This window comes from Pongo pygmaeus, chromosome 18, assembly GCF_028885625.2.
Source record: "Pongo pygmaeus isolate AG05252 chromosome 18, NHGRI_mPonPyg2-v2.0_pri, whole genome shotgun sequence".
NCBI lineage: Eukaryota > Metazoa > Chordata > Mammalia > Primates > Hominidae > Pongo > Pongo pygmaeus.
Window position 1 is genome coordinate 20757091 of NC_072391.2, and position 144179 is coordinate 20901269.

At 41.1% G+C, this 144179-nt stretch overlaps 2 protein-coding genes and 1 non-coding gene across 7 annotated transcripts in view; all 3 read right to left on the minus strand.

Annotated features, from left to right (window-relative positions):
* The window catches only part of ARL6IP1 (ADP ribosylation factor like GTPase 6 interacting protein 1), a 10996-nt gene extending 9893 nt beyond the window's left edge, over window positions 1-1103 (minus strand). Inside the window, exon 1 of the mRNA XM_054452975.2 lies at window positions 1-1103. This exon is cut by the window's left edge and continues 96 nt beyond it. The gene's annotated coding sequence lies outside the window, so the exon portion shown is untranslated.
* A 2057-nt stretch (window positions 1104-3160) lies between these two features.
* SMG1 (SMG1 nonsense mediated mRNA decay associated PI3K related kinase) lies at window positions 3161-117961 on the minus strand. Of its 5 annotated transcripts, none has more exons than XM_054452964.2 (64): window positions 117207-117679; window positions 91761-91818; window positions 88554-88717; window positions 87813-87968; window positions 84093-84229; window positions 82731-82789; window positions 81241-81454; window positions 77422-77547; window positions 76971-77043; window positions 75952-76049; window positions 74051-74224; window positions 71361-71585; window positions 68987-69088; window positions 67995-68264; window positions 64378-64508; window positions 64067-64228; window positions 63255-63373; window positions 62697-62784; window positions 62506-62607; window positions 61747-61887; window positions 60996-61195; window positions 60416-60612; window positions 60083-60247; window positions 58830-58984; window positions 56202-56344; window positions 55850-56051; window positions 52891-53000; window positions 51771-51918; window positions 51247-51406; window positions 50394-50514; window positions 46883-47131; window positions 45822-46106; window positions 44557-44701; window positions 44306-44444; window positions 42488-42718; window positions 42201-42378; window positions 41471-41632; window positions 40078-40295; window positions 39715-39869; window positions 37701-37923; window positions 34376-34622; window positions 33733-33962; window positions 31868-32116; window positions 30725-30863; window positions 30531-30640; window positions 30188-30406; window positions 29426-29616; window positions 28535-28707; window positions 28108-28387; window positions 27067-27339; window positions 26376-26610; window positions 25116-25342; window positions 22403-22553; window positions 22110-22299; window positions 21470-21939; window positions 20223-20360; window positions 17785-17937; window positions 15560-15739; window positions 14573-14800; window positions 13712-13923; window positions 13446-13552; window positions 10277-10456; window positions 10090-10196; window positions 3161-7977 (listed from the first exon to the last, which is right to left on the minus strand). In XM_054452964.2, exons 2-64 carry the CDS (start codon window positions 91772-91774, stop codon window positions 7900-7902), a joined length of 10908 nt encoding a protein of 3635 aa, XP_054308939.1. In that variant the 5' UTR covers window positions 91775-91818; window positions 117207-117679; the 3' UTR covers window positions 3161-7899. The 5 variants fall into 5 exon arrangements, with proteins under 5 accessions (XP_054308939.1, XP_054308940.1, XP_054308937.1 ...); XM_054452965.2 differs by lacking the exon at window positions 117207-117679 and adding an exon at window positions 103131-103665; XM_054452962.2 differs by lacking the exon at window positions 91761-91818 and having other exon boundaries at window positions 10277-10453; window positions 117207-117961.
* On the minus strand, window positions 62062-62165 carry LOC129016426 (small nucleolar RNA U13). Its single transcript, XR_008494821.1, has one exon. It is a non-coding gene; the product is annotated as a small nucleolar RNA U13 (small nucleolar RNA).
* Window positions 117962-144179: the final 26218 nt, after the last annotated feature.

Below are 144179 nucleotides of genomic sequence, written 5' to 3' on the forward strand. Positions count from 1 at the left end.
GACCCGCACGGCAACCACAGCGCGAGGGAACGCCCCGCAGGCTGCTTATACCGGTCGGCCGCCCTTCCCGACAGACCCTGCGACGCTCGCTCTTCATTGGACAGACCGAGCTCACGCCTCAAGGAAGCCGGGCCAACCGAAGCTCAGCGCATGGCTTGAAATCGAGGTCAAAGGAGACAGAGGCCGCGCCGGGCCGAGGGGGAGGGGACACGGAGTGCCCAATCAGCGCCCAAGGTCTGCGCGACGCCCCGCCCAGCGCTGTGGGAAGCGGTTTAACCGCCGCTGCAGGGGGCGCGGTCCCTCAGTGGTTCCTCCGCTCCTTCCGCTGCGATGGCTTTGGGGCCCTCTTCGTCTGGCTCTCGCAGCCGAGGAGACTCTCTGGAAAATGGGCTACTGGGAGAGAGATGCTCCGTCGCCTGAGGCGGAGGGCGGGGACGCCGGGCCTGCGACACTTCATCTCTTCCTGGCCCCGAGGCGGCTGGGATCCGTTCCACCTTCGGCCCGGTGCCCTAGCCAGGCGCCTGAGCCGTTTAGCCCGGATTTGCGACCCGTGAGGTTTTGAGGACAAGTGAAAAGAGCTTTGTGTGGATTTTGCTTCAATGTTTCTCTCCTACCCAGTAGGAATAAGGCCTTAGCTTGGGCGGAAAAACCCAGGCCTGGTTTGAGAACGTGTGAAAATTCACCGCCTTCTAAGTGGCTTTATTATACATGGATGTTTAAGTTACTTAAACTACAAGCTCCCTCACCAAAAGGAGTCTTTTTTTTTTCTTTTTTTTTGAGACGGAGTCTGGCTATGTTGCCCAGGCTGGAGTGCAGTGGCGCGATCTTGGCTCACTGCAAGCTCTGCCTCCCGGGTTCACGCCATTCTCCTGCCTCAGCCTCCCAAGTAGCTGGGACTACAGGCGTCCGCCACCACGCCTGGCTAATTTTTTGTGTTTTTAGTAGACACGTGGTTTCACCGTGTTAGCCAGGATGGTCTACGATCTCCTGACCTCGTGATCCGCCCGCCTCTGCCTCCCACAGTGCTAGGATTACAGGCGTGAGCCACCGCGCCGGGCCAGGATTCTTGACTACGCCTGGCTAATTTTTGTATTTTAATAGAGATGGGGTTTCGCTATTTTGGCCAGGGTCGTCTGGACCTCCTGACCTCAAGATATCCGCCCGCCTTGGCCTCCCAAAGTGCTGGGATTACAGGCGTGAGCTACCGCGCCCGGCCAAAAGGATAGTTCTTGACACGACCTTTCTTCCATTAGAAGTCAAACTAAGAAAATATGTAAACCCTCTCACAAGCAGTGGAATTCCTAGGCAGTTTAGGAACTGTGTTGAGACACTTGTACATCTTTTCTATCCAGGATTTCAATGCAGTAACAAATGCTTTGATCTTTTTTTTTTTCTTTCTTTTTTTTCCCTGAGACAGAGCCTCGCTCTGTTGCCCAGGCTGTAGTGCAGTAGCCACCGCGCCCGGCCGATTTTTCATCTTTTGATACAAACAGAATCATGCCAAATGTCCTGATCAGATGTTTATTTCAGATGAATTAACTATAGTTTTAACTTTCAACCTTTTATTTTTTTACAGGTTTTAACTTCCAATCTCATGGTCATTTGTATTCAGCCATTGAATTTATTTTTAAAACGTTCCTTAAGTAACCACCAGGTTCTTAAATGTTCAAGGAAGTCATAAATGTGAGAGAACTTAGCTGCAGACCACACACTGCCCCTAAGAGAGCTGGGCAAGGGCAGGAGCATTGTGAATTTCATGGAAGGGTGTCAATTTGCTGTGGGTCTTTCAGGGAAAGGGGAGTGAAGTATCTGAATCAGGGAGAAGCACTTGAAAAAAAGTCTTTGCAAGGGAAGCCGACTGTTCAATAAAGTGCCACTTTGGAGAATGTTGGGGTAAAGAAGTTGTATAGGCAGGATACAGCCAGTTGACAGAGACGCTATTTGGAGGGATTTTAAAGCTATGAAGTCTGAGGAGCAGGTTCTTCTCCACGCCCTTAAAAAAAAAAAAAAAAAGACAAATCGGGAGGCGGGGAAGATCCCTTGAGCCCAGGAAATTGAGGCTGCAGTGAGCTATGATTGCACCTACTGCACTTAAGCTTGGGTGACAGAGCAAAAAAACCTGTCTCAAAAAAAAAAAAAAGACAAAAAGATCGAAGCGATCAGCAGCCACATAATTAGTGAATATGTTGAGCACTGGGGCGTGGTCTTGCTAGACCCACTGTAATAGCCACTTCCAAAAGAGAGGGTATGGGGTTATTAGGGTTTAAAACTGACATTTCTACTTTTGGGAAATCAGCTTTTGCTGCAGAATATGCTTCTTGTTTTCACCCAAGTTTTCCATGCACAACTTAAGACTTGTTAACACCAGCTTGTGAAATGAAGGTAGGTGAAAAAAACAGAAGCAACTCAAGCAGCAGTTTCTCCACTTAGTATTTTTTGTTACTTAACAATGTATTCCCATACCTATTTCTAAATGCACAGCCCTGCTATATGGTCTCTCACTAAATTTCCGATTGGTCTAATTACTAAAAAACACCCACCCTTAACGTACCTTTCTTTAGAGATTTGTTTTTGTCCTAGAGACAGGATGTGATCTTTTGAAATGTGCCAGATGACCAAGCAGTTAACACAAATCTTACTAACATCATTTAGCAGCAACAAATGCAATCTCCAAGATATAAAGCCAAGCTGGACATTTTGGTTTTTTTTTCAGAGGTTTCACACTCCAAGGAATGCACCTGTCAATAATGATCTATGGGAATTTTGTTTTTAAATACTGCCAAAATTAAGCTTTATAAATTGGGCCTTAATACAAAGAATTTTATCATTGAAGTAAAATTTCTACTGCTATTCAAAAATACAACAGACGTTTGAGAGTAAAATAGTTACTTTTCTGAGAATTTAGGCGTCTTTTTTGAGGTATTAGTGCTATTATACAGAAAAAAAAAGACTAGGCTTGGCTTGGCTTAGTGGCTCAGGCTTGTAATCCCAGCACTTTGGGAGGCTGAAGTGGGAGGGTAACTTGAGCCCAGGAGTTTGAGATCAGCCTGGGCAACATAGGGAGACCATGTCGTTTTGTTTTTTCAAGCTACCCAGGTTCTAAAAGGTTTCAAGTTTTCCAAAATCTATTTTGACCAATAAATTCAGATCTTAAATGCTGTATCTTTTGAGACTGAACCTTTATTTTCTGAAAAACAGGTATTTCATACAATCTTTGCCATGTTAATGCAAATATGCACAAAGTAGGCATGTATTTTTGTTTTCCAAAAGATGCATTATGAACATTTTCAGGAAGCTGGTGTGATTTATTCAACTTTTAAATACAATCACAAAATTATATCCATCAGGAGGCATTACAACCTTTTGTACAGAGAAGCCACTATTTATACATTGTTACTAGGACAAGGAAGATTCAGTTCAACTCAACTTGCTCTTAGAATAAGGGTAAAAAGTAAATTAACAAGTAAGTGAAGTATGATGTTGTTGCCACTGACATTACAGGTGGAAATATAAGGGAAATTTAAACCAGAAAAATGACACAGTAACTTTAAAGAGGAGCTGAAACTTTGACTGTCAAAAAAAGAAAAAACTATTAGCCTGTTTTCAAAGAAAAACATTCTAAAAGTCTGCATTTCAGAACATAGAATTCTTCTAAGTTTACCATCTTCAAAAGTCTACTAAATTTTATGACACTTTTACATTAGCACAACAAACAGCTTTTTCTAAGTCTAGCCAAGTTCCCATGGAAAGCAAACGACCCTAAGTAGTTCATGTTTTACAATCCTTGAATTTATAAAGCTTTTCTCATTAAGAGTCAGTTTTGCCCTTCTGTAAATAAGGATGGTGATACTGTTATCCAGGCCTAAAAAGCAGGAAGTGCAACAAACCCTTAGGGTTTCATGATACAGTGAATTTTCCCCTCCCCAACGTTTGGAAAAATTTGGGATACTTGCTAGTTCTTCCCTGTGGGAGGAATCTTTCTACTATTACCCAAATATTGAAAACAAAATCTACCTTCTTTAACCCTTGTATTAGTAATTCTACCTCCCTTGGCTTTTGGGGGGAAAAGTCCTAGTTTTAAATTGCTGGCATTTTACAAGCTCAACAAGATAAAAAAATTGAACACTGGTTTTCATACTCTAATTTTATGTAAAACAAAGATGCTTAAATGTGCTAATAGTAAAGCATTCACTGATATTTGATGTATCTGAATAGGACTAACAGGCTAATTGTAGGTGCTTTCATACGAAAATAATTGGGAGAAAAGAAGAACCAGCTCCTTTGATTTTAGTACTGCCAAAACAAGTAAGCCCCCAGAGTTAATTACAAAAATGTGGAGGAAAATAGGCCCGGAAGACTTTTCAATTTAAAGTACTGCCTATAATACCCCAGATTAAAAAGGACCTTAAGATTGCACATCAAGTCTAATATTTGGCTGTACTTGCATTGCCCTGCTCGGCATTTTTAAAAATGGCTCTTTCCTTAAATTTCACACGTCAGAACAACCACAATTAAAAAAACAAAAAACAATGCAGATAACACCAAACATTGGACAATATTAAGAAAACTACTTACTAAGCTTAGGTAATAGAGGCAAGGGTTAAGGGCAGAAGTGATGGAAGTTTTTCTTTGTATTACAAACCCTCACCCTAAACCTGGGGTTTGGGCTCTAAAAAAGTAATTTAGGGAAGCAGATCAAGAGCCTGATTATCAGTTCTCACATGGAAATCTCAACAGATTTCAAAAGCAACTCACCACAAGTGTCAGACACAAAAGAATCTTCATAATGATCTAGCAAACTACACTAAGAACTCAATGACCAAAAATAATCACTCAAACTTCAAGACACACCAAAGCAACAGTAAAAGAGAAATAACTACACAAGCTAAGCCTCCACAGCTCTGTAGAGAAATCAACTAAATATTAGGCAATTCTAGTAAATTAAAGACAACAAAAAACTTAAGATTGAACTTCAATTTCCAAGGGTACTTTGAAGAGGTTGTTTATAGGTTATTCTGTACCCCCTGATTCTTAAAGAAAGTGGAGGAGAGAGGGAGGGGACAGAGGAATGGAGGGAAAGGGGGAGGCAGGAGAGAGAAACAGGAGAGGATCCCTGGTTTTCCACAGGTATTTTATCAAAAATGTATGACTTCATAACTACAGCACTCTAACTTTTCTCAGTCTAACTGCTGAGGTCGCTTACAAAAATTCAAATGGCAAGTCACCTTGTAGAATGACTTAACAGAGGAAGCCAAACTATACAGACCAGGGTCTTGTCCAGAGTGCAGTAAGGAGCAGACTTTTGAAGTCATCTATTACATCTGCCTTACAACCAAACCCACTGTGTATGCCACGTTATTCTTGGAGGGACCACTTTAAAACAAAAGTGATGGATAATTTAGCAGAGGCACATGCTTTTGAAGTAAAGCTGTTTTTTGTTTCTGCTTGAATAAGGTGCCAGGTACCTCTGAAGCCTGAAAACACAGGCAATAAAATTCACCTATATATCTTCTTTACCAAAGAGACAGCAATTTCTGAATACTATCTATAGTGCTAAACTAATGTGAACTGACTTTTATCATTGCGATAAAAGTTTTTCCTTATGATGACAATAAAGAATGTTGCTGAAAGACTTTAATCTTGAGAGAGCAGAGGTAATATGATGAATGTGATTTGCTCCCAGAGAGCCTCTAGAAAATAAAGCAGCGTGCAAAATACAATATGGCATTATTATTCCAGCTAGGTTTTTTGCGAAAATAAGGTTCCAAATGAATGAAGAAAACAAAATTTGATGCGCTAGGTTCCTTAACTTGCTATTGGACACATGGGTATTTCAAAAAATCCACCCTGCCTACAATACTTGTTAAAGTACCAAGAAAGCACTGATACTGAAACACATTCTTTCATGGGTACTTAAAGATTACAGATTAACGTGGCAATCAGAATACAAAAAAGGCCCAGAGCTATGTGGAATTTTTTCCTTAATACATTTCAAGTTTGTCTGTGAAGACGGCGACTAGAAAGTGACCACTGTCCTAATCTCTAAAATGCAGGGAAAATGTACTCAAACAATTAAGATTATTTTTATTTATTTATTTATTTATTTTTGACACGGAGTCTCGCTCTGTCGCCCAGGCTGGAGTGCAGTGGCACAATCTCGGCTCACTGCAAGCTCTGCCTCCTGGGTTCACGCCATTCTCCTGCCTCAGCCTCCCGAGTAGCTGGGACTACAGTCGCCCGCCACCACGCCCGGCTAATTTTTTTTTGTATTTTTAGTAAAGATGGGGTTTCACCGTGTTAGCCAGGATGGCTCGCTCTCCTAACCTCATGATCCGCCCGCCTTGGCCTCCCAAAGTGCTGGGATTACAGGCGTGAGCCACTGTGCCCAGGCAACAATTAAGATTTTAATTGTGTTCTATTTTGTGTTGATACTTGATTTTAAGAACCCTATTCTAGTCTGGGTTTTTATTTTCGATCAGCAATTTAGCTTACACAGTCAGTACTGAAATGCAATGCTAAATTTAAGGAAACCTTGATCAGGAATTCACTATAATGTATTACTGAATAGCAAGCTATTAAAATTGTGCAGGAAGTAAAGCACTTCACAGACTAATAACTGAACTTAATAAAAGATGTTGGTGGATCTCATTTTCGCTGTTTCATGTACATGTCCTAAAATGCCAAGTAAACTAAAGAACTTTTAATTTACTAAGTGTAAATTAAAAGTATCAAATGAAAAACATGAATTAAAAAAATTTCAGTCTACCTCCACCAGAACATCACTTTATTGTTAATCTATCATCAACAATGTAAAACTCTAATAGATACTCTATCTTGGTTTTTAAAAAGGTAAAAGATTACACTGGATTAGCTACTTTCTATGAAAGAAACTACAGCTATCACAGAAGAGGGAAAATTTGAATGACCTCCAAAAAAAATGCACACTATAAGCAAAAGGGAGTGTACATTAAATCAAATGTCTGTTAGATTCATTACTTTTGAATGCACAGTGACAATTCTGGAAACTGTACATGATAGAATCACAAAAATGACTTAAATAACCGGAATTACATTCTGTGTGTCATCATCAGACCTTTAAACAATCCTTGAATTTTCCATGTTATCAGAAGTTGTTAACAGCATCGAGACGGAAGTATATGAAATATGAGGATTGAAATAAAAGTGAATTTGAAAGATGGCTAATCTACTAGATTAGGTAAAGGGGGAACGGGTAAGTGGTGGCGAGGAGTAGGGAACGATGGGGTGGTTTTTTTCCCTTCATTTCAGAAGTAAGTTCTTCCACTGTAGTGTATCTGTTACATAGCTCTCCATTTTCAGTCCATTTCTGAAATTCATATCGCATAGCCTTTAGCCTTTTTGTACTTACTGGTCAACCCAACCAGTACTGTTGCCAAGCAACAAGTGTTACACGAGAATCTGAATGCATCAAATCTTCCTTGGCTGTGATTTCTTCGCGACCCCAGTTTTCTCTGTTTCTGAGCGGGGTTTGTTTTTTTCCTGGATTGTACACACAGGGTCAGGTGGAATAGAGTTCCAAATCACTCTGTGCTCCGCGGCATCCCGATTTCTTTCCACAGCTAACCTCCTGACACGTCTGCTGCTGTTCTGTGGCAGAAAGACAATCTCCGTGTTCAGGCGGTGAGCGTGCTTTCCTTCACCCTTGACCCTGGGGTTGCAGGCCATGGTGTTGGGCGTATCCCTGAGTGCAGCTGTCCTGCGGGATTCACTTCCTAGTGCACCGAGATTTCCTAGGTTTCCTCAGAGTAAGCCCCCAGTTGCATCACCACCGACTGTGGTGTGGCTTTGGATGCCTGAGGCTGAGTTGATTCTGGTGGATGTCTGACCTCGCTTAACCAGACTCATCTACTGTCTTGCCATTCACACCCAGGCTGTCCAACCTTCATACAGCTGAGCCAAGTTATCTAGATTAGTTGCTTCCTTAATGACATAGTCAACCTGTAAAAATAGGCAGGATAGTATGTAAAGTCATTTAAAGCTTTTCAATTGTCTGCCGAATTACAATCAGCAGACAAATTATGCCAAAAGTTACGTGCAAAGGACTCTACTTACCCTGCTCCTGTAAGCCCCTTAATTTTCATATAAAATTTAATAACTATCAGAATAAAAAGCACAATAACCAAGTATACTTTAAAAAGAGAGCTAAGACAGTTATAAAGATATGAAAAGCACACAATCCATTAACCTACCAGAACGCTTCTTAAGGAAAAATATCCCTAACTCAGAACATCTCTCATGGTTTTTGACAAACTTGACAAAACGGTTTCTTAAAAAAAAAAATTCTTGCCCAAGAAGAGTTCAAGTCTAGGTCCTATACAAGAATGTCATAGTGCTTAAAAGAAAAAAAAAATTCCTTGCTGATATTAAAATTGAATTACGGATGCCAAACCACTGAAGAACAGGATATTCAGTCTCTTAATTTTTATCCCACAGGGAAAAAATGTACATTTATAATGAAGACATCAAGAGGATACCTCTCTTGACCAAATGATCTAGCTTATCACCACCAAAAATGGCACAAACTGACATGTGTCTCTTGATGTAAAATACTGAGAAAGAAACATCACTGATGTTGTATTCCTTCCAAAAAAATCTTGAATGAATTGAATTATGAGGAAAATACCAGACAAATATAAATGGAGGCACATTCTGTAAACCAACTAATCTAGACAAACCAAAAATATCAGCGGAAGGGAAGAGGGAAAGGCTCAGGAACTGTTCTAGATATTAAAGCAGATCAAGAAGTAGGACAAGGATGGACAGTCCCTGACTCACAGTGGGTCTGAATGACCATTTTTTACTTCACCATGGATTTATCGGGGTATTAAATGCGTTTTAGACTTATGATGGATTTATTGGGATGTCACTCCATAAGGGGAGGACCATCTATCTACACACAAAATGCATGATGATCCCTGACTAGATCTTGAAGGTAGGAGGAATAGGGGGTTCAGAGAGGAGGAATAAGCAATAAAGGCTATTTTGAGATAATTGGAGAAATCTGAATGTGGACTGAATGTGGGATAATAGTATTACATCAATGTTAAGTTTCCTGAGTTGACAATTATATAGTAGCTACGGTATTCTAGTATTTTGTTCAAGAGACACATGGTGAAGTTTAGGCATGAAGTGTTAAGATGTCTGCAAAGAACCCTCAAATTGTTCAGAATAACTGTGTGTGCATACACACACAAAACAATGAAACATGGGAAATTGTTAACTGGTGAGTCTAGGTAAAACGTTTATGGGCATTCCTACAACTTTTCTGTAGCTTTATTCTCAAATTTATATATTCAATATTAGTAAGACTAATGAAAAAACTTCAGAATAATGACTTCAAACAAATGTCCCGATACCCAAAGATGCTTTACAAATATAGGTTGAGTATCCCTTATCCAAAATGCTTGGGATCGGTAGTTGTAGATTTTGGATTCTTTGAGATTTTGGAATATATACATGTATATAATGAGGAACTTGGTGGTGGGATGCAAGTCTACACGCAGAATCCACTTATGCCTTATTAGACACATAGCCTGAAGGTAATTTTATACATTTTCAGTAATTTTGTGCATGAAACAGGTTCTGACTAGTTTTTCACTACTGGGATCCATCACCAGGTCAGGCATGGAATTTTTCACTTATGGCATCATATCAACTCTCAAAATGTTTCAGATTTGGAGTATATGACTTTCTAATTAGGGATGCTCCACTCATACTACACCTGCAACCCAAAGGGTCCTTGGCATTTCATTTGAAACCTTCAACAGTCTTCTTTAAATGGAAACTAACTGTAGTCTGGTGGAGGAGGATCGGACTTATATTTGGGATAAAACAGGGCTAGGAGAAAGGAAAGTGCTCATAGGGAAGGGTCAGAGTAAAATGGTGACTACTTGACGACGCCAGAGCTGTGTTACTCAAAATCTTCTGAATCCTGAAAACACATTTAAGTTCCTTGATCGACTATTAAGGAAATCGATGAGAGGGATCTTTATACACCTTTACTTTTCCAGCAGCATTAAAATGTGTAGCCCAAGTTTAAAACACGGTCACCTGTTCAGCAACTGACATCCTCCTATTCGGATCAACATCTCGGCCCTCTAACTTGGCTTTCACTCTCTTCCACACACTCACTGCATAGGAGTTTCTCTCTTGCACCGCTATGAAGCAACAACAACATATGTAAGTCAAACCATCATTTTATATAAAAATTTAAGGCATCTTTATTCTAACTAATTACCTTTCCCAGTTTTAGGGTCTCTGACTGCCTTTTTAGGACTACAAGCAACACTCTTGCCAGTTCCTGGAACAGTGCTTGGTGGAGTATCAGCTGATGTAGCAAGATTTTTCTGGATCAGCTTTCTAGCATTCTGTGACATGACATCAGGCTGAGTCTTCTGGCCAGTGTTACTCCGGACTGCTACAGAGAAAGAGTTGGTGGCTCAATTTACATATAAACAGAACACAGAGGGGGCAGAGTGGAGCAAGCACGGGATAGGTGGTAGTGGTTGATACCCCAATTAAATAATCAACTATAAATCCTTACCCCTGGACACAGCAATTGTCTTCCTAAAAATATAGCCTAAAAACAGCCAGACATTCAGGTATGAATTTGTACAATTATGTTTACTAGGCTTGTGGCATCAAAAATCATAAATATCAGCCAGGCATGATGGCTCACGCCTGTAATCCCAGCACTTTGGGGAGGCTGAAGTGGGCGGATCAGTTGAGGTCAGGAATTTACTAAATTCAATAAAAGTGAAATATAAACATTAATTTACCAAAATATACAATGGTAATATGACATTTTGGGTATCCACGTGTTAATCTTTGTGAACTATTTTTTATATATATATATATATATACGTATATATATGTGTGTGTGTATATATATATATATATACACATACATACATACATTTATTATACTTTAGGTTCTAGGGTACATGTGCACAACGTGCAGGTTTGTTACATATGTATACATGTGCCATGTTGGTGTGCTGCACCCATTAACTCGTCATTTACATTAGGTATATCTCCTAATGCTATCCCTCCCCCCTCCCCCCACACACAACAGGCCCCGGTGTGTGATGTTCCCCTTCCTGCGTCCAAGTGTTCTGATTGTTCAATTCCCACCTATGAGTGAGAACATGCTTGGTTTTTTGTCCCTGCGATAGTTTGCTGAGAATGATGGTTTCCAGCTTCATCCATGTCCCTACAAAGGACATGAACTCATCCTTTTTTATGGCTGCATAGTATTCCATGGTGTATATGTGCCACATTTTCTTAATCTGGTCTATCATTGTTGGACATTTGGCTTGGTTCCAAGTCTTTGCTATTGTGAATAGTGCCACTATAAACATACGTGTGCATGTGTCTTTACAGCAGCATGATTTATAGTTCTTTGGGTATATACCCAGTCATGGGATGGCTGGGTCAAATGGTATTTCTAGTTCTAGATCCCTGAGGAATTGCCACACTGACTTCCACAATGGTTGAACTAGTTTACAGTCCCACCAACAGTGTAAAAGAGTTCCTATTTCTCCACATCCTCTCCAGCACCTGTTGTGTCCTGACTTTTTAATGACGGCCATTCTAACTGGTGTGAGATGGTATCTCATTGTGGTTTTGATTTGCACTTCTCTGATGGCCAGTGATGATGAGCATTTTTTCATGTGTCTGTTGGCTGCATAAATGTCTTCTTTTGAGAAGTGTCTGTTTATATCCTTCGCCCACTTTTTGATGGGGTTGTTTTTTTCTTGTAAATTTCTTTGTAGATTCTGGATATTAGCCTTTTGTCAGATGAGTAGATGGCAAAAATTTTCTCCCATTCTGTAGGTTGCCTGTTCACTCTGATGGTAGTTTCTTTTGCTGTGCAGAAGCTCTTTAGTTTAATTAGATCCCATTTTTCAATTTTGGCCTTTGTTGCCATTGCTTTTGGTGTTTAGACATGGAGTCCTCGCCCATGCCTATGTCCTGAATGGTATTGCCTAGGTTTTCTTCTAGGGTTTTTATGGTTTTAGGTCTAACATTTAAGTCTTTAATCCATCTTGAATTAATTCAAGCCTAGCCAACATGGCAAAATCCTGTCTCTATAAAAATACAAAAATTAGCAGGGCATGGTGGCAGGTTCTTGTAATTCCAGCTACTAGGGAGGTTGAGGCAGGAGAATCCCCTGAACCCAAAAGGCGGAAGTTGCAGTGAGCCGAAATTGCGCCACTGCACTCCAGCCTGGGCAACAAAATGAGACTCATCTCAAAAAAAAAAAAAAATTTAATTTAATTTAAAAAAATAAAATATAAATAAATAAGAAAATAAAAAATAAAAATAAATTGGCCATTAAGTCATTTTTAAAAAGATCATTTAATGACTGAAAAATTATTAACTGGAAAAAGGCAACAAAAATTGTATTTGCATAATCATCCCAATGTGTTTGTGTATGTGTGCATATGCACAGCGAAGTAAAATCAACAAATGCAGAGTGGTTTTTGCCTCTATTTGGAATGGAACTACAAATTTTTCATTTGTATTAAGTATTTTCCTAAGTTTCTCTGATATATATACACACATATATATGTGTATATATATATAATTTTTTAGCCAGGCATGGTGGCGGGCACCTGTAATCCAAGCTACTCAGGAAGCTGAGGCAGGAGAATTGCTTGAATCTGGGGGGTGGAGGTTACAGTGAGCCGCAACTGTGCCACTGCACTCCAGCCTGGGCGACAGAGTTTTGAGACTCTGCCTCAAAAAAAATAAAAACAATTTTTTTAAAGAAAACTATTCAAATTAGCAAAGCATTTTTACTCTCACGAGTTGTTTCATTTTTTTTGAGACAGAGTCTTGCTCTGTCACCCAGGCTGGAGTGCAGTGGCACGATCTTGGCTCACTGTAACCTCCGCCTCCTGGGTTCAAGCAATTCTCCTGCCTCAGCCTCTTGAGTAGCTAGGACTACAAGCATCTGGCACCACGCCCAGCTAATTTTTTTGTATTTTTAGTAGAGACAAGGTTTCACCATGTTGGCCACACTGGTCTCGAACACCTGACCTTAGGTGACCCACCTGCCTCAGCCTCCCAAAGTGCTGGGATTATGGGTGTGAGCCACCTCGCCCAGCATTTTTTTTTTTTTTAATAGCTGTTTATTTATTTATTTTTAAAGAGTCAGGGTCTTGAACTCCTGGCCTTAGGCAATCCTCCGACCTTGGCCTTCAAGTAGCTGAGATTACAGGTGTGAGCCATCGTGCCTGGCTCACATGAGTATTTTTAAGGATAAGCTAAAATCTGTTCAGTTTAAGATTATAGAATGACAGGCCTTAAGTGTTTAATATTAGACAGTTATGTATAATTAAACATCTTAGCATCTATGTGTAACATTAACAACAGATCAAGACTCAGGACTCTTCTCCTACCTGCAGCGAAGGATGGCTGATAAGTAGCAGATGACGTTGGACTCGAACATTCATTGGTTGCATCGGTGACTAAGGGTGATGCAAAACTCACTAAATTGTTATAGATACTGAAATACAAAATAAAATGGCTTATTTACGAAATGTTTTACCTGATAACTACTTATGAAAATATCAACAAACCTGAAAAATTAAATCAAGAGATAAACTTCTTATACCAGTAGTTTTGTACTTATGTTTTATAAATTTTGACCAGAAGGCATTCTTACCTCTGACTTTGTGTTTTCAGTTCTTTCAAGGTGGGAGTGATTTCCTGGAGCATTTCAACATGTTCTTGACTTCGAACCTGACCCATAGCCTGGACTAATGTAAACAGAACTGTTTGAATGTTGTCTTGCCATGATTTATATTCACCCAAAAACTGCCTAACACTGTTCTCATAGGGAACATCTTCACCATCTGCCAGAGCAGCTTCTTCATCCTAGAATTGATAAATTAATGATTAAGAAAAATAGTTTTAGTATCAGTAATTACTCTCAAGACAGTCACCTAGTGATTAAGTAACAAATGTTTCAAATATGAGTGTGTTTAAACTGCTTATTATAGTTCAACTCCATTTTTATAGGAACTTTGTTTCCACCATCAAATAAAAATTCAAAGTAAAAGTAAATTCTAAAATTAAATTATTTACTGTTTGTAATGATGAAGTAATAGCCTTTTCTGGAGGCTTAGTTTTCTTACTAACTAGACTATGTACAACACTGGAAGGAAGAGACAACATTTCATTCATTTTGGAGGCAAACTGTATGGGTTTGTTGGTATAGCTAAGAAAGAGAATGACAAGCTAGATATCTGAATGCTCAGACTAGGTTCATATCTTGGTTTTATTACAAGTTATATCACAATAAAGGAATCTATTTAAGCCTTAGTTTCTCTGTGTATGAAATTCAAACAACTACTACTGCCTTTAAATAATAGTTGATGAAAACACAAGTTAACTCAGTTACAAACAAATTGGAAGATGTGATGAGATAAATTTACAAAATGTCACTGTTTTTCCTATAAATAAAACTACTTGTAAATTTTATAACAGAGGGAGAGTAAATGTGTGTTCATGCTATTAGTCTTACCTTAGCCATAGCTTTCAAGAGATGTTTGACATCTCCAAGCTGTCGGTTATGACCAGTGAGCACAGTCTTTATATTATCAACCAGATTCTGAATTGTTTCACAGACTGTTTCTATCTGCTGCTCTTTCTCTGTCTGAATTGCCCTCTGAGTAGACATATCCTGGGTCAATTGTTTGTGTGCTGACAAAAGCCATTCAGAGCTGCCAATAGGATGTTCAAGACCAGTGTCCTAGATAGAACAAGCATTTGTTTGACTTCGAATATCAGCTGAAATAATGAGTTCTTTCTTCATTATCATCATCAAAAGATATTAGTAACTCAAGCTGACACAAAGAGAACCTCCATTGCTAAGTCATGAATTAATTACCTACAAGTTACTTAACAATAATCTCAATAATCTATGAAATATAGAAGATGATTTTTACTTTTCTGCAAAATCATGCAGGCTTTAAATGCTTAAAGTTTAAGACCTGAGAAATACATTCGGAATCACAAAGATGACTGGCAATCCAGGTCCCTAAATTCTAAATAACTCTTCGTGATGAAATGTGAACTTCCTAACATACAGCTTTAAGCTTTCTGACAAAATATAAACGCCAAACTTACCAACTTGCTATTTCTGGCCTTCACTAACCTTTCCAGCATTCATCTTCCATAAGCCCTCTTTCTGCCGCTCTATTTTCAGTGCATTGGAATCATTTGCTATATATTGTCTTTCTCCTCCCTTCTAAACTTTCATAGTATTTTGGTTGTAGCTATGAGGATCCTTTACACTTTCTCATTTTTTGTATTTTTAAACATATAATATGTTCCTGGGAGAGGGGAGGGCTAAGAAAATAATTTAATCATCACTGTCCCCCCTGCCCCCATAACAACCTCTTACATACAGTATATGCTCAATGAATGTAATCTGAATGTATATATTAAATTGATTTTAATAGTATAACACTAGCCTTATTTAATCAAGTTTCTTTCCACCAAGACTCACCACTCTCTGTAATAAACGAAGCTCTAACTCAGACACTGAACTGTTAAACTGTGATGCAAACGAACACATCTGCTGACATCGCTTGATTAGTTCAAATAAAGCCGCATCCAGGTTTAGGGCTTCTGCAGTTCTTGTTCGTAAACTTTCAAAATGAATGATATTGCTGCAGAGAAAAGTGACCTGTAAAGACAGAAATGGAACCACAAGAGGAGATGGGAGGAAGGTGGGAAAGGGAGGTGGCAATTAATAACACGAAAAAATACTATTTCCTCATTTTGAGAATTCAGGACCAGAATTGGTCCTCAAAATGTCTGGGAAATAGACCAAAACCTTATAAAGGCTGTAAATAAATGTACATTTATATTGACACTGTTAGGTCTGAGATGGCCAAAAGCACTGACAAACAATTAGGTAAATTTATCTTCTACATTACTGTTTTTACATAGAATATTTACTCCACAATAAAGCTGTTATCATATTCAGCTGCAATTTGTGTTACATCCACAATTCAGAAGACACTTCTGTCAGAATGTTCCCCTTCTGCTTCTATTCTTGCCTAACTTATCTGGCAATATTAAGCTCATTTTAAAGGTATGATTAATATTGTGGTGGTTAGTTTTTTTGTTTTTTGTTTTTTCCCTTTGAGACAGGGTCTCTCCTGTTGCCCAGGCTGGAGTATAGCGGCTTAATTATGGCTCACTGTAGCCTTAAACTCCTGGGCTCAAGCAATCCTCCCACCTTAGTCTCCCAGGTAGCTATTCTCCCAGCTGGGACCAGAGGTGCCTGCCACCATGCCTAGCTAAAAAAAAAAAAAAAAAAATTTATTGGCCAGGTGTGGTGGCTCACACCTGTAATTCCAGCACTTTGGGAGGCTGAGGCCAGCGGATCACCTGAGGTCAGGAGTTCAAAACTAACCTGGCCAACATGGTGAAACCCCGTCTCTACTAAAAATACAAAAAACTTAGCTGGGCATGGTGGCGGGTGCCTGTAATCCCAGCTACTTGGGAGGCTGAGGCAGGAGAATCACTTGAACTTGGAAGGCAGAGGTTGCAGTGAGCCAAGATCACACCACTGCACTACAGCCTGGGCAACAAGAGCAAAACTCCGTCTCAAAAAAAAAAATTTTTTTTTTTTGGTAGAGACAGTGTCTTGCTATGTTGCCCAGGCTGGTTTCGAACTCCTAGCTTCAAGCCATCCTCCTGCCTCAGACTTCTGAGTAGCTAGAGCTAAAGGGACATACCACCATGCCCAGCTATGATGCATTCTTAAATAGTTCTTAATAGGTATATACTGAAAAATTTATAGATAAAATTATGCATTATTTGGGATTTCTATTAAATATGGATAGAAAGGAGGATTAGGGAGTACGGGTGACATAAAATACGACTTAAGTTGATCATTGTTAAGCATTGGCGACAGGTATGAAGTATGAGTATCATGTATTAGTCCAATTTTGTACTTAGTTGAAAATGTCCATAATCGTTTTTTTGGTTCTCCTCCCCCTGCCCAATCCACAGCCTCTTGAAAGGGCACAAGGTCTTTTTTTTTTTTTTTTTTTTTTTTTGAGACAGAGTCTTGCTCTGTCACCCAGGCTGGAATTCAGTGGCACGATCTTGGATCACTGGAACCTCTGGCTCCCAGGTTCAAGCGATTCCCCTGCCTCAGACTCCTGAGTAGTTGGCACTACAGGTACCCGCCACCACACACAGCTAATTTTTTTGTATTTTTAGTAGAGACGGGGTTTCACCATATTGGTCAGGCTGGTCTTGAACTCCTGACCTTGTGATCCACCCACCTCAGCCTCCCAAAGTGCTGGGATTACAGGCGTAAGCCACGGCGCCTGGCCGACAGGGCACAAGGTCTTAAGACGTTTTATTGTCATGTGGAAAAAATAATATTCAAAGTACCTTTCCAAATCTTTGGATCACTTTAGTTGTATAAAAGAGAACCAGAGAACCTTAAACAAATATGAATTTAAAACCTCTTTATTTTTCAACAGAGGCTGATTTAATTAATATTTAAATGGGAGGCAGTAAAGGCCCAAGGAAATAACCTGCTATGGGCTCAACTTAAGGCATGTCCTGAAAGGTCCACCCGTCCCTCCTCCCAGGGCTGTGAACCAGAACGTGGGCTCTCAAGCTCCCCTAGTTACCCCACATATAACTTCCAGCTACTCATCTAATCCTGTAAGTGCATACAAAGATAGTGCATGTAAGTCACAATACCTGACTTGCTCTTTGGCTCTCTTTAAGGACAAGATTTCTTCTTTCAGCTATCGTTGCTTCAAAATCTTGTAGTACAGGAGCCAGTGCAGGGTTGGCACCACCTGCCCACTTGAGTCGCTGTTCAATACTTGATTCAAGTGCTGCTAGCTTCTCCTATAAAAGCCAGCAGAATCTTGGTGAATGTATATGACATTCTCTACTTCCTATTTGTGGAGTATTTTATATAACACAATAAAGATTCAAAAGAACCAGGGTGGACATATGTAATTTAGAAAACAAAAGTTTTAACAATCACCTTTCGGAATTGACCTTGATTTCACTTTGAACATTTAAGGCCAAACATGTATGGAGAGAGAGGCAAGAACTGCTTTCAGCTTATTATCTTAAAACGTACAGAAAGAAGTTTCACTTTCATTTTAAAATAAAATGATCTTTAAAAAATAAAAAATATGCTACACCAAATTCTTTTTTTTTCTTTTGAGACGGAGTCTCACTCTGTCACCCAGGCTGGAGTGCAGTGGTGCGATCTCAGCTCATTGCAACCTCTGCCACCTGGGTTAAAGTGATTCTCCTGCCTCAGCCTCCCGAGTAGCTGGGACTACAGGCACCTGCCACCGTGCCTGGCTAATTTTTGTAGTTTTAGTAGAGATGGAGTTTTACCATCTTGGCCAGGCTGGTCTTGAACTCCTGACCTCGTGATCCACCCGCCTCAGCCTCCCAAAGTGCTGGGATTACAGCTGTGAGCCGCCACGCCCGGTCACAATCTTGGCTCACTGCAACCTCCGCCTCCTGAGCTCAAGCCATCCTCCCACCTCAGCTTCCTGAGAAGCTGGGACAAGAGGTGCGTGCCACCATGCCCAACTAATTTTTTGTATTTTTTGTAGAGACGAGGTTTTACTATGTTGCCCAGGCTGGTCTCAAATTCCTGGCCTCAAGCAACCCACCCACCTCGGCCTCCCAAAGTGCTGGGATTATAGGCGTGAACCACCATGCCTGGCCAAGTTTATGAATAATGGTAAAAATCCATCCAGATTATCATGACAAGGAAAGTTTAATGTAACAAAGTTATTTGATTATTCAACATTTCAGGTGGACGCATTCGCATTTTCTCTCCCCAACTCCCTCTACTTTCCTGCATGTCCCTGTCTCTAAAATCATAAAAAGGAAGAGTTCATTCTTATAAGTTGAAAACACATCTTTTCTCTGACCAATACACTGTAGAGAAAGCTTATTTCAATCTTCAAATGACTGAGCTCCAAAAAAGCTTCATTACAAAACTTTAAAACATCACAGAATTATACTTGATTTTATACTGCTATTAATTTACAAAAACAGAAAAATGTCAGTTACCACTGAGTACATGAAGTATAAAAGACAGACAATATAAAGATATACATAACTTTCATTAAGGCAAGTTTCTCTTATGTAAAAAAATAAGTAGAAGGATTATGTATATAGCTTTCAATATCCAGTCAATATAATATTTCAGAAAAATATGCTGCTGCCTTAGGCATCACAAAATTCCATTATCTATACAACATAAGAAATGCCCATGCTTGTTAGCTACTACTAATAAACAAAATAGAGCTACTTATATACATTTCACAAAACAAATTCAGTATTCAAAGTTTTTCTAATCATCAAAATTTCCTTAATGTATTAAGGCACAGTAATTATCAAATTCATTAAAAACCTGAGATATTTAGTATGTTCCTACACCTGGTTCAAAATGTACCTGTTACTATAAGATTCAGTTACCTTGGAGAGTAAGAAATAAAAAATATAGGCCGGGTGCAGTGGCTCAAGCCTGCAATCCCAGTACTTTGGGAGGCCAAGGTGGGCAGATCATCTGAGGTCAGGAGTTCGAGACCAGCCTGGCCAACATGGTGAAATGCTGTCTCTACTAAAAATACAAAAATTAGCTGGACATGGTGGTGCGTGCCTGTAGTCCCAGCTACTTCAGAGGCTGAGGCAGGAGAATCGCTTGAACCCAGGAGGCAGAGGTTGCAGTGAGGTGAGATAGTGCCACTGCACTCCAACCAGGGCAACAAAGCGAGACTCTGTCTCCAAAAAAAAAAAAATGTATAAATATACCAAAATATATATTTTTACATACATTTGGTATAAATATACCAAAATATATATTTTTACATATATTTGGTATAAATATACCAAAATATATATATTTACATATATTTGGTATAAATATACCTATATATATATATTTTTCAAAATATGTATTTTTATATATCTTTTGGTATAAATATACATATATATATAGGTATAAATTAAAAGCAAAAGTGAAAAAAATTATGCTCTTCTGGCTTACAAGCCAAGGACACACAAATAGACACACTGAACAACAGAGCACTAACAATCATAGTGTTGGTTATTTCTAAAAAGAAAATGCCCTGGAAGGAAGATCTAGCAAAACACACCTGAACTGTTGCAATAGAAGTTTCAATTTGGCTCAGGGTATGCAGCTTCTTTTTCATGCTGGTTAGGATAGCAGACCGTGGGGGAGGTGTGACTGACATGGCTTGTGGTCTATTGATAAGTAGATCTTCATGTTGCCACTGTTCAAAGAAAAAGAAATGTATTAAAATCAGCAGGAAAAAAGCGTTTAGATAAATAAGGGAAGGGAGGTGCAACCTAGGACTGGCGAAGAGAAAAAATCCCAGCTGCAGCTAATGGGAGGTAAGCAGGGAGAAGTAACAGAAAAGACACACTGAAAAAAATCACATCCAGGTGAAAGTCTTCTTGAGGTGGAACATGGCTGATAAATTTCTTAGATCACTCACATGCAACATTTAAATAGTAATTCTGAAGATGTTAACTACAGTTAAGGAAATCAGAGCTTAAGGAAGTTACGTACAAGTTTATATACCCAAGTCTCAATTGAATACAAATCCATCTCACCCCAAAGCCTGTGCTGTTATACATCCCCTAAGTAATTAAGGCCAAAACTAGGCTTCTAAAAACCATTTCCAAAATAAAGACAGATTTATTCCCAAAGCTGTTTATCACATCAACAGGGCATCAAGGAAACAGAAACTACTTTAGAAATAAATACAGGAAGCATACCTACATATGAATGAATTCAACATTAAAAACTGTATTTATGCCAGGCATGGTGGCTCACGCCTGTAATCCCAACACTTTGGGAGGCCAAGGCGGGTGGATCACCTAGGGTCGGGAGTTCGAGACCAGTCTGACCAACATGGAGAAACCCCATCTCTACTAAAAATACAAAATTAGCCAGGTGTGGTGGCACATGCCTGTAATCCCAGCTACTTGGGAGGCTGAGGGAGAAGTGCTTGAACCCAGGAGGCGGAGGTTGCGGTGAGCTGAGATTGCGCTATTGCACTCCAGTCTGGGCAAGAAGAGCAAAACTCCGCCTCAAAAAAAAAAAGCAATATTTAATACAGATCATGCTTATTATACAGCCTTGATGGAAAGAAATTCTAACGACACAAACCATAAAGGATAAATGATCTCAACTATACAGAAGAGAAACGAAGTATCATTGGAAAGAAGGTGCCAAAATGCTATGGTGTGTTTGCATTGGGTTAGTGTGAGTTCAGGAAGTTTTAAAAAAATTTCTGTCTATTGTTTTAAATTAATTTCCCCCATTTTTCAAGTTTCCTACCTTGAGGAAAAACACATTATAAAGAAAAACACTTACCTGAAACATGGCAATATGCAGCTGAACCCGCTGCAGGCTTGTCTTACAAGAAGAAATACTGGTTTCCAGCCTTCGCACCAAGTCATGCTTCTTCCAGGCAGTGTCGTAAGAACTTGCTAACACAGTTGCCCTGTTCATAACCAGCTGAGAGAACTTCCCAATCTGGATGTTATGTTCCACCGCTTTCTTACAGAGATCATCAACAGAAACTTTGCTTTCGGCACCAAAGTCCTTTGCCTCTACTTGAGCAATGATGTCTACACCCAGAGCACTGATAAAACTGCACAGTGTGAGTCCGAGGGCTTGGTTGGGTAGTCCTATCAAGAGCTGCCTCACAAAGTCAGCTGTGAATGCCTTGATAGGTTTGGCCATTTGGTCTTCACTGAAACAAGAGTTTCTAAAAAGGGTTTTCACATTGACAATCTGTACAGGCCCATTCACAGTATTCTGATCTTCAAGTGAACTTGATCCTACAAAAAGGAAAAATTTCTTATATTTCATGAAAAAAATCAGGTAATATGCTGCTTATTTATAGTATTTAAGGTGTCATGAATGTGTAATTAAATTAAGCCTACTCTATCCTGCCCCCTTCCATAGTGCTACATAGCTAAAGCTAGTATGTTTACAGGTAGCATATTACCTGACAATGTTTTAGAAAAGGTACCACAGAGCCTGAAGAACTCCTTAATAGTCTGTAGTCTTTTTAGAAAGAAAATCTCTTCTAGCACCTGCCGGTGATTATCATCATCAAAAAAATTAACTTGAGTACTCCTGGCTTCCCTTATGATGTCAATCTTTCGCCAAGCTATAGGAATTTCCATCTTGTTCAACTATGTAAATGAAAGAAAACAAAGTTCATTTCTCCACTCTTCACACAACTGAACAACTACTTTATGGCACTTGCATTATTTTTAAATCCAAGTCCACATTTACCTTTTCAACTAATAAGCTGAAAGCAGTTTCAACTTGAGCAAACATGCCATCGAATGCTACCAAAAGCATCTGGCCAGCTGACATTTTGGGTGTTTCATCAACTGAACCATTTCTCGGTTGGATTAATTCACCGTACTGAGCATGTAGTAGTCTACAGGAAAACAAAAGGAGTTAAAACCTTCGCTGAAAAGTAATGCCTTTGGTGGGAACATACAAAGTCAGTACATCTCACAGCTGCATGCGAAGTCTAGAAAGCCTTCTGGCATTAAGAAGAAGTGTTATCAGGCCGGGCGCGGTGGCTCACGCCTGTAATCCAGCACTTTGGGAGGCTGAGGTGGGCAGATCACCTGAGGTCAGGAGTTCAAGACCAGCCTGACCAACATGGAGAAACCCCGCCTCTACTAAACACACAAAAATATTAGCTGAGTGTGGTGGTGGGCACCTGTAGTCCCAGCTACTCCAGGAGGCTGAGGCAGGAGAATCGCTTGAACCTAGGAGGCGGAAGTTGCTGTGAGCCAAGATCGCGCCATTACACTCCAGCCTGGGCAACAAGAGCGAAACTCCAACTCAAAAAAAAAAGAAGGAATGTTATGATGATAAAATGGTATTTCATGTCAACCACAATAGAATTTCAATGATTCCAATTCATTATTAATGACTGTTATGTGATTAAATTTTATGCAAACTTGAGTGATTAGTCTCATTTTTATACACAAAATATGACATAATTTAAAATCCCATATTGAAAAATGTCAGAAATTACACCATTCTAAAGCTGGCGGACCTAGTAAATTGTCAGGTACGTTCGCACTATTACTACAAGATACAATACAACCAACTATACTTGCTGTTTTGGGTATGCTTGGTTTTTATTTATGCACATTTTTTGAATGTAAGGTCTTCAGAAATTCACCCCTCACATTACCATTAAGACTTATATAGTGCTTATGTATCCAGGCACTATTTCTTATCACACACACACAGAAACCATTCCAAATGGCTGGAACTATTAAGAATTTTTAAGAGAATTAAAAATGTTAAACTACCAGATAAATTTCTAATGGAAAAAGAGCTGTAAGATGGTATGAGATTTTCCTTGAGATTACCCAAAAACAGCTTCTCTGAAACAAGGCACAGACAGGCTGCCATAGATCCAGGCACAAAGTTTGTTACCCAAAGTACACATTTAGGTAAACATTCTTCTGTATGAGGATAAGGAGAACCCAGATAGGATATTAAGAGAGATAAAATGAAGTCTGAAATTCAGTGCAAAACAAAGATGTACAGATCTAGCATTTAACTTTTTAAATACTGCTAAAAATTATATGATAGAGCTGTTCTATAAATAATCTAATATTTGTTTATGCTATTAATGATTACACTTTTTCTAGCCGGGCATGGGGGCGTACGCCCATAGTCCCAGCTACTCGGGAGGCTGAGCCAGAAGAATCTCTTGAACCCGGGAGGTGGAGGCTGCAGTGAGCCGAGATCACACCATTGCACTCCAGCCTAGCGACACAGTGAGACTCCATCTCAAAATATATATATATATATTATATATATACACACACACATATGTATATATTTATGAATATATATGTATATATTTCTTATTCTATGAATATAACCACTCCAAAGAAACAAGAGAAACAGGAAATTTCTGAATGCAGGATAATTAACATTAAAGAATTATTGCTACTTTTTTCATGAAATAATGGCACCACAGTCAAGAAAAATAAGATTACATATATATGTACACTTTCTGCATTATTAATATTTAAGAATGAAAAAATATTTGCTTCAAAATAACTAGGGTAGTAAATTTAAACCAGACTAACCCAGTGCAGGTAATTACCAAAGGTGGTGGCATTGGGTTCATTAGACTATTCTCTCTACTTTCTTGTAGCTTTGAAATTTCCCATGGGAGGAAACGGTGCTACAATTCATTTCTACTCTCTCAATTATACTTCTTTTGTGAATTAGACATTGGAACGCCAAAGAAAAGAGGCCCTGAGTCACTAGGGACAAAGGAGCTTAGGGATTAACACTGAGTACAATGCATGTCTGCAGGAACTGCCCAAACTCTACAGATTCCAAAGTCAGATTGCTTTTCTGGACTAATCAGATGAAAAATACAATATTCAATTAGCTAAAACAAACTTATAATATTTAAACTAATTTAAAAGTATTCACCTGAAATGAGGTGTATACTCTGTTAGCTAAATAAACTGTTTCAGGTGCCTCCACGGGGTTCTACAAGATGGCTTAAAAATATCACGTTCAACTGTGTGTATGTACATGTACATAACTACAAGCACTAAAAGGATATATGTATGTATGTGACCGAACTATACACTTGCACACACACACACACACACACACACACAAAGTGAGTGCATGTATAACTAGTGAAATCTGAGTAAGCAGTGTGGACTATATCATTGTCAGTTTCATAGTGTTGCTATAGATACTAACACTGAAGGAAGGATGAAGCACGCACAATACCTGCCTGCACTTTTTTTTTAAGCAACTTCTCATGATGTATAATTATTTCAAAATAAAAAAGTTTTAAAAAGATACGTGTATGAGCATTTATAAGTAATTATACCTGCTCTAAAAACTAAAAGTAAACTTACGTTAAAGAGCTCAGAATCCCTTTCTCTGGCTGTCCCATCTCTTTTACGAGGAAACGGCACAGCCAGCATTCACTTGCCTGGCAACATCGATGTAATGAGCATGTGTTTCTTCTTCCAGTCCCATAGCTGCATTTCTTAAGTAGGCCTGAAGAGATTCCACTAGAGTCTGCAGGGGAACGCCATCAGTGGTCTGCTCAATAAGACCGTCCAGTTCATGCAGCATACTTTCTAACGTGTATTCCCCTTTCATTAAACATCGAAGTGCTTCTGGAAATATGATTTGCCGGAAATTCGAATTCAATTCCTATAAATATATGAGAAAAAAATTTTAATGTTTTTTGAGTTTAGCTAAGTTACGCATTTGGAGACTTAGAGCCATACATTAAGAGCAAACTTATGTAACTATGCCATCAACTCATTCATGTAAGTACATCTTTTGTTTACTTTTTATTTCTACTTTTAAATATTTTCTTTTTAAATTCTATTTCACAGTCATGTGAAATTTTTCAGGAAGTATTTCAAATGACTTTAAAAAGTTGTCATATAATTAAACATTCCTAGGATGATGTACCTTAAGAACAAAAAGAACTGCCCTAAAGTATGTTATATAATGTTATTAATTTTTAGGAATCATATTTCTGATAGTGATATTAGTATTGTTATTCTCTTTTTGGTTTGGTTATAAGTGGCTTCTATTTCCCTTCAAAAAAAAAGTCTTATCAAGGTATAATTTGCATATAATAAACTGCATGTTTAAAACGTATAATTTGTTACACTTTGGTACTTGCATACACTCATGAAACTGTCACCACAATCAAGAAAATCATCATACCGATTACTCCACAAGTTTCCTCCTCTTTTTAATCTCTCTCACTCACACTTCTCCATACCACCTCCTCCATCTCCAAGTAAACACTGATCTGCTTTTTCTCTATATATACACTCTCCATTTATAGGGGTAGAAATGTCTAGCTTTCTTTACTCAGCGTAATTATTGTAAGTCACACATGTGGCTGTATGTTATCAAGGTGTCGTTCACTTTTATTGCTAAGAAGTATTCCATTATGTGGATGTACCATATTTGTCCATTTGCTTGATGAACATTTGACTTGATTCCAGTTTTTGACTATTACAAATAAAGCTGCTATAAAAATTCAAAAAAACAAAGAGCAACTGTAACCAAGTTACAGCTATAAATCTCACAATTATCTTCCTTTTAAATGACTGGTTGAGCAACATTCAAACGGGGAAGTCAAATTGCTTTCCTGGGTTAAAGAGATGAGAAAGACAATATTCAGTATCTAAAACAAACTAATATTTAAAATAAAAGTGTTCACCTGAAGTGAGGTATACACTCCATTGGCTAAGTGAACTGTCTCAGACGCTTCCATGGGGTTCGGGATATCTAAGTCCTGTGGCACCAGGTGGCACTGCTTCAGTAACTGAACCAAGCAGGTGACGTTTCCGCTCATACTGCAGAGTTCCTCCAAGAACCAGGCTCCATCCCGAGAAGTCAGATCTACCAGCTGTTCTCCAGCACTTGACGCTGCACCTTCCATCATCAAGTTACGCCTACAAGAGATAAATATCTGTAAAGTGAAACTTAAATGTATACACAAAACAGGGTAATTGGCCGGGTCAAGGCCATGCCTGTAATTCCAGCATTTTGGGAGGCCGAGGCAGGTAGATGACTTCAGGCCAGGAGTTTTGAGACCAGCCTGATCAACATGGCAAAACCCCATCTCTACCAAAAAAATACAAAAATCAGCCAGGTGTGGTGGCACACACCTATAGTCCCAGCTATTCAGGAGGCAGAGGTTGCTGTGAGCCGAGATCGTGCCACTGCACTCCAGCCTCAGTGTCAAGAGTGAGACCCTGTCTCAAAAGACAACCAAGATAACTAAAATCTGAAAAGCAAGTAAGCAGCTGTAACACTGGGCAAGACTAAGGAAAAGTAAAAGAACATTTTAGGTTTGGGATTAAAAATAAGACACAGGAAATGGTCCAATATGAAGTTGGCTAACTTACCTTGTAAGGGTACAAAGGGCAGAAATAATAACACTTGCTAGACTCAAAGATCCTTCTTCTCCATTCTCATGAAGGAAAACTTTAATGCAACGTTCAATTTCTTTCAACTGATCTTCACAAACTGGCACAGTGACAGCTTCCTGTTTCAAGCGTTCCATTTGTCTAATAAGTCTGCTGTTGATGTCTGCTGCATATCGCTGCAGGGTCATTTCAGTGGCAGTAATGAACTGACACACTGTTGGGGGTGGCTGGGGAGCATACTGCATTTCATATCTATAAAAATAAGGAAGAGGTGCTTATTTATAACACAACCACCCCCAACATACAAAATAATATTGCATTTAATCCTCAAACAAAACCTGAAGAGTAGAAATCATTATCTACATTTTACAGATAAAAATGTCCCAAGAGCTGAAGCAATTTCCTAAAAGGACTTGTTGATGACTGTGACAGAATCAACATTTGAGGCCAGGCACCACGGCTCATACCTGTAATCTTAGCACTTTGGGAGGCCAAGGCAGGAGGATCGCTTGAGCTCAGGAGTTCGAGACCAGCCTGGGCAACACGGCGAAACTCCATCTCTACAAAAAAATATAAAAATTGTTCAGGCATGGTGACACATGCCCATGGTCCCAGCTACTTGGGAGGCTGAAGTGGGAGGATCACCTGAGCCCAGGGAGGTCAAGGCTGCAGAATACAACTTTGCTTCCACTCCCAATAAGAAATAAAATTGGCCAGGCGCAGTGGCTCACGCCTGTAATCCCAGAAATTTGGGAGGCCCAGGCAGGCAGATCACGTGGTCAGGAGTTCAAGACCAGCCTGGCCAATATAGTGAAACCCCGTCTGTACTAAAAAGACAAAAATTAGCCGGGCATGGTGGTGTTGTAGTCCTAGCTACTCTGGAGGCTGAGGCAGAGGAATTGCTTGAACCTCGGAGATGGTGGTTGCAGTGAGCCAAGATCATGCCACCACACTCCAGCCTGGGTGACAGAACAAGACTCCGTCTCAAAAATAAAAGAAAATTAAGCACTATCAACTTACTTCCTGTAGAGCTCTTGACAACGCTCTACTGTGGTGTTACAGATGAGCTCTTCCATCCAGGTCTTCCACTGTTCAATTCGATGTTTCTGAAATATGGCCTTTGGATATTGCAGAGCCACGGTTGCATAGTGATGCAGTTGTTCCAGACAGCCACGGAGCACCGAGCGCCTCTGCTGCAGGAGAGCACCAACCTCCCCCTCCAGCTGCTCGCACTGGCTAATCAAGTGGGCCTGGCCAGCATTCTGCAGAAAGGCTGTTGCTGGCACATAACTTGGAGGACCTTTTGGCAAAAGACAATATTAATCACAGTAAAACAGGGTCAAGTCAGCTGTCACTAAAAGCAAGCACAAACCAGGACCCCACACAAACACACATGACTATAAAACTCATAGTTTCACATGTGAATCTAAAATAAGTCAACCCATACCAAGGTCCATTTGTGTGCTTATCTCTTGAAGCAAGCTTGCAAGCTGTGTTGCTTCTAAATTATTGAATGCAGCCTGATAATGTGTTATCCATTGTTCAAATTCATTCAGCTTCACTTGGATTGCTTCCTGAACAGCTCTTTGCTGAGTCTGTAGTTGGGTGTGTTCAGAATACCTAATCAGGGGGACACAAACAAAATCAAAAGATGTATTGCTGTTTTCTTCCATATACTTTCCTACCCTGGAATGTGCTCACACATGGACTGTCTGGTACACTCCTTGTCCATCTTGAGGGCCCTCCTCAAATGTCCCTTACTTCTCTGTTTTTCCTGACCCTGTGATTCCCTCAACCATGCTCATGACATTTTAATTAAAACTGCCACATCTGCCAAGTTTTGGGTTCCGTGAAGGTTAGAGACTGATGCTTCACAGATCTTTGTAATCTGAGAGCCTCACGCAATGCTTGACACTTTCATATTCAACTACCCTTTACTGAGCACCTGCTGTGTATAAGGTTCTTTCAGTTAATCATCCTATTTAATACTTAGTGAGGTAGATGAAGTAGCTGCCATTGTACAAATGAGTAAGGACTCAGATACATAATGGTAATGAGAAAACCAAAACCCAGATTTTCTGATTCCAAGTTTTGTGTTCTAACCACTACACCCACCTATCTCCCATAATTAGTCATTCAAACATTTAAGTTAAATATAATAAAAGCAGAAAATTTCAGTGAATTTTTGTTTACTAACACTTTGAAGTTGCAGTCACTGAGACAGTTTTTATCATTTATGTGATTTGTTACAATAATTCTAATCCATATTGATGTTTATATGAATATGAAAATTCTAATTAATGGCACATATTTAGAAGAATTCAACACTGTTTTAAACCTGTGTTGCAGAGTATGAGAAGGATGATCCACCCCTTCAGCTCCTTCTAGAAACTCTATTTCCTCCAGTAGTTTGCCCTGCAGTTTTTCCACATCTGTCAGTTGCTCTTGCAAGCTTAGGTATTCATCTAAGCTACCGTCCAATTTGGGAAGCACAACCAGCATCTCATCTCTATTCTTAAACCAGTTCACCTGTAAAAAGATATTATGATTAAGAAGACTCTTACAGGGCCAATTTTGAGACACAACAGTGTCAGAAGAACATTTTGCACATCCTACTTAAATCTCTACAAGACCCCAAAGGGGTGATGCATTGCCTCCACTGTACAAAGACAACTAATGCGTTCAAGTTTACACAGGCATAAACTGACAGGCTCAATCTCATAATACCATGTATTAATAGTTGCCAGTGTCACCCAGAACAAGACTGGCATCCCTGGCTACCAGATAGGGAAGGGAAGCTATCCAATTAAAGAACATTTACAGTCATCACTGGTAAACACATTTCAATAATTAAGAAATATAATTTTTTCAAATCATGAACCCACCTGTTAGGAGTGTGGAATGTAACTGTGCATGTTTGTGTGGAAGAATTACCTAATAAAAAGTTAACATCAAATTGCCATATTTAACTGCCATTTCAATATTATACATTAGTTTTGCCAAAAAAAATTAGAGAAACAATTTGACTCAACATTTTGATAAGCATGTTTACTCTATTAATAAAAAGAAGACAATGACTTATTCCGTCACGGGGCTTCACCTTAATCTCAGCTACTCTAGAAGAAAACAGGCTGCGGGTGATCTCTCGCTCCATCTCTCTCTTGCTCTGCTTGCTCTCGGCCTGCTGGCCGCCTCCACCATAGACAGCACCAGCAAACCCGGCCTCGCCTCCTGCTGTCCAGTCCACCAGAGGGTCATACACAAAGGCCTCCAGCAGCGTCAGCAGGGTCTCTCTGCCACGCCGCATAATGTGTAAAACCTGTTTTCAGGAGAGTTTTCAAAATAAGGTCTGCCACAAGTTTCATCACTAAAGTGTGTTTTTCATTCCACAGGTTTTGCTCATTTAACAAATACACTAAAAGGGAGAAGAGAAAACAGCATACCTGCTCACATGAAAGCCTAAATACACCTTCTACTCCAGTTACACCCAGTGCTGTTTCAATGTTTTGTGTCATTCGAAAAGGTACTTTCTCAGGAACTCTAAGGCTTTTACCTTGAAAAGACAAATCATTATATTTTTGCCCTTTCACCAAAAAACATTTGGCCCTCATAAATGTAAAGTCTACTTTTATATTACCTTTTTCAAAGCAAACATTGTAATCTATGTGAACAACTTCTCCAGTCGTCATATCTATAAGAACATTATCCAGATGTCTGTCTCCAAGGCCAATTATGTATCCAACCATAGACATGACAGCAGTAGATCTTGCATAAGACTAAAGGAAAGGAAACGGGGGCAGCAAGTGAAATACCATTAAGAAATTTCCCTCCAACATGGACATGATACTACAAAATTTACAAAGCACCATAAACCTACTCCCTTATTTTAAAATAAATCAACAAATAAAAAGCATTCCTCAAGGTTGCTGCATGTGGTCATGCAGGCATACAACACTGTAGACCTGATTGGTCCTAGTTAATCAGCTATCAGGATGCTGGACTAAAAAAAACACAAACAAACAAACTTTTCTTCAGCCTTCCTAGTTTGTCCCTTTCTAAATTTTTTATTTTATTTTTATTTTTTTATTTTTATTTTTTTGTATTTTTGGTTGAAACGGGGTTTCATCATGTTGGGCAGGCTGGTCTCAAACTCCTGACCTCAGGTGATCCACCCACCTCAGCCTCCAAAACTGGTGGGATTACAGATGTGAGCCACTGTGCCTGGCCTCTTTCTTTTTTTAAATTTAAATATTGATTTTATTTAAAAAAATTTTTTTTCTCCTAACTTTTATTTTAGGTTTAGAGGGACATGTGTAGGTCTTTACGTGGGTAAATTGTATGTCACTGGGGTTTGGTGTACACATTATTCTGTCACCCAGGTAGTGAACGTAGTACCCAACAGGTATTTTTTCCTACCTCACCCTCCTCCTGCCCTCCACCCTCAAGTAGGCCCCAGTGTCTGTTGTTCCCTTCTTTGTGTCCATGTGTGCTCAATGTTTAGCTGCCATTTATAAGTGAGAACATGCGGTATTCAGTTTTCTGTTCCTGTGTTAATTCACTTAGGATCTCCTTTCCATTTCATCCATAATTCTTTCCCCATCCTGCCCTCGGACACAGTCATGTTCATGCCTTTATAACTGTAATATTAAACTCAAATATACATCTCAAACTACCAAGTCTAGAGGGACAGAGGAAGGAAGGGAAGCAGGACAAACAAGATAGGTAAGAAGGTAGCAGGCAAAAGAAATACTACTACTGAGTATAGTCTAAAAGCACATACCTGTGTAACTCTCCACCATTCATCAGGTGTTGTGCAAGATGACCAGAGCTCTTTGGCAAGGAGATTCGGGGGTGTGGCCTCCATTAACTCTTCCAATACTGCCTTCATTACATGAAGAGGCCAATCCCGACGGGACACATCCAGGCTAAGCCCAACTGTTTTCAAAGCAGGGCCAATTTTACTGTAATAAAGTTCACTAGGACGGGGTACAATTCCAGGATTCTGAGGAGTTTGGTAGGAATCTTGGGCCTTAAGAAAAAACAATTTTTTAAAAAAATAAAAGATCAATTTTATATAAGGAAAAAGAGTGCCTTTTGTATGTAAAGTAGAATTTTTTAAAATGATTTTTCAGTAGCATTCTCTCGTTACTCAGCTAAATTTCATGTATTAATACAAAATAGCTAATTCTTCTGGATTATGGATCTTTCTTATGATATACACCTTTTAATTAGGCCCATTCACTTTATTGAAAAATTGGTCTACTGTTTAATTTTCTTGAGGTTCAATTCAAAACTAAACACTCAAGTTACTTTCTTCTTTATAATACAGAATTCAGTTTTAAAATTATAGTTCATAATTTATGCACATACTTCATTCTTCACACACGACTTAATCATTAATATAAAATTAACAACAGAAATTCAAAAACACATTACATGAGAATTTAGATAGCCCTTCTCTAATTACTATTTCGAAATTACCCTTCAATAACAGTTCTGCAGTCTCCTGTGCCTAGGTTTAAAACTTGCCTCCTTTCAAACTCATGCTCTTTTCCCCTACCTACCCTTATCAGAAGCATTTTCTTTAGCTAGATGTGGGATCCTGAAGATAAGACTGTATAAAATTTATCTCAATATCCTAAGAGCTTAGTACTGTTCCTGGCATATATTAAGCACTCAGATACATGGCTAAAATATATTCTAAATTAAACTCCTACTCTAAATCAAAGCATAAAATTCATAGGTACAAAATAGGATGCCATGATGATTAATTCCAAATTTAAAGTTGCTTCTTATTTACATATATAAAAGAACCTGGGTTTTAAAGCGATTATTTACAATTTAATTTAAAAGCATGGTAAATCCAATAAAAATACTAAGATGTAAATTATCAAGTTACTGAGTGATGAACAACCACACATTCCCCCTCTCCAAATTTGTCTCAAGTTAAGATAAACCCAATGCCATCACTTTTGCCTCTTATATAACTATTTTTGGCTGGGTGTGGTGGCTCATGCCTGTAATCCCAGCACTTAAGAAGGCTGAGGTGAGAGGAATACTTGAGCCCAGGAGTTCAAGGCTGCAATGAGCTATGATCACACCACTGCACTCTAGCCTGGAAAACAGAACAAGACCCTGTCCCTTTAAAAAACAAAACCAAAAAAAAGCAAACAACTTTATTTTTATAAAAGGTACCTCAAGGCCAGACGTGGTGGCTCATGCCTGTAATCCCAGCATTTTGGGAGGCTGAGGCGGGTGGATCACCTGAGGCCAGGAGTTCGAGACCAACCTGAGCAACATGGCAAAATCCCAACTCTACTAAAAATACAAAAATTACCCAGGTGTGGTTGTGCACCCCCCATAGTTCTAGCTACTCGGGAGCCTGTAGCAGAATTGCTTGAACCTGGGAGGCAGAGGTTGCAGTGACCCAAAACCACACCACTGCACTCCAGCATGGGTGACAGAGCAAGACTGTGTCTCAAAAAAAAAAAAAAAAAAAAAAAAGTACCTGAAAAATACTCTCCTAGGGACCTCAAGTCTTTTCCTTTTTTAACCACTTATAAACATGCAAAAATGGTCTAGTAAGTCTAGAAGTATTTCACATGAGAGAATAGACTAATACACTGCGTAGATGATTTAATCAACCTTTTGTGCTTGTAAGGCAGCTTCCCGTTGTTGCCATCGTTTGTAAAGACCAAATAAGGGTGTGGCTCCATCTACCCACTGGATTAGTCCTGATCTTGTTCCTAGTGGTGTTACAGAATAGTGTCGAGCATGGAACCGGGGTGTTTCCTGGCGATTAATTGTAGCAAACATGGTATTCACAATAGATAGGAATTGCATTATTCTCTCATCCAGATGTAAATCCTCCAGTCCTATGAAAACAAAATTAAAATAGCTAGGATAGGTGATCAAACAGGGTTGGGAGCATACCACTCCTCTTTTTCAACTAGCAATGGCAGTCAAAAACTGACAGTCCATGAGGCACACTGAGAGCATTAAAGAATTCTATTTTGGGACAAAATATTGGCAGTAGATATTAGCATTATTAGCTGTACCTCACTTGTCCTGCTTGTACAAGTTCATACACAAAGTAGGGGTGGAAAATCTTTCTGCACGGCATCCAACCACTGCCCTTCAAAAGCACATAAGATATAGGGCACTGCAGGCTAATAATGACATGCAGAAATTCGCCTGAAATAATCTCCTACTATACACACCCACACTCACACAAAGCATTAGTAAGACTAATACTCTTCTGAAAAATGGAGGAAGTCTTAAATCCTACCTTTGAAAAGATAAGGATAGCTCTTCCCATCTGATCCAAGAAAGAGAAGTTTCTTTGGCTTGGTTTTAGTCGGTAAGATTGTGATGGTTCCGCCCACACTATGGATTGTGACAGTGTCTCTGGCTGAGACTTCCCCAGGAAGAGCAATTTCAGTGTTAGTCATGGCAGCTAACCATGGACTGATTTCTTCAAGACGCAAGATGTAACTTGCACGTTTCTGTGCTCTCTGTTGCAAACTTAGCATTATCTATATTCATAAGAGGGGAGAAACAAATTTACATTAGATTAGAACACTTATTTTCTTCCACATTCAATCTGGCATAAAAGTAAATTTTACGTCAAGGCGGCAGCTCATGCCTGTAATCCCAGCACTATGGGAGGCTGAGGTAGGCAGATCACTTGAGTTCAGGAGTTCAAGACCAGCCTGGGCAACATGGCAAAACCCCATCTCTACAAAGAATACAAAAGTTAGTTAGGCACAGTTGCTCGTGCCTGTAGTCCCAGATACTTGGGAAGCTAGGCAGGAGAAGAGGATCACCTGCGCCCAGGAGGCAGAGGTTGCAGAGCCGAGATTACGCCACTACACGCCAGCCTGTGTGACAGAGGGAGACCCTGCCTCAAAAACAACAACAAAACTAAATTTTAAAATCCATACAACTATCTGTTGTTCTTATTTCTACATTTAACTCAGTACTGGGATCTGGGCCATCCTGGATGGGTTAACGCTGGGGGCTGATGTGCATTACAGGATTCTTTGTTAAGACTCTTTCTTTTCCTCTGTCCAAACAAGCAGTGAAATCACAGGAGATAGAAGGAAACCACTGCTGCGATCATCACCTAATTAGGGGCTTTTAGCAAACTATTAATAATTCCCCAATGTTGAGCTATGTATGCACAACAACAAAACAATCCAGTCCTTGCACTAGGTACAGCTAGCAGTCGGCTGTCAGGCTGACAAAACTTTAAAAAGCCACCTGCAAAGTTATTAACCTTAAATTACAAGAAAAAATGAGGCTCAATCTACTCCTATCAAACTGGAGGAGAGGAAATTTGGTGGATCTCTAAGAGACTTAACAAAACTGAAGAAAAGACAAAGACAAGTAAGAACATTTTTAACAGAGAAGTAACCATTTAGGTCTGACCACTTGAGGTTTGCAGAAAAGCCCTATAATACTTTCTAATAATCACAGGGAACAGACTGTATGTACAGTTGCGTTGTTACATACAGCGAACTCAATAATACGCACCCAAATTAACAAATTCTGGACTCCGCTTCCATGTGAAAAAATGTAAAGCAATTTTTAGCAAGCTCTGTTCATAAAAAGAAAAAAACCAATTGGAAACACCCCAAGTGCCAAATGACAAAAGAATAAATTGTGGTATTTTCATATAACAGATCATTGTTTAGCTACACAAACACACACAAAAAAATTGATCAATTATTTTAAAACTTAATACCGATCCAATATGGCAGTAAAAAGAAGCAGACGTACACACAATATGATCTCATTCGTAGAAGTTCAAAAACAGGCAGAAACTAAACAGTGTCATTTAGAAATGCATCTATAAACAAAAACTGTTTTTTAAAAAGTAGATAGTGATTAATTAAAACTCAGAAAACTGGTTGTGGGTGGGGAGATAAAATTAGGGAGAGAAGTAGGACTTCTATAAAGTTTAATTTCTTTAGGTAATTCCTTTTTTTTGAGCTGTACTATATCTAAAAGAGACACAGGTATTCTTAATTTTTAAAATTATTCTTTAAATGTACAAAATCATTTTAAAAATTTTCTGTGATTTATTATACACACACACACACATGTGCGCACACACATAGGGTTTACAGGGTTTCCTCCTATATTGTCTTCTGATTTTCTAACTTGATTTACTGAAAAGGAAACAAAGAAACAAGAAACTGGTCTTAGAACACAAGGAAACGCAGGCCGGGAGCAGTGGCTCACACCTGTAATCCCAGCACTTTGGGAGGCCAAGGAGGGTGGATCACTTGAGGCCAGGAGTTCGAGACCAGCCTGGCCAACATAGTGACACTCCGTCTCTACTAAAAGTACAACAATTAGCCAAGCGTGGTGGTGTGTGCCTGTAATCCCAGCTACACAGGTGGCTGAGGCAGGAGAATCACTTAAACCCAGGAGGCAGAGGTTGCAGTGAGCCAAGATCATGCCACTCACTCCAGCCTGGGCAACAGAGACTCCATCTCAAACAAAAAAAACAAACAAAAAAAACAACAACACCCTCCCCCTCCACCCACCCACCTACACACACACACACACACACACACACACACACACACACACACACACACACACACACACACACACACACACACACACACACACACACACACACACACACACACACACACACACACACACACACACACACACTCCATCTCAAAAAAAAAAAACCAACCAAACAAAAAAACAACAACACCCCCCCGCCCACCTACACACACATACACACACAGAAACTCGAGTTTTGGCAAGAACACATAATAAACTTCATCCTTCATGTTAGTTTTCTTTCTTGTACTTCTAGCTATTTGCTCTGAATTTAGCACCTTGCATTTGCTAAAGTTGGCTGTACTTTTTGTTTCTACATGTATCTTTTAATAGCTTTCTCACTGCTCAAATTCAGTAAGGAAATCAGTTAGGAGCAATAAAGGTAAGAGACAGAGAAAAGAGGGAGGGAGAAGGAAAAGCTGGAGCCACAAAGTAATAAGCTCCCCCAACTAATGGTGTTATTTGCTATTAAAGATAAAGACCTAAGAGAATACAGAATTAAGAAAACCAAAATATAAAAGATAAGGATTCTCAAACATGTGACTACACTAATCATCCCACGCAGCATACGTGGAATTGATTCCAGAACTACTTGTAAAACTTTATGTTGTTTTAAGCGACTATTTTATCTGTTAGAAATACTGAATGCTCTCCTCATGAAAAACTACATAGACACAAAGTTAAATTTCTTATCTTTAATGAGGTAAATAAAGCAGGCAACCAATATTTAGCTCAGGGTCACAGCCCCTTCCTTGGCTAATTTCTTCATCTGTTGTTCACTGGTGTGAGCCTTCCATACATGAAAGATTGGGTACCTTTGCCATCCATCCCCCTTTGTCCACTGATTTCCAAATTCTTAAACAGAAACACTTTTTTCTATATTCCTTATAAGCAACTGGCCACAGGCTGCCTTCTACAGGCTTACAAAATCTCTTACATTCCAAGTAAGGAGTCCACTTATTTAAATTTCGTATCTCATAGGAACTGTGATGTGCCATTTCAGTAGCATGCTTGGGATTATTCTGTACCTCTTTAAATGGAATCCAGCTGCTCCCAGGCTTTGCAGGGTTCGATGGAGTCTTCAGTTTTTCTAGGGCATTTTCAATGGCATCACCATAGTTATCCTGAAACCATTTTTCATGAGGTGTTTCTGCAGGAGCCGCTGTGATACTCCTCACATGCTCCAAAGCAAATACGATGGGCTTCATCAAAGCTGTGTGCTTCTCCCGCATGATTGCAATTTTCTCTTCTCTGACCAAGAAGACATTTTTATTCAAAAACTTAAATGTGTACATTAAAGTTTTACACAAACATGAAACAATTTAAATATATCAACTGTTAAGCAAACAGTACCAAGGAATAAGTCTAAATAAAGCAATAACATATTCACAAAGTAAATTACTAACAAAGAATTTTTGTTTTTTTTATTTTTTGGAGACGGAGTTTTGCTCTGTCGCCAGGCTGGAGTGGAGTGGTACAATCTTGGCTCACTGCAACCTCCACCTCCCAGGTTCAAGCAATTCCTCTGCCTCAGCCTCCTGAGTAGCTGGGACTACACACGCGCGCCACCACGCCCAGCTAATTTTTTGTATTTTAGTAGAGATGGGGTTTCACCATGTTGGCCAGGATGGTCTCGATCTCCTGACCTCATGATCCGCCCACCTCAGCCTCCCAAAGTGCCGGAATTACAGGCATGAGTCACCGCACCCAGCCAAGAATGTTTTGTTTTTTAAAAAAATGCAGCTCATAAAAGAGGCAGCTCCTCTTTTCAATGAATTAAATGATGCAGGGAAAATGTGATATCAACATGCAAAATAATGAAGCAATAACTCAAAATGGATCAAAGACCTAAACTTAAAAGCTAAAACTACAAAACTCTTAGAAGAAAACATAAGGGAAGGGTTTCATGACACCAGAGTTGGCAATGATTCCTTGGATATGGCACCAAAAGCACAGACAAATTAAATTGAGCTACATCAAAATTAAAACTTCTGTAAATCAAAAAATACTATACACTATGGAGAGAATGAAAAGACAACCCACAGAATGGCAGTAAATATTTGCAAATCATGTATCTGATAAGGGTTAGTACCCTGAATACTAATAGAGAACTCCTACAATTCAACAATAAAAAAACAAAAAACCCAATTAAAAAATGGGCAAAGGACTTGGTAATGACATTTCTCCAAAGATAGGCAAATGGCCAATAAACACATGAAAGGATGCTCAACATCACTAGTCATTAGGAAAATGCAAATCAAAACCACAGTGAGATACCACTTCGCATCCATCACAACAGCTATTGTCAAAAAAAGAAAAGAAAAGAAGTGTTGCCAAGGAATAGGAACCCTCTTGCATGGCTAGGAGGATTGTAAAATGGTGCAGCCACTGTGGAAAAGTTTGTTGGCTCCTCAGTAAGTCAGACGTAGAACTGCCATACGATTCAGCAAATCCACTGGATCATCCACAAAATATACATGAAATTCACAAAAAATAATAGAAAGCACAGACTCAAACAGATACTCGTCCACCAATGTTCACAGCAGCATTGTTCATAGAGCTAAAATGTAGAAGCAACCCAGCTGTCCATACACGGATGGACAAAACGTGGTATAATCATACAATATTATTCAGCGTTAAAAAAATGAAATTCTATCACATGTTACAACATAATAAACCTTCAGGCCATTATTCTAAGTATAAAAAGCCAAACACAAAAAGATGGATACTTTATGTTTCTACTTCTATGAGGTAGCTAAAATAGGCAAATTCATAGAGATGGGAAGTAGAATAGAGGTGGCCAGGAACTGAGGTGAGGGGGAAATGAAGAGATAATCTTTAATGAGTACAGAGCTTCTTCTGCTTAAGATAATGAATAAGTTCTGGAAATGGACCGTGGTGATGGTTGTACAATATTGTGAATGTATTTAATGCCACTGAATTGTACACTTAAAAATGATTAAAATAGTAAATTTTATGTTATTTATACTTTCACACAAAGAGGCAGCTTCACCGTCTCAGGACAAGTGTATGGAAGCATACTTGCGTAAGGTGTTGTTGTTCTGGACTCTCTTCACCTCATCTTCGAGCTGCTGAATTCGTCTCAGGACATACATGTGTTGTTGCAGCAAAACTCCCAGCCAGAGCTCATCCCAGAGCACAGTGACCCTGCGCAGCTCAGCCACGAGCATCTGAACCTGCATACACAGCACACCCAAATAGCTCATCTACAAGCCTATGCACAGCACAGCTCTTCAAACACTGGACTTTGTAAGTTAAGTGTGTGCAATTTGTGCTCATTATACAATTGGAGAACGCTGACTAGTGATTGTCAATACAGATTGGCAAAAGCAATTTTTATTATTCTATAAAAAATTCTTCTACAACATGTGAGTTTCTTTGTACCTGTAACACCATGGTGGGGTTTGCAGAGGACAGCTTATCTACAATTTTGCTGTAACAATCCTGCATCATGGCTTGGTCTTCATTTAATCCACTTTTAGGTTCATCCTTATTGCTATCCTGAGATGCAGGAGGACTTCCTCCCTCACATTCAGAAACCAGCAATTCTTCTCCTTGAATATTGCCAAGTAAAGTTGGAATTGCAGTGGAAAATTTATTTCCTGTAATGAAATAGGAGAACAAGGAATATTTTCAACATTTCTCCCATGTGCATATGCTGAGTTAGGGAAAACACTGATAATCTATTTGACTCAAGAGCAGTCATTGAACTCATTTGCCTTCCAGGGATAGAACTGATTAAAGATTGTGGATATTCTGCCTTTTTATAGGTTGAGCTTTCATATTTATTAATATTATAAGCTAATGGAAGATACAAAAGAGAAAGATAATAAGTGTTTAACAAATAATGTATTCTTCAAGCCAGAGTTCAAAAATTAGTATAATCCTTTTTTTTTTTTTTTTGGAAACAGGGTCTAGCTCTGTTGCCCAGGTTGGAGTACAGTGGCACAATCTCGGTTCACTGCAACCTGTCTCCTGGGTTCAAGTGATTCTTGTGCCTCAGCCTCGTGAATAGCTGGGACTATAGGTGTGTGCTACCATACCCAGCTAATTTTTTTATTTTTTTAATAGAAACAGGGTTTCACCATGTTGTCCAGGCTGGTCTCAAACTCCTGGCCTCAAGTGATCCACCCTCCTCGGCCTCCCAAAGTGCTGGTATTACAGGTGTGAGCCACTGCACCTGGCCAAAATTTGGTATAATTCTTATCTACCAGTAACAGCTCAGTGAGCCTGGCAGAGTTACTCCATTTCTCCATGTCTTGGTGGATTACTGTCAAGGCTACAGATAATGTGTAAAGCACATGTCCTGGTGCCAGATACACAGTAGTTACTCCCTCGATAAATGCTAATTATTACTATTAAAAAACGTACAGCCGGGCACGGTGGCTCATACCTGTAATCCTATCACTTTGGGAGGCCGAGGCAAGTGGATCACGAAATCAGGAGTCCAAGACCAGCCTGGCCAAGATGGTGAAACCCCGACTCTACTAAAAGTACAAAAATTAGCCGGGCATGGTGGCACACGCATGTAATCCCAGCTACTCAGGAAGCTGAGGCAGAGAGCTGCTTAAACCTGGGAGGCGGAGACTGCAGTGAGCTGAGATGGCGCCACTGCACTCCAGCCTGGGTGACAGATTGAGACTCCATCTCAAAAAAAAAAAAAAAAACCTACAAAACTCTAACAACTCTGGAACACAAAGCTTAAAAACTTTGACCTAACTAAAATTACTGGCACAGTCACTTATACTTAAAGTAGCAATATTTGAATATTCCATACCTGAAGCCTGGGATTCACTACTAAGCGATATGGTACCCACTATTGCAGGATACAATATGAGATGTGGGGAATCTTGAGCCACGCGGCAGAGAAGGTTACAAATACTTTGGCGCACATACACTTCAGGGTGGTTTAAGCGTGAGAAAAGTTGTGGAATAATTCCTTCAGGACAAGAAGAGAGAAAGACACTTTAAAGTTATTTAAAACTATGAAGAAACTATCAGCATCGTAGATCAAACAGATAAAACCTGATGTGTGTCGGCATTAGTACGAATTTTAAGAGTTCAAACTTCTCCCTGTGATAATAAAGAACCATATACAATAGTTCTTGATTCGCAAGTCTGGTTAAGGTTGGTTTAGATACAGAGCTGTAATCAAAGTTCAGGGCAGCCCAAAAATGTTAGAGAAATGTATCTTCTGTGAATGCCTACAAACAAGGCAGACACAGACAATTTTTACAGAGGGTATATAAAACCTTTTGAAAATTTTTCACCACCCTCTCCAAAACTCATTTTGTATATAAAAAGCTCCTGCCTTTCAGCTTCCCATTTCTTGGAAAGGTGGGAGGAAAAGTCCTAGTGATGTAACAAGCAGTGCAGGGTGTCCTAGGAAGTTAATCTGGCTGTTCTTTTTACACATTCAAATAATAAACATAAGGAAACCACTTTTTGAAATTTTATATATCCTAGTGAGAAACTATTTTTCCTGAAACATTTTATGCAGGTCTCACCTCTCCACGGTGCAGTGGGTGTTGTCTCCAAGCCGTGCTCCAGATACTGCCGAAGCTCACCAGCGTGCTTCACAAGCAACCGCAGCAGGCGCAATGTGGCCATCACGATCATGTCATCAGTGCTCTGTTCCACTCTGTGACTTAAATGCAGCCTAGGGTCATCCTCATCTAAAGGAATCTAAGAGTGAAAGATGAGGGGAATAAGTAAGACAATAACTCAGAACACTACTTTTGTTTAGTAAGAAAAAGTTTCCAAATAAATTTTCTTAGAACACTGTGCTACATACTTGACCAGCGTTGAGTTTAAGGAAAGTAAAGTATGCACTGCAAGAGAGTTTGTACAGGCTGAATATTCTATCTACAACTTTCCTCCACACTTTAATAACTCCTTCAGTTGCACTTTCATCAAGTTCTGAAAGCCATGGGCAGCTTGATATCAACTGACGCCAGATAACATCAACCATGTCATCTTCTTCGTTATCTTCACTCTCTGTTATCTGAAGCGTTATATCTTCATCCTGAAGAAAAATTGTGCACAAAATGCTATTTTAAATACAAACTGAAAAGGGAAAAAGGTATGTAATTTGACTATCATAAAAAATTCTTCTCATATATAAAAGATAAAATTATCCCACATGTAATGTTACACACAGTAAGTCAATGTCAGTATGCTTCTCTTTATGATATATTTACTAATATGAAGCCAGTGAAGAAGAATATAAGCATTTAGCAAAGACTAGACTTTTCTGGGGTTTCGTTGTACTTTAAATGCTTCCAAGTTACAATACAGTATTCTGCCTGCAGAAATTTTTTTTTTCCTTGTGACAAAGTCTCACTCTGTCACCCAGGCTGGAGTGCAATGGCACAATCATGGCTCACTGCAACCTCTCTGCCTCCCAGGTTCAAGCGATTCTCATGCCTCAGCCTCCTAAGTAGCCGAGATTACAGGTGCCCACTACCACGCCCTCCTGTTTTTTTGTGTTTTTAGTAGAGACAGGGTTTCACCATGTTGGCCAGGCTTGTCTCAAACTCCTGACCTCAGGTGATCCGCCTGCCTCGGCCTCTCAAAGTGCTGGAATTACAGGTGTGAGCCACCGCACCCAGCCTATGCCTGCAAAAAAATAAGCACAATCTGCTCAAAAGTTTGAAGCTGAATGTACACAGAATACATATACTAAACCTCATTCTCTTCACAGTATTGTTTATGTATCAGACACCAGCTAGGGAGAGACTTAGATACGCTGCTGTTTACAGCAAGAACTGATCAATATAGCTTAGCTTGGCAAATAAAATCCATGCCTTTGAGGACTGCAACTAAATAATATATTGCTTTGGCATTCTAGAATTGACGGAACTCTGAGGGGAGAGAGTGTGAATTATACAGATCATCTAGTCCATTTTCAACACTGGCTGCACATTAGCATCACCTAGTAAGTTTAAATACACACACACACACACACCCCTCATTCAGAATATCTGGGAGTGAGTTTCGTGCACTGGCATATTTTAAAAGCTCACAACCAAGGATTAAGAACTTACAATTTCTGATAAAAGTAATTAAAAAATAAATTTAATTTACCTAAAATGAACTTCACTTATTAACTTTTTTTCTTTTGAGACAGTCTCACTCTGTCACCCAGGCTGGAGTGCAGTAGTGTGATCTCACTGCAACATTCAAGTGGTTCTCCTGCCTCAGCCTCCCGAGTAGCTGGCATTACAGGCATGCACCACCACACCCTGCTAATTTTTGTATTTTTAGTAGAGATGGGGTTTCGCCATGTTGGCCAGGCTGGTCTCGAACTCCTGACCTCAAGTGATCCACCCACCTCAGCCTCCCAAAGTGCTGAGATTACAGGTGTGAGCCACCGTACCAGGCCAACTTCGCCTATTTTTAACAGGACTCTAAGGAAATGCCTTATTTTCTCAAAAGAAGTATATTCTTCTTAGAAAAATATAACTCATTTTCATCTTAAAATGCAGAAGTTTTTATTTACAACAACAATTGGTAAGCCCCATTCAATATTTTATCAAATATATATGATCAATTTTCTCAAAATCAATGATTTGGAGTAGCAGTCTTGCCCCAAGCACCACGTTTTCCTTGCCTGAATCCCCGCTGGCCGACACACAGCCTGTCCAAGAATACCATATATTCTCTCTTTCTCTTCCTCAGTTATAGTGTCTGGAAGCAGATTCTGAACTTCAGATTTTTCTCTAGGCAGCAGACGAACACCTTCTCCCTGACTATAAAAATAAACAAGTCATCAGTATTTCAGCTACCCAAACTTTACTATATCAGCAGACATTTAAATATCTATTTATGCAATGCATAAATAAACTACACATTTAAACATACCTGGCATTGTCAACCACCTTTCTGCCCCACCTATAAGCCCAGCTGGCCAATGCTGCCCAAGATTTGGCTACTTCAGGTGCCTGTACTGAAGACAGGTGATACAACTGTCCCAAAATGAAGTCAGGTTCTCCAACTCCAATATGCACTGCCAAAATGGACAAAAAAATAATTATAATAAAAGAACTCAACAATGTTACATTCATAAATTTCTAATGACATTCCCATTAGCATTTTAGGTTTTTATCTGCAAGCAATCAAAAGTTCCATAATATTACTGTACATAACTTGATAAGGCACAAATATGAATTATGTTCTCTAAAAGGGTGGTATGTTGAAATGAATTCATTAGCTTCCCAAGTAAGATTATATTATCTCCTGTGGAAGACATCAATGTCTTTCATGACACTGAACATTGTAAACAGTCAGGTGTCAGCTGTGCTGTAGAATGTCTTGCATTATGAATCTGACTGGCTATTTCCTCATGATCAGATTCACTTTAATCATTCTGGCAAAAATAATAAATAGGTGATGAGTATACTGTTTCATTCATACAGACTCATGAGGCAAACATCTTTATTCCCTTGTTAGAGGTGAAGACACTGCCTGCTATAGTGCATCTGCCAAGATGAAGATTTATAATGACCACAAGATATATCCTTTATGAATATCAAGACTCTATCAAAATTATTAACACCAATGTAAGTAATTAAACTCTTAGGCTTCAGAACAACAAAATTAAGGTATATTCTCATGTTTCAGCAAAGAAAATCATCTCCCAAATTTTCTCTCAAATTTTAAAAACAGGGGAATTATGCCTTCCACAACAGGCACTCAAACATGGACAGAATCAACTACCCTATCTGTAAGGTATCTTTCTGTTACTAGCACTAGCATCAGAATGGGAAACTTGAATCTTTATATAGTTTCTGTGTTCCACCAATCAATAGGAACACAGGTAACTATTTTAAATCTTTGTTGCTCCTTCTATTGTGAGGTGAAATTTTTTGATATGAGGGGCAGGATCTTATTGCCAGCAAAAACATCTAAGTCCATAAAAGCAAATACCTGGGGGCAGAGTTCAGTGACTTCCAAAATGGCATTCGATCCTAAATATGTTTTGGTTATTTCCCGACAATAAAATAAACTCGATTTCCACAGATATACTTTTTATGGAAAATTATAGCCAGCATAACATTATAAACTTTAAAACAGAAAAAAATATAGCTTCTAAAATTAATATTCTAAAGCTAATAAAGCAACTCTACCTGTAGATTCACTCTCGATCCGAGGATACTCTTCTTCCATCGTATTAATAGATGGCAGTTCTATTAGAGTGAGTATGTTTTTAGACAAAGTAGAAAGACCTGTGAAGTTCTGTTGGTGCTGAGCTCTGTAAACCTGTTTCAGCTGTCCTGAAATCTCTTTCCATTCTGCCTGGATCCATTTAGCCAGTGTCAGAATTGACTTAGCAACTGCATATTCAGCTTTCGCAGACTTGCAGAAAGATATGGCACAAGAACTCAACATTTCCATTGCATGCGTTGACTGGCCTACAGAAAACCACAAAGTCAGAACTTAGAACATTTAAAAGCAAATGATGGAGGGAGGCACTTGGATTAGGAAACAAACATCAACATGGTGATGACACCACCATGTTGATGGTTTCAAAGTCCTGTGCTCAAGCAATCCTACTGTCTTAGCCTCCCAAAGTGCTGAGATTGCAGGCATGAGCCACTATGCCCAGCTGAAATACTAAACTTTTTTTTTTTTTTTTGAGACAGGGTTTCACTCTGTCACCCAGGCTGGAGTGCAGTAGCACAATCAGGGCTCACTGTAGCCTCAACTTCCCAGGCTCAAGCAATTCTCCTGCCTCAGCCCCTCAAGGAGCCGGAACTACAGGCATGTTCCACCACACCCCCCTAATTTCTTTGAATTTCAGTATAGCTGAGGTTTCACCCTGTTGCCCAGGCTGGTGTCAAACTCCTAAGCTCAAACAATCCTCCCATCTTGGCCTCCCAAAGTGCTCAGATTGCAGGCATGAGCACCTGGCCCAAAATAATAAAGTTAAAAAAACATGTAAATTCAGTCATCAATGATCTCCGGAAATACTTCTTACTTTAATACCTTGCAACAAAATTCTTTTAAAAGCACAGAATTATAAAGGTAAGTCAGTAATAAGCAACTTATTATTCAGGATGCAAATGTTCTGCAACAGCTGGAAATGATCAACTTTGCTATTACTACCTTATACCATACATACAACAGTAATATTCATATACATGATTTTTATTATACTCATGTATTAACCATAATTAATTTTACTAACCTGCTGTATATAGCAATTTGGTTTTTTCAATATCAAGTTCAGGCCCCCATTTTTCATCCACTTGACCTTGGGTTGATAGTTTTTTAAAATGTTGGACTAAATCCTGCGCAGTGGTGGTCTTTCCCAGCTGAACTTCACTGCACTGTGCCAGCAGTCTTGTTGCAAGGGACACATTCCCTCGTTTTCTAGCAAATTTTGCTGCTGTTAGACCTAATTCCATGAGATGGCTTCTAATTGGGACTGTTTGTTCTGAAGAGAGGAAAACGTTTTATTAGTCCCTAATTTGTCTAAACCAGATTGCATGGAAACATGGCCAAAAAATTATTCCCCAACTATCCCTCTTCTGCACCACCTCCTGAAACAAAGATAACTCATCCTCAAATCCCTAGCAGCTACCACAGTGAGATACAATGAACAGGTTTTACTAAATTAAATGTATACAATGAAGTAAAGTCAAGTCATTCATTTCAATAAATTTCTTTTTAGTTTCTGAATCTTTGGCAAAAAGCCTAGGCCAACGGGTAGGGAAAGCAAGGAAGCAGGGAAGGCTAAACCACCCCCCTGCACTTCTTCTGTAAGTACTCTCTGCCCTTCAACCATTCTCCTGGTTTTCTTCCTACGTTGCTGAAGAATCCTCAGCCTCTTTCTCTTCCATCACTCATCCATTAAACACCGGTGCTCCTTGGACTCAGTCCTAGGCTCTCTACTTTTCCCACTGCATACTCTCCCTGGACATCATAATCTTTTCCTGTGTCTTCAATTACCACAGAAATGCTGACAACCGCTGAATCTTCACCCAGACCTGATCTGAATCCCACCTGCCAACTGGTCATCTACACTCTATTTATTTCAAGAGTGCTTCCACTAATGTCAGTCATGCCAAATGGAGTTCATTTTCCACCACCCTCCAAATCTTTTACTCCCTTTTTCCATTTTCCCCTTCTCAAGGAAGGGCACAGGATCAGCCGGCTGCCTGTGAAAGTACTTGGCCACCATCACAGACTTTACTTTCAACCCTCATGGCCCATTTGCTTTTCTCTTTCCCTACTGCCACCCTAGTTACCCTCTTTAGCAGAGACTTCAGCATAACTTAGGTCCTTTTGCCCCCATTCTTATACTCTTCTAATCCATTTTCCAACTTGCAACTGAAGTGATATTACACAAAGGGTAAATCTGAACATTTCACTTCCCTGCTTAAAAGCCTCGGATGACTTCTCACTGCCATTCTGACAAATCCCAAACTCCTGAATTTGGCTTGTTACTGATGCCTTCCAGCATTCAATTCCAATCTCAATCTCATCCAGTGCTCCATCTCTTCCTACTCTCTTAGGTGAACTGAGTCATCTAAGAATCATTATTTTCTCTGGCCTGCACACGTTTTTTCTAACCAAGTCAGCCTGCCTTCTTCCTCATCTTTATCTTCCTTAACTCTCAGCTTAAATGTTACTTCCCCACAAGTCTTTTTCTGATTCCTAGGATTAAATCAGGTGCCCTCATTATTTGCTATTCCTTCTTGTGGGTTTGTTTTTTGAGACAGGGTGTCACTCTGTCACCCAGGCTGGAGTGCAGTGGCATGATCATAGCTCGCTGCAGCCTTCATTTCCCAGGCTCATGCTCTCTGCCCACCTCAGCCTCCTAAGCAGCTGGGACTACAGGCACATGCCACCACACCCAGGTGATTTTTTTTTTTTTTGAGATAGAGTCTCACTCTGTTGCCCAGGCTGGAGTGCAGTGGCGTGATCTTGGCTCAATGCAAGATCCTCCTCCCAGGTTCATGCCATTCTCCTGCCCAGCCTCCCGAGTAGCTGGGACTACAGGCGCCCGCCCCCACGTCCGGCTAATTTTTTTGTATTTTTAGTAGAAATGGGGTTTCACCGTGTTATCCAGGATGGTCTCAATCTCCTGACCTCGTGATCCACCCGCCTCAGCATCTCAAAGTGCTGGGATTACAGGCGTGAGCCACTGCGCCCGGCCCACACCCGGGTGATTTTTAAAATTCTTCTAGTAGAGACAGGGTCTCGCTCTGTCGGGTCACCATGTTTGATGTCAGTTTTCCCTGCCAGAATCTACAATCTCCTTGATCACCATTATATCCCAATGTAGAGCACAGTACCTGGTACAAAGCACATTTGATCAATACTTGCTGAATAAAGAAATAAAAATGAAGAGGCACTCCAGCCTGGGCAACAGAGTGAGATGGTCTCAAAAGAAAAAAAAAAGGACTGGAAAGGAGATGAGGGTACTTGTGAAGCCATATTATATGACACGCTCTGTGCTAGGACTTTTACATACCTTGTCTCATCTCTTCATCTCATATAATCCTTACAAGTATCTCAAAAGTGGGGAAATCCCCATATAACTGAAGAGGAAAGCAGTTCAGAAGTTCACTGATTTGCCCTAAGGTTCCTCAATTTGCAGACATCAGGCCAATGATCCAACCCCGGGTATGTTTGGCAGTGAAGGACCAGTTGAGTCACAGCTGCAAGTAACCACCCTACGGTGGTCCTGGCCGTTAGCTTACATTGACATTTAACACTCACATTTACTCAGTAACACCAGCTATCATGTTTTCCACTAAAACTCCACAGCATTCTGGCAACTTTTCTATTTTAGAGCAATAAAGTAAATTGTTAGCATCCCTTTGACATATAAATATTTATACAAATAGTAATTCTCTAGCCATTCATTTGGAGTATTTAAAACTCAACATTCATAGCACATTTTACGTGACAAAGAACTTATGTTCAGAACACAAAAATAAATCTTATGTCTTCATTAAAAATGGGTGAAGAATTTGAACAAACATTTGCAAACTAAAATACAAATGAAATACACTCAACATCATTAATCATCAAGAAAATGTAAATAAAATTGTGAGATAATCACTAATAATCACTACATATGCACCACAGTGATTAAAATTTTTTTAAGTTAAGCCATGTAACCCAACAAGGTGCATTCACTCAAGAGAAACACAAATATACGATCACTCAAAGACTTGCACATGAATGTTGAGAGTAGGTATATACTGAATAGCGCAATGTGAAAAAACCCCAAAATCTATCAAAGGATGAAGGGAGAAATAAACTGTGGTATATACATACAATAGAACACTACTCAATAATAAAACGGATTGTATTCCTGATACATGCAATATGGGTGAACCTTAAAAATATCATGCTGAGCAAGAGAAGCCAAACACAAGAGAGCATGTTGTTATGATTTCATGTACATGAAACTTTAGTAAAGACAAGTCTAATCCATAGTGACAGAAAGCAAATCAGTAACTGCTGACAGGGGCAAATGAGAAGATGATCCCAAGAGAACCTTCTGGGGTAAGACGGTGTTCTGTATCTCGATCGTATTGGTGGTCACACAAGTGAAGGCATGTTAGAACTCATCAAACCATACACTTAGAATGTGTAATATAAACCTCAATAAACCAAAATTTAAAAAAAAAAAAAAAACACCTTTAATTTTCTCTTACAAAAAAAAAAAAAAAAACACTTACCTTTAATTTTCTCCAACAACTGATTCTGGTACATAGTATACCTTAATGCCTGCATCCATGGCCTCACATCATGCTGTTTACATGAACGTAAAGCTTCACTGAAGAGTGGAATAAGACAGTCCTGCCAGAGAAAAACCAAAATTACTCAACGTAAAACAGGCTGTTGATATGTTTGCAGATATATAGCAAGTCGTAAGTCCAAGACTGCAATATAGTTTGGCTACTTCAGATTGATTGCAGTAGTTTTATCTATTACACTATACCCTTACATCATTTATCTTCTATTCATAAGAGGCAAGCACACAGTAAGAGAAAGTCTTTTGTTTTGAAGGGAAATCTTCCTCAGAATATTAAGTCTAATTTATCAATATACTTAATAAAGCACATTACAAAAAAAAAGTCACAGCACATTTACTATAAAGCAGACTGCAGAAAAACATTACAACTAATGATTTATAATGAAGTTCTCGAAGATCATCATTCATTCAGAAGCCCCCATCTCTGGTTGAACTTTACCCCATTTAGGATGAAGAGGAGAGATCTTTGTTTGCAGCAAATCTAAAATTTACGTAATCTGCCTAAAGGAACTGTCTTTACATATACCACCTCCCACCCCAAAAATAGAAGAAAAAAACTGAGCAATTTGCCATCCTTGAGATTATCTCAGGTTCTTCCATCTGCCCCATGTACTTCCCAAATGAAAGACTGCCTGAAAACATGTTAGATTTCTGCATTTACTAGCTTGCCCAACTACAAATCCTATTTCAAAAAACAAAAAATAAGGTCATGTTCTACAGTAATGACCATTAATAGTCATAAGAATGTGCTTGTAAAAATATACAGACATACAGACCTCTGTTGAAAGTCTGTTAGAAACTGTGTTCTCCAAAGCAAATGAGCAATACAGCTGCAAGGTACTTAGAACTGGCAAAGACTGTGAAACTGTTAAAGTAGAAAGTCTCAGAGGTCCAACAGCGATGCGGGACGTTTGCTTCAAGTACTTTACCACATTTCTGAAACAAAATATTTACTGTCAATTAATAAAAATTACAATTCATAACCACTCAAAGAATAAAGCAATTGATAAGATGCTATCAAACTGACATCCAAAGTTAGGGGGCAGTAAGAGGAGCAGCCCGCTCTATAATAAAATCATATTAGCAAGTCAAGATATTTGCTTTTGGGGATTTTTACATTTCAACCTCAGTTTATGTTGGCAAACAGCATTCATATATTATATGATTTCTACAACTAAAATGACACTATTAGCCCTAGTATTTAGTAATCTAGTAACTCTCCTTCCAGCCCTCTTCACCCCATGTATGTTTACCACATGATATACACAATGTACATTTACCTCCGTAAGAGTAAACTTACTCAGTTATAGACTGCCACTTCTGATCTTGTTCTATTGGGTTTAAAGCAGTTGCCAAACAAACAGAACTTCTTAACAACTGAACTTCAATGGATTTCTGAAGTTCCCTTGGATCTGGACTTAACATGTTAGGAAGCAGTTTTTTCATGTCTACAGAAGTTAAATAAAATGTCATTAAGTTAATGTGCTTTTATTATAAATTTTGATTTATGTTTGGCATTATTAAAAACTAATCACCAATGAACAGCTCCTTTAATATTTAAGGCAGTTAAACACTATAAGCATTACTGAGAGCTATATAAAAATCATACTTCATACAAAATCACTGTACCTCAGACCCCTAAAATGCAGTTGCCTTCAAAGGCTCAAAAATCAGTAAGTCGAGGCCAGGCGTGGTGGCTCACGCCTGTAATCCCAGCACTTCAGGAGGCCAAGGTGGGTGGATCACGAGGTCAGGAGTTCAAGACCAGCCTGGCCAAGATGGTGAAACCCCGTCTCTACTAAAAATACAAAAAATTAGCTGGGCACGGTGGCAGACACCTGTAATCCCAGCTACTCAGGAGGCTGAGGCAGGAGAATCGCTTGAACTCAGAGGGCGGAGGTTGCAGTGAGCTGAGATTGCAGCACTGCACTCCAGCCCAGGCAACAGAGTGAGACTCTGTCTCAACAAAAAAGAAAATCGGTAAGTCAATCTACTATTTAAGGGGACAAATCTAGACCTGCATTAGAAAATCTTGCTCAATCCAGAATACTCATTAAACTTTTTAATAACATTTTATAAAGTGTTCCATTTGTGATAAAGAACTTAATGAGCCACATCAAGATGAAAATCAAGAAAAATATTCAGCTGAAACACTACTTTCTCCTTTGTCAAACAAAATGGCTAGATAAATCTCAAAGTATTAAGGTGGCCACTTTTTTAATTTGACTTAATTTTAACTGCTTTTCATTTCCCAAATCAAACATAAATACGGCAGCCCTAAATTTGTTGCTTCACATGGGATTCTGCCCCCTCTACACAAAATGTAAAATAACTTCCAGATTTTCCAGTAAAATATACTAAGCCAAACATTTTGAGCAACTTGTCCACTAAAATAACTTTAAAACTATTTTCTCAAGTACCTATTTTTTCTTTTGATCCTCCAGCAAGTAGATTGATATTTTCTCCTGGTAACAATTCTAATTGCTCAGTACATTCAACAAATTTTCCAAACTCAAAGCTGCTTAATGATCTGTAATTAAAATATTGGTTAGCTTGTATTCCTACGCAGCCTGTGGAACCATTAAAAAAAACAAACAAACAAAAACAGAACAAATTCTAGGAAGACAGCAAAGTACACAGCATTTTTCTGACAAAATTCCTTCCACGAGGAATGCCATTATTTTGGTTTTTATGTTGAAGATGTGACTACCATTTAATTAGTACTCAAATTGGAGTGGCAAACCAGAAAGTCACAGCTACAGACTTTCAGTGGAGCTGACTCACCCCGTTTTCGTGTTTTCGTGTGTTGCAGCCTGTTCTCTTCAGAGCCTAACACACTGACAGTAGACCTCTGCAGGACAACTTTGACATGCAGTGCTCTCCAAGCTGCCAGTGAGCTCCCTGTACAGCCTCACTCCTCACCTACAGCATGAGCCCTTGCAGCTCTCCCAGCATCACAATCTTGTATCTCAGTCCTGGCTTCTTTCACTGCTGGCATCCCTCTGTCTCTCCCTTTTTCACCTACTTCTCTTTTTTCAAAGAATTCTTCTCTTTCATCTGCTTATATGAAAAATAATGACACCTCTGAAATTCTTTCCTGTAGTCCTGCAGCATCAACGCCAGGAAGACAGGCCTCATCCTCCCAGCTTCTATGCTGCTCCTTTCAGATCCCTCACCCTGTCCCCATTTTCATGACACGGGCTCTCCAGCCAGGAAGAAGACACTGGTTCTCACTCTCCCTCTTTTCCATCTTTGCCTGTCCCTCTCGCTGTGTAACTTCCCTTATAACTCAGCCTGAGGCCAGTGCTAGAAAGGCATATCACCTGACTTATTCTGTGCCTACCTATATCAGTGCAACCACCAGCTTCTCAGGGGGACCCTTGAGTACTGGGCACTGATGAACTGCTGCCAACACATTCATCATTTCTGCCATTAAAAGGTCCTAAGTCCTCTCCAGTGGCAGGTTCCCCAAGTCCCCACTATGCTCTGTAATGCCCTATGCTTTTGGCTAATGACTCAGTCCTCAGAAAAAAAACAAAAAAACACAGGCTTTAATTTCCTCTACCCCTACCCCCAATCCACCATACACTGACGAAATTCTGTCTATACCAACTTTGACTGCTTTCCTTGAGGCACAGAAAAGGTGAGGGCCAGTTAATCTATCAATGTTCTTTCTCCTGTTTCTTCAACCTCTGCTTTCTAGTGGCTCCTTCCCCTTGGCCAAAAGAACATAATCTCTCCAACATTTAAAATAAACATCTCATATTTCCCTCCAGCAACAGCTTCCTATCCTCGACTTCAAGAAAAACTCACTGACCAAATAACTTGCCTCAAGCTTTTCATTTTCAAATGTTTCTACCACTCAATAGTATTCAATCTAGCTTCTTCTGTCTCTCTACAAAACTCTTTTTCCTTATAATCCCTAGAGCAACTGACAAGGCTGACTACTCTCATCTGGATGTCCTATATCTAGGACGCTTCCCTTCTCAATGTCCCTGTATTTTTTTGAATGGCTTCCTCTTCTATCCTTTCACAAAAATGCTAAACTAGGATTCTGACCCAGGCCTGCCTTCCTCTTCACTCCAGAGGCTTCTCTCTGGTTTGGTTGCTTACAAAGGCTCTAGAGTATAGAGACTGAAAAGGAAAGAGGGCCTTTTCTGTGTACTAATGATCTGCAAATCTCTCAAGCTTAGACTTTCTCCTTAGTTCCAAATCCAATTCTTAACAGCTTACCCAACAATCTCATCTGCACATTTCAATAGAAACCTTAAAACATGGCTTGTTCTCTGTGTGCTCCTACTCCAGTTAATAGCATTGTTTCTCTTCCCTCTACCATTGCCCCCACAAATTAATGATCTCCATGCTTCCATACTTGCCCCCCACCTCCAGTCTCTTCACCATAGCAGAATGAACCACCAAGTCAGATCACAACACATCTCTGTTCAAATCCCACCTGAAATTTTCAATCTTACTAGAATAACAGCCAAAGTTCTTTTCTCAGTTCCCAGCTACTTCTCTGCCCTTATATCCTACTGTTTAAGGTGCTCCTAAACACACAGACCTCCCAGCTATTTCCAGAATACTCCAAGCCCATCATTCTCACATCAGGTCTAGGCCCAAAGGGCATCTTGATGGGCATGCCTTGACCTTGTCTTCCCTCCCAAGAAGTTCAGCTTTACCTAACTGCTTTCCTTATGGCACAGAAAAGGTGAGTGAGGTCCAATTAATCCTTCTATCAATATTCTTTATCTAATCTTTGCTTTAAAAGGTTGGAATTTGTGTCTGTTTTATGTGCTGCCTGGGTCATAGTACATGCTCAGTGAAGCAATTACACATTAACCCATTTAGCAGTAGAAGGCAAGGGTATCAGACAAAGTCTAATCACCTTTATCTTCCCAGCCAAGTGTCTGCAACAGAGTGAGTGCTCAGTTTTGAATTACAGAATTAATAAAAGCACAGAGGAATGAGAAGAAAGTTTAATTTACAGATGTTCACAAACTCTGTCCTCATTAGAAGAAATGTTTTTGATATATTCAGACCTCATTTAGAAACTAAGCCATCAAATGTGATTCTTTCTAAAGCAGCACAAATTTTTCTTTATATTCACTCTGGCATAATCTTCAAACTGTATTAAGGTTTTAGAATGATAGGTTCTGAAAATTAATACCAAATGACTATCTCAGCAGTGTTTTCCCATTATACAAATACCTTCCCTCACCTCTGACGTCAGTTTCCTGTTGTCATTTTCATAATGGCAGTAAGTTAGAAATATAACCATTTTGTATTACTACATATGACCAATTTTAATATTTTTTTGCCATAGGAAAAACATCATAGTTATTGGAAATTTGTTTTATAACTGGAAAAAGAAAGTCTTACTTTATATAGTTGAAGTCAGCTTTCAGGTTGAGGGAAGTGCTACTGGTACTCTTTTTCAAGTCATGGATAGCGTTCTGCCATTCCTGCACAGCAGCCCAATCGGCAATTGAGATGTAGCACTCACATGCTTTATTTCCTAAATAATTTATAACCTCAGGGGAAGAATCAGTCGGTTTGGACAGCACAGTTTTTCTGGATTCACCTGAAAGTATTTTATAAAATAAGAACAGAAAGATTCAGATCAATTAGAAATATTTCAAAGAGCACAGAAACCTAAAAACATAAAATAAGATCATCAGTACAAAATATATTACTATAACTTTTGCTTTATTTAAAAATACTGAACGCTCACCATTCAGAGAATGTTTCGGGCTGGCACTGTTACGCCCAGCATTGGCTAAGGTAAGCACCGATTTGTCAAAGCTGGAGATGCAGCAATCAACACCTGTCATGGCACACAGGTGTTCCTGGTACTCCACAGAGGCCTTTTCAAACCTGAAAAGCAAATTGAAGCAGTCTTATTTATTTATTTATCTACTTACTTACTTTTTTGTTATTGTTTTGTTTTTTTGAGATGAAGTTTTGCTCTTCTTGCCCAGGTTGGAGTGCAATGGCACTGTCTCAGCTCAATGCAACCTCTGCCTCCTGGGTACAAGCGATTCTCCTGCCTCAGCCTCCTGAGTAGCTGGGATTACAGGCGCTCGCCACCATGCCCGGCTAATTTTCTTGTATTTGTAGTAGAGATGGGGTTTCACCATGTTGGCCAGGCTGGTCTTGAATTCCTGACCTCAGGTGATCCGCCTGCCTCGGCCTCCCAAAGTGCTGGGATTACAGGCATGAGCCACCGCGCCTAGCCTTTACTTACTTACTTACTTATTTTTTAAGACAGAGTCTTACTGTCACCCAGGCTGGAGGGCAGTGGCATGATCATGGCTCGCTGCAGCCTTGCCCTCCCAGGCTCATGCAATCCTCCAACCTCAGCCTCCCAAGTAGCTGGGACTATAGGCGCCCACCACCACACCTGGCTAAAACAAGGTTTTGCTATGTTGGCCAGGGTGGTCTCAAACTCCTGGGCTCAAGCAATCCGCTCACCTCAGTCTCCCCAAGTACTAGGATTTCAGGCGTGAGCCACCGCGCCCAGCCCCAAAGGAGTCTTAACACACATATCTCATTTTCCCCCTCCCACAAAAAATGGTGCAAGAATAAACTGAGCTAAAACAGTGAGTTGACTATGGTCGGGGGAGGTTTGATGTCTTCCTCACAACTATGAAACTAAATTTAAAAGTGGTTAAATGTTTTTAAAAAAATGTAAGACAGTATAAAATAACTAGTGGAAAATATTGATAAGTAACTGATGTCAGTGTGTGGAAAGGCTTTGTAGAAGGATGAAATGCAAGAAAAGATGCACAAGTAACAGATCTAGATGCATAATGCTGAAATACAACATTAAACATTAAAAACAAATTATAAATCAAGAAATTGGATAGCATCAACAATCTTAGTATTTAATAAAATTTCACAGATTAACACAGGAAAAATTGAGAGGCCATGAAGACATGATCCATGTTTTAAAAAATCACAAAAGGTCATTATATGGGGCAACTTCTACTATTAGTCATTAATAAATATAGAAATGTAAAGTACAATAACTATTTTCGCTGATGGTGGTGGCAGCATTCTTGTTTCTCAGTGACTCTCAGTAACCACAAAGATGAAGGGAAGGGGGTACTCTGTTATTAAGGGTATAAACTGCAGCCATCTTTTCTGTAGAGTAACTTAGCAATAGAATATATCATAAGACTTATGGTTTGGCAGCCTTTCTTCTAGTAAATCAGTTTATGAGAATGGATTCCAAGAAAGTAATCAGAAATATAAGCAAAGATATTAAGTGCTATGGTACATTTAGTAAAAAAAAATCAGAAACAACCTTAATGCCCAACAGTAAGAAATATTAAATTATGGTACACTCATAAATACAAATCTTTATTAAAAATAACACTATAGAATATTTAACATGTCAATTTTTTTTTTTTTTTTGAGACAGAGTTTTGCTCTTGTTGCCCAGGCTGGAGGGCAGTGGCACAACCTGGGCTCACAGCAACCTCCGCCTCCTGGGTTCAACCGATTCTCCTGCCTCAGCCTCCCAAGTAGCTGGTATTACAGGCATGTGCCACCACACCCCGCTAATATTTTTTGTATTTTTAGTAGAGACAGGGTTTCATCATGTTAGGCTAGTCTCAAACTCCTGACCTCAGGTGATCCACTTGCCTCGGCCTCCCAAAGTGCTGGGAATACAGATGTAAGCCACCGAACCTAGCCTAACATGGCAAAATTTTTTTTTAAATATTGAGTGGGAAAAACAGATCATAAAACCATGTGCCTATGTACGCTGCTGTTTTGGTGAAGAGTGGAGAAAACGACATGAAAGAAAAAAGAATTACAAAGCATATGGATATGGAAACATGGAACTACAAAAGGACACACACCAGAAGTTACTACAAAGATATGGAAGTATGAGTAGTTCTTTTATTTTCCTAAATTCGCAAGATTTCATTAAACTAACATAAATGGACACAGAATATTATGGTACAAGCTCCTCTACCTGGAGGAAGCAATGAGTCTGAATGTAGAGTTCACAGGACTAATGAGCAAATACTCTTGACAATAAAAGGTAATTTGTATCAGACTCTGAGGGGGAAGGAGCTCAACTAGGGATCAATTTCAAAAGCATTTATAAAACAACTGACAGGTCTTGTTTTACAGTGTGATTTGTCACTAATTCTTAAGTAAGAAAGGCACTCAACTATTGCTGCTAACTAAAGAACAAACTGAAGATGCCTCCTGGTGAAGTGATTTATAGCAAGCTTCAATGCTGAAAGCAAACAAAGCTGTTTTAAGATTTGGCTACAATGTCAGTGAGTAATACAAAGAATTTAAACATAAAGTAATTCTATCACCCATTTCCTTCCCTCCAACCTACCTCCCTTCAGCCTGTTGAGCCACTGAGTTAATCCACAGAAGATTTTTTCCAACAATAGATGACGACCAGACAGCAATTCCCTGTATAGCTTCAGGACAATGAAGTTCACATAGTGCTTCTACCACCATCATAATGGTTACTTCCAATTCATTCCCCTGAAAACGCATTCAGAAAAATTAGTCACCCAATACCATTAAAACATAAATCCCTATAAAATTTACAAGTGATCACAGTCTGTGCCTGCTTAAAGCCAAATGTATTTAACAATTATTTTCACAATTTTCACATTATTTAGCTCAGAATTCTTTAAAATGTTACATATAAAATAGCCACAAAGGGTGACTAACAGAACCTTAGCAGCACATGGATGTTTGTACCCCCACCCCAAAGTTACCCAAACATTTAACCTGTGACCTCTGTAGGAATAACACGTGGAGTAAAAAGAAAGCAAAAATTAAATATAAATAAACAGAAATTAAAGAATTATTAACTTCATGTGTTTGAATACTGCTTGACATTACCTGAATTGCTAAACATTTTGTTATTTTTGGATTCCAGTTATTTATTGTGAGCCCACTTTCAAGCCAGGAATTACTCAAGCATTTGTCATACGTTATAAAAACAATTTCTCCTGGCCAGGTGCAGTGGCTCATGCCTGTAATCCCAGCACTTTGGAAGGCTGAGGTGGGCAGATCACTTGTGGTCAGGAGTTCGAGACCAGCCTGGCCAACATGGTGAAACCCTGTCTCTACTAAAAATACAAAACTTAGCTGGGTATGGTGGCGGGGGCCTGTAATCCCAGGGACTGAGGCAAGAAGAGGCTTGAACCCGAGAGGCGGAGGTTACAGTGAGCCGAGATCGCACAACTGCACTCCAGCCTGGGCGACAAAATGAAACTGCGTCTCAAAAAATAAATAAATAAATAAAAAATTTCTCCCATAAACAAATTTTCAGAATTACCTTTAGAGTTCTAAACTTTGCACGTAAGAAATAGAGTTTTAACGTGTTCTAACATGAATATTGTTTTAACATGAACAAAAACATGAACATTATTTTAACTTCTAACACTGTTTTAACACGAATAAAATAGGTAACTCTGGCAGTTGTTGCTTTTACAAAATACAGGATCAAAACCTTTGAAAATGAATCCAAGCTTTAACTTATTTTATCCATAGATTAAATCATACCAAAGGAATTAAACCATGTTTTTCTTATTAACAGACTTAAAATGAATTTCAAACACACCACTTTACCTGAGATAGGCTGGTTGTTTTCATCTCTGTAAGCAAGTCAAAGCCATGTCTCACTGTCACTGCAGGCTGGCCTGCCAACAATCCTACCCTCATGATGGAGAGTCGAATCCGCGTTAGCCAGTCCTGACAAGTTTGGCGATTGGTATAGAAAAAAGTTCTAATGACCTTTACGATAAGAGAAAGAAAAGCTCAGGACTGGTTCAATTTGTAGGTAAGGATGCCTCACCTATATATAAACCAAATACACAAGTCTATTGTGACTTCAGCTCTGCACATACTGCCAGCTGTGACCATTAAACTGCTATAAAACAACACTATCTCACGGAAACCAACCTTGGGAGGTGAAGTTAATGCATTAGCACATCCCTCGTATGCATTATACATTAATTTCTCCAGATTTTCCAGATACTGCAGAAGAAGAACAAGTCTAAGTTGGTTGTTACCATGGCCTTCATCATTGTCTGCAGTTGTCCACTGACTAACATCCTGATCAGGGTTTAATGTGTGAGCTGCGAGACTTCGAATGATACCTGAAATCAAAGACAACATTCTGAATTTTTAAAAATCTTAAAGTTCTTAGAATAAGTGTGAATTTTTTATGACAAATTCACATTTATCAAGTATCCTCTGTCTACCCATCATTTAAAAATAAAAAATCCCAACATGAAACATCTTTCATTTTAGGGGAAAAAATATATATTTTTTCCACACAACTCTCATAAGTTTTGGGAAAAAAACACATATTTCCAATGCAATTACTCAATGAAAGCTTATTCTAACAAACATACCTGAAAATTACTGACTTTTTTTCAAAAAAATCATATACTCTCAAATCTTTAACAAAGATTTAAAAATCCATTATTTCTTAATAAGGCTTTGAAAGTATTCACATCACAAAGCTTGAGTGAGTTACCTTCAATTGTCTGGAAGGTGTCTTGAGCTCTGCCCAGTGGGGTTCTCAGCTTAGAAAGAACAGTGAATTGTGCAGCTTCCCATATGGCCCACTGCCAAAGGACAGCATCTGTCTTCAGGAGATTGCGTGGAATTGTTGACTGGTCACGCTTATCCAGTCTCTGGCAACTATAGAACAGTCTTTCCAACCAATTGTCCTTCCTGGGAATAGTAGTTTCATATTTAAAAGACAATGACAACTTCATTTTAATAATGAAAAAAAAAATGCAAGGGGAATGGGAATAAGGAACTGTAATTTTCCCTACTCCAAAAAAGGCAAAACCTATGAAACTGAGAAGCATTATGTCCCCCCCTCTCATTTTGAGGTCTTTTATAGTTAACAGGATGAGGTACAGTGTGGAAGGATGATTAGGGTAAATGGCTCATGTCAGTCAGGAATGAAACTCATTCAATGCAACTAAGCATCTCTAGAATATCTCCACCCCCACCCTATTCCCCAAAGTGTTAATGACATCACATCAGTTAACTGTTAACCACATTTCATTACTCAATTTCAAAGCCCATTTTTGTTTCTACAGATGCTATCTTCAAAGCAATTTTCCTATTGATGAAAACTAAAATAACCCATATGAGAAGAATGTTACTTGATACTCTGCCACCCCCAAACATATTTTCTCTTCAAAACTGCATGTAAAGTCAAGGGAATCTTAAAATTATGTTTCCCACATAAAACAGTCAGAGAAATGCCTTACCCTGTTCTATGAGAGTTCCCATACAAAATAAAACTAATAACATCAGAGAAATCTTGGGGGTGGAATGTATTACTTGGTGCTTTACTCATGTGACTTCTTAATGCTAAAGAAATTTCTTGAATTTCTGTGTGATTGTTATTGCTGTAGACAGAAAATAAAGTTGTTGTTATGCAAAATGTTTTAGCTTAAAAGGTTAGCACATACTGTAAGTGGATTATTTACTTATTAACTCACTGGAGGCAAAAATATAGTAAAATTGAGACTTTAAAATGCATACAGAGATGTGATTACAACTATAGATCCTTTTTTTATTCACCTCAGATGGGTAATGTGCCGACATCATAAGAGGATTTGAGGGAGGCATATCAAACATGTGAACATAAAAACTCAATCACTATGCTTATGTATTACAAAAGGATCAAGTTTAGGCTCTTAAAGTTCCCAAATCAACTTGATCAAAAACAATAAAAGATTACTGTTTAGTTTTTCAAATATCTGAGCTACTAAGAAACATATTTTGGCACTATAAGAGTTATTCCATACTAATTATTGTGAGCCTATAAAGCTCATTAAAAATTTTTAATTTTCTTGCAGACCTGCAAAATTTGATTATTTGACATCACTTCAATCATTGACAAGCAGGGCCATAAAAGATGTGTCATTAATGCTCTAATAGGTGATTTGTCTTCTCCTAAAGTAGACAACCACTAGAGGCTGTAAATATAACAGAATGTCTTTGCTCCAAAACAACTGTTATACCTTAGGACAACATCTAAAGGAATTGATTTCAACAGTTTTCCAAATGCTTGTCGAATACGAGTTCCACTGTGCACTAGTTGAACACGGCAAACATCAACACATCTATGAAGGAATGAAATAGACAAAGCAGGTGTGTTAACATTTCCAGGTTATTAGGGTTAATGTCAAAAGACATGATCTTAATTTCATACCTCTGTAAAAGATCATCTGGCAAGGAAGAGGACAGAGCATGTAGACTACTGCATGCCTGCAGACAGATATTCACATCTTCGACGAGAGCTATTAAACATTAAAAGACAGTTACTTTCAGCTGGCCAAAAGAAATTATATCCCAGTTTGTCATAATTATCTGAATCCATTCATTCATTCAACAAAGAGTGAGTGCCTGCTATAGACTAGGCACTGTTCTTGTCCAGAATCCTCATTGACTGTCACATTTGGAAAAATGATACATTCAACAAAACCCATGTAATATAACTGACGGGTCATCACACAAAACTTTTTCTGAGAGAAAATGTAAAAGTATATGCAAACTATAAACATTCACGTAAGCTTAAAAATGTGACAACCACTTCAAAACATTTTTCTAATACTAAGAATGAAAAAAAATCAAGACTGTGTATCTGTCATTAAAATGAGGATTACACATCTTCAGGTCAGGAAAAGAGCTTGATTGATGACCATCTCCCATTACCAAAGACCCTTTTAAGGATTGATAAACAAAACAGAAAAAGAAAACAGAGTCTTACTGTTGGCTAAAAGGCCTTTGCAAAATTTATGGAAAGATGCAAGAGAGAATAAAGGTGCATATGTTTCGGACTTCTTCATTAAAACAGCTACTTCCAAAGCCCAAGTCATTAACAGTTTCCTGAAATACAAAATATACAATTGACTGTACATTAAAAAAAACAAAAACAAAAAAAACGTTAAAAGCCTAGTCTTCTTACATTGGTTTTCTCTTGGTTTTTCAAACATCTCAAACAATAAAAAATAAAAAATGAAACTATAGAAATTACTGCCAAAATTGTTGTTTGCCTTTTAAGAAAACCTCCCAACGCAGCATGATAATAGGAAAGAGGCCGGGTGTGGTGGCTTACCTGAGGTCAGGAGTTCAAGACCAGCCTGGCCAACAACATGGTGAAACACCATCTCTACTAAAAATACAAAAATTAGCTGGGTGTGGTGGCGAGCACCTGTAATCACGGCTACTTGGGAGGCTGAGGCAGGAGAATTGCTTGAACCTGGGAGGCAGAGGTTGCAGTGAGCAAAACTCCGTCTCAAAAAAAAAAAAGCAAAGAATATTAAAAATCTATATATTCTTCTATGAAACACTGGGGGTGGGGATTGAGGTTTTTCATGTATTTCTTTTCAGAAAGAATAAGAAAACCTAGATTAAATAATAAAACCAAATTATAAGGTGTTTGACAATAAAGAAGCTGCTCTACCTCACCTCTATAATCCACATTTTTTTAAATTTTTTGTAATCCACATTTCTTATTCTCAAATTATAAAGGCAAATTAACAAAGTTAGGAATAGTTCATACTATATAATATCTGTTACCTCGTGTCCTGGTTAAGGTTATCTTTCTTAAGTAATATTCCCAGAAGATTTAATATAATTGAGAAATGTTTCTTTGTAGCCGTAGTTACAGTGCTAATCACAGCTCCATCAAACAAAGAAGGAGAGGAAGAACTGAGGCTACTAGAGATAAAGTGATCATGCCTGAAAGACAAAGCACAGATTATCTTTTCATCTTTAATCAAAGAAAGCAAGCAAGTCCAAAGTTAAATCAACATACATCTTTAAAATCTATCCATTAAAAAAATAAAATGTTTTGTGGGGTTCTTAAGAAAAATTTGTAAATACAGTACCTGGTACAATGAGAATACAATGTGTAGAGCACAGCATACTGAATGGCAGGGAAGTGAACAGCCAGGTCGCTGTGCACAATCATCAGATTCTTACTCAGAAGTGCAAAGACAGTTGGAGATAGCGCCCACATCTGATCATGTACAAAACAAAGTAAGTTTATGGTTTCTCCAAAATAAGCACAAGCATACAGAGTTTATCCTTCAAAACAGGTCCCTATTTGGACATTTTTAAATTAAAATTACAGATTGGAAGGGATCTAGTACACTACACCTGGGACAAACACTTTTTTGTGAAGTCAGTAAAGTCTTTGCATGCAATATAGCATCTCTATGCAATGCAGCAACTCCTCATCTATCGCTACAGTAATAAAACAGCCACAGGTCAGGTGTAGTGGCTCACACCTGTAATCCTAGCACTTTGGGAGGCTAAGGTGGGTAGATCACTTGAGCCCAGGAGTTTGAAACCAGCCTGGACAACACAGCGGGACCCCATCTCTACTAAAATTACAAAAATTAGCTGGGCATGGTGGCGCACGCTTGTAATCCCAGCTACTCGGGAGGCTGAGGCAGGAGAATCGCTTGAACCTGGGAGGCAGAGGTTGCAGTGACGCGAGATCATACCACTGCACTGCAGCCTAGATGACGAAGTTAAGACTCTCTCTCAAAACAAAACAAAACACCAGCCACATACAAAACACAGGAATATGAGTACCTGTGTTCCAAGAAAACTTTCTTTTTTGAGTCAGAGTCTCTCACTCTGTTGCCCAGGCTGGAGTGCAATGGTGCGATCTCGGCTCACTGCAACCTCCACCTCCAGGGTTCAAGCAATTCTCCCTGCCTCAGTCTCCCAAGTAGCTGGGATGACAGGTGCCCATCACCATGCCCTGCTAACTTTTGTATTTTTTTAGTAGAGATAGGGTTTCACCATGTTGGCCAGACTGGTCTTGAACTCCTGAGCTCAGCTGATCCGCCCGCCTCGGTCTCCCAAGGGATTACAAGCATGAACCACTGCACCCAGCCCAACGAGAACTTTCTTTACAAAAACAGGTGCCAGTGTTGTGATGGTTGTACACTTCTGTGAATATACTAAAAAATCAGTGAATTATACATTTAAAATAACAAACAAAAAACAGGTGCTGGGCTGTATTTGGCCCATGAACCATAGTTTGCTGATCTCTGGTCTAAACAAAGCCCTTTGTATGTGCCTTTTGGGGAAGTAGACTGTATTTCCTCAATTTTCCACATACTGCAAATGGCAAGGTGCCTTGGTTAAGGAAACAAAGGCACACCCTGCCACTCTACACCTTTTCCATCCATCTTTTTCCTTTACACTGCCAAGACACTCCATTCCACCTGACTGACCCATCCTCACCCACTTTCTCCTTATTTCTAGAGTACAGGACATAAACATCTTTGAATCTGTAAATAATGTGAATTCCTCAAAAATCAAGCTTTCGTGTTTGAAGAAGAGTTTATTGTGACTTCAAACATAAGCTGTAACTGGTAATAAGCGAAGCAGCTATGGAATTATACAAGGCAATCCAATCAAACAACACGGAGCACATGCAAGCGCAAACATCAAGTTTTACCTTTTTCCTCCTAAAAACTTATTCCCTAATTACGTCTATTACTTTCTTTCTTTGTTTCTTTTTTTTTTTTTTTTTTTTTTCCTTTTGAGACAGAGTCTGGTTCTGTCGCCCAGGCTGGACTGTGGTGGTGTGATCTCAGCTCACTGCAACCTCCACTTCCTGGGTTCAAGCAATTCTCCTACCTCAGCCTCCAAAGTAGCTAGGATTACAGGTGTGCACCATCACCCCTAGCTAATTTTTCTATTTTTAGTAGAGGCGAGGTTTCACCATGTTGGCCAGGTTGGTCTCAAACTCCTGACCACAAGTGATCAGCCCGACTTGGCCTCCCAGAGTGCTGCGTTTACAGGTGTGAGCAACCGTGCCCAGCCTACACCTATTACTTTCTATTAAAAATAATGTTTTTCAACTCTGTGTGATCCAATAGGAAGAAGAAATACACAAACCATAAACAATAAATATAAATCAAGAGCAGGACCACGTCAAATTACTTAAAAAAAAAAAACAGGCTGGGCTCGGTGGCTCATGCCTGTAATTCCAGCACTTTGGGAGGCTGAAGCGGGTGGATCACCTGAGGTCAGGAGTTTGAGACCAGCCTGGCCAATATGGTGAAACCAAGTCTCTACCAAAAATATAAAAATTAGCCCGTCTTAGTGGCAGGCGTCTGTAATCTCAGCTACTCAGGAAGCCGAGGCAGGAGAATTGCTGGAACCCGGGAGGCAGAGGTTGCAGTGAGCCGACATTGCACCACTGCACTCCAGCCCAGGCAACAACAGCATGACTCTGTCTCCAAAAAAAAAAAACAAAAAAAAACCCTTCCCACCCCCCCCCACCCCAAAAGAAAGACTACAGGTTGAGTATCCCTTATTCAAAATGCTTGGTACCAGAAGTGTTTCAGACTTCGTATATTTTTGGATTTGAGAATACTTGCATATATATAAAATGAGATATGTGGCGGATGGCACCCAAGTCTAAACACGAAATTCACTTATGTTTCATAGCCACCTTCTATTCATAGCCTGAAGGTCATTTTATGCAATATTTTAAATAATTTTGTGCATACAACAGTTTGGACTCATCACATGAGGTCAGGTGTGGGATTTTCCACTTGGGGCATCATACTGGTGCTCAAAAAGTTTCAAATTTTGGAGCATTTTAGATTTAGGATTTTCAGATTAGGGATGCTCACCAGTAAGTGTTACAAAAATATTCCAAAATCCGGCTGGGCATGGTGGTGCCCACCTGTAATCCCAGCATTTTGGGAGGCCAAGGCAGGTGCATCACCTGAGGTCAGGAGTTCACAACCAGCCTGGCTAACATGGTGAAAACCCATCTCTACTAAATACAAAAAAATTAGCCAAGTGTGGTGGCGTATGCCTGTAATCCAAGCTACTTGGGAGGCTGAAACAGGAGAATCGCTTGTACCCGGGAGGCGGAGGTTGCAGAGAGCCAAGATGGCGCCATTGCACTCCAGCCCAGGCAACAAGAGTGAAACTCCATCTCCAAAAAAAAAAAAAGTATTCCAAAATCCAAAATCGAAAACACTTCCAGTCCCAAGTATTTCAGATAAGGAATATTCAACCTGTATGAATGTTCCTACGGAAAAGAGACAGCCAAAATATAAGACCATGTATAAGAACTAACTTCAGTAGACAGAAAGAAAAAAGTACCAGAGGAAGAAGAAAGAGACCGCATTTTAAAACAACTATACAAATTTGAGCTGTAAGAAACACTGACATTTTCTATAAGCACGCTAGAGCAAATAGGAGAAATTCATAAGACATTTTCTAGAAAACAAAACTAATATAAAAAACTCATCAAGATTTGTCAAGGAAAAAGAAGAAGAAAAGTTAAATATAATGGCAAGAAAACATTCCTACCAATTTTATTTATCCAGGCATGTCTTAAATATGGCTGTTTGTTACACACAGTGATTCTGCAGACATGTTGACATGACAGTGAAATACATAAATATGTAATGAGAAAAGGCTTAACTGTGGGTAAAAAAAGTCATTACAATTAAAGACTCACCCCTATTAGTGAGTTTTTGGCATTTCCAATTGTAGCCAGGGCACTGAGGTCAAATATAACTACAAATTTTGCATTGTCTACATTGAACACATGATTCTTAAAAGCCTCATGTTTTATTTCAGAACAGGCCTCAGGAAGTTGCAGACTGTGTAGGAGGTTGTTTAGGGCACAAGTCATTTCTCCCAATATTAACTTATAGGCAGTCTCCAAAACAGGAATATTCTTCAAGCTGAGCACTGCTTGATAAACAGCATGGGCTACAGCAACAACCTGAAAAACAAAAAATTCAAGGAAGCGATAAATGGAAGACAAATCTTCTAAAATTATATGGAAAATAAATCACTATCTGTATTAGTGCTGATGATACAAATAAATTTAAGATTGATCAATTCACTGTCCGTAGCACTTAATATTTTAATTTTTTAAAAACCAATCAGAAAACTGACACAGATCAGTATGCTATTTCAAATCCATAAAGTTTTATCACAAATAAAGAGTACTATAAATGAAAACTGTCAATACGAAATTTCCGAAATGGCCGTTTCTTTTTTTTTTTTTTTAAATAATCAACATCAAAAAACATATGCAAACAGCAGTTTAAGACTGGGTTTCTTAAATCTACCAGGAAAGTCTGTGGTGGATTTGACTAGGGGGTGGTTGAAAAGCCAGTCATTTTTGTTTACAAAGTATACAGTACTTCTTAATTTATAACTTTATAAATGTGTCAACTTGTTTTACCCTTATGAAAATTTAATAAATTTAATAACAGCAAAAGATGCATAGTCTGAAAAGAGTATCTGGCACATCATTCATGAAAGCATTCAGTATGATTATCAAGAAATATAAATTTAAAAGAACAAATACAATCACTATATTCTAAATCAAACATTTCACATTTCACTCAATTTCACTTATATAGCCTAGTAAGCAATATTAGGTCCAACTCGTCAGTCACTCAAGTTGTCAAAATTCATTATCAATGTATTACTTACCTCTTTTTCTTTATGATAACGCAAGAATAGTAGTTTAGATGATGGTATAAACAGTTTTTCTACAAATGATGATGGCAGTTTCGTATTTATCTGTTCAACAATCTAAAAGAATAAAATTTTTAAAAAATGAGCTTCTCAAATTACAAAAAGACATGGAGAAACCTTAAATGCACACTGTTAAGTGAAAGAAGCCAATTGAAAAGGCTACATACTATATGACTGCAACTACATGGCATTTTGGAAAAGGCAAAACGACAGAGACAGTAAAAAGATCAGGGGTTGCCATGGGCTTAAGATGGAGGGAGGGAGGAATGGGGAGAGGGAATGAGGAAGGAGTGGGTAGAACATAAAAGATTTTTAGCGAAGTGAAACTATCTTGTATGATACTGGTAATAGGGGATACATGTCATTACACATGTTAAAGTCCACAGAATACATAACACAAAGTACACTAGAAAATTAGTTAATAATAATATATCAATATTCGCTCCTTTGTAATAAATGTACCACACTAACACAATACGTTAATGAGGGAGAAACTGTTGGGATGAAGAAGGTATATGGGAACTCATTGTTTTCTGCTCAATTTTCTGTATATCTAAAAAATAAAGTCTTTTAATTTAGAAAAATATATCTAAGCTATATTTTAAGGCCTTAATACTGTGACATTAAAGTGTTTAGACACCTAAATAAGACACACGTATTTTACAGTTATCATGGGCATTTTTTCACATTAGCAAAAAGAGGTGTAATTCTGGCAGAAATGCTCAGCAGAATGTCATCTAGAATTTGCTTTAAAATAACCCAGTTGGAGATGAAAGGATAGCAAAGAGGCCTAGATGAAACCAGATGGGCCATTTCTTTCTAATTATAGAAACTGAGTGTTAAATATGTACAAATTTATTATACTATGCTCCCTATTTTTATGTGCTTCAGAATGTCCATAATAAAAGTGGGGGGAGGATATTTACGGTTAAGAAATTAAAGGAGGCCGGCCAGGCGCGGTGGCTCACGCCTGTAATCCCAGCACTTTGGGAGGCCAAGGCACGCAGATCACGAGGTCAGGAGATCGAGACCATCCTGGCTAACATGGTGAAACCCCGTCTCTACTAAAAATACAATTGCGCCACTGCACTTCAGCCTGGGCAAAAGAGCGAGACTCCATCTCAAAAAAAAAAAAAAAAAAAAAAAAAAGAAATTAAAGGAGGCCAGGCATGATTGTTCACACCTGTAATCCCAGCACTTTGGGAGGGCAAGGCAGGAGGATTACTTGAGACCAAGAATTTGAGGCCAGCCTAGACAATGTAGTGAGACCCCTTCTCTCCAAAAAATACAAAGGTTAGCCAGGCATGGTGGCATGCATCTGTAGTCCCAGATAGTCGAGAGGCTGAGTAGGAGGATCACTTGAGCCCAGGAGTTTGAGGTTGCAGTGAGCTCTGATTGTACCGCTGCACTCCAACCAGGGGAATACAGCAAGATCCTGTGACCCAAAAAAAAAGAAAAGAAAAGAAAAAAAGAAAGAATCTGGTGCGTAGAGCAATGTTTCCTCAAAAAAAAAAACGAGTAAAGCTACACTGAGACTAGCTATCAACCACTAAAAATAGAGGCCTGGCAGAGTGGCTCATGCCTATAATGCCAGTACTTTTGAAGGCCAAGGCAGGTGGATTGCTTGAGCCCAAGAATTCAAGACCAGCCTGGGCAACATGGCAAAACTCCATCTCTACAAAAATAATACAAAAAATTAGCCAGGTGTGGTGGTGCACGCTTGCAGTCCTAGCTACCTGGCGGGGCTGAGGTGGGAGGATCACCTGAACCCAAGAGGTCAAGGCTGCAGTGAGGCAAAATCATGCCACTGCACTTCATCCTGTGCAACAGAGTGAGACCCTGTCTCAAAAAAAATTGCATTAAAAATAAAAGTAAATAGACACTAAAATGAAAGCATAGATTATAAGACTGATGAATGTACTCTAAAAAAATATATAATAAAGCAAAGCCCTTATTTTTTTTCTTTTTTGGAGACAGGGCCTTTTTTGTCACCTTGGCTGAGTGCAGTGGCACAATCAGAGCTCTCTTCAACCTCAAGTTCCTGGGCTTAATCGATCCTCCTCCCTCAGCCTCCCGAGTAGCTAGGACTACAGGTGCACGCCACTACACCAAGCTAATTTTTGACTTTTTGTACAGATGGGGTCTCACTACATTGCCCGAGCTGTGCCAGAATTCCTGGATGCAAGCAATCCTTCTGCTTTGGCCTCCCAAAGCGCTGGGATTACAAGCATGAGCCACCATGCCCAGACAAAGCCCTTAATTTCTTACATATCAATTTAAGGGCCTGAATAAACCAACACATTAAAAAGGAAAAGAATAATTCACATACCAGCGTGAGTAAATTCAAGACTGAGATGATATAATCGGTACCACAAGTCTGGCAATTCTCCAGTTGGTCTAATCCATATGTAATGACCATGTCACAATGTATAGTCATGCTAGGATCCAAGCTGCCGAGCAAAACACCAACACACTCATTAGCAGCTGTCAACACAGCCTCAGAAAAAAACACCTGGTTTGCAGCCGTCACACATCTCATTACTCTGTACAGAACCTGTAAATGGGGAAAACAAGCAGCTTTTTAAAAACATTCACGTGCTTCCACAAAGCAAGAAAATACTTTTTATTTAAAGCAATTTCAACTGAAAATTAACTGCTTGCCTTGCCAGCAGTCTCTTAATATTCTAGTTCTCAGTAGTTGAATAATAATGATATCTTTAGTACAGTATGTAAGCATGATCTTGACTAAAAAATCCTAAAGTGCTATTATGACAGGAAATGGAATCTGCCATCCTCTATTTCCCATATACCCAACTTCGTTTCTCCCAATGTCACTAAATGGCTGAAGCTCAGAATCTTTATCATGAAATACACCATGACAGTAATGGTATTGACAGCATGGGAATAGCCTGCCCACACATACTACAAGCTAGCTCTTGGGCTTTTGGGAATCAATCTTTGAAAACTAAACATACAAGTCACTTGAAGCTTATTAAAGTTTCTATCTACTGATGGTCTCTTTTGAAAGATAAGCATTCTCATGCTTACCACATAATATCTTCAAAAATCATATTATTTCCAATACACACACAAACAAAATCTCCCACTTAACTATAATGGCCAATAATTGTGTACTAAATTTCTAATAAAATAGGGGAGAAAACAGAGCAAATGTTAAAAAATATTTCTATATTTAACAACCAATATATATAGGATTTTGTTTAGTCTACCCATAGTTTTCATTAAAAGTATCCTTGGAGGTTGGGCACAGTGACTCACATCTATCATCCTAGCACTTTGAGAGGATTAGCTGGAAGGTTCTCTTGAGTCCAGGAGTTTGAGACCAGCCATGTCAACATAACAACACCTCATCTCTACCAAATTTGTTTTTAAATTAGTTGGGCATGGTGGCTCGCACCAGTAGTCCCAACTACTTGAGAGGCTGAGGTGGGAGGATCACTTAAGCCTGGGAGGTCAAGGCTGCAGTGAGCCAAGATCGTACCACTGCACTCCAGCCTCGGCAACAGAGACCATGTCTCCAAAAAAAAAAAAGAAACAAAAGAATGGGGGCAGAGGGGGAAGCATTCTTGGCCATGCACAGTGGCTCATGTCTATAATCCCAACACTTTGGGAGGCTGAGGTGGGAAGACTGCTTGAGGCCAAAAGTTCAAGACCAGCCTGGGAGACACTGAGACCCCATCTCTACAAAAATAAAAAATTAGCAGGAGCTATGGTGGGAGGATCACTTGAGCCCAAGAGATAGAGGCTGCACTGAGTCGTGATGGCACCACCCCACTTTAAAAAGAAAAAAAAAAAAAGCTGGGTATGGTGACACTCGCTTGTAGGGCTTAGTGAGGTGGGAGGTTCACATGGGCCCAAGAGTTCAAGACTACAATGAGCTATGATTGCACTACTACATTCCAGCCTGGGTGACAGAGTGAGGCTCTAGCTCCAAAAAAAATAAAAATCAAATAAAATAAATAAAATAAAATAAAATAAAAAACCCACCATTCTACCATTCTCAAAGGCCTAAAAGATCCTCATAAATCAATATACACCTATCCTATAAATTATCTCCCTTTTATTTTATGTCTGAATTAATGGCTTTTTATTTCAACTCTGTACAGTCTTCAAACAACCACCTTTTAGACATTAAAAATGAAGCAAAGATATTAAACCATTTTGAAACCATATTGGTTTAAAATACCAATATGCTGGTTTCATTTATCTTTAAGTTCTGACATTTCTGCTCAAGTACACAACTTACTAAAAATTTTATATATCTATATAATCAATATCCTATTTTATCCAGCAACGTGTTCAGCAAAAGTATATGCTCCTAAAAGCAAGTTTTATCCTAACAGTAAAATTTTCATCAGTTAGATTAAATCTTTTATGACTGTATCACACATGCTTCTTTCTCCTAATTATTCAAAGCAGAGTACAATGCCTGGGGTTCATTTCTTGGGTCTTTTCCACTGAATCCTCATTGGATGTGCTACATACAGTGCAGCTAATGTTTGAGGCTGCTGAAGTGTGGCAATCTAGCTACTTCATTTTTAATTTGTTTATGTTCTTTGATATCAGGCTATCAAAGAATATAGAGGTATACAAGTTTTCATATGAGTTCCATCTTATGCTCAGAGAAGATTACTTTCTGAGGCTTTTCCTATAGTGTGCTATTTGTAGTATGTTGAAAAACTAAAAGGAAACCCAATAATTTAAAAGTAAAATTATAATAAATATTATTTAAAAACTAAAGAATAAGACTTAAAAATTCAGAGGGCCTTTTGTCATGGGAGGGTAGGGGAGTTGGATGAAAGGAGGATGAGATATAACAGGATTCCCTACTTTTCTAGTTATTTAAGAAAGCAGTCAGACAATATATACATATATACATACCTACATACATGCTAAACAAATGAAGGATTAATAACAGTTCACCATGTAAAGAGAAGCATTTACAGTGTAAAACAATTTTATTTTTGAATGACACTTGAAATGCGCAAAAGCACTTACATCTGTTACATATGCCTCAGTAATTGGAGGACCCCGAATTGGGCTGAAGCGTTCCCCAATGCTCCTCACCACAGTACTAAATACTCGGAGAAGCGCAGCCAGCTTTGGTAATGACACTGATGGAGGAGGGACGTCTTCATCCACTGATTCCCCAGAGGCCACATGGCTGAGGTCCTGGATGTGAATTCACAGCATTCTTAATAAGTAATACATTGTTTAAAAAAAAAAACAAAAAAAAACCTCTAAAATATTTCAATCAATTCATTTTAGAATAGATTTTTAGGCTTTTAGAAAGAGAACTCTGGCCCATGAGAATATTCATGACTCTAAATATAAAAATGGGTTTTACCTAATTATTTCAAAAAGCCATCATTAAACCCAACAGACAACAAATTAAGGAAATAATCTCTTAAATCAACTCAGAAAGCTGTTGGGGAAAAATAAATTCTAGCACATATGCTCTAGTTATATGTAGGTATAAATGAAGACGGAAGCTTTTGCCACTCCTGAATTCATTTTTGGCTAAAAATCTCATTCTAGGTATTCTTTGAGCCACTCAGCTCAACAGTAAGTCCTCCAAACCAAGAGCATGCACATGAAGAGCAAAGGGAGGTTATAAGACCTGGTCTACAGATGTGTAACTGAAGAAGTACGATATATGAAAAGGACAAGATTCGCAAAAACTGGGATACTAGAACCAATGTATACATCTACCTAAAATTAAGCACCGAAATAACAGAAGAGAATTAGATCTTAAGGATAACAAGGGGAAGCATCTCTACAAACTAGAATGTGTGGCTTATGAGAGGTAGATCAGCTTTAAACGTGGGTTGTGAAAAAAGACGTTCTAGGTGTGGGGGCAAAGAAAAAACAACGCAGAGGCAAAACATTTCCTTGCTTTTCTAGGAAAGAGTAAACACATCAGTACAGCTAAAGGTACTGAATTCCTGTTGACTACAAGCATCAAAGATGAAAAAAACAAGATGAGGCTAAAATCTTTATGGGAACCTTGATTGGTTGATCTGAATAGGGGAGAAACACAAAGAGATTCAGGTAAGAGATGGCACAGAGTTAAGCCACGACAGTGGGGCCAGAAAAGCCAAGCATCAGTAACAGAGGCTTCAGTAGCACTCTTAAAGCTCCTATGCTATATTCGTACAGCCACAAAAGCTGGCTGAAGCCAAGGCTTGTCCTCCAAAGTACGATTCAAGATCTCCTGTACATATGTAAGAGGAAAATCTTTAGGGGCTTTTGGTGTTTTGTGTTTTTTTATAACACAACATCAATTTGCTTTAAGACTCTAAAGACTGGGAACAAAAAACAAAAATAAATAACAAAAAATGTCTTTAGAAAAATACCAGCTACCAAGAGTATGTAAAGCTTTGCGAAATACGAAGCTTGCAACGTTTCTTTTAGTCTCTCCAGTAATTCTCCTGGTAACTTAAACACAACTGAAATAAATGTTTAAAATACTGACTGGGCACGGGGGCTAACGCCCATAATCCCAGCACTTTGGGAGGCCGACGCGGGTGGATCACCTGAGGTCAGGAGTTTGAGACCAGCCTGGCCAACATGGTGAAACCCCGTCTCTACTAAAAATACAAAAATTAGCTGGGCATGGTGGCGGGTACCTGTAATCCCAGCTACTCGGGAGGCTGAGGCAGGAGAATCATTTGAACCCAGGAGGTGGAGGTTACAGTGAGCCGAGATCGTGCCATTGCACTCCAGCCTGGATGACAGAGCAAGACTCCATCTCAAAAAAAAAAAAGTTTAAAATACTGCAATGGGCTTGTAATTTCTGCTTAAATGTCAGGAGGTCTGAGCTATTTTAAAATAAATCTAGCATAATTTAAGATTTTTTCTTAATCAAAATTTTAAGAAACAGCTTTCTATATACTCACCTCAGCATATGCTTCCATGTCTTCTAGAAACTGACCAAGAAGAGTAGTAGAAAATGCAAGATCAGCTACCCAAAATGGCTCCAAACTCTGCAACCACCCTTGGAATCGTATAAGAAATTGTGAAAGGGTAGGGGGGAAAAAAACACCAAAAAATCCAAATTAAAAAAATATAAGAGGCTTGTTTTAAGAGGTATCTGGTTTTCAAGCAGCATACCCTAAAACATGTCCTATATCATAAAATTAAGACTGTTAAACATGCTGATCATGATTAACCAATACCTCTTTAATTAATACCTCTTTAATTTCTGCAGAAATTAACATGTAAATGTTATTTCCTTACTTTTTCAGTAAATTTCATATCTATATTGTCATTACACATGACTTAAGACTAAAATGCCACAATCTACCATTGGCCTGGCTAATCCCAGGGCCACAACTAACCATTAAAGGTGTATACTCATCTCCTCAGTGAAAATAAAACAGACCACTATCACCTGAATATCCTATTTTCAAAAGTTTATTCCACCAAGTAAGTTACGAAAAACTAGGACACTTGAAACAAGCTGAAATGTGCAAATGAGCCACGCTAGTCATTCACTTAACTCCAAAAAAATGGGGAACAAAACCATTTCTCATTTATGACAATTCTCCAAATTAACCCTGTATTTCCTTTTTTAAAAAAATAACCAGAAAAACAATGAAATGTTACAAATAACTTGGATCTTCCATTGTCCACTTCAGGGTACTGCCACTACAATATATTCTTACCATATACTTTCCTACCAGTACACACTACAAATAACTTGGGTAAGTCCTGTCTGTACTTACTCTACCCACCTACTAGCAATTTCCTCTGAAAATATATATTTAGCTAACAAGTAATGTTCATTTACAATAAAACATTTCTCTGAATTAGTTTTCTTGCATTATTAAAGAAATGGTATTGATAGATGGTCACTGGGGGACCACTGCTTCTCCCCGACAGTATTTAAATAACTGGCATACGCTGCAAGACTTACCAGATACCTGCTGCGTGAGCGAAGGTTTCTGAGTATGATCTATATGCCATCCAACTAATATATCAACTGTATCCTTGATGGAAACAAAGAGAGAGGGGGCCAATCATTTTAAGATATTACTGCCATTCACCTGTGGACCATTTCACACCAAAAGATCCTAAAAGGAGCATCTATGTTCTACCTACTCGACATTCTAGAAACTTAGAAACGGGAGAGGGGCAAGAAAATAAAAGAACTACATTTCTGACAACAATGAAATAGTTTATTTTCTTCAAATATTTTAAGGTATGAATGTCAGAAAGAAAAATGCGGTATTTAACCCTGGAACCTCAAATACCACTGATTATATTCAAAGGATCAGAGGCATTGTTTTCCATCTGATTCCTCAGTTCCTCACACACACAACCATCCCCCTCACCCCATGATCTGAAAAGCGGAATGAGGAACTCACCCTAAAATTAGTGCTGAAAATATGAGGGTAACATCGAGCCACCAAAAGAATGCACTTAACACATTTGCAAAGCAATTCTGGTGTATCCACATTTTCAAGAATAGACTGCAGGCTGGTCATTACAAGCTTAAAAATAAAAGTTACAAACCGTGAACATTCAACAAAATAGGGAGAAAACAAGCAAATTAGGTTCATTATTTACTAAGTGACTACATAAAAAACTGAGTATGAGACTAAGAAAAATAGATTCTGTAGTTTTAGTTAAAAAAAAAAAAAAAATTGACTTGTAAATCCCAACTACTCGGGAGGCTGAGACACAAGAATTGCTTGAACCCAGGAGGCAGAGGTTGCAGTGAGCTGAGATTGCACCACTGCACTCTAGCCTGGACAATACAGCGAGACTCCAACTCAAAAATAATAATAATTAATAAATAAATAAAATAAATTGAAAATATTTCACTCCACTAAGATGTTAAGCTAAAAACAAATACTGTTTTCTCTTCTTCAATGTTTGTTAATATTAGTCCTTTGACATCAGTTAACATCGGTCCTTAATAACATCTGTTTGTAATATCCCTAAATGCTCTAAGATTCTATCTGTGATTAAATTTCAAATACAAAAAAGTAAAATGGATTTGGGAAACTTTTCTATAAAGTACAACAATTACTTTGCAATCCAAAATATAAAGCAAATTTTATATAACTTATGCTTTAGTATATTAATACTTGCTTCATATTAAAATTAAAGAAGATCAGTATGGCACCACACATGAAAAACATGCAGGCTCAGGTTACCATTATACATAAATTTTTAAAATAAATATATGGCAAAAATAAAATAATAAATAATTATTTGTCATTCCATTGAAAGAATATTTATTTTGCAGCTGTTAAAAAACATTTTTCCCTAAAAAAGGAAAAGCTCTGCTTTACATAGCAATCTTATAAAAGAAATGCTAGAATCAGAAAACCATCATTTTAGGCTGGGTGCAGTGGTGACTCACACCTGTAACCCCAGCACTTTGGGAGGATGAGGCAGGTGGATCACTTGAGGTCAGGAGTTCAAGACCAGCCTGGCCAGCATGATGAAACTCCATCTCTACTAAAAATATAAAAATTAGCAGAGCACAGTGGCACATGCCTGTAATCCCAGCTACTGAGGGGGCTGAAGCAAGAGAACTGCTTGAACCTGGGAGGCAGAGGTTGCAGTGAGCCGAGATCGTGCCACTGCCCTCCAGCTTGGACAATAGAGCAAGATTACTTCTCAAAAAAAAAAGAGAAAAAGAAAACCATTATTTTACAATAGCCAGTGTTATAATCTACACAGGCACAGACTATCAATGCTAAAAATCATTTAAAAGACATCTTAGGGGTAATTACAGAAATTTGAATATAGAACACATACGTAATAAAATTCATTTTCTTAGGTATGATTACAATATTCTTGTTATACAGAAGAAAAACCTTATTCTTGGGAGATGCATACTAAAACATTATAGGGTGAACTGTCATCATGTGTATGGTTTTCAGATGCTCAACAAAAGTGTGTGAGAAAAAACTGGCAAAATATTAGTAACTGGTAAATCTAGGTGAAGCAAATATTATGAAATTATTATCGTATTTACAGGTATTTATTTTACTGGTGCATCTATCTTTCTATGAATGTGAGAATTTTCACAAGAGCTGGGAAAATGTTCATAATTATGCATGCAGAATAAGCCCAAGCTGGTGGCATTCTGTTTAGTTACAGGTAATTTTCTGAATCTTCCCTCAAATTTTTCTCAAACCTCTATAATCAAGGGGAAAAATGTTTTGTTTTGTTTTTTTGAGATAGGGTTGCCTATAATGGAGTGCAGTAGCTTGACCATAGCTCACTGTAGCCTCAACCTCCCAGGCACAAGCAATCCTCCTGCCTCAGCCTCCAAGTATCTGGGACTACAGGTGCATGCCACCATGCCCGACTTATTTTTTATCCTTTTTTTTTTTTTTTTTTTTGATAGAAACAGGGTTTCACCATGTTACCCAGGCTGGTCTCAAACTCCTGGACTCAGGCGATTCACCAGCCTCAGCCTCCCACAGTGCTGGGGTTACAGGAGTGAGCCACCATGCCCAGTTAAAACTACATTTTTTATTTAAAAAAAAAAAAAAAAAAAAAAGAACATTCCTTATATTTCCTTTATATTTTTTAAACTACATACCCAAAATAAAGCATATCAAGAACAGTAAAAAAAAAAAAACCCTAATATCAGATATTCCAAACACATCAATACCATAATTTAATCACTTAAAATCTTACTCAAAACTAAATCAATGATCTTTTAGGTCAGGTGTGGTGGCTCATGACAGTAAGCCCAGTACTTTGGGAGGCCGAGGCAGGAGGATCACTTGAGGTCAGGAGTTCAAGACCAGCATGGCCATCACAATGAAACCCCATCTCTACTAAAAATACAAAAATTAGCCAGGCTAGTGGCACACTCCTGTAATACCAGCTCCTCGGGAGGCTGAGGCAGGAGAATCACTTGAACCTGGGAGGCAGACGTTGCAGTGAGCTGAGATCATGCCACTGCACTCCAGGCTGGACAACAGAGCGAGACTCTGCATCAATAAAAAAAAAAAAAAGGAATGATTTTTTAATATATTCAGATACACAAACGTGAAATAGAACTAAGTAGAGCTGGTATTCATTTACACATAATTATCTTATACCATTTGGAATAAGAATTTGGGGCACGTTAGCAAACCAAAAGGCTCAGAAAGAACTTGTGATATTTAGTTCGTCTCCCTCTACAAATGTGAAGCACTCTTCTATCCAGCATTCCTAGTGGAGTTCCTATTTTCAAATTTGCAAATCATTCTGGTCCTAAGCAATCTCAAAAAAAACATTTCTAAAAACCAAAGAGGAAAAAAAATCTTTTTTTTTTTTTTTTTTTTTTTTTTTTTGAGACAGAGTCTGGCTCTGTTGCCCAGGCAATGGCGCGATCTCAGCTCATTGCAACCTCGGCCTCCCGGGTTCGAGCGATTCTCCTGCCTCAGCCTCCTGAGTAGCTGGGCCTACAGGCGCGTGCCACCACGCCCGGCTAATTTTTGTATTGTTAGTAGAGACGGGGTTTCACCAATGTTGGCCAGGATGGTTTTGATCTCTTGACCTCATGATGTGTCCGCCTTGGCCTCCCAAAGTGCTGGGATTACAGGCGTGAGCCACCGCGCTTGGCTGAGGAAAAAAATCTTAAAACTAACTTATTTCAAATCTAACTTCAACGTGTATCCTTTTTTTTTTTTTTTTTTTTTTGAGACAGAGTCTCGCTCTGTCGCCCAGGCTGGAGTGCAGTGGCGCGATCTCAGCTCACGCAAGCTCTGCCTCCCAGGTTCACGGCATTCTCCTGCCTCAGTCTCCCAAATAGCTGAGACTACAGGTGCCCGCCACCACGCCCAGCTAATTTTTTTTGTATTTTTAGTAGAGATGGGGTTTCACTATGTTAGCCAGGATGGTCTCGATCTCCTGACCTCGTGATCCGCCTGCCTTGGCCTCCCAAAGTGCTGGGATTACAGGTGTGAGCCACCGCGCCTGGCGTGTAAGCCAATTTCTTAGAAGAAATCTCTCCCTCTCTCTCCACATATATGCATATATGTATGTAGCACTGATCCTTGAACAGTGTATCCTTTACTCAAACTGAGAAAGAGGAATTTTTAAAAAATATTTCCTATCAGTAGATAACCCCTATTCTATGTTTCCCTTCTTCAAGCTCCCCTCCAAGGACATGTGTTAAGGGACAATTTTCTTCCCAAGTACATCATGCATTTTTCCCCCTTCATTCTTACCTGCATCACAGATGAAAAGGCTTTCTTTTCTCCTACAGTCTCTAGTGCTTTGTAGGTGGCACATAAGTAGAGGAGTTTAACTTCATCTTTTGCAGATGAGCTAAATTTGCTAAAAATCCACTTGAAGATCTTCTCAGCCTCATAGCTCAGAGAAGCACAAAGAAGGCCAAGACAGCAAGCTCCCTCCTGTCTCAACTCCTGAAGCAATTTGCTACTGTGTTTATTTTAATGCAAACAAAAAACACACATAAAAGGCTTAAGTTTTCTATGATGACACGAGTAACACATCTTACAAAAGAATGTCTTAAGTGGTTTTTTAAATTTCTATTCAAACTATATAAAAGGTTGAAATTTTCTCCACTCTAAATACTACATTCTGTCTAGCCTGCATTGCCCTTAAGTATCTGTCTGACATTACCTTCTTTTTACAAAATCAATTATTTACAAACAGTGAGGGAAGGCCCAAAAACGCTAAATTCCATCTCAAACTGTATTAAATAACTCTCAGAAAAGGGCAGCAACAAATAATTAGATAAAACACACTATACATAACTACATTCTACATAAAGCCCATATGTAATGACTATAAAATAAAAAATGGTAATAGTTAAATACTATTAAAAACTTAGAAGGATAACAGTAATGATTTACGTATAACTTTAATAAGCAACTCTATAAAATAAAACCATCAAAAGGCACTAAGGTTTATGACCAGCTGAGATAAATTTTGGGTACTTGCCAATACTGCAAATCTTTGGGAATCACCGTAACAAAAAATGACCACACACCTCTGGAGACTCTAACAGCCAGAGAATATATGGTTCGGATCCACTCTTACCCAAAGAAGGAAACTCCTTTTTACCTCTATTCTCTAAGCAGTTTCAAATTCTCTAGTTTACAAAAACTAATTTTATTCATTTGTGCCTGCATCAAGAGTTTATGCCATTCCATAAGTCAAGACTCGGTTATCCAGTGAGACTAGCAAATTAAAAAAATAAAATATTCCAGCCAGGCACAGTGGCTCATGCCTGTAATCCCAACACTTTGGGAGTCTAAGGTGGGTGGATCACCTGAGGTCAGGAGTTCGAGACCAGCCTGGCCAACATGGTGAAACCTTGTCTCTACTAAAAATACAAAAATTAGCTGGCAGTGGTGGTGCACGCCTGTAGTCCCAGCTACTCGGGAGGCTGAGGCAGAAGAATCACTTGAACCCAGCAGGTGGAGGTTGCAGTGGGCTGAGATCGCACCACTGCACTCCAGCCTGGGTGACAGGGTGAGACTCCGGCTCAAAAAATAAATATTCTTTTCAAGTGGATTCCATTGTATTCAACCGTAATCAACACAAAATTAATGCAGATAAAAATGACAAGACCCACTGAAATGTCAATAGATGTTCATAAACAAAGCCAGTGGGTTTGTCTTCTTGTGTATTAAGTAATTTCTAAAAATATATTTTAGTCATTTAAACTGAACTATTATTAGTTACTTACCTTTCATTAAGCACATCATGTACAGCAGCCAAGATATTATCCAATTGTTTAACTAGTACCTTTAAAAGAAAACACATTTATAAAAACTTCAAATTTCTATACTTTTAAGAATAGCATTGTGTACTTTTTTACTTGTCTTCCCCTCCAAATTATAATTCAACAGTACTTTAGTTTCTTTATTATTCCCAGTCCTCAATGGGCATGTATCAGGAATGTCATGTTTCCTTTCAGACTATGAAAGAAATTCACCCACTGGAAACATAGAGCTGTGATCATCAACAAAAAAAAAAACTCAAAAAGCTTGTTTTATTTACTTTGAAATCCATTTGAAAAATTAACTGATGGATGGAGGGATAGATGGAGAGATATGTGACAAGGCAGTATTTAGGGTAAAATGTTAAAGACAAAAATTAGATGATGGGTTTAATACATTCAATGTCAAATTCTTTCAACTTGCTATATATTTGAAACTTCTCATAATAAAATTTGGAAGGAGGAGAAACTTGCTTTGATCCAAGTGTCATCTGCCTCACTAGACCATTTTCATTAATTTTCTCCTGCTCATTATTAAGTTCTTTTTTTTTTTTTTTTTTTAAGATGGAGTTTCAATCTTTTTGCCCAGGCTGGAGTGCAATGGCGTGATCTCAGCTCACTGCAACCTCCGTCTCCTGTGTTCAAGCGATTCTCCTGCCTCAGCCTCCCATGTAGCTGGAATTACGGGCATGTGCCACCACGCCCAGCTAATTTTATATTTTTAGTAGAGATGGGGCTTCACTATGTTGGGCAGGCTGGTATCAAACTCCTGAACTCAGGTGATCCGCCCGCCTTGGCCTCCCAAAATGCTGGGATTACAGGCATGAGCCACCACACCTGGCCCATATCAAGTTCTTAATTGGTGTAAAAAAAAAGTGAAGAAAAAAATTTAACCCTTCCTATACTTTGTTACATTTCTGTTGTTGTTTTAAGAGACAAGGACTCCCTCTGTCGCCCAGGTTGACATGCAGAAGTGTGATCATATCTCACTGCAACCCTGAATTCCTGGGCTCAAGTGATTCTTCCACCTCAGCCAGGTGTAGTGGCACATGCCTGAAGTCCCAGCTACTCAGGAGGCCACACTGGGAGGATAGCTTGAATTCAGGAGTTTGAGACTGCAGTGAGCTATGATTGTGCCACTGCACTCCAGCCTGGGCGACAGAGCAAGATCTTGTCTTTAAGAAGAAAAAGAAATTACATATTAGAGAGCATTAAGTTCTCGATCATCAAAACACAGACTTTCCCCATTCATAAACTACTCAAGTTAGCATTACCTAGTTTATTATGGAAACACAAAAATCCTTATATTTCCAAACATACTATACTTACCAGCTTATTTTCTGGTTGCTGAATAAATTCTTTCAACTGCTTTACAGTAGCCAATCTTCGGTCTCTGTCGTCTTCCCGGGTGATCCTCCGAAGAAGATTCGACAGTCGAGACTCATCAGAATAAGACATCGATCTCTCTGTGAATATAGAAACATTTTGTTGTCCATTGAGTATAAATGAGCAAAGAAATTTTTAAATTTTAAAATAATTTTTAAATTTTTTAAATTAAAAATTATTTAAATAATAATTAAATTATTATGGTGGCTCATGCTTGTAATCCCAGTACTTTGGAAGGCGGGTAGATCACCTGAGTTCAGGAGTTTGAGACCAGCCTGGGCAACATGGTGAAACCCTGTCTCCACAAACATACAAAAAATTACATAAACTAGCCAGCCAAGTTGGTGTGCACCTGTAGTCCCAACTACTCGGGAGGCTGAGGCAGGAGAATCACTGGAGCCCATGAGGCGGAGGTTGCAGTGAGCCGAGATCATCCCATTGCACTCCAGCCTGGGTGACAGAGCAAGATCCTCTCTCAAAAATAAAATCACATCAAACAGTCACAATCCACTGGTCAATAAAAGCTCAAGGAATATAGGTCCTATCACTCTTTTGTTCATCTCTATATTCCAAATCCCAGCAGAGTGCCTGGCACATAACAGACCCTCAAAAAAATACTTGCTGAAGGAAACGAGAAATGAGTAACACCAGGCCAACTGAACACCTCATTCCAGAGGACTGGCTGGGAGAGAAAAAAGAAAGGCCTTAGTAACAACTTTCTTTGGGTCCATTCCAAACTGTTTTCAACATGCAGGTAAAGAGCTTGGGTGTAGGTAAATTAAACAACTTCCAGGGGATACGGATAAAGTCTCAATCGAGTAAAAACAGGATATAGGCTTCTACTTATCATCTAGGTATTCCACTGGAGGAAAGCCTCTTATTCACATTATCATCATTTCCCTGGGATGAAGTTTTGGGGAGCCATAATCACACATTTAGTTCAACAAATGTCTAATTATCATCTACCACATGCAAGGTATGCCTCCACTAGAAAGGTAGCAAACCACAACTTTTCTCCCCTTATTTTTTAATCACAAGAACAAGCAAACAATAGTGAATACTATTAGTATATTAAAGATGCCCTTAAAAACTAGATTTTTGCTGGGCGAGGTGGCTATTGCCTGTAATTACCCAGCACTTTGGAAGGCCAAAGCAGGCAGATCACTTGAACCCAGGAGTTTGAGACCAGCCTGGGCAACATGGTAAAACCCCATCTCTACGAAAAATACAAAAATTAGGTGGGCATAGTGACACATGCCTGTAATCCCAGCTACTCAGGAGGCTGAGGTGGGAGGATCGCCTTAGCCTGGGAAGCAAAGGTTGCAGTGAAATCACACTAGTGCATTCCAGCCTGAGTGACAAAGCGAGACTCTCTCAAAAAACAAAACAAAACAAAAACTCAATTTTTGCAAAACATTTTCAACTGTGCTATTTACCATAATTAGCCAATATATACGTAAACAACAAATCACAAAGGGTCTGACAGTTTCATTTCTAAGGTATGAGAAAAAATTGACAATAAAAGAAACCAGAAGGCTGGGCATGGTGGCTCACACCTGTAATCCCAGCCCTTTGGGAGGCCGAGGAGGGCAGATCACGAGGTCAGGAGTTTGAGACCTGCCTGGCCAACATGGTGGAACCTCGTCTCTATACTCCATCTCATAAATAAATAAATAAATAAATAACTACAAGGGGAACAACACACACTGGATCCTTTTGGAGGGTGAGGGGTGGGAGGACGGAGAGGATCAAGAGAAACAACCAATGGGTACCAGGCTTAATACCTGGGTGATAAAATAATCTATACTACAAACCCTCATGACACAAGTTTACCAATGTAACAAATCTGCACTTGTATCCTGAACTTAAAAGTTAAAAAAAAAAAGAAACTACAATGTCTGAGAGAAGAATAGGATTTTTACAAATCCCTAGCCCATAGAGTATTTCAATAAGGACAGATACCAAAAATGTCATCAAGCTACCAGCTGGGAAATTAGGCTCTACTTACAATTCTGTCACTAGCAAACTACATGACCCTGAGCCTTTGAAGAAGAGGAATTGTTTACTGAATTACTTTAGAGTCGCTGTTTAGCTTCTATAACATCATAAGTCTAAGGCTTCAAACACTCTATTTTAACAAACAGCACAGCCTTAGAATTCATTCCACTTGTGAAAACATAAAAAGAAATCAGTTTTTTAAAAGTTATATACCAACAATAGAAGCTACAGGCACAAAGATTTTCACCAAGATACACGAAGCACACACACAGTATTAAAAAAAAAAAAAAAAGTCAAAAACTAAATGTCCAAAAAGTAATTACATCTGACAAAGCCCATAACTCAGCTTTACCGATAAATTTCTCTTTAATGAAAAAAATTATCATTACCTCTAGTCCTCTGAACTGTCTTTTTTGTTGTTTTTTTGAGACGGAGTCTCGCTCTGTCGCCCAGGCTGGAGTGCAGTGGCGCGATCTCAGCTCACTGCAAGCTCCGCCTCCCGGGTTCACGCCATTCTCCTGCCTCAGCCTCCCGAGTAGCTGGGACTACAGGCGCCCGCCACCACGCCTGCCTAATTTTTTGTATTTTCAGTAGAGACGCGGTTTCACCGTGTTAGCCAGGATGGTCTTGATCTCCTGACCTCGTGATCCGCCCATCTCCGCCTCCCAAAGTGCTGGGATTACAGGTGTGAGCCACTGCACCTGGCCAATCCTCTGAACTTCCAAGGCACCCACCTATACAGTGAGGCTACGTCATAAGGCAGAAATGCTATCAGTATATTTAACTTTAGAAAAAGTGCCCACTCTAGGCAGGGCCCAGTGGTTCACGCCTGTAATGAGCACATGTGATCACTTGAGGTCAGGAGTTCGAGAACAGCCTGGCCAACATGGTGAAACCCTGTCTCCACTAAAAATGCAAAAATCAGCTGGGTGTGGTGGCATGCACCTGTAATCCCAGCTATTCGAGAGGCTGAGGCACGAGAATCACTTGAACCTGGGAGGCAGAGGTTGCAGTGAGCAGAGATTGCAGCACTGCGCTCCAGCCTGGGTGACAGAGCAAGACTCTATCTCAAAAAAATATATTGAAAACAACAACAACAACAAAAAAAACAGAAAAGTATCCACTCTAGGGTACAGGGGGAAGGAGAGCATCAGCAAGAATAGCTTAATGGATGCTGGGTTTAATACCTAGATGATGGGATGATCTGTGCAGCAAACTACCATGGCACACGTTTACCTACGTAACAAACCTGTACATCCTGCACATGTACCCTGAACTTAAGGGAAAAAAAAAAAAAAGACAGAAAAGTACCCCCTCTCTATATATATCTATATCCTCCACAGGCCCAAGAGTTCAAGGACTTGCTGTAGTAAGAGCCTACTGTGCACTATACATTCAATATCCACGATAATTGGGTAAACCTTTTCTGTAAGATCTTATCCAGTCTTCTAATCTTGTTTTAAGAGAATTCTCTTTTAAAATGTACTATAACCTTTCTAGTGGGAAATTAACAGTTCACAGGAAAAGAATGTAAACAATTTTTACCTGCACAGTAGACTAATCAACTTATGCCTGTGTAAGGCGTTAGTAAGAGGCATCCAGAATAAGAGGAGATACAAGTCTTTGGAAGGTGTATGTGATTGGTCCCCGTTTTTCCAGCCTTACCCTGTGATTTCCTCATGTCTTTGGTGGCTAAAGCACGACTGCCATGCTGAACACTGGTGAACTCAGGGCTGGTCACATTGTTAACCCTCAGCTCTTGCCCCAACGACTTCCGACCATAAGTATTTTCCCCAGATCCTCCATTGACACTGTAGCCACCTACAAACAGCAATGTGTACGTTATTTAAATATGATTGTTCGTTTCATTCAGTCAATTTCCTGATAGCTCAGGATCTTATTACTCAATATGCAGCTCAATCAGCCTTTGCTTCTCCTACCTTTTTCCTGTACTGTCTGCCTTGAAAATCATTTTGATTTCTTTTAATACACCTTTGAAGTTAAATTAATTTTATTTTGATCCCTTCATTGGAAAATAAGCAAAGAAATGCAAACTAAATTAAATCAAATTTTTCACCTTGTTTTAAAACTTTCTTGAAGTTTAGAGACAGTAGCCAAGAGGAACTTCAACCTTAGCTAAATATTTTTGAAAATAAAAACAAAAATAGTATTGTATCTTTTTTGAAAGAAAACTGCATTTATGAATTATGTATGGAAAAAAATTTAAATTTTAAAAATAATAAAGTAGATAAATGTCCTATGAAGTTTTCAGAAATAACACTGCATCTGTTATTCATATTTTAAATATATTAGAAGAAAGCGAGAAAGTTGGGGGTGTAAGAAGGCAGGAAGGTGGCATAGGTAGGTTCAAAAAACATGCTTGTAGCAATAAGAAAATATATATACCCTTTTCGTCATTCTGTATGTCAGCGTGGACTCTGGTATCATCGTGCCTTTGCCGAGACACCACAGCTGAATTTGAAGGTTGCAGTCCATAAGAGGAAGAACCACCTCTATCTCTGGATGAAGAATATTTTAAATTATCTGGGTCGGCTGATGCACTATCAGTTCTATAAAAAGAGAAAAGTTTAAGATTAGAACTTTAAATAACATAAATAAATCTTTCTTTATACAAGCCTCTCTTCTCCCAAATTTTACATTTAACCATTACTATTATATTTAGTGTAATATGTACTATATATTATATGTAAGCACTCAGCTGTCTAACAAGAAGTCTTTCACTGGGAAGAGATTCTCAATGGATGAAATGCCAACTTTTCAGTCTCTTCTACTGTTCTAAAGACCCATTCAGAAATATGAATAACTACTGGGATTAGGGTGACTTTTGCTGGTTTCAGCATTGAAAGTCTCCTGTCCAGGCAAAACAGGACAATTGGTTACTCTGGTCCAGTGTTCTCCTCACATGACTTGATAATAAGAATAATTCTTTCTAAATTCTCCCCCCTGGAGAGGGTTAATCAGTCAAAAAATTTCAACCTTTCCTGTCATAAAAATAAAAAACACTGGCAGCATGTCAGGGACGGGCAATGTCTTACCAAGTTATTTTCTAAGTACTGATTAGGTACTGTAGTATTGAAGACCCCATTGAAGATGCCTTAATTGTAAAGAGTAGCAATCAAAATTTTAAGAAGTAAAAAAGAAGACATTTTAAGAAAATAAAAGGTATCAGAAATGCAATAAAGTTGTATCGGAAAGTTGTAGTTCATAATCTATTTAAAATTTAGGTACTGTTTAGAATAATACCTGATGCTTATTAGTAAACAAGTAGGGTACAGCCAAGGGTAAAAGTGTGTCCTCATCTAAGTATCTGCTCTATGCTTCAACTGCCTCATAAGTAAAACAGAGCTGAGTTACAAGACTTCTCATGAGTGTTACTCTTTCAGCCATCAATCATAAACTATCAAGAAAGAAGACAACAAAATAATCTGTTATAGCATATGAAAAATCCAAGTAAGTTCTTCCCCTACTGATTTTCTCCTGAGAGGAACAACTTTGGGGGGGGAAAAAAAAAAAAAAAGAAAATCACTTCTATGATATTTACTAAAAATGCTTTCTCAACCTTTTAGAACCTGAATCTTTTAGAAAAGTTTAGGACACTGGCAAGGCCAGAAACTAACCTATTCCTCTATGCTTTTCCCCTCCCTCTATGGTGTAAAAGTGACAGCAGTGTTTGTATACTGTATATATTTCATTTAGAGTTTATTTGTCTTTCCTTGCTCCCAAAAATACTAAACATAAAACTTTGCATGAGCTCAATCAGTTGGACACCTTGATCTGCACTTACTACGATCACTGTTAATACAGAATGCAGACAATAGGTCCAATTAAACTTGGATATCTAATTGGTACAAGTCATTACTTACAAAGGTTCTCAATCTGAAACTTCATGAAATTCAAAACCTAGCATACTAAAATGACTAAGGCTCTATAAGGAGTATCTTCTAATATTCAGAGTTCACTTATTCATAAAGCTAAGTACTTCAAATATAAGGGAAAATAAAATCTATGGAATTTCAAGAAAAATGTATGAGAATATTTTCTGAGTATACTAAGTCTATAGGCATTAAAATATTAACTCAATGGACCATAACTTTTTTAAACTAATGAAAACACATTCCTTATGTACCTAAAAAGAGCACATTTAACATGCATCTATATAAATCAGAGCATACCATTACTTTCTGAAAGGAGACTGAAACATAAGAGAGCTTATAATCTTTTCTGACAGGGTTTGAACTTTATATGTATGCCACAGTAAGCTCTTATTAGATGAGCGAATAAAATAAGCACTTGACTAATTCGGAAACACAAAGATAACTGAAGTCTGCCAATATTTAAACATATCTTCACTTCCTGTTTCCATCATGTTTACTTATCTCCTATACTACCTTTACTATTAAGAGTTAAATATTTGTATCATTTTCTGGTGAAACAGTAGTACCATAAGGCAGCAGAGAATACAAGTTAAAAAAAGATCTGGGCTCAAATCCCAGCTCCAGCACTGAAAAGTATGTGTGCCTTTGCACAAATTACTTGATCTCCAAGCCCTGGTTGTCTCTTGCATAAAATGAGGATGATACCTATCTAACATGCAAGGTTGTTGTGAGGCTTAAATAAGATAATGAATTATAAAGAAACGCTTAGTTTGCAGGGTATGTTAAAAGTTATTATGACCATAATACAAAATAAACTCAAAGTTACCAGTCTAAAAGACAATGTACAAACAGTTCATGAGTATATGAATATAATCAAAACAAGTTTTTACAGTCAATATACAGCAACTTAAATACTTCACTGAAGAAACCAGGTAATCTGCTGCTACCAACAATGTGTTTCCAACTAGGAAGCATCTGATTTCAAACTAAACTGTAAAACCAGGAGCAGCTTCCCCATTGGTTAGAAATAAGGTTTCTAAATCCCCTAAGTTATGAACACTGAGATTTTTTTTCCCCAAAAAAATTTGTGTTTTCAGAAATATAACAAAAAAAACTAACTGGAATAGAGCCACTGTCTCAGAAATACCTAAAAACTCCCTAGTTGCCAAATTATTTTAATACAAATTGATCAAAGCATCCCTAACCAGAACTCAGGTTGTAAGCATTCTGAACCTAAAAGCACAAAATGGTTTAGCATTTATACGAAATTTCTATTTTTATACAATCTTGACTGCTTAGGTTTCAAAAAATGTCAATGTCAGGCTGTTACCACCAACAAGATCATCCCAGTCCAATAAATAGAAAACTGTTAAAGAACGGAAATGAGCACTTAAAATGAGGCAATCAAAGCCACAAAATAGAAACTGCAGATTTGAACTCCAAGAGGCAGGCATAAATGTTAGGCTAGTTAGTTAGAAGAGCTGAAAGGGATATCATCTGCCAGAATTAGTGTCTCAATTTAGTGAAAAAAGAAAATCTATCTGTTAAGTCTAAGAATCCTAGCAAGGATCCAAAAATACCTCTACAGCCCCTTTAATATTCTAAAAATATCATGGAGAGAAAAAAAAAGAAATGCATAAATTTCCCCAAAACGATCAAACTGAAGTTAAAGCCTGATGTACATGCCACATGAGAGGTAAGTTTCTAAAGCTCATACCTCAAAAATCGCATACTGTATAATATGGAGCCTTTGTGATGTTTTGCATCAAGTCAATCTGTAAGACAGTAGTTACAATATTAGTGAAGACAGTGGGTTAAAACATTTGTTGTTCAAACATGGAGCAAATATCATTCATGAGTTAGGTGCCTTTAGTTGAACTATGGTCCCATTAGGGTTCATACATTAAAGCAAAAATTGAGGTGGAAAGCCACTCTGTGCCTTACAGGATAAAGAGGCTTAATGTGGCCACCAAAAAAATTTTAGTACATAAGAGAATTTAAATGTTAACTATAACATACAAATCACATGCAAATATAGTTACCACTTATTTTAGTTACCTATTCTCAATATACAGAAAAATGCCATAAATCTAGGAGGCCATTCGTTTCAAATGACCGGGATCCTTAGACCTCACATTAACAATCCACCATGTGCTGGGGATAGTATCTCCTGACTAAATGTAGCCTTGCAGTCCATTCTTGTAAGTATTAGAGAGAAAAAGAGAGAGAGCGTCATCTCTGGAAAGTGTGAAGTCAGGGAATTCCCTACTAGGAAGCATTTCCATAAAGCACCCCAAAATGACTTGATGCAAACACCACACCTAGTGGTGTCACTGGAGTAAGCATCATATTACTTCAAATTGCTTTTACCTAGGTTTATTAAGGGATTTTGCTCTCATGGTGATAATTTGTAATGGATATAAACCAGGAAATGAGATTTGCACTAAAGCCAATGAAGTAGGAATGTACTTATTTTCTAAAGTAGCAAAGATAGTCTCACTGTCACAGAGCAGTTATAGGATATGTTGCTTTCCATACTAATGGTTAATACCACTTGAAAATGATTTACCCTTCAAAAATAAATTCAAGGTTTTCCCCTGTAATGCCTCTTACCTGGATTCAAACACGCTTTAATGAAGAATAAGAGAAAGGGTGAAACTATGAATAACCCTGGGCCTTGTATCATTACATTAGAAACACTGCTCTAAATATGAGTCTATGGCTAAAATATTAATTTGAGAGGCTCAGGGAATTTATTACACAAATCTCTTCTTGCAGAGAACTTTAAGTTCAAATTTAATAAAACAAAACAGAACCATTCCATGTCAAAATTATAAATGAGTATGCATCAGTTCTGCAATACTGAAATATTAAATTAATATAATTTATTGGTAAAACTAGCTTAGCTACCTAAGTATTAAGTGTCTATAATAACCAAATCTTAATTATCCATTTATGGGTGATTTGTTTCCTTTTTTGAGACAGGGTCTCAGTCTGTCACCCAGGCTGGAGTACACTGGCATGACCATAGCTCACTGCATCCTCGACCTCATGGGTTCAGCCTCTCAAACAGCTGGGACCACAGGTGCATGCCACTCCATTTAGCTAATTTTTCACTTTTATGTTTTTTGTAGAGACAAGTGTCTGATTATGTTGCTCAGGCTGCTCTCAAATTCCTGGACTCAAGCAATCTTCCCACCTCAGCCTCCCAAAATGCTAGGATTAGAGGCATGAGTGACCACATCTGGACTGTCACCAATTTTTAACTGTCTGTCAACTAAACAGCCAATATAGACTGATAAAATATACTTAACTATTGTAAAATTGTAAAGAATTGTATCTTCACCAAGGAGAGATCTGGCTTTTACCTGTGAATTCTGGAAGGTAATCTCTAAACTCTTGAAATGTCATACCTAATAAAAGGGTCCTGGCCAGGAGCAGTGGCTCACACCTGTAATCCCAGCAATTTGGGAGGCCAAGGCGGGCAGATCGCTTGAGGTCAGGATTTTGAGACCAGCCTGGCTAGCATGGTGAAACCTGTCTCTACTAAAAATACAAAAATTAGCTAGGCATGGTGACAGGCACCTGTAATAATCCCAGCCACTCAGGAGGCTGAGGTTTCAGTGAGCTGAGATTATGCCACTGCACTCCAGCCTGGGCAACAGAGCAAGACTATCTCCAAAAAAAAAGTGGGAGCGGCGGTGGGGGGAAGGTGTCCTTGTTCATCTGGGGGCTTTAGGCCACAGCAGAGTCTAATAATGTGGCTTATGGTGGGGGCTTTGAGTCACATGGATCAGCTTGACCTCCAGTGGGGCTGGAGACTAAGGTTAGCCACATGGGCACGCAACCATGGAACCCCAGCAAAAACTTTGGACATAAAAAATGGAATGAGCTTCCCTGGTTGGCAATAATCCATGAGTATTGTCGCACACCAGTGCCACCAGGAAGGTATCATTTTTCACAACTCTACAGGGACAGGACAATTCGAAACTCCAACATTTGGAACTTCCCCGAACTCTGCCCTATGCACCTCTACCCTTGGCTCATTCTAATCTGAATCCCTAAACTGCGATAAACTCTAACCATGGGTATGAGAGCTTTCAGTGAGTTCTGGTGAGTCCTCCCGGCAAATCATCCAACCTAAGAGTGGTCTTGGCCAGGCACAGTGGCTCAAGCCTGTAATCCCAGCACTTTGGGAGGCCCAGGCAGGCGGATCACTTGAGCTCAGGAGTTTGACACCAGCCTGGCAATATGGTGAAACTGTCTCTAAAAAATATAGAAAAACTAGCCAGGCGAGGTGGTATGCGCCCATAGATCCAGCAACTCAGGTGGCTGAGGTAGGAGGATTGCCTGAACCTGGGAGGGAGGAGGTAGGGCGCAGTGAGCCGTGATCATGCCACTGCACTCTCACCTGGGTGACAGAGAGAGGCCCTGTCTCAAAAAAAAAAAAAAAAAAAAAAAAGAGTGGTCTTGTGAACCCCCAAACTCGCAACTAGTATTAGAAGCAAGGGTCATCTTATGGACTGGACTCCCTCTTACTCTGCACTCATATTTAAAACCATTAAATATACTGTAGCTCAAAAAAAGTTGTTTTGAAACAGGGTCTCACCCTGTCGCCCAGGCTAGAGTGCAGTGGCACAATCCGAGCTCAAGCAAACCTCCCACATCAGCCTCCCAAGTAGCTAAGACCACAGGCTTACTCCACCACGCCCAGCAACTTTTGTATTTTTTTTGTCCCATTCCCTACAACATTCCCAAAATGTTGCCCAAGCTGGTCTCGCACTCCTGGGCTCAAGTGATCCACTCACCTCAGCCTCCCAAAGGGTTGGGATTACAGGCATAAGCCACTGCACCCGGCCATAAATTTTGTTTTTTAATAACATTTCTAGCAAACATGATAAAGATTTGACTTCAGTGTTGCTTATTTTCCTTCCAAGAAACCTCTAATATTCTCTATTTTCAGACCTCCAATCAAATTAGCCAGAAGGAGCAAACGAAGCCAATAACTCCAGGAGGGCAACAGATCTGATATTAACCTCTGTTTCACGTGCACAATTGTCTTCAGAGAAAAGCTGAAGAAAGTACCCCCTCACCTCCATGCCCCAATGCTCCTTTTCTCTGACTTCAAGTGGGCCTCTGATGCTGCCCACATTTCCCTCACCAGGTTTCTTTCCTTTCCAAAACATCTGTAAAACTTTCTGCACCTTCTTCCTTCTCCCACCACTACCAGTGGATGACCTTATAGATTTCTGCTTCATGAGAAATAGAAGCCATTTGACAGCACCCTCAGCAAGAGCTAACATTTTAGCTCCTAACAAGAGCTAGTGGGCAACTGATCCAAGCAGTTTACATATGTTTATCATGCCATTTCATGTTCAACACAATCCTATTAGTTATAACTTGATAACTAAGGTTTCATAACTGGCCTAAGGTTGCACAGCTTGTAAAAGGCAGAGCCAGAACTCAGACCCAGTACTGTCTAATGTTTGAGCTCTTCAACACTCCATCACTGCCTGTCATCTTCCTTCTAATATATCCACAAATTCACCTGCATCTGCACATACAGCTTTTCTTCCCATCATCTTTGCATAATGGAACAAATAAACCTCCTATCCATAGAAATCATCTGGATCTGTCCATTCCCCTCATTTTCCAAGTTATGTCTTGTCTTTTTTTTTTTGAGATGTAGTCTCGCTCTGTCGCCCAGGCTGAAGTGCAGTGGCGTGATCTTGACTCACTGCAAGCTCCGCCTCCTGGATTCACGCCATTCTCCTGCCTCAGCCTCCCGAGTAGCTGGGACTTCAGGTGCCCACCACCACGTCTGGCTAATTTTTTGTATTTTTAGTAGAGATGGGGTTTCACCATGTTAGCCAGGATGGTCTCGATCTCCTGACCTCGTGATCCGACCACCTTGGCCTCCCAAAGTGCTGGGATTACAGGCTTGAGCCACTGCGCCCGGCCTGTTTCTTTTGTACATTGCAAAATCTCCCATTTTACTACTGCTTATCACATCATCGACATATAAGCACTCTCAAAAGTCTTACTTTAAAAAAAAAACAAAAAACAAAAAATGGCCGGGCACGGCGGCTCATGCCTGTAATCCCAGCACTTTGGGAGACGAAGGCAGGCAGATCATAAGGTCAGGAGATTGAGACCACCCTGGCCAACATGGTGAAACCTCATCTCTACTAAAATAGAAAAAATAAAATTACCTGTGCATGGTGGCACTCACCTGTAGTCCCAGCTACTTGGGAGGCTGAGGGAGGGGAATCATTTGAACCTGGGAGGCAGAGCTTGCAGTGAGCCGAGATCGTGCCACTACACTCCAGCCTGGTGACAGAGTGAGACTCTGTTTTAAAAAATAAAATAAAATAAAGGCCAGGTGCGGTGGCTCACGCCTGTAATCCCAGCACTTTGGGAGGCTGAGGTGGGTGGATCATGAGATCAGGAGTTCAAGGCCAGCCTGGCCAATGTAGTGAAACCCCGTCTCTACTAAAGTACAAATATCAGCCAGGCGTGGTGGTGGGCGCCTGCAATCCCAGCTACTCCGGAGGCTGAGGCAGGAGAATCACTTGAATCCGGGAGGCGGAGGCTGCAGTGAGCCGAGATTGCACCACTGCACTCCAGCCTGGGCGGCAGAGAGACTCCATCTTAAAAAATAATAATAATAATAAAATAAATTTAAAAATTAAGAAAACAAGGCCGGGCACAGTGGTTCATGCCTGTAATCCTAGCACTTTGGGAGGGCGAGGCAGGCAGATTATGAGTTCAGGAGTTTGAGACCAGCCTGGGCAACATAGTGAAACCCCGTCTCTACTAAAAATACAAAAACTTAGCCGGGTGTGGTGGCAGGTGCCTGTAATCCCACCTAGTTGGGAGGCTGAGGCAGGAGAACTACTTGAACCCTAGAGGCGGAGGTTGCAGTGAGCCGAGGTCGCACCATTGCACTCCAGACCGGGCAACAGTATGAGACTCTGACTCAAAAAAAAAAAAAAAACACCCTTTAACTGCCTTTCTCCCTCTACCAATCTAATAGCCTGGACTCTTCACAGACAAACCTGTTGAAAAATGTATCTTCCTTGCCTTCACTTACTTTTTAACCCACTTTAATCTGGGTTCCACCTGCAACACACCACTGAAGCTATTCCTACTAAGGTAGGAACTGCCACTCAAGGCCTTCTTGGCTCTAAAATCCCATGAGCCTTTTTCGGTTCACCTTACAATTTCTCAGTACCATTCTAAAGTTTATGAGTTTTTTAGTTAACTTTAATTCCAGTGACTCTTTCTACTTTATCCCAATCCAAGTATTCTCCTCCTTCTTCACTTTTTTTTTTTTTTTTTGAGATAGATTCTGACTTTGTTGCCCAGGCTGGAGTATAGTGGTGCAATACTGGTTCACTGCAACCTCCACCTCCAGGTTCAAGCGATTCTCCTGCCTCAGCCTCCCAAGTAGCTGAGATTACAGGCCCCTGCTACCACACCCGGCTAATTTTTGTATTTTTAGTAGAGATGGTGTTTCACCATGTTGGCCAGGCTGGTCTCGAACTCCTGACCTCAAGGGATCCACCCGCCTCAGCCTCCCAAAGTGCTGGAATTACAGGTGTGAGCCAATGTGCCCGGACCCTTCTTCACTTCTTTAACCAGCTTAGATTTCATTGTGTATCATTTCAACAACACTCTTGCCTATACCCTTAACTCTTAAGATTTTCATCACATCCATCTGGCAAAACCCCAATCCTGGATAAACCCAATGATCCATCAATAAGCACCACACTCCCAGGTCCTCCAGTGTTTACTTCCCATTCTATACATGCACTATCCAGATATTCCCATTCTCTTCAAATTCCAAATATCCTATCACCTCCCCTCCCCATACACACATTCTACTTCACCAACAAAAAAAAGGTACCAGCTGGGCACGGTGACTCACGCCTGTAATCCTTGCACTTTGGGAAGCCAAGGCAGGTAGATCTCTTGAGGTCAGGAGTTGGACACCAGCCTGGACAAAATGGTGAAACCTCATCTCTACTAAAAATACAAAAATTAGCTGGGTGTGGTGGTGCGCACCTGTAATCCCAGCTACACGGGAGACTGAGGCAGAAGAATCGCTTGAACCCAGGAGGTGGAGGTTGCAGTGAGCCAAGACTGCACCACTGCACTCCAGCCTGGGCAACAATACGAGTGAAACTCCGTCTCGGGGTGGGGTGGGGAAGATAACATAAAATACCTGTACCCGATTCCAGACCTTACTTAGGATTCCATCTACTTCCACCTTACTGTAACTTTTCAAATACTTTTCCCACTGACTAAATCCCCCCCATAAGCATGCAACACTTTCTAATGTATCCCTTTTAAAAATACAAAAACATATAAAAAGGAAAAACTCCATCAATCCCACATGTCCCTCCATCAAACAATCTGCCTTTACTTGCTGCAGCCAAACTTAAGTTGTCTAGACTCCCCTCTCGCATTTCTTCACTTCTTCTAGCTCCTTAACACACACTGGTCCAATTTCTGCCCCATCACTCTTGGCAAAATCCATTATGACCTCCAGGCTGCTAAATCCAAGATACAATTCAGGCCTCAATCTGCTCATCCTTTCAGCAGCTTTCACAGGGCTGCTGAGTAGGGTTGAGCAGTTTTGCCCTGCACACAGGTGCCCTGCAGAGGAATGAGGTGGGCTGAATGAAACTCCTTTTTTAAAAATTCTTGGCTGGCATAGTGGCTCACGCCTGTAATCCCAGCACTTTGGGAGGCTGAGGCAGACGGATCACTTGAGGTCAGGAGTTCAAGATCAGCCTGTCCAATATGGTGAAAAACCCCGTCTATTAAAAATACAAAAATCAGCTGGGCGTGGTGGCGGGCGCCTGTAATCCCAGCTACTCAGGAGGCTGAGGCAGGAGAATCACTTGAACCCAGGAGGCGGAGGTTGCAGTGAGCCGAGACTGCGCCACTGCACTCCAGCCTGGGCAACAAGAGAGAAACTCCATCTCAAAAAAAAAAAAATTGTTTATGCCAACCAATTGTACACCTAAATGCACCAAGTTCATGACTTTCTCCTTGCATTTATTTATTTATTTTTTAATTAGGTCTCACTCTATGTTGCCCACGTTGTAGTACAGTGTGTGATTACAGCTCACTGCAGCCTTGAACTCCTGGGCTCAAGAGATCCTCTGGTCTTAGCCTCCCCAGTAGCTAGAACTACAGGTATGGAGTGGCTCTCTGCCTTTATTTCTAACCCAAGCTAGCTTACAACCTTAAAAAGAGACCCTGCTTCACTGGGCACAGTGGCTCTCGCCTATAATCCCAGCACTTTGGGAGGCCGAGGAGGGCAGATCATGAGGTCAGGAGTTCGAGACCAGCCTGACCAACATGGTGAAACCCTGTCTCTACTAAAAATACACAAAAACTTAGCCGGGCCTGGTGGTGCAGCGCCTGTAGTCCCAGCTACTCAGGAGGCTGAGGCAGGAGAATCATTTGAACCCGGGAGGCGGAGGTTGTAGTGAGCCGGAGGTTGTAGTGAGCCAAAATCACACCACTGCATTCCCGCCTGGGCGACAGAACGAGACTCAAAAGAAAAAAAAAAAAAAAAAAAGAGACCCTACTTCAGCTCTCAATTTGCATCGCTTATCTTCCCCTTTTGTCAGTAAGTCCTGGAAGTACCCTAGAGACATACCATTTGGCCTGGGAAATTGCCAAGATTGAAAGGAAATATCTTACTCTATGACCTCTTTAATAGATGAAGGACAAAAAAGGCTGAAAATGTACAAAGATATGCATCCCTCCCCCACCAGTTACATGCCAAACATAGGCCAGGCGCAGTTGATCATACCTGTAATCCCAGCTGTTTGGGAGCCCGAGGCAGGCAGATTACCTGAGATCAGGAGTTCAAGAGCAGCCTGGCCAACATGGTGAAACCCAGTCTCTACTAAAAATACAAAAAAATTAGGCAGCCGTGGTGGTGCACATCTGTAATCCCAGCTACTCGAGAGGCTGAGGCAGGAGAATCGCTTACCCAGAGGCGGAGGTTGCAGTGAGCCGAGAGCTCGCCACTGCACTCCAGCCTGGAGAACAGAGTGAGACTCAGTCTCCAAAAAAAAAAAAAAAAGGCCAAACATAGCCCATTCCAACGAAGATTAAGATTAAGAATCACTAAGAGTTACATTGCACCACTGCACTCCAGCCTAGGTGACAGAACAAGACTCCGTCTCAAAAAAAAAAAAAAAAAAAAGAGTTACACACTGCAGAAATCTAAAGAATCTCAAAAGTAGACTGGGACTTTATAATCAAGGTAAAGGTGAAGTGATGTTTACCAATATAAGAAATGAATGGGTCAGGCACGGTGGCTCATGCCTGTAATCACAGCACTTTGGGAGGCCGAGGCAGGAGGATCACAAGGTCAGGAGATTGAGATCATCCTGGCTAACACAGTGAAACCCCGTCTCTACTAAAACTACAAAAAAATTAGCCGGGCGTGGTGGCAGGCGCCTGAAGTCCCAGCTACTCAGGAGGCTGAGGCAGGAGAATGGCGTGAGCGCGGGAGATGGAGTACGCAGTGAGCTCAGATCGCGCCACTGCACTCCAACCTGGGGGACACAGCGAGACTCCGCCTCAAAAAAAAAAAAAAAAAAAGAAATGTATGCAGCCATTTTTTTCAACTCCTGAAAATAGTCAGATAATAACTGTAGTTATTCTGATAAAGTTCCTTTAGCCAACAGGTTGAAGCACATTCCCAGGGAATGATATGTTTATAAGATTTTCTAACAATTGCATATGTTAAATCTTCTCTTTAAAAATAATCCTGGCCAGGCGCGGTGGCTCACACCTGTAATCCCAGCACTGTAGGAGGCCGAGGCAGGTGGAGCACTTGAGGTCAAGAGTTCAAGACCAGCCTGACCAACATGGAGAAACCCTGTCTCTACTAAAAATACAAAATTAGCCAGGTGTGGTGGTGCATGCCTGTAATCCCAGCTACTCGGGAGGCTGAGGCAGGAGAATCACTTGAACCCGGGAGGCGGAGGTTGTGGTGAGCCGAGATGGCGCCATTGTACTCCAGCGTGGGCAACAAGAGCGAAACTCCATCTCAATAAAAGGAAAAAATAAAGTAAAATAAATAAAAATAAAAATAATCCTAGGCCAAGCCGGCTGCAGTAGCTCACACCTGTAATCCCAGCTACTCAGGAGGCTGAAACAGGAGGATCACTTGAGCCCAGGAGTTTGAGACCAGCCTGGGCAACACAGTGAGACTGTGTCTCTAAAGAAAAAAATCATCATCATCATCCTCGGCCAGTCCAGACAACATAGCAAGACCTCCAACTCTAAAAGAAAATGAAATAAAAAATTTTAAAAGTCAATTTAATTAGAGGTCTCAAGTAATTCCAGAAGATATGGTCTCACAAATCAAATACTGAAAAAGGAAGATGCCTTTCAAGATAATCACACTATTATTTTAACTGTAGGAAAATGTATTAAATGAAGACAGCTTTTGCTAGCTGCTGAAACATACTAGTAAGAACAGGAAACCATGCTCCCACCATGCTCAGCAGTAGACAGAAATTTACTGAGGTCTTTGTATTTAGCCTTAAGTATAAGACACCTAGGAAACTTCAAAATCATCACTTAAGCCACTTTAAACCCAGTCTATACAAACCCTATCTTTTTCTTTTGTTACATTTTATACTAAACACACTTTAATCAGATTGACATAAGTGATTTAAAAGAAGTAACTTTTATAATTCCCTTTTACAAGGGAAAAAAAAACAATGTTTCTAGATATTAAGTTCCTTAAGAGACAGCAATCATTTATTATAGATTTACAGTACTACAATTTCAAATAGTACCAGAATCTTTTCTTTTCTTTGAGACAGTGGCACAATCACAGCTCACAGTAGCCTCGACCTCCTGGGCTAAAGCAATCCTCCCACGTCAGCCTCCCAAGTAGGTGGGACTAGAAACTCATGCCACCATGTCCAGCTATTTTGTTTTTTTGAGACAGAGTCTTGCTCTGTCGCCCAGGCTGGAGTGCAGTGGCGTGATCTTGGCTCACTGCAACCTCTGCCTCCTGGGTTCAAGCAATTCTCCTGCCTCAGCCTCCCAAATAGCTGGGATTACAGGCATGCACCACCATGCCAAGCTAATTTTTGTATTTTTAGTAGAGACGGAGTTTCATCAGGTTGGTCAGGCTGGTCTCGAATTCCTGATCTCGGTGATCTGACAGCCTCGGCCTCCCAAAGTGCTGGGATTACAAGTGTAAGCCACCATGCCCGGCCAATTTTTTTTATTTTTTGTAGAAACGAGGTCTCACTATGTTACCCAGGCTGATCTCCAACTCCTGGGCTCAAGTGATCCACCCACCTCCCTGCCTTAGTCTCCCAAAGCACCACCATGCCCGGCCCAAAATCTTGTAATTGCTTAATACCGTATATACATTCTTATAATATGATATTTCCCATCTTTGTTTAGAAGATGCGTGTGGTTCTTCTCCACCCCCTCAAGTGCTTAAAACTATCACATTGGCAGAGTACAACCTTTCAATGTTTCTGGCATCCTCCCTCCTCCCATTAAAAAAAAAAATTAAAATAAAAATATGTATATACACACCCATACACACTACACCAGAGGGAAAAAAGCAATTCATCGTTCAACTGGTGTTCTTATAAGAATCAGTTCTTAAATTCCAACCGTGTAGTTAGCTACAAGCTACCTTTTAACCTACCCTTTCTCTATATACATTCCATTTACATTGTACTTGCCCTCCAATCTATGCAAATAGTCACAAAGATTAGATTATGTTTGCTGGCTTATCATTTCAACTAGTAACAAATTCTTAAGGTGTGAATACAAGATATGGAGAAAAAATGATGATGCAGAGCTATGCTGAAATTTCTTATTGTTCAACTTGAAATAGGTTTACAGCCTAATGGGAGTACACTAGAAAATGTAGAAAGAAGGCAGGCACGGTGGCTCACACCTGTAATCCCAGCACTTTGGGAGGCAGAGGTGAATGGATCACAAGGTCAGGAGTTCAAGACCAGCCTGGCCAACAAGGTGAAACCCCGTCTCTACTAAAAATACAAAAAAAAATTACCTGGGTGTGGTGGCACATGCCTGTAATCCCATCTACTCAGGAGGCTGAGGCAGGATAATCACTTGAACCCGGGTGGCGGAGGCTGCAGTGAGCTGAGATCGCACCATTGCACTCCAGCCTGGTGGACAGAGCGAGACTCCGTCTCAAAAAGAAAAAAAAAGAAAATGTAGAAAGAGAGCCACTCCACTGCAGAGCAATTAATTCTATCTCCACTAATATTTTTCTAAATATTCACTGAAACAGTTTTAAAAATAATTTCCTGAACTTTAACCCTCCCAACGTCTTCAAAAGGCAAAAATTACCCCCTCAGAGGGACACAGCTGGTAGTGCCAATACAAAAGATCTTTGTCTTCCCATTCTTAGTCCACAGCTTTTTTCATGACACCAGCCTCTCCTAAGATAAATATCTGTGAAGGATCAACTTTTTAAAATACACACATTCTAGCTGGGCACGGTGGCTCACATCTGTAATTCCAGAACTTTGGGAGGCTGAGACGGACGTATCACCTGAGGTCAGGAGTTTGAGACCAGCCTGGCCAACATGGTGAAACCCGTCTCTACTAAAAATACAAAAATTAGCCAGGCGTGGTGGCACATGCCTGTAGTCCCAGCTACATGGGAGGCTGAGGCAGGAGAATCGCTTGAACCCGGAAGGTGGAGATTGCAGTGAGCCAAGATGGTGCCAACTGCACTCCAGCCTGGGCAACAGAGCAAGACGCCGTCTCAAAAAAAAAAAAAAAAAAATCTTAAAAATAAAGACGCTTAGAGAGGAATCTAAAACACACTGGTTCTATTTTTAACTTCACCAATGCTAAGACAGCGAGTGGATTTTTTTTTTTTTTGAAAAAGAAAAGGGAACAAATTTCACATAGGAGAATAGTTTTTGAAATCTTTGCACAACAGGGTGGCTATAGTAAATAATGATGTATTTATTTGCAAAGAGAAGACAGAGATAACAATAGCAATAATAATAATGTATTTCAAATAATTAAGAGTAAATTTCAAATGCCTCACCACAAAATATAAGTAAGCAAAGTAAGGCGATAGTATGTTAATTAGCATGATTTAATCATACCACATTACACATATATAAACATTACGTTGTACCCTATGTGTACAATTATGATTTTTGAATTAATATTAGAGTGGGGAGAACAATAATAATTTTTACTTCTTCAGTAAGATTACAATGAAAATGTAGAGAGCACTAGCATTATAGTAACTACACGATAGGCCACTTTAAATAAAAGGCATCTTTTACAAAATTTTTAGTCAATAAATTGATTACCACATACTTACGACCTATTTGCTATTAAGTGTAAGTTAATTTATAATTTTGGTATTTTCAAAAAAGGAACATATTAAAATCCTATCAATATTTCAAATAATGACAGAATTAATCATTTTTAATAGAATCCTCACTCAGGTCCTTCAAAAACAATATAAACTATGACTTAAGGTGGATTCCTTTAAATCTGACTAATGAATAAATGTTAAATCTCAAATTTCATAGTCCCAGTGCTGGAAAACCTATATTTTTATTTTTCTTCACGTTTATACAAAGAACATACGGACAGGCAAGAAATGTAATCAACCTTTGTAGGAAAGAATCCCAGGATTTTTTTCCCTTTCAATTAAATATATATGAATTCTAGGTGATACTGGTGATCATGTCTGGATCTTTTTACTCATCTAACGAGAAAAGAGTCTCATTATACAAAGAGGTTAGTCAAAAAGCCTGAAGATTTCCTCACATAAGTAGGTTTTTCTGTCTGGCAAATCTGAAGAAGTCAACATAGAATTTGTCATTAATGCATTGAATCTGAACTTCCACTATTAAAATCAAATTAGGGCCTGGAAATAAAGTGTTAACACTTCAGGCAAGAAATTCCAGGGTTTGTATCATCCGGAATATAAACCAGGGACACCCTCAAGAGGCTGAAGAGCAAGAGTCATGCACTGCTTCAGAGGATTAAATACTCCAAGATGAAAGTTAAAATTTCAAACACACATATCACACATATACATCTTTTAACATCAGATTGAAATGCTAAAGGGAACAGAGTAAAGGTATGTTTTTAATTAATAAATTTAAATGAGAGAAAACTTTAAATTCAAAGAGCTTCAGTAAAAAAAATAAAAGAAAATGTTAGCAATGTTATCAAATGTGGACGAAAAGCTAATATGTCACTATGTAATCTAAGACATATTCATTAGTGGAGCCTTTTTTCTAGGCTATTAATATATTACATGCCATCCAAAAACAAATATCTAGTAAATATTAACAACTTCTTAACAACCTGTAGGTTCCCAAAGACATATACATGTATGTGCAGTGAGGCCACTGCTAAGCCTTTAATAATATTCTTGTAGACTACTAAAGTTCTCTATGATGATAAAAAGGGTAGTAAAAAAAATCTAGTGTCTCCCCTTAATAAACAAAGAACAAGCATAACTTAGGAAGTTCGGTAACAAAAACAATCTATAATTCTGGTACCAGAAATCCCTCTGAGGCTGGGCGAGGTGGCTTACGCCTGTAATCCCAGCACTTCGGGAAGCCAAGGCAGGGGGGAATCACCTGAGGTTGGGAGATAAAGAACATCCTGGCTAACACGGTGAAACCCTCTCTCTACTAAAAATACAAAAAATTAGCCAGGCGAGTGGCACATGCCTGTAATCCCAGCTACTCAGGAGGCCGAGGCAGGAGAATCACTTGAACCCAGGAGGTAGAGGTTGCGTGAGCCTAGAACGTGCCATTGCACTCCAGCCTGGGCAACAAGAGCAAAACTCCATCTCAAAAAAAAAGCAACAAGTCCCTCTGAAAAAAGTTTTAAATAATAAACGAAAAAAGTCTATAACAGTTTTTTAAATAACTATAAAGTCCTACACATATTATATGAATACCAACATAATAATAACATGAATATGAATATCAACAGGATATCCAATTCCTTTTTTGAAAAGGTCTGAAAATTAATATGAAAGAAGTAATTCAGTATGTTTAGAAATCTGTTGATTCTAGGCCAGGTGTGGTGGCTCATGCCTGTAATCCCAGCACTTTGGGATTTACAAAATGGGATTTCCTCCTCACCTAAGGTCAGGAGTTCAAGATCAGCCTGGCCAAGATGGTGAAACCCCATCTCTACTAAAAACTACAAAAATTAGCCAGGCATGGTGGCAGTCACCTGTCATCCCAGTTACTCAGGAGGCTGAGGTAGCAGAATCACTTGAACCCGGGCAGCAGAGTTTGCAGTGAGCCAAGATCTCACCACTGCACTCCAGCCTGGGTGACAAATAAAATAAAATAAAGAAATCTGTTGATTCTGGAATATTTGCGTTTCATTCCCCAATCAGCAGGCATGCAATTGGCAAGAAGTGTGTTTCCCCAGGCATTCTAATGGGATGCCAGAAGGCTCAACCCAGTGCTTAAATTTTTAGTGATTACATTGCTGAAATAATGTAGACAGATAAAACAGACCCAAGATAAGTCAATGTGTAAAAAGACTCAATATGTGCACAAGGTATTTTTCAAGATGGATAAAACATATGAATCTTAAATTACCATATTCTTTTTTTTTTTTTTTCTGAGACGGAGGTTTTTTTCCTCTTGTTGCCCAGGCTGGAGTGCAATGGCATCATCTCCACTCACTGCAACCTCCGCCTTCCAAGTTCAAGCAATTCTCCTGCCTCAGCCTCCTGAATAGCTGGAACTACAGGCGTGTGCCACCATGCCCAGCTAATTTTTGTATATTTTTTAGTCGAAATGGGGTTTCACCATGTTGGCCAGGATGGTCTTGATCCCTTGACCTCATGATCCGCCCAGCTCGGCCTCCCAAAGTGCTGAGATTACAGGTGTGAGCCACTGCACGCATGGCCAAATTACCAGATTCTTTCTTCTGTAAAAAGATCTGGCCGCTCCAGTCCATTACAATACTGTCTTTTTGAGCCTGCTCAATCAGTTTGTTTAAGCCCTGCCTCAGGCCAACAGGGCTGCCATAAGAGGAACGCTTTCCCCAAAAACACATCCTACAAGAACAGTGTTGTAATCTCTGGAGTTAACACTAAATATAAAAACACAAACTTGCAGGATCTCATTTTCATGTATTTACTTGAGGAAAGACACAAATACAGAGTGTATGCTATTTATTGATGCACTTAGTAGGAAAGAAGGGGATAGCAAAAGTAACAATTTTACCAGATCCATGCACATATACAGGTTGTATTTCACTGGAGATGGCACACATAAAAATTCCAGATAGTGGTAAGGATATGAAAAAAATGTGGCAGGAATGGGTGTGATAGTGAAAAAGTCACTGCATATCTGTACCTTGACTGAGGTCACGGTTACACAGGTGTATACATTTGTCAAAATTTACTGAATTTAAGAACTATACAGGCTGGGCATGGTGGCTCACCCCTGTAATCCCAGCACTTTGGGAGGCCGAGGCAGGTGGATCACCTGAGGTCAGGAGTTCGAGACCAGCCTGGCCAACATGGTGAAACCCCATCTCTACTAAAAGTACAAAAACTAGCCAGGCGTGGTGGCAGGCATCTGTAATCCCAACTACTTGGGAGGCTAAGGCAGGAGAAGCACTTGAACCCGGGAGGCAGAGGTTGCAGCGAGCCGTGATCCCACCATTGCACTCCAGCCTGGGGGATAAGAGCGTGACTTCGTCTCAAAAAAAAAAAGGAAGAAAAAAAAAAAAAACACCACCACCTATACATACATAAATTTTATCTCAAAGAAGCACCACAATAGAATTCAAAAGAGAATTCAATTTAAAAAGGAAAAGTACACTCGATTAATACAAGATGGAAAAGAATAACATTATAAAACCAAGTATCTCTGCATGAGCGAACTCCACAAGAATTTAGTAAGTTATACTCTACATTTAAAAAAAACAAAAACACAGAATAAGGGAGCATTTCCTATACATATGAAACCACAAAATTTCTGTACTCTTTACTGTTAGGCCTCTATACAAGGGGAAGTATGTTTCATTTTATAGTTCCAAAAATAAAATGGGCTCTGAAAAACTTCAAGATAGTCAAAGACAGGTAACCAAAATGACGACATGAAAAGATAACAAACAACAGCTTCTCTGAATCATTAAGGGTGGTCCAATGAAAGGAGCCTCAGGGATTTGTTTTAGGTGATTAGGATACGGAACAAGAGTCAGGTAACAAAGGCAGAAAATCCTAAAGAATTGTAACAATTCAATGTTCCCAAAAGACACCATGGACCACACTCCATTTTATATGACACTTATATGACATTCTATACATGTGTCTAACATGAGGATTGAGCAGATAAAAAGTATCACTTTAGTAATCATTCTCAATCAACGCCAGATAACAAATGAGGGGCTTTTGCTTATGGAAATTCTCATATATTGAGCTGAACATTTTTACCTTTATTTATTTATTTATTTATTTATTTATTTATTTATTTATTTATTGAGACAGAGTTTCGCTCCTGTTGCCCCGGCTGGAGTGCAATGGCCCGATCTCGGCTCACCACAACCTCCATCTCCCTGGTTCAAGTGATTCTCCTGCCTCAGCCTCCCAAGTAGCTGAGATTACAGGCATATGCCCCCACGCCCAGCTAATTTTTGTATTTTTAGTAGACACAGGGTTTCTCCATGTTGGTCAGGCTGGTCTCTCCCGACCTCAGGTGATCCACCCACCTTGGCCTCCCAAAGTGCTGGGATTACAGGTGTGAGCCACCATGCAGCCTTATCTTAATTTAAATTGTTAAACATAAACATAATACTCAGGTCCTTAGCAGCCCCTTCTCTATATTGTTCCAATTAACTGCCGCCCACTGCGATCTCTCTTGCACGTGCGTGCAGGCACTCTAGATGGAGTCTTGCTCTTGTTGCCCAGGCTGGAGTGCAATGGCGCAATCTCAGCTCACCACAACCTCGGCCTCCTAGGTTCCAGCAATTCTCCTGCCTCAGCCTCCCGAGTAGCTGGGAATACAGGCATGCACCACCACACTCGGCTAATTTTGTATTTTTAGTAGAGACGGGGTTTCTCCATGTTGGTCAGGCTAGTCTCGAACTCCCGACCTCAGGAGATCCACCCACCTCAGCCTCCCAAACTGCTGGGATTACAGGCATGAGCCACCACGCCCAGCCCACACACTTTTTCAAGAAGCAACTAGATTTAATCTTCCTAAATTGTGCCACTTTCCCGCAGGTAAAATTTCAATGATTCCCTAAAGTCACTCCAAATACACTTAAACTGGGCCAGGGTGGTGGCTCACGCCTGTAATCCCAGCACTTTGGGAGGCCGAGATGGGTGGATCACCTGAGGTCATGAGTTCAAGACAAGCCTGACCAACATGGTGAAACCCCGTCTCTAGTAAATACAAAAAATTAGCCGGGTGTGGTGGTGCGTGCCTGTAATCCCTAGAGCTACTTGGGAGGCTGAGGAAGGAGAATTGCTTGAACCCGGGAGGCGGAGGTTGCAGTGAGCCAAAATGGCACCATTGTGCTCCAGCCTGGGCAACAAGAGCAAAAACTCCATCTCCAAAAACAAACAAACAAACAAACACTTGAACTATGATTCAAGGCCTACAATAGGCTTCCCAACCCAGTGCTTCAGCTTCACCTCTTATTTGTATTACTCCTCATAAGTACCCAATTCCGACACACACTGACAATTTGCACCTGGCCTTATCCTAGTTTTCTTCTATTTTGGGGGGATTCTCCCCCAAATTCACAGTGAAAATTGTACAGACCAATTCCATCACCCCACTGCTCCATACTTAACTGTATAGCTTTCCCCTCCTCTGACCCTCCAGGTTTTTGTTTTTGTTTTTTTGTTTTTGAAACAGTCTCGCTCTGTCACCCAGACTGGAGTGCAATGGCATGATCTTGGCTCACTGCAACCTTCACCTCCTGGGTTCGAGTGATTCTCCTGCCTCAGCCTCCCAAGTAGCTGGGATTACAGGCGCCCACCACTGCATCCAGCTAATTTTTGTATTTTTAGTAGAGATGGGGTTTCACCATGTTGGCCTGTAACCGCAGCACTTTGGGAGGTCAAGGCAGGCAGATCACCTGAGGTCAGGAGTTCAAGACCAGCCTGGCCAACCTGGCGAAACCCTGTCAATCACGCCACTGCACTCCAGCCTAAGTGACAGAGCAAGACTGTCTCAAAAAAAAAGAAAGAAAGGAAGGAAGGTATACTGAGAATTATATCACAAAATCCACATGCTCTCCCCTTTACAAAGCCCTTTATTTTTATCCCATAATAACTTATAGCCTCCTTGAAGGCAGTGGTTTTACAAGTCATAAAAATCCTGGCCGTGGCCCAGTGCAGTAGCTTATGCCTGTAATCCCAGCACTTTGGGAGGCCAAGACGGGCAGATCACTTGAGGTCAGAAGTTCGAGACCAGCCTGGTCGACATGGTGAAACCCCATCTCTACTAAAAATACAAAAATTAGCCAGGGGTAGTGGCGCATGCCTGTAATCCCAGCTACTCGGGAGGCTGAGGTAGGAGAATCGCTTGAACCCAGGAGGCTGAGGTTGCAGTGAGCCAAGATTGTACCAGTGCATTTCAGCCTGGGCAACACAGTGAGACCCCATCTCAAAAAAAAAATTTATGGCCGGGCACAGTGGCTCACGCCTGTAATCCCAGCACTTTGGGAGGCCAAGGCGGGCAGATCACGAGGTCAGGAGATCGAGACCATCCTGGCTAACACGGTGAAACCCCATCTCTACTAAAAATACAAAAAATTAGCCAGGCGTGGTGGCAGGCACCTGCAATCCCAGCTACTCGGGAAGCTGAGGCAGGAGAATGGCGTGAACCTGGGAGGCGGAGCTGGCAGTGAGTGGAGATTGTGCCACTGCACTCGAGCCTGGGCGACAGAGCAACACTCCGTCTCAAAAAAAAAAAAATTTTTATATATATATATACACACACACACACACACACACACATCTCCCTAGAAGCATCAATATTTACTGAATTAGAGTATTTCATTACCTGTTATAAAAAACAAACAAAAAAAAAAACCTTCCATTATACTAATTTATAAAGGAATCAAAACAAAAGGGGTTGGGGGGTCCAGGCACGGTGTCTCACTCCTGTAATCCCAGCACTTTGAGAAGCTGAGGTGGGAACCTGAGGTCAGGAGTTCGAGACCAGCCTGGCCAACATGGCGAAACCCTGTCTCTAATACAAAAATTAGCCGGGCCTGGTGACTTGCGCCTGTAGTCCCAGCTACTCGGGAGGCTGAGGCACGTGAATCACTTGAACCCAGGAGGTGGAAGTTGTACTGAGCCAAGATTGTGCCACTGCACTCCAGCCTGGGAGACAGAGTGAAACTATGTCTTTTAAAAAAAAGGCCGGGTACAGTGGCACACACCTGTAATCCCAGCACTTTGGGAGGCTGAGGCAGGTGGATCACCTGAGGTCAGGAGTTCACGATCAGCCTAACATGGTGAAACCCCGTCTCTACTAAATATTAAAAAATTAGCCGGGTGTGGTGGCACATGCCTGTAATCTGATCTACTTGGGAGGCTGAGACAGGAAAATCGCTTGTACCTGGGAGGCGGAGGTTGCAGTGAGCCAAGATTGCACCCTTGCACTCCAGCCTGTACAACAAGAGCAAACTCCGTCTCAAAAAAAAAAAAAAAAAAAAAGTTGGGGTGAGGGGAAGGTTCAACTTAAAGATACAATTACTAAGCGTTTCATAAGGAATGACCTATTTCATAATGGAGTAGGAGTTTGACACCAGCATGGGCAACATGGGGAGGCCCCATCTCTACAAAAAAATAAAAATAAAAAATCAGCATGCCAAGCATGGTGGGTCACACCTGTAATCCCGGCACTTTGGGAGGCCAAGGAGGAAGGATCACTTGAGCCTAGCTATTCAAGACCAGCCCAGGCAGCATGGTAAAACCCCATCTCTACAAAAAACAAAAACAAAAAAAGTAGCTGGGGGTGGTGACATGCACCTGTGGTCCCAGCTATTGGGAGGGTGAGGTAGGAGGACTTATTGAGCCTGGGAGGTGGAGGCTGCAGTGAGCTGAGATGGTTCCACTGCACTCCAACCTGAGCAATGGAGTGAGACTCTGTTTCAGAAAAAGAGAGGAGGCCAGGCGTAGTGGCTCACGCCTGTAATCCCAGCACTTTGGGAGGCCGAAGTGGGTGGATCACCTGAGGTCAGCAGTTCAAGACCAGCCTGGCCAACATGGTGAAATCCCATCTCCACTAAAAACACAAAAATTAGCTAGGCATAGTGGCATGCACCTGTATTCCCAGCTACTTGGGAGGCTGAGACAGGAGAATCACTTGAACCAGGAGGTGGAGGTTGCAAGTGAGCTGAGATTGTGCCACTATACTCCAGCCTGGGCAACAAAGTAAAACCCTGTCTCAAAAAAAAAAAAAAAAAAAAAAGACAGAGAGAGAGGAAAAATAAATAAATTAGCCAGGTGTGGTGGTATGCACCTGTGGTCCCAGCTACTCAGGAGGCTAAGGCGGGAGGATTCCCAGAGCCCAGGAAGTCAAGGCTGCAGTGAGCAGTGATTGCACCACTGCACTCCAGCCTGGGCAACAGAGAAAGAGCATATCTCAAAAAATAGGAAAGAAAAGAAAAGAAAAACATAAAAACAAATGTTCATTTTATTTTTTATTTTTTAGTTTATTATGGCTGTTTTACTCTCCCCCAAGTAAAACAGCCATACACAATTTGCTGAAATTTTCCTTAGTGTACCTTGAAATCTGTGGAACAGAACTGGCAATCACTGAATTCTATTTGACTCTAGTTCCATTTAATATTAGACTGGTGTGAAAGTAATTGCGGTTTTTTCCAAAACTTAGTACAGACTGATAAAAGGCTGAATAGACAACTCTGGTTTCAAAAATCCAGCTTCTCACAACATCAGACATACTAGTATATAGCTTTTCTAATTTCACAACACATTTCCATTTTTTGGTCTTTCACAATAGAGAAGATGTGTGTACTTTTGAATACTTTGATCTGTCTACAACCTACCGAAATTGGAAGGTGTTTTTATTATACAGTTTCATCCTTTTAGAAGTATAGAAAGATCCTAAGTTTGGGCACAGTAAGATACTCAATATAGATCCACTACTAAACAAGTAACACCAATTACACAATTAATGTCCTAACACCCCGAGTGGAGAAGTAAAATCTACTTGTTTTCTGATGACTTGAATGCCTTCTCTTCTTTGTTGAATTAATCAATCTGCTTGACTCCAATGTCAAATTAATCAATGTCACTTTAGAATATTAAAATGTACAATTATGAATTACACATTTAATTTTAAAACACATCATTCTGATCTCTATCTTGATTGATACTAGAAGATTATCTTCCAAACTAAGGTGGAAAAAATGACAGACTTTAGCTATTGGCAATGATAGGTCATTTTTTTAGGGAAGAGGAGTAAAGAGGGCAACCTCCATAGGTCAGATATCCCTTTGTTCTAAGAAGCCATCACCCCTGTTTCTTCATATGAAAAAAACCAGAGGCATCCAGTGGTTCCCAAAACCTTCTCAACTTTACGCTTGAGGAACCCACAGATTTCAAATAATACAACTTACCTAAGACCACTCATTTGTTTAACCCTTTTTTTTTTTTTTTTTTTTTGGGAGAAGGAGTCTTGCTCTGTTGCCCAGGCTGGAGTGCAGTGGTGTGATGTCACTCACTACAACCTCCGCCTCTCAGGTTCAAGTGATTCTCCTGCCTCAGCCTCCCAAGTAACTGGGATTACAGGCATGCACCACCACATCCCGCTAATTTTTTTTTTTTTTTAGTAGAGACGGGGTTTCACCATGTTGGTTGGCCAGGCTGGTCTCGAACTCCTGACTTCAGGTGATCCACCCACCTCAGCCTCCCAAAGTGCTGGGATTACAGGCGTGAGCCACTGCCCCCAGCCTGCTTAACCTTTCTTAAATGTCGGGTGTGGTGGCTCACACCTGTAATCTCAACACTTTGGGAGGCTCAAGGTGGGCCGATTGCTTGAGTTCAGGGGTTCAAGACCAGCCTGGGCAACGTGGTGAAAACCCCATCTCTACAAAAAATACAAAAATGAGCCGGGCTGGTGGCAAGCGCCTGGAGCCCCAGCTACTTGTGGATGCTGAGGCAGGAGGCTTGAGCCTGGGAGGTCGAGACTGCAGTAAGCCAAGTATTTGTGCCGCTGCACTCCAGCCTGGGTGACACAGCAAGACCCTGTCTCAAAAAAATTTATAGAAGAGTTGACTGAGAGCACAGTGAATGAAAAGGAAGACTATAAGCCAGTGCCATATAAATGCTTACTATTGGAGGTATGCTTCTATGGAACACGGGTTTGCTCTCTTGCCATATGACATTCACGTATTCAGCCACCTGGAACACTTCCTGTCAGTATGTGTGAAGTATCATGTGTGGTCAAAATTGACTCAACAGTCATTTTCCACACCAACTGGCAAACTAACACTAAAAGAAATCAACAAGTGTTGCTTTTTCAAAAGCCTAAATCGGCTGAGTGCGGTGACTTACACCTGTAATCCCAGCACTTTGGAAGGCGAAAGCAGGCGGATCACCTGAGTCAGGAGTCCAAGAACAGGCTGGCCAACATGGTGGAATCCCATCTCTACTAAAAATACAAAAATTAGCTGAACGCCTGTAATCCCAGCTACTCAGGAGGCTGAGGCAGGAGAATTTTTCCTTGAAACCGGGAGGCAGAGGCTGCAGTGAGTCGAGATTACACCACTGCACTCCAGCCTGGGAGACAGAGCAAGACTCCATCTCAGGAAGAAAAAAAAAAGCCTACATCAAGGAAAACAGAACCAAAACACCAGGGACAAAATGGTACATAAGAGGCAAAAAAAAATTTAATCAAAAGTATTCTGATGAACCATAATAAATGTGCCTGCATCTGAAGATGTTCTAAACCTTCATTTAAGCAAGAAGCAAGATCAAGATCCGATCTGTCAGTTACCTGGAGTCTGTCATCTTTCTGAATAGGGGACAGAATCACCTCAAATTTAACTAACAAAAATTTATGACTTGGCAAACATCCCACGTATTTTTATTGACTAACAAATCAGCTATGACAATCTTAGGAACAAATCAAGTTATGCTGTGGGGTATGTCCACACTTCCCTGTTCCCTCTACAACAGGAGAAAACCAAATCTTTCCAACATCCTAACAAACTGTTACTCCCTGTAACCAAACGTATCACAGTATCGTCTACCAAGGCGTTACATCCTGAAACTTTCTTACAAACAGCACAGCTTCAAAGAAACCTTGTAAGCTTTCTTGTAAGCTCCTCCCTTCCCCCATCGCCCCTCCCCAGAGCCAAGAAATAAAGCACTTGAAAGAAACAACATGGATAATATTTATTAATAGCTCACGTACATATTCCATAACTACATAAGCCATTTGGCTTCATACCTGTCAGCAATGAAGTCAGGTGGCCCTAGCACGTGGCTGCGACTCTTCTCTATTTATTTAGAACTACAAACCACAATTTACACTTTTCCAAAAGCTGTAGACTATTTGGGAAGGGCACTTTATTCTTCTAAAAGTTTACTAAATTCTCTTATATACTTACACTGACCACAATACTGAAAAATAATAGAAAATCCATTGTCATTTATTTACCACCTAATTTGTTAGATGCCAGAAAATCAAATTTCACACATTTCAATAAAAAGGCAAAACTAAGCATGTCAATCATAGAAAAAAAATACTTAATCAACTAATTTTATTTAAAGCACTCACAAACTCTTAAGTGGTACAAGACAAGTCAACGCTATGTTTATCGAACAATATTTTTTTTTATGACTAAACATCTCAATTCTGGACTCAGGCACTAATTATTAAAGTCATCTAGTTATATACACCAATTCTCAGATACAGTATTTGGAAAGGTATATTAAACAGACTAAGATGTGTACCACCCACTAGCCAAAGATAATTTTATTGATTTCTCTAACGAGTCTTCAAATGTTACATTCTAACATCTTAGCAAATTATTTCCAAATACTACTGGAATTACATGTAACTATCAGGAAACAAAAGGGCTTCCCCACAACTTGTGCGTTCTACATTATTCGGCCAGTTTCTGGACAATTATAATACAATTGTGCTCCAAAGTAGGAGAGTTCCATGAATCAATTACCCCTAAAATATATTTCTGTACATTTAAGGAGTTCTAAGCATTGGGTTAAATTCCAAACAGACTCTGAATACAAGCATTTATTAAGAGAGGTTAGAATAAATCAGTCCTAAATTAGGCACAGCTGGCCCCCATTGATCAAAAAGACAGGAAATTACATTTATTTAAAAAGTTAATGTTCCTAATATATTCAAATCTAACTACGCCCCAAAACGGTCTGAGATCAAATCCTCCATAAAAGAGGAAATTCTCTAGACTTCTAAGTGGGTGCCCAAAGAGTTCACTCAAGTGTCCAGGTATGAATTACGATTCACCAGAGTAACCGGCCTTGCACTTAGGGAAAACTTCCATAGCCCAAGACCAGAGTGGGTCGATCCCATCAACAGTCACACAATCTCATCTCATGCTCCACTAATGAATGTTCTGCCTAAAGTCAGAGCAATGCCTTAGCTGGAGTTTTGTTTTGGTTTTTTCAATATTAACACGTGGGGGTCACAGAAAGGAAGAGAGGTTAGAAGATCTCTCACGTGGCGGCTGAAAGAGTGGGGAACCCAGAATGTGAATGAGTAACAGGGAGGGTCCTGGACTCTCAGGATCTCCCAACTCGGGGTCAGTGGGAGGCGGTAACTGGAATGCCCTCCCCCACCCCCGCCTCTTTCTCACCTCCTGGTCCCGACCCTAGGCCAGTGCCACCGCCGGGAGCCCCGGGTCTCGGCTCCAGCCCCGGGCTGAACAAGCAGGGAGGGGAGGCACTTAGGCCTCGCCTCCCCGCGGCCTTCCTCCCCCAGCCGGGGCGGAGGAGACCCAGGAAGCCGCGCCCGGCTCCGGGGGGTGGAGGGCCTAGGCCGCGCCTCCCAGCCCCGCGGCCCTAGGCCTCGGCCCGCCCGAGGCGGAGCCCGGGAGGTCGGGGCGGGGTCCCGGGCCGGTCACCCACCTGGGTTGCCAGTCATTCCAGCTCCGCGGATACTTGGTGCCGCCGCCGCCGCCGCTGCTCAGCCGAGACCCCGGGGCTCTGCGGCTCATTACCTTCCCCGACACGACATGGCCAAGCGCCGCCGCCCAAAGAAGCGCGAGTCGCCGCCCGAACCGGCCGCCGCCGACACCCCGCTCCGGCCCGGGGCTGAGGAGGAAGCCGAGAAGAAGCAGGAGGAGGAGGAGGAGGAGGCGGAGGGCGGGGGAAGAAGACGGCCGTTCCGGGTTCCGCCTGAGCCCGCAGCGCAGGACGAGGAGGCGGGAGCGGCGCGGTGAGAGAGAGGCGGATGAAGGGGAGGCGACGTCTCTTCCAGGGCCGTGCGCGGCCCACGACGCCGGGGCCCCGGAGGACGAGGACGACGAGGAGCAGGCGGTGGCGGCAGCCCCTCACGCTCACACGGCCACTGCTTCCCCGCCTCCCGGCTCCGCCCGCCGCGCCGCCGCTGTCGCACGGCATGCTGGGAGCGAGGGGCGGGGTCGGCGCCCGCCGGGCCTGGGGAGAGAGGCGGGTCCTGTCGGCGGGGCGGGGCCGAGAGAGGCGGGGTCGATAGCAGGCCGTCCCGCCCCCCACGTCCCCAGGCTCTTGGACGGCAAAGAGGTCTAGGCGTAGCGGTGACGAATCCTAAGACAGGGGATCTCCACTGCCGCGGCCACACACTTTTCTCCCAAACGCTTCCCGGAAAGCACCGGACCCCCGAGGGCTGGGCAGTCAGGTGTAAACAGGCGTCCAATCAAGGACCTGCGGTGTAGGGTGGGGGGGGGGCTGGTGCGCGCGCACACAGGCGTGCCCTTGGATTCACGTGCGCCAGTTTTCCCACTTTCTACGGGGCAGGATGGAAAGTGAAAATAGTAAGATCGAGAGGTGGATATCCACCTTCCCAACCTCCACCTGAAATGTGCCCATCGAGTCCTGGCACATTTTACCATTTCTTCACAATGAAAAAAACTAAACGATGGATGGGAAGGGAGTACCCACGACCACCAAACCCTGTCCTCTGCAATGTGAAATGTGCTTTGAAGTCCTCTCACCCTGAGGCTTGCCCGCCTTCTGCTAGTGAAAGAAGCTGGGGGCTAGGCGGGGTGGATCACGCCTGTAATCGCAGCACTTTGGGAGGCCGAGATGGGCGGATCATCTGAGGTGAGGAGTTCCAGACCAGCCTGGCCAACATGGAGAAACCCCCCTCTACTAAAAATACAAAAATTAGCCGGGCATGGTGGAGGGCGCCTGTAATCCCAGCTACTTGGGAGGCTGAGGCAGGGGAATCGCTTGAACCCAGTAGGCCGAGGTTGCAGTGAGCCGAGATCAGACCATTGCAGTCCAGCCTGCACAACAAGAGTGAAACTCTGTCTCAAAAAAATAAAAGAAGAGAGAGAGAGAGAAAGGAGGGAGGGAAGAAAAAGGACGGAAGGAAAGGAGGGAGGGAGAGAGGAAGGAAGGAAGGAAAGGAGGGAGGGAGGGAGGAAAGAAGGAAAGGAAAAAAGAAAGAGAGAAGGCCGGGCGCGGTGGATCACGCCTGTAATCCCAGCACTTTGGGAGGCCGAGGCGGGCGGATCACGAGGTCAGGAGATTGAGACCATCCTGGCTAACACGGTGAAACCCCGTCTCTACTAAAAATACAAAAAATTAGCCGGGCGTGGTGGCGGGCGCCTGTAGTCCCAGCTACTCCGGAGGCTGAGGCAGGAGAATGGCGTGAACCCGGGAGGCGGAGCTTGCAGTGAGCAGAGATCGCTCCACTGCACTCCAGCCAGGGCGACAGAGCAAGACTCCGTCTCAAAAAAAAAAGCATCTGGGTAGAGGAGACGTATCTGACCGTCTACCCCAAGACATGCCCCATGCCCCAGGGAAAAAATTCCCTAAAGCATCTGATGCATAACGTGAATGCATACACATTTTTTAAAAGGTAGGCCAGGATGCTCCTTAAACAAGTGTCTAAACCTTATCTGCATAAGGAGTCTTAACCTATCATTTTATGTTGCAAAGAAAACGTCTTTATATATCGCTTGTGCAATTAAAAATTGTTACCAAAAGTACTTGAAGATTACGAGGAGTTGACACCTCAACACACATGCATATCCCCTCCACCTTGGGCTCCTTGCTTATGGCCACCAATCCTAAGGGAGGATCCTGCCAGTTCTAAATGATGGGGACTACAAAAAATACAAAAATTAGCCGGTGTGGTAGCGCGTGCCTGTGGTCCCAGGAACTCAGGAGGGTGAGTTGAGTCCAGCGGGTGGAGGCTGCAGTGACCTATGATCCCGCCACTGCACACCAGCCTGGGCTGCGGAGGGTAGGGAGGGAGGGAGGGAGGAGGAGAAAGAGAAAAGGCAGGGCACCATGGATGGCTGACTCCTGTAATCCCAGCACTTTGGGAGGCCGAGGTGGGTAGATCACTTGAGGTCGGGAGACCAGCCTGACAAACATGGTAAAACCCTGTCTCTACAAAAAAATACAAAAATTAGCCAGGCATGGTGGCGCACACCTGTAGTCCCAGCTATTCGGGGAAGCTGAGGCATGAGGATTGCTTGAACCCGGGAGCCAGAGGTTGCAGTGAGCCGAGATCATGCCACTGAACTCCAGCCTGGGTGACAGAGCAAGACTGTCTCAAAAAAATATATATATATCATTTAGGTGAAGTGATTCATGCCTGTAATTCCAGTGATGGGAGGCTGAGACTGGAAGATCCTTGAGCCTGTGAGTTATAGGCCAGCCTGAGCAACATAGTGAGACCCCCATCTCTACAAAAAAAGTATTAAATTTTTTTTTTTCAGACGGAGTTTCATTCTTGTGGCCCAGGCTGGAGTGCAATGGTGCGATCTCAGCTCACTGCAACCTCTGCCTTCCAGGTTCAAGCGAGTCTCCTGCCTCAGCCTCCCAAGTAGCTAAGATTACAGGCACATGCCACGATGCCCAGCTAATTTTGTATAAAAATTTAAAAATTTTTTAAATTAGACAAGTTAGAAATTGCTTGAGCAACTGGACACAATCTCTGGTACTACCTTTCTTTTTCTTTTTTTTTTAAATTTTATTATTATTATTTTTTGAGATGGAGTCTCGCTCTGTTGCCCAGTCTGGAGTGCAGTGGCGAAATCTCAGCTCACTGCAAGCTCTGCCTCCCGGGTTCAAGCCATTCTCCCGCCTCAGCCTCCCAAGTAGCTGGGATTACAGGCACCCGCCACCAAGCCTGGCTAATTTTGTTTTTTGTATTTTTAGTGGAGACGGGGTTTCACCGTGTTAGCCAGGATGGTCTCAATCTCCTGACCTCGTGATCCGCCCGCCTCGGCCTCCCAAAGTGCTGGGATTACAGGCGTGAGCCACCGCGCCTGGCCCTCTTTTTCTTTATTGGTCAAAATGTTATCCAACTAGGCATATGGATGTGGAGGCATGCCTGTGATCCCAATTACTTGGGAGGCTGAGGTGGAAGAATCGCTTGAGCCCACGAGTTTCAGGCTGTGGTGAGCCATAATGGTGCCTCTGCACTCCAGCCTGGGCAACAGGATGAGACCGTTTCTTAAGGGGACGGAAAAAATCACTCTGGCTGTGGCAGATTTCCTTAGGATAGATTCCGAGAAGTGGAGTTATTGGGGAAAAGGCTGTTAGTGATTTTAAGTCTTTGGATACAGACTGTTAAGTTGCTTTCCAGGAAGTTTCTGCCAATGATACTCTGACACTTTCTGTGTCCACCCTTTGTCAACACTGAGTGTTTCTGAGGCTTAATTATTTCTATGGGAGAAGTTAAAAAAAAAAAGACAACAAAGAAATTGCTTCAGGTGGGGCATGGTGGCTCACGCCTGTAATCCCAGCACTTTGGGAGGCTGAGGTGAGAGAATCACTTAAGCCTAGGAGGTGGAGGTTGCAGTGAGCCTAGATCGTGACACTACACTCCAGCCTGGGCGACAGAGTGAGACTCCATTTCAATAAAATAAATCAAATGAGTCAAACGTGAGCAACTCTCATAACTTCCAACATTTTTTTCTTCTTCCTTTTGGTGGTTCTGCTTCTCTGGTTCCATTAGGATTTCCCTACTCCATTTCAGTCATGGGAACCAAGTTTCTGTTCCTGAAACACACCAAGCCTTTCTGGCCTCTGGATTTTTGTACTTGCTGTTCCCGCCATCTGGAATGCCTTCCCTGCATTTGTTCCCATCCGGCTTGGGACTAGCAAAGTGACAGGTGATGGAGTTGCTGAGGGTGCAAAATTTAAGGAGGCACCTACTCCCAGGGTCATGCAAAAGCCAACTTTGCATTTGCACAATCCTGGGAGTGAGTCCCTCCTTAAATTTGAGGCTCTACTGTAATCCCAGCTACTCAGGAGGCTGGGGCAGGAGAATTGCTTGAACCTGGGAGGCAGAGGTTGCAGTGGGCCGAGATCCTGCCATTGTACTCCAGCCTGGGCAACAGGGCGAGAATCCTTCTAAAAAAAAAAAAAAAAAAAAAGAGGCTCTAGGCACTACATTTGCATTTGCCCTACTCTGGCCCCTGCCCTGATTTTCCTGGCCTGTCTCATCTCCAGACAGGTTTGCTTTGACCTCCCTGCCCGTAAAAGCTGGCCAGTGCCCTTTCCAGGTACTCTGTCACACACCCTATTTCTTGGCTTGGTAGTACCCAGCACCATCTGCAAGTATTGGGTTTCTTTGCACATTTAGCATCTGTCCAACCCTTAGGATATCAGCTTTGCAAGAGCAAAGGTCACATCTATCTCAGCCCTACCTCCTCTATACTCAGCACACAGCAGAGCACCTGACCATAGGAAGCACTCAAGAAACAGGAGGAATGAAATGGAAATTATCTAAAATAAGGATCAAGATTGATACAGAAGTATTCATCTCAATTTTACTTATTAATAGCAAAACAAAAACAAAACACCTGGAAATTATACCAATGCTCAACAATAGGAAACTGATTAGGATGCAGTACATTCAGAGCTGAAATTTTCTGCAGCCATTACAAATTACATTTGTGAAGATTTTTTTTTTTTTTTTTTTTTTTTTGAGACGGAGTTTTGCTCTTGTTGCCCAGGCTGGAGGGCAATGTCTCGATCTCAGCTCACTGCAACCTCCGCCTCCTGGGTTCAAGTGATTCTCCTGCATCAGCCTCCTGAGGAGCTAGAATTACAGGCATGTGCCACCACGCTCGGCTAATTTTTGTATTTTTAGTAGACATGGGGGTTTCTCCATGTTGGTCAGGCTGGTCTTGAACTCTCAACCTCAGGTGATCCGCCCGCCTCGGCCTCCCAAAGTGCTGGGATTATAGGCATAAGCCACTGCACCCGGCCAAGAATTTTTAATGACATTGGAAAAGTATTATGTTAACATGCTAAACAAACTATAAAAGCATGAGATTAAAAAATGAGGAGGCTGAGGCAGGAGAATCACTTGAACTGGGAAGGCAGAGGTTGCAGAGTTGCAGTGAGCCGAGATTGCACCATTGCACTTCAGCCTGAGCAACAAGAGCGAAATTCCATCTAAAAAAAAAATGTGCTATGACCTTTTTAAAAAGTGTGGGGGCACGGTGGTGCAAGCCTGTAATCCCAGCCCTTTGGGAGGCCGAGGCAGGTGGATCACCTGAGGAGAGGAGTTCAAGACCAGCCTGGCCAACATGGTGAAACCTTGTCTTTACTAAAAATACAAAAATTAGCCGGGCATGGTGGCGCACACCTGTAATCCCAGCTATTCAAAAGGCTGAGGCGGGAAGATAGCTTGAACCTGGGAGGCAGAGGTTTCAGTGAGCCGAGATCGGACCACTGCACTCCAGCTTGGGGAACAGAGTGACACTCCGACTCAAGAAAAACAAAAAAGAAACACACAAAAAGTGAAGGAAGGAGTTTGTAATCCCAGCACTTTGGGAGGCTGAGGCAGATGGATCACGAGGTCAGGAGATCGAGACCATCCTGGCTAACACAGTGAAACCCCATCTCTACTAAAAATACAAAAAATTAGCTGGGCGTGGTGGCGGGCGCCTGTAGTCCCAGCTACTCGGGAGGCTGAGGCAGGAGAATGGCGAGAACTCGGGAGGTGGAGCTTGCAGTGAGCGGATATCACACCACTGCACTCCAGCCTGGGTGACAGAGAGAGACTCCGTCTCAAAAAAAAAGAGAAAAAGAAGATAATGGCCAGGTGCGGTGGCTCACGCCTGTAATTCCAGCACTTTGGGAGGCAGAGGCAGGCGGATCACGAGGTCAGGAGATTGAGCCCATCCTGGCTAACACAGTGAAACCCCGTCTCTACTAAAAATACAAAAACAAAATTAGCCAGGCGTGGTGACGCACGCCTGTAGTCCCAGCTACTTGGGAGGCTGAGGTGGGAGGTGGAGCTTGCAGTGAGCCGAGATCACTCCACTGCATTCCAGCTTGGGGACAGAGCGAGACTCTGTCTCAAAAAAAAAAAAAAAAAAAAGTAAAAGAAAAAAAGAAGATAATATATTATATTAACCTACTATTTAAGACCTGTGATAAATGGAATCATGGGTGATTTTTTTTCCCCCGCTTCTTGCTATTTCCTAATGTAGAAGTGGTATTTGTAAAACTTTTGTTTGTTTGTTTGTTTGTTTTGAGTCTCACTCTGTCACCCAGGCTGGAGTGCAATGGCACGATCTCGGCTCACCGCAACCTCCGCCTCCCGGGTTCAAGTGATTCTCCTGCCTCAGCTTCCCAAGTAGCTGGTATTACAGGTGTCTGCCACCATGCCCGGCTAATTTTTGTATTTTAGTAGAGACAGGGTTTCACCATGCTGGGCAGGTTGGTCTCAAACTCCTGACCTCAGGTGAGTCTCAAACTCCCGACCTCAGCCTCACAAAGTGCTGGGATTACAGGTATGAGCCACTGTGCCCGGCCTAAAACAAAAATTTAAAAAGCTAAAAGTAAGCATTCAATAAATAGGTGTTGGATGAATGAACAGAGAATGAATACTCTTAGGGTGTGGCAGTGACTCAGACAGACCAACTGAGTAAACTTTAGCCAAGACGTCAAGTCTTAGCTCTAAAAATAGTGACCAACTCTACCTAATGTTTATTGAGCATTTATATTTTGTTTTATTTTATTTTATTTTATTTTGAGACGGAGTCTCGCTCTGTCGCCCAAGCTGGAGTGTAGTAGCACCATCTCGGCTCACTGCAATCTCCGCCTCCCAGGTTCAAGCAATTCTCCTGCCTCAGCCTCCCGAGCAGCTGGGACTACAGGCATGTGCCACCACGCCCAGCTAATTTTTGTGTTTTTAGTAAAGACAGGATTTCACCATGTTGGCCAGGCTGGTCTCAAACTCCCGACCTCAGGTCATCTGCCCACCTCAGCCTCCCAAAGTGCTGGGATTACAGGCATGAGCCACGGCACTTGGCCTTTATTGAGCATTTACTAATGCAAAAGCACTCAGTCAAATGATTAATATGAGTTGTTACTTCAAGGAATTCCCCCAAACCATGCTAAGGTAGGTATCAATGTGGCATTTTACACTTTGGGGCTGTGATACCAAGAGAAGCTAGCTCCCTGCACAAGGTCATCCAGCTGGTAGCAGGCAGGGCCAGGAAGGGAATGTCACAGGCAGAGACAGAAGGGACATTTGGCCCCAACTCCACATTCGTCAAAGGCGTCAGATTTAGACCTTTGACGTGATCGCCTAGTGAAGTTATACCCAGAGTCCCAGAGACACACGAACAGGAAGGAAGTCTGAAGTTAACAAACTATGTCCATTACCAGCCCACACATCTGTAGAGGCTGTGCATGGCATTCATACTTCCTAATAAATTATATTATTACCTGGTGAACATGTAATTATATCGCTTCACAGTTTGTTTCCCCTTGTGTTAGAAGTGTTCAAAACATAAAAAGGAAACAAAATATAGTACAAATTGTGAATGCTTTTTGTTATTTCTTAAATTTTTGATACACTCAGAGCCTCAAAAACTGTGAGTAACGTGATCCTGTCTTAACTCCTAAAAGACCTTCCAGTAAGGATTCGAACACAAACCAACCCCAGGGTCTTTCATCACCAGGATTTTCCTAGAAATCTTCCAAACTTCCTAGAGAGACACTGTACTGACATTTATTCTCCAAGTAAACAAAAGAGAATTCTCTCTTTTGTTTTCTTTTGACCCTATGTCTGGCCCAGGATTAACCCCCATTAGGCACCAAGAATTGAGGAACTTTATTCTCAACCAGGAGACTCAACTTACATGGGTGATTTTTAAAATGCAATTTTGAAAGCAAATCCACATTATAAAGACATTAAAGCAGATTTTTCAAAAAGAAAAACAGCAGCCTTCTTGTTCCTGTTCCCAGCTAGGAAATCTTTGTCACAGGTCAGGCTCCCTCAGTAAGGGCTATTTTTATAGCGAGTTTTCAAGCTGGTGCAGGAGGAATTTGGCTGAGAAACCTCATGACACATTTGAAATCTCCACTTGGGCAGTCTCAGCCTGAGGCAGGGGCCAAAATTCTATGAATCAGGGCACAAGAAGTGCTGCCCAGTGGCTCGTGCATTCTTTCAACAATAAGATAGGAAGCCGATGATGCTCATCTTAAGCTATTTGTAACTTATAAATTGGAGAAAACAAGAAAGTGAAATTCCCCTATGTCTGGTCCTGAGCTGCCCGAGGACTGGCATGGTGATTTTAATGGAGCTAACTCCTTTGCTTTCCCTGATTAATCCATTATCAGGGATATATGTAAATAAAATGCAAAATTATGTAAATAAAATCTCCCAACAGCAAGTTACTGCCCTCTATTGTTTATACAGTTATCATTTAACATTTTAAAAAAGATATGCGCCGCGCGCAGTGGCTCATGCCTGTAATCCCAGCACTTTGGGAGGCCAAGGCGGGCGGATCAAAAGGTCAGGAAACCGAGACCATCCTGGCTAACACGGTGAAACCCCGTCTCTACTAAAAATACAAAAAAATAGCCTACTAAAAATACAAAAAATTAGCCGGGCGTGGTGGCGGGCGCCTGTAGTCCCAGCTACTCGGGAGGCTGAGGCAGGAGAATGGCGTGAATCTGGGAGGCGGAGCTTGCAGTGAGTTGAGATCGCGCCACTGCACTCCAGCCTGGGCGACAGAGTGAGACTCCGCCTCAAAAAAAAAAAAAAAAAAGATATCCTGTGTAAGTCTTTTTTTCTATCCATAGTAAAGTATTTCTGAAGAACTGGATTGTGTAGAAGTGAAATTTAAAAAAAAAAATTTTTTTTTTTTGTTGAGACGCTCTTGTTGCCCAGGCTGGAGTGCAAAGGCACGATCTCAGCTCACTGCAACCTCTGCCTCCCGGTTTCAAGCGATTCTCCTGCCTCAGCCTCCTGAGGAGCTGGAATTACAGGCATGTGCCACCACGCTTGGCTATTTTTTGTATTTTTAGTAGAGACGGGGGTTTCTCCATGTTGATCAGGCTGGTCTCGAACTCCCAACCTCAGGTGATCTGCCCGCCTCGGCATCCCAAAGTGCTGGGATTACAGGGATGATCCTAGCCTTTAAAAAAAAAATTAATCCAATTTATTTATTTTGAAACCACATTATGAGACTGGCTAATTTTTGTATTTTTGGTAGAGACAGGGTTTTGTCTTGTTGCCCAGGCTGATCTCAAACTCCTGGGCTCAAGCAATCCACCTACCTCAGCCTGCCAAAGTGCTGGGATTACAGGCGTGAGCCACCAAGCCCGGCCTTGGAGGTGAACTCTTTACTTTGAATGCTAATTACAAGTTTTTTCTGGCCAGAGGTATTTCATCTTCCTTTATATCTCTGGCTTTTAGTAGGAGCCCCTAGAATTGTAGCCTTCTATTTCTCCCTCTTTTTTTCTTTTTTAAAGAAAGAAAGCTTGTATTTGAATTTTATTGAATTTGTATAAATTTAAGAGGTACAAGTGCAATTTTGTGACATGCATAGATTGCCTAGTGGTCAAGTTAGGGCTTTTAGGGTCTCCATCACCTGAATAACATACATTGTAATACATTGTACCCATTAAATAATTTCTCATCATGCATTGTATCCATTAAGGAATTTCCCATCATCCACCCCCCTCCCACCCCATCACTGTTCTGAGGAGTCTCCATTGTCTATCATTCCACCCTTTATGTCTGGGTGGGGCAAAGTGGCTCATGCCTGTAATCCCAGCACTTTGGGAGGCTGAGGTGGGTGGCTCACCTGAGGTCAGGAGTTCGAGACCAGCCTGGCCAATATGATGAAACCCAATCTCTAGTAAAAATACAGTCTTGGCTCACTGCAACCTCTGCCTCCTGGGTTCAAGCGATTCTCCTGCCTCAGCCTCCCGGGTAGCTGGGACTACAGGCGTGATCCACTGCGCCCAGCAAGTTTAACTCTTTATAAATAAAGAGTTAAAGAGACTACCAAATAAGGGAAGGATAAATATTTCACTTCAGAACTTCTTGTTGAAATAGGATCATTTAGCTTATTTGGGACACTGCTATCTATGTCTTAGCTGAAATGATTTCTTCATCCCATACCAGGGAGGCAAATGGAGGCTTATTCCATAAAGTGTTTTGTGCTGTATAATTTGAAGGTCACACTGCTTGGCATGGTGTTTGCACCATCCCCCAGGCATACCACCTCTCAGAGGACCCTCCCCTCTGGGCCCTGGAAGAGGCTTCTCAGATAAAGCAGGACTTGAGGTAGTTTTTAGATGAAGGGGAGCAGATGGCTGAGTATTACATCACCTCGGGTAACGGAAACAGGGATATGAAAATAATAGGATTGTAGAAAAATAATAGTCTAATCTCCAAATTATCAACAAGTATTGGGGAAGTGTTTACTCCCAGCAAACACCAGGGATGGAAGGGGACTAATAAAAGCCTGGCCCTGTACTACCCAATTTAAAAGCAGATACCATCTTTTTTACCATTGTGTCAAACTAATAATAGCCACTTACTAAGAATTTTAATTTTATTTCTTTTCTTTCCTTTCTTTCTTTTCTTTCTTTCTTTCCCTTTCTTTCTTCCTTCCTTCCTTCCTTCCTTCCTTCCTTCCTTCCTTCCTTCCTTCCTTCCTTTCTTTCTTTCTTTCTTTCTTTCTTTCTTTCTTTCTTTCTTTCTATCTTTCTATCTTTCTTTCTTTCCTCTTTTTCTCTTTCTTCTTTTTTTGATGGAGTCTAGTCCGTCACCCAGACTGGAGTGCAGTGGCACGATCTCAGCTCATTGCAATTCTCCACTTCCCGGGTTCAAGCAATTCTCCTGCCTCAGCCTCCCGAGTAGCTGGGATTACAGGCGCCTGCCACCATACCTGGCTAATTTTGCATTTTTAGTAGAGATGGGGTTTCACTATGTTGGTCAGGCTGGTCTCGAACTCCTGACCTCAGGTGATCCACCCACCTCAGCCTCCCAAAGTGCTGGGATTACAGGCATGAGCCACTGTGCCCAGTCTCTCTCTTTTTCTTTCTTTCTTTTCTTTACTTTATTTTTTATTTTTTTATTTTTTTTGAGACAGAGTCTTGCTCTATTACCCAGATTGAGTTGCAGTGGTGCAAACACAGCTCACTGCAGCTCAACCTCTTGGGCACAAGTGATCCTCTCATCTTAGCCTCCCAAGTAGCTGGGACTACAGGTGTGTTCCACAACATACATTGGGCTAGCTGGATTTTTTTTTTTTTTTTTTTTTGATGGAGTTTCACTCTTGTTACCCAGGAATGGAGTGAAATGGCGTGATCATGGCTCACTGCAACCTCCGCATCCCAGATTCAAGCAATTCTCCTGCCTCGGCCTTCCAAGTGGCTGGGATTACAGGCATGTGCCACCACACTGGCTACTTTGTATTTTAGTAGAGACAGGGTTTCTCCATGTTGGCCAGGCTGGTCTCGAACTCCTGACCTCAGGTGATCCAGTCACGTTGGCCTCCCAAAGTGCTGAGATTACAGGTGTGAGCCACCATGTCCAGCCTTTTTATTTTATTTATTAATTTTTTTTTTTTGAGACAGAGTCTCACTCTATCGCCCAGGCTGGAGTACAGTGGCATGATTTCGGCTCACTACAACCTCCACCTCCCGGGTTCAAGGGATTCTTCTGCCACAGCCTCCTGAGTAGCTGGGATTACAGGCACTTGCCACCATGCCCAGCTAATTTTTTGTATTTTTAGAAGAGACAAGGTTTCACCATGTTGACCAGGCTGGTCTCCATCTCCTGACCTCGTGATCCACCTGCCTCGGCCTCCCAAAGTGCTGGGATTACAGGCGTGAGCCACCCTGCCCAGCCAGAGATGGGGTCTTTCTATGTTGCCCAGGCTGATCTTGAACTCCTTGCCTTAAGCAATCCCCCCACCTCCCACAGAGGAGCTGGAGATCAGCCTGACCAACATGGTGAAACCCCGTCTCCACAAAAATGCAAAAATTAGCCAGGCATGATGGCAGGTGCCTGTAATCCCAGCTACTTGGGAGACTGAGGTGGGAGAATCACCTGAACCCAGAAGGTGGAGGTTGTTATGAGCTGAGATCATGCCACTGCAGTCCAGCCTGGATGACAGAGCAAGACTCCATCTCAAAAAAAAAAAAAAAAAAAAAAAGAAGAAGAAGAAGAAGAGAAATACACCAGCTGGGCCTGGTAACACATGCCTGTAATCCCAGCACTTTGGAAGGCCAAGGTGAGTGATAACTTGAGTCCAGAATTTCAAGACCAACCTGGGCAACATGGAGAAACCCTGTCTCTACAAAAAAAAAAAAAAAAAAAAAAATTTAGCCAGGCATGGTGGTACACACCTGTAGTCCCAGCTACTCAGGATGCTGAGGTGAGAGAATTGCTTGAGCCTAGGAAGCGGAGGTTGCAGTGAGCCAAAATTGTACCACTACACTCCAGCATGAGTGATAGAGTAAGACCCTATCTTAAAAATAATAATAATAAAGAAAAGAAAAGAAATAGACTTACAGCTATCTATATATATGTTATGTAATGTTACATAGATATAGGAAAAGGCCAGAAGGATATTGTGACAGTTAATTTTAATGTGTCAAATTGACTGGGGCACAGGGTGCCCAGATATTTGGTTGAACAGTATTCTGGGTGTGTCTGTGAGGATATTTTTCTTTTCTTTACTTTTTGAGACAGGGTCTTGCTTTGTCAGCCAGGCTGGAGTGCAGTGGTGCAATCATGGCTCACTGCAGCCTTGACCTCTCAGGCTCCAGTGAGCTTCCTCCCTCAGCCTCAGGTGTAGCTAGGACCACAGGTGCGTGCCACCATGCCCAGCTAATTTTTAAATTTTTTGTAGAGACAAGGTCTCACTATGTTGCCCAGGCTGGTCTCAAACTCCTGGGCTCAAGTGAGTCTACTCCTTCAGCTTCACAAAGTGTTGGGATTACAGACATGAGCCACCACACCCAGTCTGTGAGGGTATTTTTGGATAAGATTAACTTTTATTTATTTATTTGTTTATTTTTTAGACAGAGTCTCCCTCTGTTGCCCAGGCTGGAGTGCAATGGCATGATCTCGGCTCACTGCAACCTCCGCCTCCAGGGTTCAAATAATTCTCCTGCCTCAGCCTCCCGAGTAGCTGGGATTACAGGCCCCTGCTACCACGCCCAGAAATTTTTATATTTTTAGTAGAGACAGGGTTTCACCATCTTGGCTAGGCTGGTCTCAAACTCCTGAGCTCGTGATCCACCCGCCTCAGCCTCCCAAAGTGCTGGGATTACAGGCATGGGCCGAGATTAATTTTTGAATTGTAGACTAAAGCATACTGCCCTCCCTCATGCAAGTGGGTCTTACACAATCAATTAGAGAACTGAATAGAGCCAAAAGTCTAAGAAGGAACTCCTCCTGTTCAACTGGGACATCTCAGAGTCACATGAGCTTAAAAAAACTAAATAAGGCCGGGCGCGGTGACTCACTCCTGTAATCCCAGCACTTTGGGAGGCCAAGGCGGGCAGATCATGAGGTCAGGAGTTTGGGACCAGCCTGACCAATATGGTGAAACCCCATGTCTACTAAAAATACAAAAATTAGCCGGGTATAGTGCGCGTGCCTGTAATCCCAGCTACTCAGGGGGCTGAGGCAGGAGAATCGCTTCAACCCAGGAGGCGGAGGTTGCAGTGAGCCAAGATTGTGGCACTGCACTCCAGCCTGGGTGACAGAGTGAGACTCCGTCTCAAAAAATAAAAAATAAAATAAATAAATAAATACATAAATAAAAACAAAAACAAAAAACCACAACTAAATAAATAACTAAATAAAAATTTCCTGTTGGTCCTAACATAGATACACATTAAGCTCTAATATACTAAACTTGGTCAGCTGTGATGGCTTACACCTGTAATCCCAGCACTTTGGGAGGCCAAGGTGGGTGGGTCACTTGAGGTCAGGAGTTCAAGACCAGCCTGGCCAACACAGTGAAATGCTATCTCTATAGAAAAAAAAACAACCCTCTTCTATAGAAAAAATTAGCCAGGCATGGTGGTACACACCTGTAATCTCAAATGCTCCTCCTGTAATCTCAGGAGGCTAAGGTGGGAGAATCACTTAATCCCAGGAGTCAGAGCTTCCTTTGAGCTGAGATCATGCTGCTTCACTTCAGCCCGGTTGACAGAATGAGACTGTGTCTCAAAATGAGGGGAGAGGAGAGGGGAAGAGAGGGGAGGAGAGGGGAGGGGAGGCGAGGGGAGGCGAGGGGAGGGGACAGGAGGGGAGGGAAGGGGAGGGGAAGAGAAGGGAAAGGAGGAGAAGGCCCCAGACCTATAAGGGGGGACACTCTACTGTAGGCCTCAACCAATGCACTTACTGCAAGCGGGAAGGGCGCTGGAAAAGAAACTGCCCATAGCTTAAAAAGACTAATGGCAGGAAAAACTCCCTCCCCACTCACCAGATGCCAGGATTGGCTGAGAGTTCTGAAATTGAAGATATCAAAGACCAGGAATGACAGGGCTCAGGGGTTCCTCCTGACCCCAGCAACACCCTCCTTATTTCCCATATGGAGCCCCAGGTCATGATGACCGTGAGAAATCAACTTTTGGACTTTTCGGTAGACACTAGGGCTCAGTATTTGGTGATAAACACCCGGCTGTCCAAACTCTCTTCAGAAACTGTAAAAGTGATTGGGGTCTCTGGAGAAACCTTGATGAAACTGTTTCTCCAGCCGCTAGGATGTAAACTGGGACAAACCCACCTGGAGCCCAGCTTTCTGTATATGCCTGAATGACCCATTCTCCTGCTGGGGCGTGACCTTCTGACTAAATTAAATACAAAAGTTGGGGCGGGTGTGGTGGCTCACGCCTGTAATCCCAGCACTTTGGGAGGCCAAGGCAGGTGGATCACCTGAGGTCGGGAGTTGGAGAACAGCTTGGCCAACCTGGTGAAACCCTGTCTCTACTAAAAATACAAAAATTAGCTGGGCATGGTGGCAATCCCAGCTACTCAGGAGGCTGAAGCAGAAGAATCACTTGAACCCAGAAGGCAGAGGTTGCAGTGAGCTGAGATTGTGCCATTGCACTCCAATCTGGGCGACAGAGTGAGACTCCATCTCAAAAAAAAAAAAAAAAAAAAATCAAACTTACTTTCAGCCCAGAATAACAAAATATCCAAACGGGAGGGGAGGGGAGGGGAGGGGAAAGGAAGGGAGAAATATAAAATACAATACAATTAATAAAAATACAAAAATTAGCCAGGCATGGTTGTGCACATGTGTAGTCCCAGCAACTTGTGAGGTTGAGGCGGGAGAATCGCAGGAGCCTGGGAGGCAGGGGTCGAAGTTAGCAAAGATTTCGCCACTGCACTCCAGTCTGGGTGACACAGGGGGATTCTGTCTCAAAATAATAATAATATTCTAAATTCAATGAAACAATCTATTTTGATATAATGTGTTTCTGTAACACCAAGCAGGCTGATAATTAGAGGGATGTTGGCAATACAATCCTGAAGATGAATTGATTCAAACACATTTTTCCTAGCCAAGAGGCACAGGAATAAGGGAATTGAGTTATAACCTTCAGCTCAGCTGCGGCACTGACAGGGGTCTGTCATTTCAGCTCTTTTAAGAAAATCTGGCCCAGGCTCGGTGGCTCATGCCTGTAATCCCAGCACTTTGGGAAGCCAAGGCAGACAGATCACTTGAGGTCAGGAGTTCGAGAACAGCCTGGCCAACATGGCAAAACCCTGTCTCTACAAAAATAACAAAATTAGCTGGGCATGGTGGTGTGCACCTGTAATCCCAGCTACTCGGGAGGCTGAGGCAGGAGAATCGCTTGAACCTGGGAGGTGGAGGTTGCAGTGAGCCAAGATCATGCCACTGCACTCCAGCCTGGGTGACAGAGCTAGACTCCATCTCAAATGAAAAAAAAAAAAAAGCGAGGGCATCAGGGCGTCCTTCCAGGAGAAGCACACCACAGCCACAGCCTTGGGGTAGCCTGAGAGGTAGGTGGCACCCAGCTCCCAGCAGTTTCCACCCGTTTCTGGTAGGTTAATCTTCCTCCTGTGCCTGGAGCCCCACTTCATCTATGATGTCAGGCCATTGAGCCAGCATTTCCATACTTTTTTTTTTTTTTTTTTTTTTCCCAGGCTGGAGTGCAATGGCCTCGATCTTGGCTCACTGCAACCTCCACCTCCTGGTTTCAAGTGATTCTCCTGCCTCAGCCTTCCAAGTAGCTGGAATTATAGCCGCCTGCCACCATGCCTGGCTAATGGTTTTGTATTTTTAGTAGAGATGGGGTTTCACCACGTTGGCCAGGCTGGTCTTGGACCCCTGACCTCAGGGGATCTGCCCACCTTGGCCTCCCAAAGTGCTGGGATTACAAGAGTGAGCCATCGTGCCCAGCCACACTATTGTTTTTGTGGTTTTTAGTTTGAGACAGAGTCTCGCTCTGTTGCCCAGGTTGGAGTGCAGTGGTGCAATCTCTGCTCACTACAACCTTTGCCTCCTGGATTCAAGCCATTCTCCTGCCTCAGCCTCTCGAGTAGCTGCAACTACAGGCATGCGCCACCATGCCTAGCTAATTTTTGTATTTTTAGTAGAGATGGGGTTTCACCATGTTGGCCAGGTGGTCTCAAACTCCTGGCCTCAGGTGGTCTGCCCACCTCGGCCTCCCAAAGTGCTGAGATTACGGGCATGAGCCACTGTGACTGGTGGCCTGAGGGTATTATTTAAAAGATTATAACATATTAATACAACTCTAAGGAAGCCAAGAGGTGTATTGCACATCTGGATTACAGTAGATGGGAATGATGAAACTGTCTCAAAAATGAAAGAATTAAGCAAGGCGGAGCAGCTCATGCCTTTAATCCTAGCACTTTGGAAGACCCAGGTGGGGGGATAGTTTGAGCCCATGGCCTTTTGTTTCACTAAAACTTTATTTACACAAACAGGCAGCTAGCTGTGTCTGGCCCATCCATAGCTTGCCCATCCCTGGTATAGCACAATTTTTCCTAAAGGCATGTTGCTGCAAAGTAAGAATAATAATCATCATAACAGTCCATTTTCCACTTACGGAAGGATTCCATAGCAATCTTTATTTTTTATTTTTTTTTGAGACGGAATCAAGCAATAGTCCTGCCTCAGCCTCCTGAGTAGCTGGGACTGCAGGCACCCGCCACCATGCCTAGCTAATTTTTTTTTTTTTTTTTTTTTGGAGATGGAGTCTCACTCTGTAGCCCAGGCTGGAGTGCAGTGATGTGATCTCAGCTCACTGCAACCTCCAAATCCCAGGTTCATGCAATTCTCCTGCCTCAGCCTCCAGAGTAGCAGGAATTACAGGTGCACACCACCATGCCCGGCTAATTTTTGTATTTTTAGTAGAGATGGGGTTTCACCATATTGGCCAGGCTGGTCTCAAACTCCTCATCTCACACGATCTGCCCACCTCAGCCTCCCAAACTGCTGGGATTACAGGCGTGAGCCACCGCACCTGGCCAATTTTTGAGTTTTTTATAGAGATGGGGTTTTGCTATATTGGCTAGGCTAGTCTCAAACTCCTGACCTCAAGTGATCCTCCTGCCTTGGCTTCCCAAAGTACAGATGTTAGCCACCACACCTGGTCCATAGTAATTCTTCAAACATCAACCAAATGGTGGTTCTTGGCTGCTGAGAAGCCAGACCGGACAATGTGTGTGCACCTGCTACTCTCCATTGGTCCCTGCAAATCTATTCTCCATCTTTCTCCATTCAGCTCTGCAACCCAGAGAGTGACCTGCATGGAGTGTGTCAGCTGAATCCCTTGTCCTCTGTCTTCTGGCTGAGTTCTACCATAGGAAACACCACTGCATGGGAGAACAGGAAGACGTTGATGTCTGGGTGCTTATTCCTAAAGCTTCCTCCCTGAGGTCACCTGGCAGTTGCTGCATCTCTCTACTGAAGGCCACAGTTCCTGTCATATGACTGTCTCCATCCAGCTACCTTCTCTAGGTTCCAGCAACCACTGTCTCTCTCCCTTGATCTTTGAGCCTAAAGGTAATGCAGGCTCCCTGATGTTGCTAGCCCTGGGATACTGCAGCATTCTTTGTTAGTTTACTAAAACCCTCTGTAAATATCCCTTTGCTACACTTTCATCATCTTTCTTTCTTTCTTTTTTAGAGACCAGGTCTCCCTCTGTCACCCAGGCTAGGGTGCAGTGGCACAATCACAGCTCAGGACCAGTGCAAGAAGGGAAGTTTGCATTCATAAGTTAGCAAACTTCAGAAAGCTCTTTGGAAAAAAAAAAAAAAAAAAAAAGAATCTTATTACCATTTTGTTTTTATAGAAAGCCCATTTGATAAAAGTATTAATAACACACATGAGAAAGAGCTCACAGTGTATTCCAGAAAAAAAATACTTTGATTCTATAAAAGAGATCAGTAGACTACAATATGAAGGATCCAGAATTCTGTTGGCTTAACTTTTTAGACTATATGACAAGTTCTCTGACTATGAAGACACTGGTCAAAAGAACTCAGTTTAGCACGATATCCAAAGTACAAGCAATAAAAGAAGAATCAGGTAAATTAGACTACATCGAAATGTTAAACTTTTTGCATCAAAGGACACCATCAACAGGGTGAAAAGGCAAAGCATGGAATGGGAGAAAATATTTGCAAATCATATATTTGATGAAGGGTTAATATCTAGAATATATAAAGAGCTCCTACAACTCAACAAAAAAAACCCCAAAAATACAAACAAACAAAACCAACCCTTTTTACTTAAAAAAAGGGGCAGAAGTTTTTTGTTTGTTTTGTTTTTGTTTTGTTTTGAGACAGGGTTTCACTCTGTTGCCCAGGAGTGCAACAGCACCATCTCAGCTCACTGCAACCTCCACCTCCTGGGTTCAAACGAAAATATTTCTTTTCGTTTCTGTTTTTGTTGTTGTTGTTGTTGTTTTTCAGGCAGAGTTTCAGTCTTTTGCCCAGGCTGGAGTGAAGTGGCGGGCGCAATCTCGGCTCACTGCAACTTCCACCCCCTTGGGTTCAAGCGATTCTCCTGCTTCAGCCTCCGGAATAGCTGGGATTACAGGCACACGCCACCACGCCCAGCTAATTTTTGTTATTTTTAGTAGAGACGGAGTTTCGCCATGTTGGCCAGGCTGGTCTCAAACTACTGACTTCAGGTGGTCCACTCGCCTCGGCCTCCGAAAGTGCTGGGATTACAGGCGTGAGCCACGGCGCCCGGGCAACTTTGTCCATTTTCACCAGGAAGGCTGAAAGAGTTCTGAGGTGCTACTTGATGCTGTAGTAAATCTCTTCTCTGTTTCTGTTTGGATGAAAGGAGTATATCTATATTCATGGCGCACTTGGAAAATGTAATTTTCTCTTAGAGGTAAACAAATGATGGAGGAGGGAAGCTTAAGGGACAGGAGATTATGTAGGTGATAGTTTCTGGGCCACTTCTTGTTTTAACTACCTTTTTTATTCCCCGCTTTCCAATTTGTAAAACATTGATGTGCTCAGTGACCTTGGACAGGGCACTTAATCTCCCAAAACCTTCATTTGCTCATCTGCAAACTCAAGGGTTTGGGTTAGACCGTGGCTTAGTGGTTTTCCAACTTCATTTTATTTTATTGAGACAGGGTCTCACTCCATCGCCCAGGCTGGAGTGCAATGGCGCGATCTCGTCTCACTGCAACCTCTGCCTTCTGGGTTCAAGTGATTCTCCCGCCTCAGCCTCCTGAGTAGCTGGGATTACAGCACCCGCCACCACGCCCAGCTAATTTTTTTGTTGTTGTTTTTTGAGACGGAGTTTTCCTCTTGTTGCCCAGGCTAGAGTGCAATGGCGCGATCTCAGCTCACGGCAACCTCCACCTCCTGCCTCAAGCGATTCTCCTGCCTTAGCCTCCGGAGTAGCTGGGATTACAGGCATGTGCCACCACATCCAGCTAATTTTGTATTTTTAGTAGACACGGGGTTTCTCCATGTTGGTCAGGCTGGTCTCCAACTCCCGACCTCAGGTGATCCCCTCGCCTTGGCCTCCCAAAGTGCTGGAATTACAAGACTGAGCCACCGCCCCGGGCCAGACCCAGGCATTTCTCACTCCAGTTGTGCCCTCATGTCTTAAGATGTAAAATCTTCCCGGAGGTAGCACCAGAAAGTTCAGGATGCAGAGATAGCGTGGGGCCTCATGATCTTTTAAAAAATATATTGAGCATTTATTACATGCTGCACCCCGCACTTTAAATGACCTGCAACTTTATTTATTTATTTATTTATTTATTTACTTTTTTGAGACAGAGTCTCGCTCTGTCGCCCAGGCTGGAGGGCAGTGGTGCGATCTCGGCTCACTGCAAGCTCCGCCTCCAGGGTTCATGCCATTCTCCTGCCTCAGCCTCCCGAGTAGCTGGGACTACAGGCGCCCGCCACCACGCCAAGCTAATTTTTTGTATTTTTCAGTAAAGACGGGGTTTCACCGTGTTAGCCAGGTTGGTCTTTATCTCCTGACCTCGTGATCCGCCTGCCTCAGCCTCCCAAAGTGCTGGGATTATAGGCGTGAGTCACTGTGCCCGGCCCTCCTGCAACTTTAAATGACCATAATGATGATTCATCTGTCACCTGCTACCATCAGATAACTGATGGCAATAAATACCTGTGTTTGAAGATATAAATTTGAAAAGAAAGGAAATACTACTTGATTCCTAGGATCAATACTACCCTCCCCACCATTTTCAAAAATAATCTCATTCTGTGGTCTAAGAAAAATAAATAAATTATAAAATAAAACATTAACACTAATCTTTGAAACAATATTTCCCAAATTATGTTTCTTAGAACATAGCCCCTTGAGGTATGAAAATGGGACTGGGTGTGATGGTGCATGCCTGTAATCCCAGCACTTTGGGAGCCCAAGTTGGGAGGATATCTTGAGCCCAGGAATTCCAGACTAGCCTGAGCAACATAGCAAGACCTCCATACCCCCCCGCCCCTCCCCCTCAAAAGAATTAGCTGGGTGTGGTGATGAACATCTGTAGTCCCAGCTACTTGGGAGGCTGAGGTGGGAGGATCACTTGAGCCCAGGAAGTCAAGGCTGCAGTGGGCTGTGATTGCGCCACTGTACTCCAGCCTGGACAGCAGAGGGAGACTCTCTCTCGAAAAAAAGAAAAAGAAAAAAATATATAATTTGAGCCACATATGTAATTCTAAACTTTCTAGTAGTCATATTTGAGGAAATTAAAAACAGGTGAAATTCATTTTAACAATATATTTTATCCAAAATATTATCACTTCATGTAATCAATATGATTATTAATGAGATATTTTGCATTCTGTTTTTGATAAGCCTTGAAAGCCAGTGTGTATTTTACTTACAGCATATTTCAATGCAAAGTAGCCACATTTTAAGTGCTCAGTAGCTGTAAGTGCTTAGTGGCTACCATATTGGATTCTGTCAGTCTAAAACTACCACTCTTGTTTATATGTTCTTTCTTCTAAAGAGTTTATTTTTATTTATTTATTTATTTATTTATTTAATTTGTAAGATGGAGTTCTGCTCTTGTCACCCAGGCTGGAGTGCAATGGCACAATCTCAGCTCACTACAAGCTCCGCCTCCCGGGTTCAAGCTGTTCTCCTCCCTCAGCCTCCCCAGTAGCTAGGATTACAGGCACCTGCCACCATGCCCAACTAATTTTTGTATTTTTAGTAGATATGGGATTTCATCACGTTGGCCAGGCTGATCTCAAACTCCTGACCTCAGGTGATCCGCTCGCCTCGGCCTCCCAAAAGACTGGGATTACAGGCATGAGCCACCGCGCCCAGCTTCTTCTAAAGAAGACCTCACCTGATGTCAGGAATTCGAGACCAGCCTGGCCAACAGGGCGAAATACCATCTCTACTAAAAAAATACAAAAATTGGCCGGGCCTGGGGGCTCACGCCTGTAATCCTATCACTTTGGGAGGCCAAGGCAGGCGGATCACGAGGTCAGGAGATCGAGACCATTCTGGCTAACATGGTGAGACCCGGTCTCTAAAAAAAAAATACAAATATAGCCAGGCATGGTGGCGGGCGCCTGTAGTCCCAGCTACTTGGGAGGCTGAGGCAGGAGAATGACGTGAACCCGGGAGGCAGAGCTTGCAGTGAGCCGAGATCGCGCCAATGCACTCCAGCCTGGGCGACAGAGCAAGACTCCGTCTCAAAAATAAAAAAATAAAAAAATTAGCTGGGCATGGTGGCAGGCACCTATAATCCCAGCTACTCAGGAGGCTGAGGCAGGAGAATCGCTTGAGCTCAGGAGGCGGAGGTTGCAGTGAGTCGAGATCGTGTCACTGCACCCCAGCCTGGGTAACAGAGCTAGACTCCGTCTCAAAAAAAAAAAAAAAAAAGGAAAGAAAAGAAAAGAAAGCTATTTCCCAAGTTTTGAGGTGAGTAACCAGTGTGTTGGTGCCATTTACCGAGATAAGAAAGGCCTGGACAGAGGCAAATTGGGATCAAGAGTTCTGTTTTGACCATGTTAAATCTGAGATGTGCGTGAGATTGCCAAGTGCACATGTCAAGCCAAGAGTAGGGTATATAAACATGTGACCTAAATAGGCAAATTTGAGAATCATTGGCCTGAAGATGATACTTTAAGGATATGTGTGGAAACAATGTTACAGAAAATTGGCTCAAGGAAAAGGAAAGTTATACATTTTTAAGTGCAATTAAACAAATTAAAAGACCTAGACTCATCCCTCTTAAAGGCCCTTAAACATCCCTAGAAGCCTCCTTCAGAATCTTGAAGTGTGAACTCTTGTTCTTGGTCTTCTAATTAATCCTGCCTTCGAGTCTCAAGGGCCATTCACTAGCAAGAAGCCTTTTATCATCACTTGTAAAAAAGAACCTGCAAGAGCTGCTTCTCCTGCTGTATTTCCATTATATCAGTGCTGTTTTCTGAGTTTTTTTTTTTAAATTGCGGTTGTGCAATATTTAAGTCACCTTATAGTTTAAATAGGTGTTTCCAGATTTGCCTTGGGAAATAAGCAGTTGATGCTGTCCCTGTGGGAAAAAAGCTCTGAGGTATACACTTTTGGAACACAACCTGCTGCCTACAAGTTAGGAATTGCCACGTTTGGTTTTAATAAGACCCAGCCCTTAACTCCAAGGAGTTTATAATGTAATAATAAACATAGTAACACCAGGGCTGGGTGTGGTGGCTCATGCCTGTTATCCCCACACTTTGGGAGGCTGAAGCAAGAGGATCACTTAAAGCCAGGAGTTCAATACCAGCCTGGGCAACATAGTGAGACCCTATGTCTACAAAACAATAAAAATAATAAATTAACTGAGCATGGTGGCACTCACCTATAGTCCCAGCTACTTGGGAGACTGAGGCAGAAGAATCATTTGAGCCCAAGAGTTCAAGGCTGCAGTAAGCTGTGATTGTGCCACTGCACTCCAGCCTGGGCAACAGAGCAAAGGTAGAAACACTAAATATTGTAGCATCGATTGAGCATTGCTATGGTCTGAATGTGTTCCCCACAGATTGATCTTTCTTTCTTTCCTTCCTTCCTTCCTTCCTTCCTTCCTTCCTTCCTTCCTTCTTTCTGTCTCTCTCTCTCTCTCTCTTTCTTTCTTTTATTTTTTTGAGATGCAGTCTCACTCTGTTGCCCAGGCTGGAGTGCAGTGGTGCGATCTCGGCTCACTGCGAACCCCACCTCCCGGGTTCACACCATTCTCCTGCCTCAGCCTCCCAAGTAACTGGGACTACAGGCGCCCACTGCCACGGCCGGCTAATTTTTTTGTATTTTTAGTAGAGACGGCGTTTCACCATGTTAGCCAGGATGGTCTCAATCTCCCGACTTCGTGATCTGCCCGCCTCGGCCTCCCAAAGTGCTAGGATTACAGGCGTGAGCCACCACACCTGGCCTTCTTTTATTTTTATTTTTTTGACACAGAGTCTCGCTCTGTCACTCAGGCTGGAGTGCAGTGGCACAATCTTGGCTCACTGCAGCCTCCACCTCCTGGGTTCAAGCAATTCTCCTGCTTAGCCTCCCGAGTAGCTGGGACTACAGGCACACACCACCATGCCCAGCTAATTTTTGTATTTTTAGTAGAGATGGGGTTTCACCATGTTGGCCAGGCTGGTCTCGAACTACTGACCTCAAGTGATCTGCCCACCTTGGCCTCCCAAAGTGCTGGGATTACAAGCAAGAGCCACCATGCCCTGCTTCCCACAAGTTTCTGTGTTAAATCCCTAACACTCAAGATGATGGTTTTAGGAAGCTGGGTGTTTGGGAGGTGATATGGTTTGGCTGTGTCCCCACCCAAATCTCATCTTGAATTGTAGCTCCCATATTTCCCACGTGTTGTAGGAGAGACCCCCGGTAGGAAACAATTGAATCATGGGGGTGGTTCCCCCATACTGCTCTTGTGGTAGTGAGTAAGTCTCGAGATTTGACGATTTTATAAGGGGTTGCCCCCTTTGCTTGGCTCTCATTTTCTCTTGTCTGCTGCCATATAAGACAAGCTTTTCGCCTGCCACCATGATTGTGAGGCCTCCCCAGCCAGGTGGAACTGTGAGTCCATTAAACCTCTTTTTCTTTATAAATTACCTAGTCTAAGGTATGTCTTTATCAGCAGTGTGAAAATGGACTAATACAGGGTGATTAGGTCATGAAGGCAGAGCCCTCATGAACAAGACTAGTGTCCTTATAAAAGAGGCACCAAGAAGCTGCCTTGTGCCTTCCTCTATGTAAGGACACAACAAGAAGGTGTCGTGTCATCTGTGGACCAGGAAGTGAGCCCTCCCCAGATACCGAATCTACTGGTTCGGTATCTACAAAATCAAAAGCCTTGATTTTGGACTTATTCTCTAGAACTATGAGAAATAAATTCCTGTTGTTTATATGCCACCAGTTTATCCTTTTTTTTGTTTTGTTTTGTTTTGCTTTGAGATGGAGTCTCGCTCTGTCGCCCAGGCTGGAGTGCAATGGCATAATCTCAGCTCACTGCAACCTTTGCCTCCCATGTTCAAGAGATTCTCCTGCCTCAGCCTCCTGAGTAGCTGGGACTACAGGTGTGCACCACCACACCTGGCTAATTTTTGTATTTTTAGTAGAGATAGGGTTTCACTATGTTGGCCAGGCTGGTCTCGAACTCCTGACCTCAGGTGATCTGCCCACCTCCCAAAGTGTTGGGATTACAGGTGTGAGCCACTGCACTTGGCCACTATTTTGTTACAGCAGCATCCATGGACTGAAACAAGCATCTACCCCATGCCAGGTAGTATACTTCTCAGCACTTCACAGGCAGAGCTCTAATCTTTACACATGCTTGATGTGGAGGTATTATTATTCCCATTTTACAGATTAAAATACCAAGCTTCAGAATGATTGTGTGTATTGCTAAAGACCTGGACCCGCCTTACCTTAGACTTTTTAGCAAATGTACTTGTTCAGTAAGCCTTATTATTTATTGTGGCATGTGACTTAGCTGTCTCATTTGCTAACTCAAAGGTACAAACCCCTTCTCATTTTTTTTTCTGTCAACAAGTTTCCAGCTTATAATGGGTACTCAAATATTTATTGAAGGAATAAATGAGAGACACAGATATGACTACACACACACAAAAATAACAGGCAACAAAGTGAGACTCCATCCTTACAAAAAAATGTAAAAATAGCCAGGCATAGTGGCATATACCTGTAGTCCCAGCTACTCAGGAGGCTGAGGCAGGAGGACAGCTTGAGCCCCAGAGACTGAAGCTATAGTGAGCTGTGATTGCACCACTGCACTCCAGCCTGGGTGATAGAGAAAAGAGAGAGAGAGAGAGAGAAAAAAAAAAAAAAAAAAAAGCCAAAGCCCCCAAGTGCCTTAGAGGGGAAGAATTGGATCCTAAAAAAGTCGTGGGATATCATTTAATCTAGAAGTCATTACCTCGCTGGCTCTAGGTAAACGATGGCCTCAGGAGCATTTTGTGTAATTTCCAAATTCTGCAAAATAAAGTTGTGTTAGTTCCTGGCATTTATAAATTGAGAAATTGCAAATGGAAATCCAGATTTTATTTTATTTATTTATTTATTTGCTTCCCTTGAAATCTGGCAATTCTGGACCCACATTCACAGAAGTTAACAAAGAAAGGGGCTGAGTAGGGGCTACGCTTAGCCCCATATAGGCTATTCCTTAGCTCCTGTAGGCATTGGAATTTGCACCCTCGGGCATCAGATTTCCTTATTTTGGAAGTGAGAAAACAGAGACCCAGCATAGCAGAGTGACTTGCTCTAAGGGATCCAGGTATCCTTACTCCCAGCCCTAACCTCTTTCCATACTGCACTGCCCAGGATACAAAAGCATCCTAAAACTCCTTATTTGTCATGACTGCACATATGCGCACATATATCAAAGCGAGTATGGGTTTGGAGACTCTAGAGAAATGAACCAGCCATGAATCATTTTCAAGCTAAGGAAAAAAGACTTAAATACATGAATGGGATTAGTACAAAAGGATCTTGTCAGTTAAAAAATTCCAAGACAGGCCGGGCACGGTGGTTCACGCCTGTAATTCCAGCACTTTGGGAGGCCGAGGCGGGCAGATCACAAGGTCAGGAGTTTGAGACCAGCCTGGCTGATATGGTGAAACCCTGTCCCTACTAAAAATACAAAAAT

Bases quoted from the DNA above. Each gene is read 5' to 3' on its own strand.
- SMG1 (XM_054452961.2), bottom strand. From the start codon at position 117,295: ATGAGCCGCAGAGCCCCGGGGTCTCGGCTGAGCAGCGGCGGCGGCGGC. The intron at 50,515-51,246 runs GTCTGTATGTCT...TTTCTCTGGCAG, and splicing joins CTAACAGACTTTCAACAGAG to GACTGTCTTATTCCACTCTT. The intron at 32,117-33,732 runs GTTGATTAAATC...TTTTTTCTTAAG, and splicing joins CTGCCTTACAAGCACAAAAG to GCCCAAGATTCCTACCAAAC.